This window comes from Vicia villosa, linkage group LG4 (genome assembly GCF_029867415.1).
Source record: "Vicia villosa cultivar HV-30 ecotype Madison, WI linkage group LG4, Vvil1.0, whole genome shotgun sequence".
NCBI classification, from domain to species: domain Eukaryota; kingdom Viridiplantae; phylum Streptophyta; class Magnoliopsida; order Fabales; family Fabaceae; genus Vicia; species Vicia villosa.
This window is the reverse complement of record NC_081183.1, coordinates 156,552,348-156,696,526: the sequence shown is the minus strand read 5'-3', so window position 1 is coordinate 156,696,526 and position 144,179 is coordinate 156,552,348. Positions and strand designations below refer to the sequence as shown.

Sequence of the window (144,179 nt, the reverse complement as noted above, 5' to 3'; positions counted from 1 at the left end):
CTTTATTCCAATAAGAATGGATTATCCGATGGAGAAGCTGGCTCAGTTGTATGTTGAGAAGATAGTGAGTTTGCATGGTGTTCCGGCTAGTATTGTGTCGGATAGAGATCCGAGATTTACTTCTAAGTTCTGGACAGGATTGCAGGAAGCCTTGGGTACTAAGTTGAGGTTGAGTTCTGCTTATCATCCGCAGACAGATGGTCAGACGGAGAGGACGATTCAATCGTTAGAGGATTTGCTACGAGCTTGTGTATTAGAGAAAGGTGGTGCTTGGGATAGTTATTTACCTTTGGTTGAGTTTACCTACAACAATAGTTATCATTCGAGTATTGGTATGGCTCCGTTTGAAGCATTGTATGGTAGGAGATGTAGAACACCTTTGTGTTGGTACGAATCGGGAGAAAACACGGTGGTTGGACCGGAGATTGTGCAACAAACTACAGAAAAGATCAAGATGATTCAGGAAAAGATGAGAGCTTCTCAGAGTCGTCAGAAGAGTTACCATGACAAGAGGAGGAAGGATATTGAATTTAAGGAAGGAGATCATGTATTCATGCGAGTTACTCCGATGACTGGTATTGGGAGAGCCTTGAGGTCGAAGAAGTTAACTCTGCGTTTCATTGGTCCATTTCAGATTACTAAGAAGATTGGGAAGGTTGCTTATCAAATTGCTTTACCGTCTGCACTCGCTAATTTGCATGATGTGTTCCACGTATCCCAGTTGAGGAAATACATTGCAGATCCGTCTCATGAGATTCAAGTAGATGATCTACAGGTGCGAGATAATCTGACTGTAGAGACATTACCTATGAGGATTGAAGATCGTAAAGTGAAGCAGCTGCGAGGTAAAGATATAGCAACGTTGAAAATGGTTTGGGGAGGACCAGCCAGTGGAAATGTTACATGGGAGTTAGAGAGCCAGATGAAGGACTCTTACCCGGAACTTTTCGTCTAAGGTATGTTTTCGAGGACGAAAACTCTTTTAGTGGGGGAGAGTTGTAACACCCCATAATTTCAGTTTATTAATTTAATTTGGATTTAAATTAAATAATTGGAATTTTAGAATTTTAAATTGGATTTAATTGGAAAATGATGGAATATGAGATATTAGGCTTATGGTGTGGTGATAGTAAAAGGGGGGTGCTAACTAGTTAGGCCTTTTACTAAGTTGTGGTTAATTTATTTTATTTTATTTTTCATAAAATAAGAAAAGGGAACCATTTGGGGAGAAAAGGAAGAACACGTGAAAAGAAGAGAAGAGAAAGAGGCAAGAACGTGAAACCGGAAGGAGAGCATTCAAGAAATTCATCGAGGTAAGGGGGGACTCTTCCTTTTAGTATCTCTTATGTGATCTTAGGTGATAGGTAGATTGATGTATGGTTTGATTCAATTAGACATTGGGATTGTTAGGTTAGGGTGTTCTAATTTGGATTGAATTGATGATGATTGTGTGAACTATTTAGTTAATAATGCGTTAAATGATGTTTTTGTGGTGTGTAATTGAATATATGATGATTGTATGCCTGTATGTGATGTCTGGAATCGTTTTTGGGTGAAAGGGGAGTGAAATCGCAGGGTCTGTCGCAGACTTGGGGTTTGCTGAAATCGCAGGTCCGCTGAGCGGAGGGGGGTCCGCTGAGCGGAGGTCCCAACGTAGTTCGCTTCTGTTTGACGTCGCTTGAGGTCCGCTGAGCAGGGGTTGGAAGGGTTTCGCTTCTGCCTTGCTCCGCTGAGCGAACCTTGCTGTGTGTGAATTTTTCCAAACTTCAAAATAACGTATCTTTTGATCCGTGTATCATTTCTTAGTGCCGTTTTGGGCGTTGTGCAAGTAATTAAATGTTTTATATGATGAACGATGAATATTGGTATTATCCGACCTTATTTCTTTGAAACTCGATTTAATTACTTGATAAGAATTGAACATTGTGTGCATATGAGATAGGTGTGACAATGTGTTTGATGTGATGATGAATTGGTGTGATTTGTTATTATGATTGTGATGGATGCATGACTATTTGAATGATGTTGAAAACATGTACATACTTATTCGGTGATGTGGTGTTGAGATGAGTTGCTCATCGTGATTTAGTGTGTTTTAAGTATGTTATATGTGTTTCATTCATTCATGTGCATTGATGTTGGATCCCGGTGAGGTTTGGATCGTTGGTGGACATATTTCCCATTGTGTGGAAATTGTGTCGGTGGGCCGTATCTCGATGAGGCGTAGATCGGTTAGGTGGATTGATTACCACATGCATAGTGTCAGTTGTGTCATATGCATTTTGTCATAATATGATTGTATGGATTTCTGTAGTATGTGTTGTAATCTATTATTGTGTGAATTAATAATGGATGTGAATCTGAATATGTATAATTGGGTGAACGGCATATTATGATGCTTGTTGCTTATGAATTGCATAATATTTACTAATTGAGAATGAGACTCACCCTTACATGTTGTCATTTTCAGATTGAGGAGTAGCGGCATTAGTGCTTGGTGAGGATGACTCATAGAGTTTATCCGTTTATGTTGGGTCGTGTCGGTCATGCTCTGATCTGTAACACTGGGGAACGATAGTTGTAGAAGTTTTTATGAACTTATCCATTTTAATTGATGTTGAAATATGATTCCATTTGGTTGTATTTGATGATGTTTAGTATTCCGCTGTGATAAACATGATTATGTTTTGGTGAACCGTTTCCTAATGAAGCATGACTTTGACCTTAGTTGATTTAATTGTTTTGAATAATTGTGGCACCCTTGTGCATATGTTTTTATTCTGATTAATTATTAAAATTGCCGCGGGGTTTAGAAGGGTGTTACACAATTCGTCCTTAAGCCTTTCTAAAAATCCATCACTTCAGCTCGTCATTGGATCATACAATTTTTATAACCTCTTTCATGAATTTGTCAATGTACTCCGTGAATGTCTATTTCTTCTTTCGGTGAGTGGCGCTGAGCACGACCGCTGTCTTTAGTTGACTTTTTCAGGTGTGAAGTGAATTCATCATATAATGTCATCCATTAACTAATGGAGTTGTCTTCTTGGGCTTTGAACCAAGTCATGTCTGATTTCTTCAATGTAGGGACGAAAATCTTGCATTTCACTGCCTCTTTGGCTTGGTAATAGTCTATTACAATTTCCATGTGATCGACATGGTCACCAGGATCTCCGATGCTATTGTAACTTTCAAGATTTGAGAGCTTCTCCAAAGATACGTGAATACAAGATTATATAATTCATCATGTGAACGAGTTTCATCTATGATGAACGATAAATGGCTCTGCGGGATGATGCTCAAGTTTTATCTGCGATCGATAGGGAGAAAGAGGTGTCCTTTTATGACGGCCTTTAGGTGATGTACGCTTATTGTCTCCACGATAATAGTCATACACATGAAAGTTGTTGTTATAATGGGGAAGACGATGCCTCATGGACAACACTTGAGCTATTGAAGAGTGTGAACCAACATTCATGAGATAATCTCTCGAGATAGCTCCCAAGTGGCTGTGTTTTTAAATTTTAAATGGAATCTTCTCTTGGTTTTCTTCTACGAGAATGAGCCTCACGTTTTGTTGGTGCAAAAGGTCAAAAATGTTCAACAAAAACTCATTAATGTTGGGAGAGCCTAATGCTAGAGAAGATGAAACATTAGGGGAACCGAAGTGTGAGATTGTGAAGGAGAAATGTTAGATTAGGGTGGACAAAATGAATCTCGAGGTGGATGAATATGGATTTATTGCAGAGGAGCTGGATGTATTTTTGAACTAGTGCTTGAGTAATCATTAATGAAGCTTGAAGATCTTCATTGATGACAAAGATAATTGGATGACCTCTGTAGTGAGGCTTCTAGTACGGTTATTATATTTCTCCGATGATTAGAGGGAGTACATGCAAAATATTAACATTTCAACCTTTAAGTTAATGTTTGATCAAGGTTAAGCTTAGCAAATGTATGTAAAAAATACTCAAGCGTGACTCAAGGTCACATTTATATAGAGACAATGATTACAAGCATTCTCTGGTAGATCGACATGGATGTTGATGATTGTTTGATATAAATCAACAATCCTATGCAACATCCGAGAATGAAGGTCCATATGTGTGTTAATGAATGAAATGCTCTTAACGGATTGAGCTTATGAATTGAGCCAGAGTTAACGGGCTTTTGGACAGTCCAAAGCTCGTTTAATAGCACATTAACACTTGCAGACTTCCTTATTTCAAGTCTAACAGGATAAGAGAGACTATATTGGCACAATTTGCCACATGCATCGAAGAATGAAGGTCCATGTGTACATTGTGAATGAAGTACTCTTAATAGATTGATTCTACAAATCAAGTTAGTCTTAACGGACCATTGGTCAATTTGAAACACGTTGAATAACACATACACTTTTAGACTTCCTCAATTCAAGTCCAAGGCAACAAGAGAGGCCAAATTGGCATAATTTACTACATTTGTACAAACACCATTCATTAGGATTATATTTTCATATCATTTTTTTAAATAACATTTAAAGCTTAAGTCTTTTTTTTTTTTTTGGAAATCTTGGTATCCGGCCTTGCGACCGACTAATCCAAGAGGGACCAATCCCACCGTCCACTAGCGGGGGCCCCGTTTAAAGCCAGAATAAAGTTCTGTATGGACTGACCCACGCAAGGATTGATAGCACCTAGCAGGATTCGAACTCAGGACCTTGAGAGGAGCACACTCTCAAGACCCAAGCCTCCACCGCTAGGCCAACCCTTGGGGGTTTAAGCTTAAGTCTTTTAAATCCATTACATATCAAAATAAGTAAAAGTCTAAAGAACATGTTTAATGGCATGAGTGTAAGTGTCCCAATAATAAATTAAATTGAACACTAAGAAAATCTACATCGAAAAGAGCAAACAAGCCCAATCACTTAATTTAATATGTAGACATCAATTAACAAAGATTTCAAAAGCACCAACATGCTTTCATCCTTCCAAATTTACCGTCTATCAATACTGAACCAACTAACATACATATCTATTTAACTAAAAGAATGAGTAGGATCTAAAAACTTAAAGAGTAATCCATCCTCCCTAAGTAAAAATAGACATTTTAAATTATCTTATATACATAAATAATAAATAAAACAAGATCATACTAAAATATGTAAAGAAAAAAATAAATACAATTCCTTTTTTTTTTTTTTTAGGAAATTCCTCATGTAATAAAATCAGAAAAAAAATTATAAATAAGAATCGAAGGTTATGAATGGAAAATCAGAAGGAGAATTGTTTCGTGTACATTTTCACTCAACACAACTCACAGTGAACTGTGAACATACACACTTTTCAAGGGTTTTGCTCTGTTATTGATTGCGGTAGTTCCGATGGCGAAATCATCCTCGTCGTCGTCGAACTCTGAAAATTCCGGCGAACTTCTCTGCGTCGGAACTTTAGAAATCGCCACTCCCAAACCCGTTGGATTCCTCTGCGGCTCAATCCCCGTTCCCACCGATAAATCTTTCCACTCTTTTCATTCCGCTCTTCTCCCAACCCCGCAAACGTACTCTCTCTTTCTCTTTCCCTCTCAATAATCTATTTACTCGTTTTGATTCGAATTTCAATGCGTCATTGTTTTGTGTTTCTTTTGATTTTTCCAGAGTTAATGCTCCGCGATATCGGTACCGGATGTTGCCAGCTAAAACTGACCTGAATACGCCCCCGCTTCCTGCTAATTTCCAAGAAAAGGTTCTTCCTGTTGGTGCTGTTCAGTCCAAGGCAACTGCAGGAGGTAATTCTTTTTCAACATAGATAGAGTCAAGCTAATCATAGTCTTTCCTCAAAACTTGTACAGGAAGATAAACTCGCCACTTAACAAGTTTATATTGATGGCATAATTATATCAGATGATGAGGTGGTAAAAAAGTGTCTGTTAATGGAGAAATTAATAGATTAGTTCAAGATAAAAGGCCTTTTGAAATTGAGTTATCCCATGGGATTAAAGAGGTATATATGTTTCCCTCAAAGAAATATGTTTTTATCCCCTTGAAGATAAAATGAAGTAAGGTTGTAAAGATACTAGGGAGTAGGCAACCCATTGAATAGAACAATAGAACGGGGAATGATGAAAAGAGAGTCCAATGGTGTGGACAATGTCCGTCTTATATGCCAGTCAGGAATCAAATATATCTGGTAGATACCCGATCAAATAAAGCACATGCAGTTAGTTTAGTTGCATGATCTGCAAGTAAGACACATACAAACTCAAGCATGATTCTATAGGATATTAACTTCAAGACTACACCTAAAAGAAGACTACTATTCTAAGCGTGTAGAAACCTAGCAATGTTGGTGTACATCTATTCAAATGCAGACTATGTAAGATCAATCACTGTGAGAAGATGAAACTAAGGGTACTGTATGTTTTCACGTGGTAATCTAATGAGCAATATGAAGTCTCCCAGTCAAATGTAGAAGCCATGTTTTGAGTTATGACACAAGGAGGAAGTTTGTGAGGCAATTTATAATTTATCACATTAGATGACTTGAGAATAAAGTATGAAGCTCCTATCAAGTTGTTTTGTGACGAAAAATTTACTATTAGTCTTATTTCTAATCTTGCTCAAGATAATAAGGACAAAACATATTGTGGTAGTTTGACACTTTATTGAGGTAAGTTAAAAAAAGTTGCCTTATAACCACATAACATGTTCCTGTAGGGTGTCAGCAGGTAGATGTATAATGTTTAACCAGGCAACTACTTAAAAGTGCTTTCAAGATCTTATTGTAACCTAAGCTTGATTGATACCCATTCATCAACTTGAGGAGTAGTGTTGTGTACTTGTGATTAGAACCCTTCGCTGTACATATTACCTTGTTATGTTCTTTTTTATCTGCAGACCTTTTTTTTCAACCATATCTGTTATTAGGAAGATTATTTTCTGTAGTTATAGCTTAGTATTTCTTGGTTGGTAGACACTGAAAGAAGAGATGTATGCCTTTTACATTCACTGATGTTGTTTTCTTTTGATTCGACATCGTTTTGGTTACAGATTTTCCATGGGAAAGCACTTCCATTGCGTCAAATTTCACTAGAAAATGTGAGGCTCTTGCAGTGTCTGGCTTTGTCGACTACGGCGATGAGATTGACATAATTGCTCCAGCAGACATTTTGAAGCAGATATTTAAAATGCCATATTCCAAGGCTCGACTATCAATTGCTGTTCATCGCATTGGTGATACTCTTGTTTTGAACACTGGGTATTTGTCCTATTGTTGACTCTATTCGGCTGCAGTGCCTAACTTCCACTATTTAATACTATTGCTTATAATTTGCTGCTCACAACTATCCTTCTGGTCCCCGATATAATTTTCACTTCAGACTTGAACAGTCAACTTTTTTTTGAAAAGCATTGGAGAATTTCTATCACTTTTTGATTCAGAAGAAAGTATTAGTAGTTGGAGGGAAAGAAATTTTATAGACAACTCAATAGAATCATATTCTGGTCTTAGTGGATCAGATTTGATCCTGCGATCTATTATGATACAGCAGCACTGATTTTTTTTCTTCTTTTAAACAGTCATCCAGAAATAATTTAGCTCTTCAAATTTTTTATTTAAAGTTATTGTATTTGGATATGGGGCGTTTGTTTGATTGAATACTCCATTTCTGTAGTGCACTATTTGACTGGCTTCCTTTTCTTTTAGCAAACTTCCGTGTTCATAATCATATTCATCCTATGATTTAGTGACAATATTTGTGAACTGCAGGCCGGATATTGAAGAGGGTGAAAAATTGATTAGGCGGCATAATAATCAATCAAAATGTGCAGATCAATCTTTATTTTTAAATTTTGCTATGCATTCAGTCCGAATGGAGGCCTGTGATTGTCCACCAACTCATCATGTTCCATCAGAAGAGCAATCAAACTCTTCTGTTTTTCCTGGAAAAACACCCCACATTGTGGTACAGAATGATGATGTTGTTCAAGCTGAAGGATACAATTGCCATTCTGACTACTCACAGGTTGGACAGGACAGTTTATTTTGGAGTAGCAAAAAGAATAGGAGAAATAAGAGTCATGGTCCGGTTAATAAGGTGTCTCAAGTTGGTGAAAAACCCAGATCATCAATGCAAGAGTCTGAAAAACAGAGAAAAGTTGGTAATGATAACTTTCTAAGGGTTTTATTCTGGCAGTTTCATAATTTCCGTATGCTCCTGGGAAGTGACCTACTTTTATTTAGTAATGAAAAGTATGTTGCTGTGAGCTTGCATTTATGGGATGTCAAACGACAGGTAAAGATCATTCCTCTAAAATTATCACCTGATTTGTGTTTTTGTAAATTGCCAATGTTTGTTTTCCCTATTTTGACAGGTCACACCTTTAACTTGGCTTGAAGCTTGGCTTGACAATGTTATGGCAAGTGTACCAGAGTTGGCCATATGTTATCACCACAATGGTGTTGTTCAGGGATATGAGCTTTTAAAAACGGATGACATTTTTCTCCTTAAAGGGATATCGGAGGATGGAACCCCTGCATTTCATCCGTATGTTGTCCAACAAAATGGTCTGTCTGTTTTGAGGTTTCTTCAGGACAATTGCAAGCAGGATCCTGGAGCTTATTGGGTATTAATTTTTAATTTAAACGTTTGATGCTTTTGGGTTTATTATGTTAAATTTTTTAGCAAATTTGTTGCCTTGAGTAATGCTACCAATCCTGGCTTTGCATTTTGCAGCTTTATAAAGGTGCTGGTGAAGATGATATACAACTTTTTGATCTTTCTGTTATTCCTAAAAGCCATTCATCAAACAATAGTGATGATGCTTCAAGCTCCTTGCCGTCACTAATCAGTAGTGGTAGAAGTGATGCAGTATATTCCCTGGGAATTCTTCTCTATCGAATTGCTCACAGGCTTTCACTCTCAATGGTGTGGAAGAATTAGAACTATTTTTGGGTTAATCCTGCTTTGAGTGGTTTCTAACAGCCAATGACTAATGATTATTTCTTTTGCTACAGGTTGCTAAAAATAGGGCTAGGTGTGTGAGGTTCTTTAGACAGTGTTTGGAGTTCCTTGATGACTCTGACCATCTGGTATGTCTTAGGAATAATACAATTGATGTTAGGGGTGTGCATTTAAACCGGTTCATGTGATCCATAACCATAAATTTGGTTTCCAAATTTAAAAAACCCAAACCATTTTAGTCATTAACTGATCCAATCCATTTAAAGAAAAACCAATAATATTGGATACCCATTTATTCAAATTTGGTTTCTATTCCTAATCCAATTTACTTAAACGTCAAAAAAATTTTCTCTTAATGTCCCTGCTGTTACATTTTGATTAACAAAATCACATTGTTAATTTTTTGGATCCCAACATTAAATACACCTTACTCATTACTAATTAATAAATATTATTCTTTTAATTTAAGATTTTATTTCAAAACACTTTAAATATTAATTAAGATTTATTTAGTAATTTAAAAGAGGATTTTAAATATTAGAATAATTTTTGTTGTGGTGCTTAAATTTACTTGCAGACCTGTATGAAGTAATTGACATTAAATTTCGTCAAACACATGGATCATCATGCAAAATGAAAAAATTCAAAAATATGATAAGAACAAAACCAAAATTTAAATTATATATACAACATCCAACTTACTTAATAGAAAGAAACATATTCACATAGAGTAAATTATTAGAAAACAAATAAATAGTAAATTAGCATAAAATATGTCTGCACAGTACGTGTGTTCATCACAAGCAAAAAAATTTCAAAATTGGTTGAAGCAAAAAAAAATTGATGTAGTTGGTTTTAAGAAAAACCAATTCTTCATCAAAGGCTTTTGTTTTTAGCAGTATTGATGTGTTTGTTTAGTTGTATTATTTTGATCATCTTAGTAAATTCTTTATCAATTCTCTTGATTTATTGTTTCCTATTTGTCACATGTGAGGCCTACCGGAAAAACTCACCAAGATATTGAGAAAACAAGATTTTAAAAACTGATTTTTAAACTGGTTATTTTTAAAAACTGGTTTTTAAATTGGTTATTTTTAAAAATTGATTTTTAAACTGGTTATTTTTAAAAATTGGTTTTTAAACTGGTTATTTTTAAAAACTGGTTTTAAAACTGGTTTTTTAAAAGAAAATAAAACTGGTTTTGAGAGAACCGGTTTAAAACCGGTTTTTTTGTTAAAACTGGTTTTTGTGAAAAACCGGTTTAGAACCAAACCAAACCATATGTAAACCGGTTTTAAAAAATTAAACCGGTTTTAGTAAAATAGTTTTAAGATCCAAACCAAACCATATATATGGTTCAATTTGGTTTGGTTATTGATCCATGCACACCCCTAATTGATGTCTTACCTGGCCCTGTTTGTGGGGTACTTCCAATTATCTTCTGTTGAGATGACTGCATTTCTAATAAATATTTTGGTAAACAGGCGGTACGTGCAATTGCTCATGAACAATTTGCGAGGCTGATTTTAAATTATGACGAGGAGTTGAAATTAACTCCTGAATCTCTAGCTGTAGAATGTGAACTATCTGTTACTGAAGCCAAGGAATCATCTTTGGACGGTGAAAACAGTCATTCTGAACTAGTTGCCCATGAAATGTTTTATCTGCTTGCTGATGGAAACTCAGGTGAACACAGGAATATAAGTGAGCACTTAGAATCAGAAAGTCCTGCAAAGATGGTTTCTGAAGCATCCATTTCTGTTTCTGGGGAGCTTATACCAGCCGGCAACACAGAATTGACCAACCAAGAAGGGGTTGAACCATGTTTGTCTTCTGGTGTTGGGTCTTCGGTATGTGAAGTAAGTCCAGTTCCCGCACCTGTTGTTCAGACGGTTGCTGATCCAATCTCATCCAAGTTAGCTGCTGTACATCATGTTTCCCAGGCCATTAAGTCTTTGAGATGGATGAGGCAGCTTCAGAGTGCTGAACCAGAGATGATGGATCAATTCAATAATAGTCATGATACACCACCATCATCTTTTAATGTTTCTGTCTGTGCTTGTGGAGATTCCGACTGTATTGAAGTTTGTGACATTCGAGAATGGCTTCCAACGTCCAAGTTTGATCATAAGTTGTGGAAGCTTGTTCTTTTGCTTGGAGAATCTTATTTGGCACTAGCAGAAGCTTATAAAGAGGATGGCCAACTTTATCAAGCCTTAAAGGTTATACAGTTATCATGTTCTGTTTATGGATCAATGCCTTCACATCTCGAAGACACAGAGTTTATTTCTTCAATGGCTAGTTACTCATCTTTAAAAAGAGAACACATTGATATGAATGAAAACATGAAATGGTTGGATGATAGAGAAGAGGAGCATGTTTATGGATACATAGAAAGGAAATCTTCTACCTACCTTTTCTGGGCCAAGGCATGGGCGTTAGTTGGAGATGTTAAAATTGAGTTCCATAGGATAAAGGGTAAAGAAACTTCAGCACAAGATATGACAAAATCTGCTACCAGGGAATTGAGAATGTCATCTGAGGTTGTGAAGGAAGTAAAAAGACTGAAGAAGAAGCTGGTGCAGTTGAACCAGAACTGTAGTTCATGTTCCTTGGTAAATTGCAGTTGCCAGAGTGACAGAGCAAGTAGTGGAAACAGCGCAAGTAGCAGTAGTGCAGATGTAACCATGAATTATGGTAGAAAGCATAGTAAACGATTGTCTTCTAAAATTTCTAATCTCTTGCCTGCAATAGACTCAGGAGACGAGTTCATTCATGACAAGGAGAGTAGAAAAGATTCTGATGCTGAATATTTTGAGGACAATAATTATGGTGGAAACTTGACAGAAACTCTTCAAAGTAATCTGACTGAAGTTGAATCCTCAGCTGCTATGAACTTTAGAAATGTTGAGGAATCTTCTGAGATGGACAATTCATGCTCTAGTGCTGTCTCTCAAACTGAAGTTACTTCAAAGGAAACAGGAAAAGCCAAAATTGGTGGGATATTTGAGTACCTAGCAGAACCTCTAGCTAGAGATGTAGAGCACAATCTGTTGAGTGCATTGAAATGCTATGAAGAAGCTAGAAAAGCATTCCTTAAACTTTCATCTGGTTTGTCGGAGTTACAATCAGTGGTTAAAAAGAAAGGGTGGGTTTGCAATGAACTGGGCCGAATCAGAATTGAAAATAAAGAACTGCATAAAGCTGAGCTAGCATTTACTGATGCTATAGATGCATTCAGAGAAGTTTCAGATCACACCAACATAATATTGATAAACTGTAATTTAGGACATGGCAAACGGGCACTTGCTGAGGAGATGATATCTAAAATGGAAAATCTTAAACTACATAATATCTTCCAAATTGCATACAATCATGCATTGGAAACTGCAAAACTGGAATATAAAGAATCTCTTAGATATTATGGGGCAGCAAGGTTAGAACTAAATGCCATTAAAGAGGACGCTGATACTGGCGCAGACGGCTTAAGGAATGAGGTACATACGCAGTTTGCTCATACTTATCTGCGGCTTGGCATGCTTTTGGCAAGAGAAAATACTACAGCCGAAGTTTATGAGAATGGATCATTGGAAAAGACTCGTAGTTATACCAATTCCCATGGTAGAAAAGTGAAGAAAGATCTAAGAAAGCATGAAATTTCAGCTAATGATGCCATCAGGGAAGCATTATCCGTTTATGAGTCCTTGGGGGAGCTACGCAAACAGGAGGCTGCTTATGCTTACTTCCAGTTGGCTTGTTATCAGAGAGACTGTTGTTTGAAATTTATGAATTCTAATAATAAGAAAAGTGGTTTGTCAAAAGGTGAAAACAGCATCATGCAACGAATCAAGCAGTATGCATCTCTTGCAGAGAGGAACTGGCAAAAAGCCATGGATTTCTATGGCCCCAATACACATTCTAACATGTATTTAACTATTCTGATGGAGAGATCAGCTCTTTCGTTAAGCGTTTCAAGCCACTTACACTCCAATGTGGTATTTTCTTGCACTTCTTTCAAACAGTAATTTGATTTAGATTAGTGCTTCTTTTTTCTTGTTTGGTAATTTTCAATGAGATACTTAACTCATCATTTTTCTTCCTCTTTTTTTTTGCTACTATGCAATCTACTGTCTAGTACACGTATAGATAAGGGTTCCTTGATTAGTGGCATAATAGACAGGGTCCCTGATCTGTTTTCTAAGCCATTGCAAAATTAACTTAATCCCTTCCCTAGCAACAAAAAGATGATAGAGTTCTTGCATTTTGCTTCTTTATTTCCAGTTTATATTTTATCCTTATTGAAATTTGCATAGTGTGTGTGTCAAAGGAGTTGGTTGGGTTGAGGCGATATGTTAGATGTGAACTGCATATTTTTTTAATTGCTAGATTTCAACTATCTGGAGGATGAGAATAAAATGATGAAATTTCTTTTAATTTGCTGACTTGCATTTTTTAATTGCCATAAACCCAAACAAAAAAAATAGTGTGCTGTTCTAAACTACTATTGAAAACCTATAAATACTTTTATTGGAATCTTTGGTTTTTGGTAGATCATAGACCCATCAATCGATTCCAGACTTTCAGTTTATGTTTCTGACATTTGTTAATACTTTCTATTTTTTTTTTTCAGATGCTGGAGTCAGCTTTGGCTCATATGTTTGAAGGTCGGCATGTTTCTAATTCAAATATGGATACTTTCAGTATCAGTTATCCCGAACTTCATGCAAAATATTGGAGTCAGTTGCAAGGGCTTTTGAAGAAAATGTTGGCCACAGTGCTTTCGTCGAGTGCAAATAAATCTCTCAGCCAACCATCTTCAACGTCTAGCAGATTTGGTGATAGTCAAAAGATCAAGGAACTTTACAAGATGTCCCTGAAGGGTACTGACATGGCTCAACTGCATACTATGTACAGCTTGTGGATATCATGATAAGAAATTCATCCAATGGCATTGTGGAATGTGGATATTATCATAAGAAATTTATCACGTTATTTTTCTCTTGTTTACATAAGTTCTAAGTAATTTGTTTGCCACCCCTTTCTGATTATCTTGTATTGATATATCAGGATTTAGGAGTTAGGACTATATTCTCACTGTTGTTACTGTTGTAGCTATATCTGTTGTTACACTGTATATTGTGTTGTACTTCTGTTTCTATCAATTCTTGCATGGCTCAGCTGTAACTGACTCTATTGTCATGGATTGTGATGTCTAATGAATGCGTTTGAGAATGTCTCTATTATTCATATTGCGAGGCATTTAAATTCCGAAGCTTACAATCTTGCAAAGGACCTTATGGTGTTTTTAGCGGTGATTCAATTGAGATGTTTAATTGTAAAACCAACTAATCACTAGTATTCTTTCATAATCTTCAAATTCCCATTTGATGCTTACTTACTCTCGCACATTTTGTACTGATTGCAGAACCGACATTATTTTTCACCGGTTCTCCGAATACTTTGCTGTTCAAGTCCAAAAAAACAATAAAATTTAACTTGCGACCCTCTCAATTATACCCGAAATCTCCAATATTTTACATTATACCCTTGTTCAATATTTTATCATTATACTCTTCTAAAATTATTAATTAAATAATTTTAAAGTATATCGAAAGTTTCAAAGTTTCTAATAAAAAATTAATATTTCATCAGTTTTTGTCGGAAATTTTGAAAAATTACTAGAAAATTTTAAAATTTCCGGTAAAAATTCATTCAACTTTTACCATCAATTTCGATATGTGTGTTTTTATCGGAAATTTTGAAATTTCTGGTAAAAACTCGTGAATTTTTTTACAGCAATTTCAAAATTTGTGCATTTTAATTTTCGGTAAAAAAACTATTTTTTTATCGGAAATTTCACTATAACTATCAAAAATTTCATGCGTACCGGAAATTTTTAAACTCTTAAAGAAAATTTCGTTCGGCCATTTTATTCTTTTTTTGATCAGGGGTAATTTTAGTATCATAAAAATATTGGGGGTGTTAGGTTTAAATTTTGGGGTGACAAGTTAAATTCTCCAATAACGGTCGTGAGGTTTTAGGTTAAAATTGTGTATATTGAGATTGATTTTCCCTTTAGTAATTATAATAGCCCCTTTTTGTGGTTTATGATTCTAAAACCTTATTCACGAAACACCAATTTCAACTATTTTAAAAAGTCTTTACAAATCTTCATCTATTTTAAAATCTCTTGAAAAATTATTTATGAGCCTTATCTAATCGATTAAGAAGCATCCAAACCAATTCGAAAAGCGAAGTATTTTTTTAATCAATTAAAACTTGTATCTAATAGATTATGGAGTGAGTTCGCCACATAATCAATTAGAAACTCTTTTAATCAATTAAGATGTGAAGTTAATTTAAGGATTTCTTTATTTGCTAGTTCTAATCGATTAATGTCGAAAACTAATTGATTAGGAAGCGGCCAGAGCCCATGAATCATTTTTTTAGCCAAAATTTTTCCTATATAAAAAGTCTTTTGCACTCTTACAAAACACAAATTTTATGAGTTCAAAACTCTTCTCTTCTCTCACTATACATTGCTTTAGTGACGAGAGAGTGAAAAAAACCTATATAAAGAGTTATGTAAAAAACCTATATAAAGAGTTATGTAATTATGATGTTTAGTGTAAAAAAATTCATGATGAGAGCCATAAGCTTGCATGCCGTCATAATCACAATCCTTTAAAAGTCTATTTGTTCCCACTACAATTCTTAATAGTTTTATGATGAGAGCTATAAACTTTGCAATCAATCAGGAAACAATTATTTCAAAATTTAGAATATAAAATAATAGCACTAACATTTATTTATGCTAGAAACTTTGCTAGCTTTTGAGTAGTGAAATGGCTATCCACCATTATATCTTGTGAATCATGTTCGTGATCACACATATTTTTCAATGTAATAATTGTAGTGGTAAGTCTAGTGACATCTGAACTGAACGCAAGGTTTCTTTCCAACCTTTTCTTTTTCTCAACCAAGATAAGAATACTATGTGATTGTATACAACTATATTTACCTTCAAAGCCTTTGCAGCAAGTTCAACAACATATCTCATGCTACACATATTCTTCAAAAGTAGATTCAAACAAGTAGCCACACTTGGAAATAAAAAAATAGACTCATATTTATCATGAATCAATCTACCAATGGCTACATAATTGGTTGCATGTCACTATAGGAACAACATATTCATTTCCAACATATTCAATAATTTCAATAAACATATTGCACAATGTAAATTTATTAAAGTTCTTTGTTTTTTATCAACCATTATTGTACAACCATTCTTACCCATTTGATCGATAACTTTCAACAAGTTATGAACATTCTCTCTTACAATCTCAAAACAAGTTAACCCATATATCATGAAATAATGGAACTTTGAAACCTATCTCAATAGCCGCAATTGCATTCCACAATATCTTGAAAATATGGAGACTTTATTGCATTGAATGATGCATATGGTTTGAGAACAATAATAAAATGGAAGTAGTTGGAAAAGGTGTTGTCAAACTAATGCTAGGAAGAATGATTTACATTGTCGGAGATGTTTATTTTGTACCTGAACTTAATACCTCATTCATTTGATGACGAACATTAGAAAGGACTTCTTAGAAGCAACTATATCACCTTTATTCCTTCAAGACGATGCTTCATTCTAAATATACCACTCCTCTAACTTCTGACAAACAATGAATACAAGTGCATACAATTATTTTATCATCCTCTTTTATTGTAAAATGCTCCATCTATATTAAGACAAGTCACCTCCATATTCTTTTCTTCTTGTGTTTGACGTGTTTCTGGTGGTTCGAACAAGAAAATGAACATCTTGTTTGCACTTTTTGAGGATGATATATATCGCATGCTTCTTCTTGAAACAACACTGCCAAACCTTTTCCTAAAGCTGGCCAACACTCAACAAGTTGCTCTTAAATTCAGGTACAAAATAAACATCTCCGACAATGTAAAAGATTCCTCCTAGCATTAGTTTGACAACACCTTTTCCAACTATATCTTCTCCATTGCTTCGCAATTTGTTTGATACCAACATTATTCTTGCAAAGTAATCAAGGATCTCAAATTCTCTTCGCAAAGCATTACGCAAAGATTTCTTCACTTTCTCATTCCTATGAACTTCTTTTTCAATGATTCCCACATGATTTTGGATGTGCTCCGATCCAAAATCTGCTTAAAAACATTTCTGTCTATTGCTTGGTAGAGGTAATGCTTTACTTGGTGATCTTTGATTAACACTGTTTCGTCGACTGTTTTTTCAAAACTACTTTCCACCAGACTCCATAGACCCTTTGCCTTCAAGAGATTTTCCATTAATTCGTTCCAGTGATCATAATGACCATCAAAATCGAGAATTTTGGTAAGTGTTTTATCATCACTCATTCTCTCGGTTTAATTCTCACAAGCTACTGCAGCGGTTTAGTTCACTCTAATACCATATGTTAGATAAGAGAAAAACGTTACATATTATTAAATGAATACTAGGCTATTATATAGCCAATAGTCTCTTACAGAATCAAACAAAAGCTAAAAAATAGCCATTACTAACATAAACATAAGACTTATTTAAAGCAAGCCAACTAACCTACAAATTAGGACCTTATTCCTACTTAACATATTTGACACTAAATACTAGGACAAAACAGACTTACAAATCTTTTCAAATATCTCAATTGTTGTGTAAAAGTTATTAATTTAGAAAATATCAATAACTTATTTACATTAAATAGATTTTTTTGTCAGAAATTGAACATTAAATCTACATATTACATTTATTTAACTCAATTATCACATATCAGTTGAACTACTCCACCTACCAAATGTCAATATTTAGATCTTTTACACGCCTCAGCCAACACTATTAAGTTTTATGGCTCTCTGATTTATTTTATTCTAGATAATATTTAATTGATGCTAATGTTAATTTTTTGTCTATTATTTTGTGATAGTATGTTATGTCAAATTTTTAAAATATATATGGACACAAGCGTAAATAATGAACACTCCCATATTAACATTGGAAAAACTTGGATTATGAAAATAGTTTTACATTAACATTTAATAACCTTGGACCATGAAAAAATCATATACATTTGACTGGTGAAAAATTACTTAAAACCATTATTAACTGGTATAAAAAAATCTCAAAATGTCAGTTGCGCTAAAAACTCAGACAGTGCACTCATTCTCAATCATCTCCCGAACCTCATTTATTACCAAATATGCTTTATTTCCACCAACGACTTCAGCTTGTTTCTTGCTATCTTTCCATAGCTGCAAAGGAAATCTTTAAATCACCAGCATAAGAAGAATACAACAAACTTTATCAAAGAAAATACAATGGTGCTTACTTGTATGGTTGGCATTTTCTGCAATGAAGATTGAGAGTGCGACAACATGCAACACATGAAAGAAGAAATATAACAAGATTTAGTTGAGAAAAATGGTTTTACATAATGGTTCAAGCCAATTATCATTCATGCTTAATAAAAAAATCCAGGAAAATCATATTGGAAATCATTCAGATGTTTCCTAAATGATTCTCTGCCCCTCCAGCAAAACAATTCAGTAAAAGAATCAAAGACTAACCCCAATCATAACAAACAACAACAACAAATATCAATTTCAACTATTTAGATGGTAATTTTCTTTTGAGAAAAAGCCATGTGATCTACCCACATAAATAGAGTACTTATTGCTGAAGAGCCCACATGAGCACATCTGTTTGTGAAAAGACATTGATATCTTGTAGATTTAATTTAATAATAGACAAATATCAACACATTTTGCACATAAAATAGAGATAGCAAAAGAAAAGAATGAACATAAAGTGGAGCTTAGAGCAACTTACAGTCACACCAGCATGAGCAACAAGTTTGTGTGAAACTGCATTTACATCTACACTGTAGAATTGCAATCTACATAAAATTAACAAACATATTCTTGATTGAGTTGACAAATACTGAACAAAAATGTCGTTATAGCAAAAAAAAAAAATTACATATGGAAAATGTGTTCACTATACTCTAAAATCTAAGTATCTTCAAAAATGTCATGACAGTAAGAAAAAAATAACATAGAGAAAATATAAGTTAGTTTGAAGTATCTTCATAAATGTGTTCAGCATACTCTAAAATCATCACTCGGCACGAGTCAAAATACTAATCAACTATGATCAATAGCTGTTCATCAGCTTTGTAATCAATATTTCCTGTGCTACTTCCGTTAATACACTCAAGTATAGATGCAACAAACACAATTAAGCCTCCACTACCGATGAGGCAAACTGTCCCGCTGCTGCAAACAAGATTAAAACCAGAGTTCATTCTGTCAAAGAATCCTTTGTGAGAGCTGCAAGAAATTCCCTGACTGCTGAGGAGAACAGGATACTTGAAACCTATGGGAGGACACTTTCTAATATAATAGCGAATATCGAAGAAAGTGGCATAATTATAATTTATTTCACAAAGATAGGAGTCACTTCTCGAATAGCTAGCTGATCATAATGTCTGCCAGTTTGACAAGACTGAGCCATTCATTATTGGCTATCATGCTGGCGCGGAATCTGTAAAGACAAATGCTGAAGAAAGGATCACTGGACTAACGGAAACGTTAGAAGCCACCTCTAAAGAGCTTCGATACAATGTCCAGGAACTCATGAAACAGATAACAGAGTTAAGGATTCAGAATCAACATTTCTGTGAGTCTGCGGCACAGTATAAGAGTGAAAAATGCTGATTCACTTGCCCCTATGGATCCTTTACCTGTACCGCAGATGAGCAAGTGATTGACCAACTCTAACAATGGTAAGATGTTGAGAGCATGAGCAAGAAATCAAAGACTGGGGTGATGAACAATGAGCTGCTTCTCCCTGCTCCTATTGTACCGAAAGAACCGGTAGACCTTACTACAGTTGATCTCATCTTTTTCTTCAACCTGACTCCTATACATCTAGGAGAAATATGTAAGAACCCTGTTCAGGCTAGAGAGTACTTCATCAGCGCATGTAACTAGAGAGCCGATCTGGATCTGAAAGGAAATGCTGTCCAAAATGCTCAGATGAAAAGGAAGCTGCTAAAGAAAGCCAGTTTTATAGGGATGAGTTAGGCCAAACTCTTATTCTAATACTCTCTACTCCTCTCTTTCCAAAGTCTTTCTTTTCTATTTCTTCTAAATTCACAAACATGGCCTAAAAGGCATTTCCCCAAGAATAAACTACATAAAAGCTAGAGATAATTTTCACTCACAGTGGATGTTACGGGGTTATAAAGGAAAAGTTTCTCATATGTAAATGTATACACTGAAACTATTATAGATCTGTATGATAGTCAAAAAAACAAAAATGGTATCTCACCTTGGATAATAGTCTACCGCCAACTTTTCTAATTTCGGTTTTAGATATATACATTTTCTGCACCAACTTGCCATCCTGCAAACCAATAACCTCACCTCAAATCCCATAAAAAGAGTTATTCATTAAACAGAAAAATGAAAGAAATATAAGTTTCTCATGCAATGTGACGCCTCTTTTCTAAGGCACTGTTCATGTAGTCTTGGGTAAGTCCTCGCAGTTCAGTTCTTAGCTAAAATACGCCTCAGTGGATTGAAGAGTAGGTGCCTATAAACTACCGTTAGCTTTGATTCACATGCAATATGATTTTTTTTGGTAGAGTAAAACATAAGGCATCCTAAACATTAAGGAATATTACAAAGTTCAAATTACCATAACACACAAGTATTCTGATCAAAACATGGCCTTCAATAAATGTCATCATTAATTAATCAGTTAATTGATTTTTTAAGGTTAAAATGTTTAATAGCTCCCGATAAAAATTCACACCTCAACGACTACAACGCACATCGCAGCAACCGCAATAACCGCGATTGCAATTTAAAACCATGGTTTGGTTGGATCAATGGAAAGGGGTGGAATAGAATGAAATCATAGAAAGTCTCATAGTTACTTTTCGTTTCAATCCCCTCCTCACTGTTCCATTTAATGCTATTTCAAAAAGGATTAAAGTAGTTCAAATTTTCATTAAAGAAAGCTAAATCTAAAAAGTCAACAGCACAAGCAAGAGAAACAAATTCCGATCAATTTCAGTGCATTTCAATTAAAATGTAAGAAATGTACCAAACAATAAGGAGAACGTGTTGTTGATGTTGAGCCTCCGCTACAACTCGATCGAAGTGGTCCTCGCTGCCGATTGGTTGAAGATGAAGAGACGAAACAGGAACGTCATCCTGTAACCGTCCTTCCTCGTGCCTTAACGGAATCGACGAGGGAGATGAACGCGAACGTGAGATGGAAATCGATGATGGAGATGATAAGAATGGGAAGGTGAAACAGCACGGAGAGAGAGAAGTTGACTGAGTTGATGGAGTTGTGCTTGTCAAGAAGAATGTTGATGCCGGATGAGAGTGGGGGTGGAGGTGGAGGTGGGACCTAACATGTTGCGCCATTTTTTGCTTGCTCACTGTTGCAGAAGCCAAATGTCCAAATCGCACTACCTTCTTTATTTAAGGGCATGTCAGGCTGTGGCGTTTAGTAAATTTCATAACATGTGTTTTGAATGTTTACTAGTCAGGCCACACCAGGTAGTGTGGGAATATCCCAGACTAACTAATAAGGATATATGGTCTAACTTACACAGGTTTAAGTAAAAAGGTTTGATTTGCCAAACCTTGTACATATATTGGCGTTTAAGTTGGTTTTTGGGTTTTTGTTGCTGGTTGATTTTCGTTTCTCCCTTTTGTATTGGATTGCACCCTTTGCGCCGTTAATACAAGTGCTTATCGAAAAAATATGTAAAATGAAATGAAGCAAATTGAATAATAAACAATATATATGTGATTTTGTTACCTTTAATTATGATTTTGAGTTTCCAGCCTTCAAATTGTAAGAGTGAATTTTAATACTAAATTTGATTCAAAATTAAAATACGATTTAAGGGTTTGTGATCTTCACCAACTTCAGAGTTTAGGGTTTTTGGCCATGTTTCATTTCTTTCAATGGTTCAGACGTTCAATATTCCTTGACATTAAAACCTAAAAGAAAACAAAGTTATTAAAAATTAATTTAGAAACTAAACTAACATAAAACCACAATTAGATTAGGGACTAATTTAAGCTTGGTTAATTGTTTATCGGTTCAGTTAGAGAAGCATTAGTAAAACACATGATTGGTTCACAAACCAAAAGTAATGGTTCAATTATTTTAACTCCAATTCAGTTTGATTCTGCGATTCAATTTTGTTCAATGATTTCTTTTAATATTCTAAAAGATCTAAGGCATACAAAGTGTATAACAAATAAACCTTAAGCGTTAAGGAATCAATACATATAAGATGATATGATAAAGAGTCTGACAATGATCCGTCAAATCTAGTTAAAGCTTTTTGCAAATTTGCAAATAATAGAAAAACCTTTAACACATGTACCTTTAGAGAGCATTAAAGCACCCTGTGTTGGCACATAGGATACAACACCAGGTAATGCTAATGCACCACTTAGACCAACATTCAAGTACAAATGATCACAAATATAATATAAAAGCATTTGTAACAAAGATGATCCTAGTGAAGTTGCATGTCTCAGATTCATTAAGAGGAAGACTATGTGTCCATGCCATACGATTTTGTTTCTCGTCTCTTAAGCTTTACTTTGATTTTAGTATTATACTTTAGCCTCATCTTCAATTGTGCATCTTTAAAGATCGAGTTTTGAATCTATATTTTAGCACACATAATTCAAACGGTTGGTGTTTGATTATGAAAAATATGTTTTAAGTCAATTATTCAAGTTTTTTGCAACAAAAACCATATTTGAGATTGGTTCAAGTCATGTCACAAGTATAATCTCAAAATATCTTTAAAAACTTCAAAAATTGAAATTTTAGGTGTGTTCTCAGAATCACACATTCTATGAGTTGAATCAAATGGAATAGAGGGAAAAATAGGAGGTTATGCAAGTCTGTGAGTCGAATTATAGATTGAACATGATTCAAATCATGCAGTCATGTGAGTTAAATCACAACTTTTACATGAGTCGAATCGCAGAGTTCCTATCAGCCACTATATTGTTTGAGTCCAATAATGGCCTACTCATGTCTCGAATCACAATATATGCTTGAATTAAATCACAGTAAAATGGGTCTCGTTGTGCAGATCCTGTTCTATATTACTCTGCCATTTGACTCAAATCACCAAGTGTTTTTGACTCAAACCAAACATGATTTTTCACTATTTTTTTGTGCTTATTCTCCAACACCCATAAATCATTTTCTCTCTCAAACATTTCACAATGTTAGAAAATATAAACTTTCTTTGATGATTTGAAAATTCACAAACCACTTTCTCAAACACTTGCAAACAATTTATTTCATCTTCTATCTCATTATTTTTCATTGTTGCATGAATCTGAATCTTATCTTGGAACATTCGTGATTGATTGAGGAGATTGGTTTTAGATTTTACGTCTCTTTGAAAATTCTATTTAAGATTTCAGAGGCTTGTAAGAGTGTGTGGTGTTGTGACTGGTTTTGAAAATTCCAGTGAGAAAGAAGGAGCTTCTTCTCTCCAGTTTAGCCTTGGTAGTGTTATGTGAAAGCCTACGGACAGGGTAAGAGTTCTTCTCAATCTTCGAACAGACCAACACTCAAGATGCTAGTGGAATTGTATGGAAATTACCATAGACGAAGATTTATGAGCAAGTTGTTGGGGCTGGAAGATTCAAGAAGCGAATTTGAGTAAATATTTTACATAGAATTTAGTTTGTGGAGTTGTGTACAAGTCAAGTTTTAGAAAAAATAAATTTGATTTTCAGCATTTAATTTGTACTAGTGATTTTATGAACTCTTGTAATTTTATTACAAATCATATTAGAAGACTAGCAAATCTTCAATGGGAAATTATTGGATAGTGGGTTAAACACAAACACACACACATTTAAGTTTCATAATCGATTGCACTCCCTCTCTCTCTCTCTCACACACACACACACATTTAAGTTTCATAATTGATTGCAGTGTTTTAAAAACCGGACCGATCATCGAACTGGTGAGGGTACTGGGTCACTGGTTTGTCGGTCGAACCACTGGGTCACTAGTCGAACCGCACGACCAAACCGGATTAAACCGGATAACTCGGTTGAATAGACCTGCCATTATATAGGTATAAAACCGGTCGAACCGGATGATTCAGTCTCTAAAAAAATATAACTAGCTTTTAAATTTTTTAAAAATATCATATCATAAATCACAATTTCATAACTTAAATTCAAATTTTAAACAAAGGTATCACACATAACAAAATAGTAAAAAATTACAAAGTCTAATTGCAAACAAAGTCTAATTACAACATAATCTAATTGAATAGTTTATAACAAAATAACTCCAATGTATACCAAATTTAATTCAAAATAGGATCCTCCTAAAAAGAAAATCAAATAAAATTCAATATGTTTATGCTATTTAAAAAAATTTATTAGCAAAGATAACAAATAGACAATAAAGTTTTTAATTTGTCACTAACGAAAAAAACTATGTGAGAATGCTATTTAAGTAATACACTACTAAATATATTAAAAAAAAAAGTTTAAAAGAAATGTTAAAAAAAAGTTTAAAAAAAATTTTAAAAAAAAGTTCAAAAAAAAAGAAGCAATTAAACCGCCGGTTTTCCGGTTTTCCCGGTTTGATGGCATACCCGATCTGACTATTGAACCAGACCGATTACCTGGCCGGTTCCCGGTTCGACCGGCCGTTCCGGTCCGGTTTTTAAAACACTGATTGATTGTATGATTAAGTTGTTTTTATTGCTTTCTAGAATTGCATGTTGGTATGATTTTCTATTAGTAGCAATTTATTGCATAAGTTGCAGATTTTGTTAGAATTGGTAATTCAACTTTGTCTTAGTGTTGATAAAACTTGAAGACTTTGATCGTAGAATTTTGTGAGTGATTGAAAATAAATTGATAATACTTCTTATGGAATTGAATGATTTTGTTATACGATTAGTTTGTTCATTTGGTATAATTCAATAGTTCAACTTGATTGTGTTGTAATTTGATTAAGCATATTCGTGTAACTTTCAATTGATAAGCATTATCTCTTTTACACAAAATTTGTTTCCACCATGCAAAATAAACTATGTTTTTTAACCTCTGATAAAAACCTTTTTAAATGAATTTTTCACTTGGGAGGTCTATTCACCCTCCCCTCTAGACCGTTTATTGCCCATATTCTCACCCAACATCTAGAGTAATCAAATCATCTTTCAAAAATGAAACTTTCTTAGTTTAACTATTTTTAATGGTTGAACCAACTTCTGTTGATGAAACTTTGGGAGATGATGGCTGGATAATAGCAATGCAAGAAGAACTAAACTAATTTAAAAAAAAAAATTAAAATTTGGGATCTTTTGGCACAACCAAAAGAAAAACATGTCATAGAAACCAAATAATGTTTTAAAAACAAGTTTAATGAGCAAAGAGGTGTGGTAAGGAACAAAGCTAGAATCAGAGCCGTCTTAAATTTTTGGAGGTTCTGCGTAGGTTAATCACAGTTTAATCATGACAAAATAAACAGAGGCCATGTGCAGTTACAATTTAACTTGACAAATATTTTATGAGGCCTTATTTAGCTCTAGTTTAACCCTGATAAATTTAAGGTCCTGTGTGGTAGGCCGCTTTACACGCCCTCAAAGACGACCTTGACTAGAATAATAACTTAAGACTATAGTAAAAAAAATTATTGACTATATTAAAACCTTCTCACTTGTAGCTAGGTTAGAGATAATAAAATTGTTATTATCATTTACTTTAAACTATGATATCACTTTGTTCTAGATGGATGTCAAAAATGCATTCTTGTGCGGTTAAATTAGTGAAAAAGTGTATGTAAAAAAATGTGTTGGGTTTGAATATATCAAATACCCATAATGTGTATACGAAATAAAAAAGGTCATTTTTGTTCTATTAATGCTACTCTTTGCCAAGATTTTGTTAAGATGTTAAAAGGTTAAGTTTGAAATGACTATGATAAGAAAACTTGAGTTCTCTCTCGACATTCAAATCAATCAATGCACCGATGGAATATACGTGCACTAAACCAAATAGATAAAGTATCTTCTAAAAACAATTTGATATAGTTGGATGTAAGCTTATGGAAACTCCAATATAACCTAGGAAAATATGAAAGAAGCATTAAGGTAGATCAAAATGTATACAAAGGTATGATAGGATCATTCATTTATCTATCTCAATGCTTCTAGACCTTTAGACCTGGTATTTTATTTAATGTATGTTTATGTACTTGAATCTAATCAAATCCAAGAAAATCTCATTTAATTGTAAAAGAATCTTTAGATGTATGAATGGTCTTACTAACAGTGTTTTAAAAATCAGACTGGAACGGCCGGTCAGACCGATTAAATTGGAAATCAGCCAGATAATCGGTCTAGTTCAATAATTGGATCAAATATGTCATCGAACCGGGTCAAAACCGGTGTGCACCGCTAAAACTGACGGTTTTTCAGAATCGACAATTTAAGTGCATTTTTTAATTTTTTTAATTTAAAATGATGACGTTTTGATTATTTTAATAAAAAATTAAAATAAAATAAATAAATAAATAAAAATAAAGAAAATGTTGTATATGCGGTTGATTTTGTTACCGATGATTTTGATATTGCAAAAGGAGATCTCAATATTGAAACAATTTTTCCTTTCTTGAAATTAAATTTAGTAGACAATAGAATTATTTTGTTATAAATTATTGAATTAGATTATGTTGCGATTAAACTTAGTTTGTAATTATACTTTGTAATTTTGTACTATTTTATTTTATATGTGTGATACCTATGTTTAAAACTTGAATTTAAATTATGAACTTGTGAATTTATTTATAATGATATTTTTAAAAAATTTAAATGATAGTTATATTTTGTAGAGATTGAATCATCTGGTTCGACAAGTTTTATATCTATATAATTTTGTTATAACGACCGGTCTATTCAACCGAGTTATCTGGTTTAACCCGATTTAGTCATACGGTTCGACCAATAATCCAATGGTTCGATCAATAAACTAATGACCCAGTACACTCATCGGTTTGATGTGCGGTTCGGTTTTTAAAAAATGCTTACTAATCTTATATTGTGTTATAAGAAAATTACAAGTTATAACACTCAATTTCTCTATGTACAAAAAGTAATTTTAAATATTAAATTTGTTGATAAAGCATCAATGGGATCACATCTTTATAAAATCCTTAGACGAAGATATGTTCAGTTTTATAAAGAAGAGTTTGAATATTCTCTTTGTAGAAGAATGATCTTTGAAGTCAAAAGTGTGACCATTTGTTAGTAAAGAATTTCTCATTAATCCCTAAAAATCCATTTTACCATCTCATCTTTATCCGAGCAGGTCTTTTGTTTATAGGGGGCTTCAAAAAAAAAAGTGTCCTTAATTAAGCATGCAATTACTAGTTTCATAACCTAATAACCAGTTAACTACCTGTTATTAGATGTTGATCCACAATTTTGAGTAGATATCTTCCTCCATAATTGTTGAATAAGTGGATAATGTTAAGATAAGTTTAACAAGTAGATTATCATTTCAAGGGAATGAATAAACAAAAATGTGATTCAAATGCACAATGCATTTATCAATTACTAATCCACAATTCTGAATGGTTAGTGGCCACTTGAAATGGTCACTAGAAATCATAATACTTCTCCAACTCTAAACAAAAAATATTTGACCTCTAAAATAAACTCAAAATTTGAGGTGGGAAATGAAATTAACTAAAACAGTTATTTTTTGAACTGGATTTGATCCACATAAAAGGAGAAAAATGTCATAATCCAATGTTCAAGCCGCAAAACTTCATGCAAACAATTCTTTAATAATTTCGGAGATTGCTGAGTATGATCCAAAACCAGATGCTACAAGGCCTACTACAATCACTGCAATACAAAGTGCTGCCTGGAGAAATATGAAAAGAAAAAAACAATAAGATACGTAGAATATGAATATCTCAGAAACTCCAATGGTGCAATACAAAATCTTATACAAGAGCCTATTTAATGTAGAAAGTAAGTTACCTGAGAGCGCGTGATTCTGTTACGCCTGATGCTTAGGAAGCAAGCAGATGGTAGAATAAGAGACTGCATTCAAAGTTGAATGTAATTTAATCAACTAAATGTTATATATAGCTAGTAACTTATGAGATAAAAACATTAAATGAAGGAAACTTACAACAAACATTGTGAGCATAGACCCAATCAATGACATCACCAAACCTGCAACAATATTGAAATTTGCTTCATCAAATTTACTTGAATATCTTATCATATTTCTAAGTTATTATCTGTTAAATTTATGTACATACTTTCATAACAGTAGAAAAACTAACCGAAAAAGGGAACTGAAAGACCAACAAGCAGTGTAGAAATCACTAGCGCTGTTCTGATGAGCATAGAGTATAACTGAAAGTGGGGATTATTTGGTGGTATCAATTCCTCCACAGACATTGCTACTGGAGTTAGGCTCAAAGCATATGTGCTGCTAATTAAGAAACAACATCTATTTTCATCTTTATATAGTACGAATTCATAAATTTTTACAATAAAATCAATAGATTTAGAGATATGAATAATATGATGGAGATGTAATAGACAATAACTTCTAAACATGATTTTAAAATAGCACTTATAAAGGATATTTGGTAAATGGATTAACCACCTGCAAAGTAAAGCACAAGAAAAATAAAGTTAGCGATTTCTCTTCAATATATAGATAGGTAAAAACTGTTTTTTCTCGTGTCCGGATGAGCATAGTGACATACCGTAGTCCACAGAGCAATTTTGGAGGCAACTAATTCTCGGGGCATGTTAAGAGTATACTGAGACAGTGTATTTTCTCCAAACAGTGAGTATCCCATAATAGCTACTGTGAAATACATTGTTGTACAAATAGCAAAACTACATGAAAAAATATATCATATTAGATTGATTACTTAGACAATATATGTTGTCATACTAAATGAATGATTTTGGTTACCATGTCAAGAGCACTGCAGGGAATTGATTTCGGTTTGCCATAGCTGTATATATGTTGGGGAAGACAGCATGTCCAGCGAAGCAGTAACCATAGAGGCCAATAGCAACAGGGAATGTTGAAATATTAATTGTTGTTGTTCCTTTAGTATGCATAGGAAGATCGTCTACCACGCCAACCCACAGCAAGGACAGAACCACGGCAATCGTTGCAACAACTCCACAAGCTAGTACACCATAAACAACAGATCAGTTTTATAATCATATAAGATTAACTTGCCAAACAGAACTAAATCACAGTGTTATAATCATAAAAAGCATTTCTACTTACCTGATATGTAACTTAGAATGCGAAGGTCCCGGAGCCAAACGGTGGGAAGAATAGCCAATGTGGTCAACAGGGCAAATAGAATGTGTGCATTCAATTCAATTCCACCCAAACTCAAGTGTGCATTTGGAAATAACGAAGATAAGTTGTCGCTTTCTAGAATTATGTATTCAATGCAACATGCCTGCATGTAAAAAATTACAATATATGATACGAAACTGTTAAATCCGAATAGATACTCTCTTGAATAACAATTAGATACATACAGAAAAGAAAAGAAATTTGTACTTACATATAATTCCATGTATAATATTATCTGCATAACACAGAAAAGTTGAAAATGTAAAGGAAGTTAAGAGATAAGATATAATGGTTTTAAATGAAGTTGATGGAAAATAATAATAGTAACATGCAAAACAGACACACCGAAATTATAACACGTCCAGTGGTACCAAAAGCTGCTTGGCCAATGTCAGGGTATGTCTCAAGTCCAGGTTCACTATCCAAGCAATAGCGCAACAGCATGCCAGTATAGAAGGAGAATACTGAAAATACCAGCAAGATTGCAAGTGCACTCCATCCACCTTGTTGAAGAGCATAAGGGGCCGAAAGGATTCCAACACCACAAAGGGCATTTATGCCTGCGAAATCCAAAACATTAATACCTTATTATAATTTAGGTCTATTCATAGTCACCTAATTTGCAATTCGCTTCGGTACATGGTACATATTCAGAAGCTGAGTTGAATTAACACTTCATATTAAAGACGTGTTGGATGTTTGATATTTAATCACTTTCATTTATTTTTATTATATGTTATTAGTACTTACCATTAAGCACAGCTTGTCCAAAAGAGCATTGGCTAGGAATTTGAACTTCATGAGAAATCTTTGAAGGATCCTTCCTCCATGAAGACTTCCTAGATGGGTGAGGATGAATCAATGTTTTAGAGCTCTTTCGCTGCTGTTCATCTATTGGTTGTATCAGGGGCTTCTTCAGTGGAGGTATAATTTCAGCAGTGTGCCTCCTTGTCAAGGATGAACCAAGAAATGAACTGCCTAATCCTGTGAGCGACGAAGTGCCGAGAAATCCAATATTCGGCGACGGCACACTACCATACAGATCAATGGATTGCCTGAAATTGAAATCACATCATGAGAACAAAGATTTCAGACTTGATGCACCTCACTTAGGAAGTGAATTTGGACACAAGTAACTTATATGAAGCATAGACACATCACGGACACGAGACACGGCACCAACACTACACATCCACGCCAGTAATAATTTGAAAAAAATGAATAAATTAAACCTAATCATAAATATTACACAGACACAGACACACATTTTTTCTAAAGTGTAGGTGCTTCAGATGAAGTAACTGACCTGTAACTTTGAGGCCAAGCCATGCTGTAAGAACTCGGCTTTCTCTGTACTTCATTTGAGTCATTGGAATAATCGGATTCATTTCCATCCATTTCATCTCTTCCCAACTCCCTTTCTTCACCTTCTTCATCGCTCTCGATGAAAAATACTTGTTCTGAAGCAGAGTTCTTCATCCTCTTTCAACCCTCAATCAATCACACCCTGCAAAAATCCCCAATTAAACTTTAATCATTCAACTAATTCACTCACCTAACGTTCTAGAATCATATATCACAAAAAAAAAGTCAATGAACAAATCTTCGGAATTCAGATTTATATTTATGAAATCCAAAATTTAAATTCAAAATCTGACTCTGTTGATATTGAATAAATAAAAAACAGAGGAACGTTACAATTAAAAACGGTGGCTTATGAAAAAGTAGTAGAGTTTCGTCAAAGCGACAGAAAAGAGTGTTGAGATCAATGATCACGAATTCTCTTTTTGTCTGTTGTTCCAACAGATAGTGTGATTGAAATGAAAGAAAAGATAACAGAAAGAGAAAAGAAACAAAAAAACCTTTATTGAATCTTTGTGTTTGTATAGTTATATATCGTTATTTTAGATCAGTGCTCTCTGTTACAATCACGGTGTTTGTTTTGTTGCGATTGAAAGTGAACGTTCATAAAAATAATCATAAATTTATAGTTATGATTAAAAATTATAATAATTAAAATAACCAAATCTGGCCAACCAGTGCAATGAATTTGCCTTGAATCGATGTTATTTGCCACGTGATTTCAACGTGGAAATCATGTGCATGTTGTCGCAAAAGGTAATGAAAACTCTTTAAAAAAAATTCTAAATTAAAGGATTTATTTTGTAATTAGTTCTTGTGAATATGGTAAATTAAACATATAGTCAAAATATTTAATGATATAGATTTAGAAGAGACTAGAATGGGGAATAAAATTAAATTGGAATGTTTTATTTCTAGAATGTGTACGTATTGTGTTGTCTTCATATTTATCATGTTGTCCTTCTTCTAGGTTAAATGAAATTGACATTTAAAATTCAATCATAAAAATATTTTACATATATTTAATATATATTTGAAACATATTCCCTTTTAATACAAAATTCATATTAATATTATTATTATTATTATTATTATTATTAATATTATTATTAGAGAAAAGAGGATATGCATTGACACTATAAAATTATTTTACACGGTCAATAAGTGACATCATATTTTTCGCAATATTATATTGTAAATTTTAAGTGATTGGTATGATATAACAGAATAATTAATTTCTATTTGTTGACAGTGTAAAACTATTTTAGACTGTGCATAACCATTAAATTATTATTATTATTATTATTATTATTATTATATTTAGTTTACATAGTAAATTAAAACATATAATCATTGGCCAGTATTTTTTACGAGTAACTAATTCAAATAATTTAATAAATAATTACTATTAATTATTATATATTTTAGAAAAAAAATTGAAAAAATTACATACTAATTTTTATAGACAAATTTATCATTGCCGATAAAAATTAGTATGCTAATATATTAAGATATTGCCTATTAATATTATATACTTTATAAATATTTAACTTCTAATTTTTCAATTATTTTATTTTTGAAATCAATGTAGAAATAGTATAAAATAATCTTTATTTCATTGTAGAATTATAACATTGTTATGAATATATTGAATACTTAATAATGAAGGCAATGGTTATTTTATTAATTTGAATATCAAAGTAATATTTGAAGGAGATTCATTAACAAAAAGATGAGAAAAATTCAAGAAAAAATTATTGAAATGCGGTTTTAAGATATTTTTTAAAATAAAATATTTTGAAAATTACGAGATATTTTATTCTATTTACCAACTTTTAATTATTTAATTATTCTCTTACTGATCTACTTCCGTTATTAAATACTCCCTCCGTTCATTTTTAAGTGTCATTTTAACAAAAAGCTCTTCAATAAGATAGTGGATTATTAGAGTTATTTTTTCTATTATACCCTTATTTATTTTTCTCTTTTCAAATAAATTTAATCATACACTCTCTTTTTTCTAATAACTAATTGAAAAATTTGAGGTGGAGTTATTGAGAAAATAAGGGTATAAATGACAAATTATAACATTAAATTATAAAACGACACTTCAAAAGGAATAAAAAAATTCTTCTAAAACGACACATAAAAAGGAACGGAGGGAGTAATTTTTATAAAAAAAATTCTATACTTTCAATTTTTAATTCAAAATAAAAATAAAAGTATACTTCAAAAAATATCTAAAATCAATCCATAGAAAAAAAAATAGAACAAGAATAATATAATGGTTTTTCGTGCTTAATCACCTCTTGATGCGTAAGCAGTAATCACCAGCAACACAATCTTGGAAATGCCTCTATGTAGACCACGTGACCACCTTCAACAAGAATTTGTGATGGTGAATAAAAAAAGTAAGGGGCCACAAAATGAGTTTGGCTTATAACTTTTGAGAAAGAAAATGAGGGTGGTACGTCGTTTTCTAATTCATGTAGGAATTTTTCTTTGCACCATGTCACCTTCTTCTTTAAGGAATTTAGTAAAAAGTAAAAAATATTCTTTATTTTTAAATATATATTTTCGAACACGTCAGTTATTAATTTTAATTAAAGGTTAATTCGGAGATACATCTATGAAGGGATTTTAGAGTATATTCGCAAATACATCTCTGAATTAACTTTTTTTTTTTTAATTTAAAAAAGTCGTTTGAAAATGCATCTCCGAACTAGACAAATATATTTAAACTCGCGACAAACTCTCCCTCTTCTCCTTCTTCATTTTTCCAATCAACTTTTTTCTTTCTTCCACGTTATTCCAATCAACTTTGTTCCTTCTCTAACATTGTTTCAGTTAACTTTGTTTCTTCTTCAACATTTTGCATCCTTGTCAAAACTTTTTAGAGTAAGTTACTCATTTAACTTATTTTTAATTTTGATTAATGTATTAGGTCAAATGAGTTAGTTTTAATACATTATGTTGTATTAGCATTCAAAATAGATAATGTGTAGGAGTTGTTTATATGATTTGGATAATTAGGACAATTTTTGGGTGGTTAGAGCAAGTGGAGAAGATGTTGCTGCCAATGGAGCAAAACACAAAGCTTTTCAGAGATGCATCTCTGAAATGAGTCATTTCTGGAGTTTGGATATGCATCTCCAAATTCTTTTCTTCCTGATGCACTAATGTTTTTTTGTGATGTTTTTTCAAGGATAATTGCTGCAAACAATGAGAGGAAGAGACTCAGGCATTCCACACTAATCGCGTCCGCTTTTCGCAAGAGGACGCTTCAGCATCAACAAGCAGGAGGTACGGGAGGAGTCGTCCCTAGGCCTCACGATGGGGAAGCGTCGGATTCTTGGAGTCGACTATCACATGGGTCGTCATCCTAGGCTCGTGTACACTAGGAGGAGAAAGCTCTAGTTGCACCTGATGATCTCCCTCCACTTAGAGACCTTTTTTCAGGAGGGCCCACTGACACGTCATTGTTGATATATTTTGGAGATCATGTTGCTCCGTATGTCTGGGGCGAAGAGGTATATTTCGTAACGGTTCATATTTTTATATTTTAACCAAATTCAATTCGACTGAGATTGTTAAATTTTCTTTTTAATAGGAATGTAAATGTTTGAAATGTGTGAACCATGCCAGAAAGATTCACAGACTTACTCAGCCAAAGTTAGAGTGGTTCCTCAGTGTGCTTCGATACTCCGGTCTAGCCGATTTGTGTTCTTCCGGATACAACATCATCACTCATGACATGCAAACGCCATTTGCTAAGAGATGGCATAAAGAAACATCATCTTTCCATTTTTCCACTGGTGAGATGACAATTACATTAGATGATGTCGCTTGCTTCCCACACATTTCCATCAGAGGGATGTTACTTGATCATTCTAGGATCAACGTTATGAGGTAGTGAATATCATGGTGATTTATTTGGGTGTTGACCCAATAGAAGCTATGATGCATTGTGAGAGAACCAGAGGTGCACATGCCAACTTTTCTTGGTTGGAGACATTGAATCAAAACAAATTGGACTTGGCCTAAGACCCCGAAGGCGATGATCTACAAGTTGGCTACCACAAAGAGTGTGCATTAAAGTGTTACTTCCTATTCTTGGTTGGTACGTCCATGTTTGTGGACAAAAGTGAAACCTACGTGGATGTGGCACACCTTAAGTATTTCATTGACTTGGAGGCCATTCACGAGTGAAACTAGGGGCTGCATGCTTGGTATACCTATACTCCAAGCTAAGTGAAAGTTCTTTTTTGTGGACAAAGAAAATGATAGGCTCTTGTACACTGTTGACTGTAATTTCCATAGCCACTATTAATTTAGAAACAACTTTTTTTTACACTTGTTACTAATTTTTTTTCTTATTCATTTTCAAGGGTGGTTCCTTGCCCACTTTCACCGCATACACGAGTTTGAGCGTGTGAGATCGTATACTAAGGAATATCCATGTGTTTTTCGGTATCGTCCACACAGAGGGAATGATTTTGTGTTACCGTTTCGTGTATAAATTGACCAGACTCAACATGATGACATTGATTGGAGGCCATACACTTCTCACTGGGACATAATTCTGGTCGACCATATTTCATTATACTTCATATGACTGGCATGTGGGAGTAGTATCATGTGTAGGTATCTTCTAGAATGGTGCATGCATCAATTCAAATACGTGCGAATCATTCCAAAGTCTCATTTCCAGGCTGCTCCTGAGAGCATTGTCGGTAGACCGTTGGATGACATTCTAGTTAATTTTGAGAGTCATCTGGTACTGAAGGAGTATCGAATGGTGGAAGCCACTTATCAGTGGAGTTAAATTGAGGGTTACATGACTTGATTCTATTTTGTGTCACACTCTATCATGACACCGGACCCTCTTGGACGTCTACCTAGGCCTTCTCGTGAGGATATCCTAGAGAATGAGCAGGTCTTGGACGACCATTCCATTGATGTGTTGTCAATCTCTCAGAATATCATGGGGATTACAGGAGAGAGCATAGAGTCTGGGCTATTTAAAAGAGGTGGCGATGATGCGGTTGACCTTGTACGTTTCATTCTTACAGAGGCACGGAATGCCTTGGGTTACCGTAGGCAGAGGAGAATCCGTTGTGTTATGATTAGTCACACTAAGTAGATTATGCATTTGCTTGTATTTTGGGTTATTTTGGTATATTTTTCCATACCTTGAGAATAATTTGTGTACTATGATTGTCTCTCTTTTTAATTAACATATTACTCTGTTCTATGATATTTGTGTTATTAATCTTTGAAACAAACTATGACAATGTTAATTGAATTAAAATTACTTTGGATTCAAAAAACTACAAACTCATTACAATGTTTGTGCACAAGAAACATGCAGGCAAAACTTAGGAGATGTATCTCTGAATTTACCCCAAAAATATTCGCAAATATATCTCTGAACTAGTTTTTTCAGAAATGGGGTGGCTGCTTGATTTACTAAGGAATAAAGGTGACTTCAGAGAAGTATCTGCGAATTAACCTGAGAAAAAATTGCAGATACATCTCCAAACTATATTTTGGAAAAAAACAGGTTTAGTGTGTTCGAAGATGTATCTCTGAATAAACCCAAGAATATTTTTGAGTTTTCAGAGGTGCATCCCATACAATAATGGTGAGGAAAAAATTCCCTATATGTATCAATCATTCTTTTTCACTTTTTTCTAATGGGCCTTGTAAACTATTATTACTCAATTCTTTAAGTCTTTCTTAACTTAGCAGATTAAATCTAGTTTAATCAAATATAATTGCTTAACGCACCTTATAGATTACATCTCCACCCTAATGAAAATCCAATAGTACCCATAAAATTCGAAGATGTATCTCCGGACGCACCCCAACCAATTACGTTTCTAAATCAGGACCTAAGGCTATGTGTAAAAAAAGATGGAAATGTATCACGGTGTACATTCCAGAGATACATCTCTGGACGCCGTTTAATAAAAAAGGGCGCCAGATCCTTCTTCTTCCTCTCTTCTGAAAGTAAACTCTCTTTAAACCTCTCAAGTTTCTCAAACTCTCTCAACTCACATTCACTCAAAATCATTCAAAGAACTTCAAAGCTCATTCCATTAATATCAAAACGATTAAAGAGCTCACTAAACACCGAACTAAATTCACATTTTGTAAGTTTTTTATTTTTTAAACTTTTTTGATTTTCTATATACATTTGTAGAAAATGAGGATTAAGTTATGTAATATGTAGTTGATACATGTTATTTAAATGAGAAACATGTTTGATAAGTCATTTTAATGATAATGCATTATTTTGGATGTTTTGAGGGACAAATTGTGACTGATAGGCATTAATTTGTGATTTACTTTTAAGCATTATGACTCATAGGGAAGATAAATTGAGGCACGGTAGGATAGCACACCATGCATTAATTCAAAGGAAAAAGGCTTAACCATCGCAGGCACCTGTTGTTTCTAGCCCAGTTGATGCGGATGCGTCCGCTTCTGGGGCTCATGCAACTTGTCTGTCATCTTCCAGTAGGAGACGAGTTTCATACAAAGTGTATCTTGGCTGCATGGTAACATAGGATATACATTTCCATACATACGTCGATCACCGTGAGACGCGTCTATTTGACGATATTGCCTTATACTCTAGATGGTTGGCTTATGGTTCATGTCTAACATTTCCTCATCCGCCTGAGTGTGTCATGTGATAGTTCGGCTATATGCAGTATGTTCCCAGAGACCCCTATCTTTTTTCTCCTCATATTATGACACATATAAATATGGATGTTATGTTGGATGATTATCTTAATCACACAGTTACATTTAGTGCTTCTTCAAAGTGCCACATCCTTATATGACACCAAATGCTCGGGAAATCTTCCTAGGCCATCTCATCAGAAAATACTATAGGAGGAGTAGGCTAAGACAGATCATGATGTTGATGTGTTTCCTAGATGTCACTGTATCATGGAGATTCGGCAGACGAATATAGACAGGGGACTCTTTCCGGTTAGCTCTAAGATGAGAGACATTTTAGATGTCCTGATGGGGAAGACACGAGAGACAGTATAGTATGGGCGGTAGCATAGGAACAGAGGGTCCGAGTCCGTCATATCCAGTAGTTTATAGTATTCGTATTAGAGGCACTATTATTGATTGTATTTTATTTTGACTTCATTATATACTTGATCCGCTGTCGCGCACAGATCAAAAACGAGTGTTTTGTAAAACGGTAGTTTAGCGGTAACGACAACTCGAATATCGTTCTCACAAGGATTCTTGTATTATATTAACTAATCAAAATCGATTAAGGGGGGGTTTGGTTTAGGATCGATAAAATAATAACATAGTGAAAAAGTGATTAAAATAAGTGATTATGTAAATAAGCTAAAACGACAATTCTACTGATTCGGTTACCGACTTATCATTGGTTCAATAAACTTCAATCCCCTAAGCAGATTCTATTCCCCTACCGATTACAACATCAATTAACAAGAGAAATTGACATTATAAGATTTCATTCCTATTTTCCGAATAAAGCAAACGGATTAAGCACAATCACGAATTAAGCAAACGTGATTCTAACATACACACTTTAACGATTAAGCAACGATAAAGTACGATAAAAGTCAAGGAATATAAATCAATCGGTATAAATCAATAATATTCTATATAAATCGAATTAAGCAAACAAGACATATAGATTAATATCGAAAGAGAAAAGAAATTGGATTAAAGATTAAAAACCTCAAAGTATTGGAAACTATAACCAGCAGAAATTGCCTTTGGGGATCAGTTCCTCATCATTCGTACAAAGCTTTCAAAATTATTTGGTGAAAAGTAAAAAGTGACAGACAGTACGGCCAGACCTAGGTACTAGAGACAACCAAACAGTTAACAACCCAACTGGGTCAAAAACATAACCCAGGCCCAAAACTAACGACCCAAAACTAAAATAAAACTAATGCTGCAACTTCAAACGAAATTCCGGGAATAATTGACTCCGAATCTGACTTTGACTCCAACATGAAAGTTGTAGCTCTTTCTCTTAGCTTTCCGGAGATTATTAGAACGCCTCAATCGGATTCCCGGAGCTCCACTTATGATCATTTTAGTGCACACTACTAATGCTGAAAATAAAGTGCGAAAATCAAATTAAACCAAAAACAAACTAAATTAGAAAAACATTATAAAACATAAAAGTAAACAAAGAAAATCAAAGAAATGCTTAAGAACAAACATAGGAGAATATGCATTAAAATGCACTGATCAAATTCCCCCACACTTGAACTTTTGCACTCCGAGCAAAATAAAATTAAAACTCAAAAGAAACACCCAGCAATATTTACTCATTCAGGGCTACAAACTCTTATGCGGTTAAGATTGCATCAATAGGTACTAATCTTGCACATTAAGGATATTGTAGGAACACAAATCCGCAATTGTGCGGTCATAAGCCTCCAGAACACACAAACCACTTCGAATAATGTTATTATGCCAAAACCTAACTTAATCATCCTCCTTTTTACTCCTTTTCATTCTGGCGCAATCACATTAAGTCCGTTATCTCCACACACTCATAGTAAGGCTACCGGTTAGTGACTCTGATCCTTTTTTGCATGGGGTTCTGGTACCTAAGTAGTATACCCCTTTTATTCCCCAATTGTAGTTGCGGGGGATCGGACCGTAATCCTCCCTACCAAGTTCAGTACCAGAAACCTCTAAACCAACTAACAACGGGACTTGAAATCTCTTTTTTTATAGGTTTTACAACCGTTGGGTTAAGTAACCGGGTGAGGGTCACCAAACTTAGAAGGTGCGTTCCTTTTTTTTTTTAAAACTTGGATCACTCACTTATTTTCATCGGCCTCCTTACGTAGAGCATGTGTGAGATGGTGCCGATTGCAAAGATAAACTACTCAAGAGCTATTAGAGAATGATAATTCAAGGCTATGTCATAATAAGTATTCAAATTAACTTCCATATGCAGGAGACTTACGGTGTTAAGACGATACCGATCTTGTGAACTTTTCCCAAGTCTCCACAACTAACCACAAATTAATCTATAGCCTAAAACTTTCAAAAATATACTTTTTTTAAGAACTGAAAACAAAACAAAAACAAAAAAATTTTGAAAGAAAAAAAACAAATAAATGATTCCCTCCCCCACACTTAAGACATACATTGTCCTCGATGAAAGAACATAAATATAAAATAAGAGTGAGAGAAAGGAAAGAACACACCCGAGTAGTCAAGGAGGATATGTGATCACATACGTAGCCTTTCCCAAAGAGATATATTCTACACTTTCTTCTTCCAAAGTGGAGATCTCATGGAGTAGCTTTGGGTAATGCCCATTGAACTTGGAATTTTTATTTGCGCCTTCGCCATTTATTCCAGGATCAAAGAAGAATCTTCGATAAGTAAAAGTGTTGAATGGGCACATGATCTTCTTTTCCACAACATCAGAGATCAAAAGATTGAGGGGCTGTCTCACTACTTTTGTTTCATCTTCCCCTTCAATTAAGACCCTATGCAAAATCATAGATGGGCTAATATCGAGAATTTCGGTCAAAGTCCACCCAATCACCTTCTTATGCTTCTTCAAAACCTGCAAAATCTTATTTTCTTGATCAAAATCAAGGCTAGAAGAAATTATAACCGGCAACATTTCATTCATCTCTAAATAAGCATATTTAAGATTTTCAAGAATTGGTTTCAGCTTAGGGGAATGTGGCTGCTCAATGGAAGGAGTGCTCGGGGCAGCCGGGATGTCAAGAGTATCAGCTGCATGAACAACTTCATCGATAACAACTTCACTTGTAGTAGATATGTTACCCTGCAAGGCAACATCAATCTCAGCACATACAACACAAATATTAGTGTCAGTACAATCAGAACATAAGTAAACATCATCAAAATCAGACAGTGATGGAAAATCAGATGCAAGAAAATCAGTACAGGTATCATCAACAGTTTCAGAAAGCAACTCTATTTGAAAAACAGAATGCTCTTCCAAGGGTTGTTGGTTTGATCCTTGAGCTTGCTGCATGGCATTCAATAAAGTGGCAAGTTGTCCAATTTGTGTTTGCAAAGTCTGAAGAGTAGAATCTATTTGTTGTTGATACTGAAGATTATTTGCAGCCATTTCTTTGACAATATCCTCTAGTGAAGGTTCGGAAGGTGCACAACACATAACCTCAAATTCATTCAGATGCTTATGCGGATCCTCACCTGCAAAACCATTAAAGCTGGGCAACAAATGTGTTAAACCATATTCCAATTCAAAAGGTGTATCAGCCGCAGGATAGTCAATATATAAACCATTATAGTTCACATTAGGGACAGCCAACTGCGTCAAAGTTCTTTGTTCAGCCATGGTTTTAACAAACACAGAAATACCAACCATGTCCAAAGTAGGCAGGAACAAATAGAAAAAAGGAAAATGATTAAATTAAAATAAAAAATTATAAAAACACAGAATTTCATCTAATTAGACGAAATAAGAATTATGGAATTTTTTTTGGATTTTTTCGAAACTTCAAAAACAGTAAAAAAAATTAATTAAAAATAGAAAAATGAGGAATTTGGCGATTTTGGGTCAAATTTCCTTACTCTTCTAGAGTAAGGGAGTATTGATTTTATAATTTTTCTGCTATCAGTAGGCTAAAAAGTTTTACAATCGAACACAAATTTTCCAAAATCTGATTTTTCGACTCTAAACGCGGATCGGCCAAAAGCGTGAGGAAACTACGGCCTAAACACGATAACACTAAACCTATGACTCTAATATCAGTTAATAACAACAAGAATCCCCGGCAACGGTGCCAATTTGATCCGCTGTCGCGCACGGATCAAAAACGAGTGTTTTGTAAAATGGTAGTTTAGCGGTAACGACAACTCGAATATCGTTCTCACAAGGATTCTTGTATTATATTAACTAATCAAAATCGATTAAGGGGGGGTTTGGTTTAGGATCAATAAAATAATAACATAGTGAAAAAGTGATTAAAATAAGTGATTATGTAAATAAGCTAAAACGACAATTCTACTAATTCGGTTACTGACTTATCATTGGTTCAATAAACTTCAATCCCCTAAGCAGATTCTATTCCCCTACCGATTACAACATCAATTAACAAGCGAAATTGACATTATAAGATTTCATTCCTATTTTCCGAATAAAGCAAACGGATTAAGCACAATCACGAATTAAGCAAACGTGATTCTAACATACACACTTTAACGATTAAGCAACGATAAAGTACGATAAAAGTCAAGGAACATAAATCAATCGGTATAAATCAATAATATTCTATATAACTCGAATTAAGCAAACAAGACATATAGATTAATATCGAAAGAGAAAAGAAATTGGATTAAAGATTAAAAACCTCAAAGTATTGGAAACTGTAACCAGCAGAAATTGCCTTTGGGGATCAGTTCCTCATCATTCGTACAAAGCTTTCAAAATTATTTGGTGAAAAGTAAAAAGTGACAGACAGTACGGTCAGACCTAGGTACTAGAGAGAACCAAACAGTTAACAACCCAACTGGGTCAAAAACATAACCCAGACCCAAAACTAACGACCCAAAACTAAAATAAAACTAATGCTGCAACTTCAAACGAAATTCCGGGAATAATTGACTCCGAATCTGACTTTGACTCCAACATGAAAGTTGTAGCTCTTTCTCTTAGCTTTCCGGCGATTATTAGAACGCCTCAATCGGATTCTCGGAGCTCCACTTATGATCATTTTAGTGCAGACTACTAATGCTGAAAATAAAGTGCGAAAATCAAATTAAACCAAAAATAAACTAAATTAGAAAAACATTATAAAACATAAAAGTAAACAAAGAAAATCAAAGAAATGCTTAAGAACAAACATAGGAGAATATGCATTAAAATGCACTGATCAATACTCTAGATTTATTACTTTATATATGTCATTTTCATCATAATGGTTGTATGGTTTAATTTATACAAAATTAAAAATAATAGTATAGCTATAATATATCGTCAAATTCATCAGAGCATCTCTAAATAAAAATCAAGAATTATAATATGGTGTGGTTCTGGAGATGCATCTCTGGATTATACCTGGTGTGCATACTAAGATGCATCTCCAGAACAATTTATGTCAAAAAGAGTGTTTCACTGAGGAATGCATGGGTGTACATTGAGTTGTTACAAACATGCATCTTCAAAATAAACTTTGGAAAAAATATGGGGTTCAACTCAAGTGGTCATAATTTTGGTGAGGCACATGGTGCGTTTGAAGATATATCTCTTGAATTAGGAGGGTATTTTTGAATTTTTATAAGGTGTTTTCCACCACTTAGGGTGGGATTATAAATTCCCTAATGAAATAGTCTCTTTATTAATTATTATGTGTGGGATCTTAGAGGTTGAAATTCTAGTATTCAGATCTCAGATGTCCTAAGGATGTCAAGAAACTGATCTCTGAACCAACACACAATGACAAGGTAAATATAGATAAAACAATAGAAATTACAAACTTTAGAATACACTATTCAAAGACACATACTCACTTAATGCTTAAAAGCTTATGAATGATCAATAGAAATTACAACTCAAAAGAGACAATCATACTCTTCTATCAAGATGATATTGGAGATGCTCACAATTAACAAGAGTGCACAAAAACTAATACAAAACAAACAAACAGTTCTACGTCAGACTTAGGTTTGTTGCTTGCTATTTAAAAGAATTTTCTATATTGGATTGGGCTTCAAATTCGCAGTAGGGTACAGCTGAAAGATTTCCAAAATCTTCTCCAAAAAGATGAGGCTTCAATCATTAGTTTTCTAAATAATCTCCATATTTAAAAACTAAGAATACATATTGCTTGAAGATAGATAAAATATTTTATCCTTAAATTAAGCGTCACATTGGATTGCACAATATACATAAAATATACTGCATCTATAACTAACAGATTCCAAATGTCCAGCTGTGCACAGGCGCGATGTCACATGATTCTGCATTGGACATCTTGCTCGATATGTTGCTCCATTTGATGGATCATCTTTTTTGACATGTTCCTCCATAAGTTTGTTTTACCAAACATAATGCCAATCATAAACTTTGAGAATTAACAATCTACCCCCTTTTGCTTATTTTCGTTAAAAACAACTTAATACTCTTTGCACACATAAACAAGAGAACACCTAAGATTTGAAATTTAATCAAACAAAAAAACTCAGCCCTATAGAGAACAATCACATACCAGAGATTCCACACAATCAGAGATATTTGCAGTAGAAAAACAAACATGTAAAACATGTTAGTCAGTGGAATCTGCAAATACAACAATATTGAGAAATTAGTTTTTCAACCATTGAGATGAATGTCACGACATTATGTCTGACATATTTGCAACACATGCCAATCCAACAATCTTCAAACCCTCTAAGGGAATCAGGAGCTTCTCCCCCTCAACATCTCATCAACAACACTTCATATAATCATAAAATTCTCCCCCTCAAGTGGTTAGTGGTTAGTGCACACACACATATTATTCCCCCTTTTAGCCATAATATGACAACACAAAGGTAAGCAACTAACTAAGAGAAAACCACAAAAGCACATTAGCATAGAGTGTAATAATGCTAAACAAATCTTGGGACTTTAACTCTTACAAAAACAAAACAAAAAGGAAACAAAACACTTGATGTAACACATGGAGCAACACCAACACCAACTTCAATATCAGCCTCTTGTGCAGTCTCAAACTTCTCTTCTTCATCATCAGATGAACAATTGGTCATCATCACTTTCACCAGTATGATTAGTATTTTCATCCCTATCTTTTTCACCACCAGACGCATTCTGGTCAGCAGTGTAGCACCCTCTAAACCCCACGGCAAATATATTGCATAATCAGAGTAAAAATATGCATATCAAAGAGGGCGTCACATGTATTACAAATCACAACGAGACAAAACATCATAATGTATCTGGTCATGTTCATAACACACATTTGAATATCATGTTTCATATGTACATCACAGCGAAATAATAAAAATGATACAAATAGCAATATCTTAGCATAATATATCATGCGTACAAGCATTGGGCTCTAAGGCCACATATCACAAAATCTCAACATATCCAAAATATAAGAGAATATAACAATATCTCTCAAAACATAAACATGAAATCAAACGTATCTCCAGTATTACATAACCAGAGCATGAAATCTCTACCTAAGAAATTCAATAAACGAAGGAATAGCCCCTCAACTAAATCCTCGTAAGCAAACGCCTCTACTCCTCGGTACCTGAGCGATGTCGTACAAAACATCATTTCAACAGAAGGTGAGAATTCATATCATTATGAAAATATATAATAATAAACAATGTATAACAATATACAACAAGGAATTCCACACACTTCGAGTATACATGTATTCAACCCTTTATAAATACGTATCATATGTATACACGCACAACATAGCTCAATCAATTCACGGTATCAAATAAATCATTCACAATTATCACCAAAGCACAAATTCACACAATTAGCACATAAACACACCAACACAATTCACTTAAATACATGTGACTCCAATGCGACTCAATACAAATGCATGTGGTACCAATGTTATCCTTAGCGGATTCTCCGTGTCCATCTCTCAGACCGGTAAACACCAATAAGCTCGTCCTCTAAGTTTCAAATCAATCCTCTAGGTTTGGGACAAGTCAATAGCTCTCACGGAACTACCGAATATTGCCTCTTTCTTACCGAATGAATTCATGTGCAAATTAACAATTATATACAATTAAGAGTATCTCTCAATCTTGTATCATTAGTTAATATTTTAAAATATTACAAGATCTTTCTTTATTATTAGTTACTATAAAAAAATATAATTTTTTACTTAAAAATCTTCATCTACTTCTAAATTCTAATTGTTTGAATCTCATCTAATTTATTTTTTATAACAATTTATTAATTTTCTCGCTACATGCTGAAATTAATAGAAATATACTATAGAAAATATTTAAACTCAATCTCAGAAGAAAAAGAAATCACCTTAACAATCAATACAGCTTAAAAGAATAAGAATTATAGAATGGTTTTTGGTGCTTACCTCTTGATGCGTAAGCAGTGGCCATTAGCAACACTACAAAAGTGCAAATGCCTCTATGTAGAGTAGACCACGTGACCGCCTTAAACAAAATTTATGATGGTGGAATAAAAAGAAAAAGAAAAAGAGGGGAACACAAAATGAGTTTGAGAATGAGGGTGGCACATTATTTTCTATTTTATGTATCCATCATTCTTCTTCACTTTTCCCTAATTAATTAAATCTAGTTTAACTAAATAGTCTTTTTTTTTATTAATCATTTTATGTGTGACTTAGAGGTTCCTAAATTAAAAATGTAAAATAACCTATTAAATTATCATCAAACTCTAATTGTGGTAAGGACAACAACAAGACCATATTAACAATATATAAAAGCATGAGGTTTTAAGATTATGATTTTCTTATATTCATCGACTCGACCTCCTTCCTTCAAATTAAGGATATTAGTTGGGAGCCTTTTATAAGGAATTTTCGTGATGTGTATACCTTGCCCACATGATGTCAAAGCACATGATCAACTTGTTGCCTTTTATTTTAAGACCTCTTACGTGTCCGACATCAAAATATGATGTTGGACTGAAGTCATTGTGATAAGTGGACCTTGGGCTATGATACTCATATAGGTTTACGACTCCCGAGTACGAGACATGTAAGAGAGAAATGCTTAAGAGGATTGACTTGCGTAGAGATGAAAAGAAAATCCACAACCCCCTAAGCACACATCTGTAAGAGCGAAATAGCTAAGAAAGCTAACTTACTTAGAGATAATACAACATACGATAGGCGTGATTGTGAGCATAGTAGGGTCAATCCAATCGCGACAGTTGGATTAAACTGCTTTACATCACTTCTTATCTAATGCCTCAATAATGTTTTTTCATCTAGATTCTCAATCTCACACGAGTTTTTTTAATCTTGTCAATTAATTCTTTGACAAGACACAATACATTAGCGCGAAAATCAATTAATAGTGTCGGACAAGTGATTCCAAACAAAAAAATGGATTGTGGCATTCAAAATTTGCAATTAAATTTAAGTTTTTTTTACTTAACCGAATTCGTGTCACTATTAAGATTAGAATGAAAGGAATGCAAAGTAAGAACACTAATATTATGAATCTTAATGAACATGGAGAAAGAAGAAGATTCTCATTAGAATAGAAAGTGTTACAGTGTAGGTATTTATACAAGCAAAGCTAGGCTGCACCATAAGCTATCTATATTAGCTTGCATAGTATAAAACACTCATGTGTGTAACAGAAAAATAACTAACTCCTAACTAACTTTGTGCACCATTGAGGAGCTGTTCATGCATAGTATTTGATATCCCCCACAAGATGAAGGTTGATAAATGTTTATCATCTTCAACTTGGATATAAGAGTGTTGAAAGGTTGAGGGAGAAGCGGTTTTGTGAACAAATCGACAAGCTGATCATGTGACTTGATAGGGAGAAGTTTGAGGATACCTTGGCTCTGCTTTTCTCTGACAATATGGCAATCAATCTCCAAGTGTTTCGTACGTTCATGGAAGACGGGATTAGAAGCAATATGAATTGCACTTTGGTTATCACAATAGATAACTGGTGTTTTGAGACATTTAACATGGAGATCCCGCAGAAGAAACAATAGCCATTGAAGTTCACATGTTGCTGTGGCTAGGGCACGGTATTCAGCTTCAGATGAAGATCTGGAAACTGTTAGTTGCTTTTTGGAACGCCATAAAATCAGTGATCGACCAAGAAAGAAACACTGCCCAGAAATGGATCTACCAGTATCTAAGCAACCTGCCCAGTCAGCATCTGAGTAGCCATGCAATTGTAATGTGGAGTCACGAGGAAGTAGTATGCCACGGGCTGGACAAAATTTAAGATATCATAAGACACGACAAGCAGCTTTAAAGTGTGTTACCGTAGGATTGGATAAGTATTGACTAGGTTGTTGTGTGCAAAAGGTGATGTCTGGCCTTGTGGCATTAAGGTATAAGAGTCTTCCTATGAGTCTTCGATAGGAAGGAATGTCGTGGTAGGCTTCACTCGAATCGTGGTGCAGTTTGATAAGTGGATCAGCAGGAGTTGAGATATGTTTTGAATCAAGGAAACCAGAGTCCTCTATTAAGTCTAAGAAATACTTACGTTGGTAAAGAAGAATGCCAGCTTGAGAATGAGCAACTTCGATACCTAAGAAGTATTTCAGTTTTCCAAGATCTTTGATATGGAAAGTAGAGTGTAAAGCCATTTTTACTGAGTGTAATTCTGCATGATCATTGCCAGTGACAATGACATCATCTACATACACTAACAAAATGGTAATACAAGTATCAATGGATTTAATGAAAAGAGAGTGATCAGAGGTAGCCTGAGTGTAATGTTGTGCAAGTAAAAAAGTTGTGAGCCGCTCATACCACCTACGACTGGCTTGCTTGAGGCCATATAGGGATTTCACAAGCTTACAAACTTGATTAGGTTTTGCCGTGTAACCAAGCTGATGTATGTACCAGTTTTTGCAAGATGCTAGGGCGATAATAGTACGAACAGTGGTGATCTTAGCAACAGGTGAGTACATATCAAAATAATCAAGGCCCTCTATTTGATTGTAGCCTTTCGCAACCAAACGCGCCTTGTATCTCTCGATAGTACCATATGCAAGGTACTTTATTTTATACACCCAACGACAACCAATGGGTTTTATACCAGGTGGAATATCAACAATCTTCCATGTCCCATTCTTCTCAAGTGCTGAAAGTTCAACTTGCATTGCTTGTTTCCAACAATCATATTTAGATGTTTCACTATAAGTCTTAGGTTCAGAGTTAGAGACTAAAGATAAAGCATATTTAGATTGAGCAGAAGAGAGATATTCATGGGAAATATAATGGGACAAGGGATACGAAATACTTGGGGATGGTTGCTTTGAAGTATAGAGAAAATTGCAAATATAATCTTGTAGATAAGAAGGATGTTGTCTCATTCTAGAAGATGTTCGAGTGAGAGATGTAGGGTTAGCTAATGGAGTGTCATAAGGGAGAGGCTGCGGTGGATTTGATGAGTTTGAAGCTGAAGGTGGTGATATGATAATTTGATTATTAGGTGATGATGATGAAGTTTGAGGTGGAGCTGATGATGAAGGGTTAGTGGGAGACTTGGATGGGAAGTAAGACCAAGGGGTGGAATCTTGAGGATCAGTAGTAGGACTAAGGTAGGGTAATATGTGTTCATGAAATGTGACATTTCGTGACACAAAGATCTCAGATGTGTGAAAATCAAGGAGGACATAACTCTTCATGCCAGTTTTATAACCTAAGAATATGGATTTGCGGGCACGAGGATCAAATTTAGTTCTTTGGGATTGGAGTGTTGAGGCATAACAAAGTGAGCCAAATACCTTAAAGGTATCTACGGAAGGAATAGTATTGTGTAGAACTTGGTAAGGAGACTGGTTTTGAAGAATAGGTGTAGGGACACGATTGATGATGAATGTAGCATATTGAATGGCATAAGACCAGTAGGATTTGGGGAGTTTGGACTGATATAGAAGGGCTCTTCCTACATTTAAAAGGTGCTGATGTTTCCGCTCGACACGGCCATTTTGTTGTGGGTTCTCAACACAAGACCTATGGTGAATGATACCTTTAGAGGCATAGAATTGGTTTAGGAGAAACTCAGGACCATTATCGGACCTGATAGTTTTAGGAGTGACATGGAATTGAGTGGTGATCATATTGATAAAATTCTGTACATGTGTAGAAACTTCAGATTTAGACTTAAGTAAAATTATCCATACAAAACGTGAATGATCATCTAAGATGGTTAAAAAATATCTGTGATTATGAATTGAAGGGATAGACAAAGGACCCCAAATATCAAAGTGCAAAAGTTCAAACTTGTGAGAAGCTAAAGAGTGACTAGGGTAATATGGAAATTTTCTTTGTCTTGCTAAGTGACAAATATCACAAGTAGCATGAGTATCAAAATCAGAAAAGGAATACAATTTTGACATTTGAGTTAATCTCTTGGGAGACACATGACCAAGTCTGAAATGCCAAAGAGCATTTTTAGGTAGTACAACATTTTGATTGGGTACAAGAGGATTATTTGAATGACAATTGTTGGCTTGAGTAGGTAATTGAGCTTGGAGAGATCCAGGGGAATCTTTAGAATGAGCACCCTCTAACTGCAAGATATACAAGCCATTCTCCTTTTTACCCAAACCAATCATCCTCGAGGTATCCAGTTCCTGCAAGAGGCATTGATCAACACAGAAAACAGCTGAACAAGTCAATGCATGGCATAACTTAGAAATAGAGATGAGGTTGAGATTGAATTCTGGTGCAAAAAGGACATGATTAAGGTAAAGAAGAGAAGTGAACCTGACATTACCAGCATATTGGACAGTGGTACTATTACCATTAGGCAAAGTAATCTTAACAGGTGCAATTTTATAATAAGAATAAAAAAATTGCAAAGAGGAACAAACATGGTCATTTGCCCCCGAATCCAAAATCCAGGAATGAGGAGTTTTAAGCATATGCTGAGTGGTATTGCAAACAATACCTGAGGGTTGATCACAAGGTATCATGCTAGTGGACACTTGATTGGTAGTAACACTAGCAACAGGGGCAAGGGAATTGGCTTGTTATAGTAGAGTAATCAACTGATCATACTGAGCTTGTGTGATTGGTGTATGATTCTGAGGCTCAGGATTTTCAACATGAGATTCAGTGGCTGAGGTTTCCACTTGACTAGCATTGACAGAGGTTTTGTTCTTATTGAAATTGGGATGACCGTGCTTTTGATAGCAGAAATTAACAGTGTGACCAGTTCTATTGCAAAATGTGCAAACACGAGGAGAAGATTTTTGAAAACCACCTTTATGTTTGAAATCAGATTTCTGAGCAGCATTCACAAGGATAGAAGATTCATCAGTAGGAGTAGTCGTATGATGGTGACTCTCTTCTTGCACAACAAGGGAATAAATTCGATTTATGGATGATAGTGGATCCATGATCAATACTTGAGTTCTTACAGCAGATAATTTATCATCAAGACCTGTGAGAAACTGAATAGCTTATTCCTTAAGGCGATGATCTTGAGCTTTTTGCACTGCATGGCATCTGCATCTATGAGCACAAACACAAATAGGTAGAGGTCTATGGGAATTAAGCTCTTCCCATAAGCCCTTAATCTCAAGAAAATACTCCATAACAGACCTAGAATTCTGACGCAGATTATTGATCTTGGAACGCAAAGTTAAGATGCGAATACGATCGGCTTTAGAGAATCTTTCATGAAGATCGTGCCAAGCATCGATAGCATTTTCATGAAACAAAATGGTAGAAGCAATTTGATCACTCACCGAGTTGATGATCCAAGAAAGAATGAGGTGATTGCATCGTTGACACTGTGTGAAATTGAGATGATCTTCATCAAGAAGATCCATCGAACCATCAAGAAACTTTAGCTTGTTCTTAGCGCCAAGAGCACGTTGCATGGAGCGACTCCATGTAAGGTAGTTTGAGCCATCAAGCTTTGGTGTAACTGTAACAGAATTAGGGCCTTCACTTGGATGGATGTAGAAGACGGAATCAAGGTCTAGCTGGGAGTTTGGTGCGATACGCGGAGGTATGGTTGGATCGATGAGGTGCACACTAGAGTGTGAATGAAAGGTGATGAAACGATGACAATATGAAGATCAAGAACAATATGCAGATAAAAAACAGCTGCGAAAAAAATCATGATTGAGGAAAAATCAGCAAGATGAAGAAGATGAATGAGAAATCTGAAAAAAGTTCATTGATAATGGCTTGATACCATATTATGAATCTCAATGAACATGGAGAAAGAAGAAGATTCTCATTATAATAGAAAGTGCTACAGTGTAGGTATTTATACAAGCAAAGCTAGGCTGCACCATAAGCTATCTATATTAGCTTGCATAGTATAAAACACTCATGTGTGTAACAGAAAAATAACTAACTCCAAACTAACTTTGTGCACCATTGAGGAGCTGTTCATGCATAGTATTTGATAACTAAAATAAATGACAGAAAATAAAAAATAAAGGCTAGAGAGGTGACACTAGTGATTTGTCCAATATTAACCTATTTTAGTTTACTATTTAATTTTTTTAATTTTTAAAATTCATTAAATAAATTTAAAAAATAATATTATTATAATTTAGTTAATATTACATATTTTATTGATTAATAAAATGGTAAAGTTGATTAATAATCTATAAATAAAATATATAATTATTAATATTATTTTTATAGTTAATGTAATAATAAAATTGATTAATGACAAAACTTGTGTTATAAAACTAATTTTTAAAAAAGTATATTTTTATTTGAAAAATTATTTATAAGATGATTATTTTCTTTTAAATTGATCTAAATACTGATGTAAGAAAAGGCCGTAGGAATAACATTATCCTACTATACATGTTAAAATAATGAGTTAGTTCCTATGAAGCACGGACACCTCTAGGTAGAGCTGTCAATTTATGGGGCCAATTAATTTAAGCCCCAGCCCTATAATAACGGGGCCTAAAAAAATTTTAAAAATAGTAGGCCCTTAAACACATAGGGCCCAAAACTAAAATGCCCCAAAATTTAAAAGAGGGCCATTAGGCCCCAAATCAAATAAAATAAAAAACTTAATTTAAAAAATAAAATAATAAAAATATCAAAATAATAATAACTTTTAAATAAAAAAAATTTAAAAATTTAAAATAAATTAAAACTTTTTTTAAAAAAAATTTAAAAATTTAAAAATGACATTAAATAAATTCTAAAACTAAAAAAACAGCTTTTTAGAAAAAAACTAAAAAAGTTTTTTCAACAAAAAAAATTAAAAAATTCGGTTAAAAAAATTAAAAAAGTAAAAGCAAATTTTATGGAAAAATTATGTGACTGTGATTAGTATAAGATATAAATAAAAATTTGAAGTTTGAGCTTGAAAGTTCTTTTCTCAAAACTAGATGTCTAAGTTCTTTTCTAAAAAATTTATTAACATATCAGCCCTGCACGTTTTCTTTGCTGGGTAAACGTAATAAATAAGACCTATTTTATTGTTGAGATTTGGTTTTTTTCAATGGCATTTTCAATAACGTTTGATATTGCTTTCTCAATTTAATAACTTAAGAGAATGAAATGGACAAAAAACTGTCTGGAAACCACTCATTCCTTCGACCCAATTGACATTATGAATCATGCCAGTAATTCATATAATATTAATGACAAAATCATTATATTTTGGAGATGGATAATAATGTCATATAAAATGGATTTTGTTTGGAAATTGCTACAGCACATATGAAATATTTGGAACAAAATAAGGGCCCTTTATTAGGGCCCAAAAATAATAGATTTATTGAGGGGCTCAAAATTATGGGGCCTAAAAATAATCTCATTAGTAGAGGGCTTAATATATTAGGGCTTTAATAGGGCCAAATAAGAAGGGCTTTTAAATATTGGGCCTATTTGACAGCTCTACCTCTAGGAGTAGGCGTGTCGCAGTGTCCGACACACGTCGGTGTCCGACACTTGTATGACACGTGTCGGAAAAGTCAAACAAGTGTCGGAAAAGTCAGACAAGTGTCCCCTAAAAAAGTAATTTTTTTCTTTGCTTTGACACTCTTTTAATTAGTGTCCGACACTCGTATGACACTCATACCACATATTTCCGACAGCTAAGACAAATATTTCAAACAAAAATTTGTTTTATTTCTTTGCTTCAACACACATTTATATATTTTTTAGACAAATCTCACACACATCTAAAAGAGTTAGACATGTATTGAAACAATGTTATCAATAAAGAATTTCAGACATTAATTTTGATCAATATATGGATAAATGAAACTCAAATATTAGCTTATATATAGCGGTGTCGGTGTCCTATGTTTTTAACATTATCGGTGTCGGAGTGTCCGTGTCGTGTCGTGTCCCGGTGTCCGTGTCGAAGTCTGTGTTTCATAGGTTAGTTCAACAAGCCACATGGAGGGAAAACTATTCCGTCAACACATCATTGATTACACAACTCCACCGATTCATCGCTTCATCTCTAAGCCATCCCGCATGTTACTATACACTCACTTTACTCTCTTCTTGCTTTCACGTTATTTACACAACAAATCAAACCACTCTTCTTTCTTCAAATTACTCCAACTTCGCCACCTTCTATATCCTTATTCATTCCGATACCACCAACATTTTCTATTTGCAATGGGAACCTGTACAAGCTCCACTGGAAAACTCACGGCGGAAATATTTCCCAACGACGGAGCCGCCGTCCGGTTGCACGGTACGCCAGACACTATTTACTCTGCATACACTCGTTTCTCCCTTCTCCATAATACTACTTCCTCGGACACCGTTCCACCTTCCAGACCCTCACCGGCGCCGCGTGTCTTACGATCCAACTGGGAGAATATGATTACGGTCCCAACGACGTCGGAGTTCGAGTCAGGCTCTCGCGACGCGCTTCTTCGGTTTATCGACGCGCGGTTCCCGGACTTGTCAACGGAGGCACCGTCAGCGGCGACAACAAGTGGTGGTGAGAGTGAGTATGAAGCGACGTCGTTAATGGTGAAGGTGACTCGTCTGCAGCATAAGAGCGTGACGTGGCATGTGGAGAGATTGACGAGATGGGCGGAGGATCTGGCGACACGTGGAGGGAGGAGGGCCGTTGATCCAAAAATGGGGAGTTGGAAGATGGAGGTGAGAAAATTTGGAAAGAGTTACTCTCAGTTGCTGGAAGTGATGATGGAGCATGCTCAAATGGAAGAGAGAGTCCTCTTCCCTATTTTTGAATCTGTTGATCGAGGTACCTGAAAAATATCGCTAATTTTTTTGCATTTTGAATTTCAATTTATTTATTACTTCCAAAAAAAGCGAGGTTTCTTAAAAAAAAAAGGCCACGATTGCGAAAACCGCCGCAATCAATGTCAAGGCACCTATATACTGATGGAAACTGTGAAAACCTTTACGTGATCGTGACAATCACGACTGTGATCGTGACAATCACGACTGTGACCGTTTTTTAAATCTCTGGAAAAAACAATAGTCCAAACATGTGAACAAAGTTAACATGAATGCAGGGCTATGTAAGGCTGCAAAGGATGAACATGCTAGAGACTTGCCTGTTAGAAATAAAAGTGTATAATACAAAAACTATATAATGTAATGTAATGTGATATGAAATAATAGAGAACCTATTTCCTTCTGCTCTAACAACTGGTATCCAGAGCACGGTTCTGATCCAAAAACGCACAAAAGAAAAAAAAGAAGAAACACGCATGATGGTGCAAACTGGAGCAAACTTCACAACGAATCTTCCTGTACTCACCGGAAAGAATTGGGATCGATGGAGAGTGCAGATGAAGGCGATAATGGGGTACCAAGAAATCACAGAAATCGTTGAAGACGGCTATCCAACCCTTCCAGCAAATGCAACAGATGCACAGAAAACGCTTCATAGAGAAAACAAGAAGAAAGATTGCAAAGCAATGGTCCTGATCCATCAGTGTGTTGATGAAGCACACTTTGAGAAGATTGCAGGAGCTGCAACTTCACAAGAAGCGTGGAAGATCTTGGTAAAGTGCAACGAAGGGGCAGAGAAATTGAAGAAGGTGCGATTGCAGACGATGAGGCGTCAATATGAATTGATGCAAATGGAAGAAAGTGAAAAGATAGCAGATTTCTTCAATCGAATCATCACACACAGAAATGCCATGAAGAACTGCGGTGAGGAGATCGAAGACAAAGCAATAGTCGGCAAAATCCTACGAACCCTAACCCCCAAATTTGATCACATCGTTGTGGCAATTGAAGAATCCAAGAAGATCGATGAAATGAAGGTTGAAGAACTACAAGGTTCTCTCGAAGCACACGAACAAAGAATCACTGAAAGGAGCACAGAAAAGGTCAGTGATAATCAAGTCTTGCAAGCATACATATCAAGAAGAGGTGGATTCAACTCTAAATCGGGATCGAGAGGAAGGGGTCGCGGAAGAGATTCCAGAAATACATCTGGGAGAAATCCTCAGAATCAAGAGCAAGAAAAGAATGATCAAGATCACTCAGGAATTTCAAATCGAAGGGGAGGAGCAACAAATTGGCGAGGTGGAAGGAAGAAAATCGATAGAAAGAGACTCAAGTGTTTCAACTGTAATCGGATTGGTCACTTTTCTAATGAATGCACAGCTTCGGCAAATCAGAAGGAACATCAAGCTCATATGGCCAAAGAAGAAGACGAAACAGGTGCAGAAGATCAACCTTTGATGTTGATGATGATCACCAATCCAAACACACAGAACAATGAAGTCTGGTACATAGACTCAGGGTGCTCCAACCATATGACTGGGCATCGAAATTGGCTAGTCAATTTTAATGCTGAAAAGAAAAGTATGGTGAAGTTTGCTGATAATAGGACCACACAAGCTGAAGGAACTGGAAGTGTCATTGTAAATCGAGAAGATGGAAGACAAGTCATCCTCACCAATGTGCTATATGTTCCTGGGATGACAACAAACTTGATAAGCCTGGGCCAGCTTCTGGAGAAGGGTTTTGCAGCTTCCACAAGCAAGAATTTTCTGAGGATTCATGACAAAGATGGAGCATTGATAATGAGAGCACCACTGGCCAATAACAGAACCTTCAAGGTAAGCTTAAACACTATTGAGTCACAATGCTTTTCTGCTGAAACATTAAAGGATGATTCATGGTTATGGCACCTTAGGTTAGGGCACTTGAATTTTAGAGACATGAGACAATTGTGGTCAAAAGGGATGGTGACAGGGCTCCCTTTAGTTGAAACTCCTAACAAAGTTTGTGACAAGTGCTTAATAAGCAAACAATCTAGAAATTCATTCAGTAACTACACTGCATCCAAAGCTAGTGAATTGTTAAGTGTAGTCTACTCTGATGTCTGTGGTCCATTTGATACACCATCACTAGGAGGCAGTAGATACTTTGTATCGTTTGTCGATGATTTGAGCAGAAAACTGTGGATTTATCTGATTAAGGCCAAGAGTGATGTGTGCAAAACATTCAAAGATTTCAAGGCTTTGGTTGAGAAGCAATCTAGCAAGCACATTAAGATCCTAAGAACAGATGGTGGAGGTGAGTTCACATCGGGCGAATTTGAAAAATTCTGTAAAGATCAGGGCATTGTGCATGAAGTTACTGCACCCTATACACCACAGCATAATGGCACTGTAGAAAGAAGAAACAGAACTATTATGAATATGGTTAGAAGCATGATCAAGGAAAAGAATTTACCTCACAGCTTTTGGGGTGAGGCAGCTATGACAGCAGTACATGTACTAAACAGATGCCCTACCAAGAGACTTGGAACTATGGTTCCTGAAGAAGCATGGTCTGGAAGCAAGCCTTCAGTGAAGCACTTCAGGATTTTTGGGTCTGTTTGCTATAGACATGTACCTGACCAAAGAAGAAGAAAACTGGATGATAAGAGTGAAAAGATGATTTTTGTGGGATACAACTCAACTGGCTCCTACAAACTTTACAATCCAGAAAATCAACAAGTTATCTTCAGCAGGGATGTACAGTTTGATGAGGCAAGTTCATGGGAAGGCTTCACAGCAAAAGACAAGGAAATATCTTCTACTCAATTTGTATGGGAAAATACTGAAGATGGCTTAGATGAACAAGTTACAGCAAGAGATGATGAGGCATCAAGAGTTATGGACAGACCTGTCCGAACTAGACAAGCACCACCAAGACTCAATGATTATCAAGTCTATGCTGATGACAACATCTCACAAGAAGGGGACATTGTGCAACATATGGCTCTCATGGCAGATGTAGAACCCATCTCATTAGAAGAAGCTATGTCAAAGAAAGCATGGAGATTAGCTATGGAAGAAGAATTGAAGAGCATCGAAAGGAATAATACATGGGAGATGGTAAGTCCTCCTCCAGACAAAAGACCAATTGCTGTTAAATGGGTGTTTAAGACTAAACTCAAGCCTGATGGAACAATAGCCAAGCACAAGGCCAGACTTGTGGCTAAAGGCTTCATGCAACAGGAAGGCTTAGATTATGGTGAAATATTTGCTCCAGTAGCTAGGATGGAAACTGTGAGATTAATAGTTGCAATAGCCAGCTGGAGAAATTGGAAACTATGGCAATTGGATGTCAAGTCAGCCTTCCTAAATGGACCACTCGATGAAGAAGTGTATGTACTTCAGCCTCCAGGCTTCATAAGCAAAGGAAAAGAGGAAAAGGTACTGAAGCTTAGGAAGGCCCTTTATGGGTTGAAACAGGCACCTAGAGCCTGGAATAGAAGGATAGATTCATTCCTAAACACCCTTGGGTTTAGGAAATGCTCAACAGAACATGGTGTTTATGTCCAGAAAATAGATGAAAAGGAATTGGTGATCCTGTGCTTATATGTAGATGATCTGGTCATCACGGGCAGCTGTACAAATGCTATGGAATTGATCAAGAAAAGACTGAAAGGTGAATTCGAGATGACTGATCTGGGTACCTTATCATACTTCCTGGGTTTTGAATTTGTGTACTCAGAAAATGGAATTTTCATGCATCAGAAGAAGTATATGTCAGATGTCTTGAAGAAATTCAAGATGATGGGATGCAAACCAGTAGAAACACCTACTGAGCTGAATGTGAAGTTGATCAAAGATGAAGATGAAGGACATACTGATGGGACTATGTTCAGGCAAATAGTTGGCAGCCTGAGGTATATATGTCACAGCAGACCTGAAATAACATTTAGTGTGGGTTTGGTTAGCAGGTTTATGAGTGATCCTAGACACTCACACATGACTGCAGCCAAGAGAATTATGAGGTACCTAAGAGGAACCTTAAACCATGGCATTCTATTTCCTTGTTACAATGCTGAGAATTGTAGTCTACAACTTGTAGCCTACTCTGACTCGGACTGGTGTGGTGACTTGATAGATAGAAGAAGTACCATGGGGCAAGTGTTTCTGTTTGCAGGTTCCCCTATATCATGGAGTTCCAAGAAGCAAAGTGTAGTGGCACTGTCAACTTGTGAGGCTGAATATATAGCAGCCTGCTCAGCTGCTTGTCAAGCCTTATGGTTGTCAACACTACTCAAAGAATTGGAAATCAGAAATGAAGAAGCAGTGGAATTGTTAGTAGACAGCAAATCAGCTATTGACCTGGCCAAGAATCCTGTATCTCATGGCAGGAGTAAACATATTGACACTAAGTTCCACTTCCTTAGAGATCAAGTGAGCAAGGGAAGGATCAAACTACATCACTGTAGAACGGAGGTGCAGCTGGCAGACATTCTTACCAAGCCTTTGAAGAGTGAAAGATTCAAAGAGTTGAGGAAGATGATAGGTGTTTTATCATTGTAATAGTTTTGTATTAAGGGAAGGTGTTAGAAATAAAAGTGTATAATACAAAAACTATATAATGTAATGTAATGTGATATGAAATAATAGAGAACCTATTTCCTTCTGCTCTAACATTGCCTATCATGAATGGTATCAAAGAAATCATCAAATCTATTGAGGTTTTAGACTCAGGAAGCCCTAATTATAGAGAGACTTTGTGCAATCTTTCTAATAGGCTCAATTCATTTCAGGTAAACAAGCCTAATACCTATAAATAAATTATATGGAAACAACTTTTTAATAGCACTTAAGTTTTTGTTATTTATGTCTAACTAGAACCTTTAGAACTTTATTTCTGTGTACAATTTCTTACACATTGTGTTTTGCAGGAACAATGCAAACAACACTTCATGGAAGAGGATTTAGAATTACTTCCATTAATGGAGGCAGTAGAGTTGATCAAAGAGCAAGATAAGAGAGCACTAGAGCAATGTTTTGATATGATGCAAGCAACACATAGTGGGTTGTTAAAGTTCCTTGTTGAAGGACTCTCACCAAATGATGCAATGAAGTACATGGAGTTGATTAGCATGTGTAGGGACAGAGAGAGAATCGAATCAATGCTCCAAATGATAATTGAATGACATATAATCTTCACATGACCACGTGTCCAACTATAAAACTCACATGGATAACAGGATAACAGTGAACCTTACAAAAAATTTAAAATGAGGTATTTTGTGTAAATTTTCCAGAGGCGTGTTATGACTAAAATGTTAATTTATTACATGATATTAGAACACATCTATATGTTGAAATTTATATGTTGAAGCCATGATAATCATTTATTTAGATTGGTCAAAATATTAGATTAGATCTTGTTTTGTTTGATCACATGCTTCAATATTTAGGGTTCTCAATGATGCAAACCTCAAATAACTGTATTTTAATGTGACGATAAAGGGGTTTTAGCCTATCTATTTAAAATCTATTTATAAGATAATAGTCCTAGTATCATCCATCATGGATCCTAAAAGTTGGGTCTACACTTTGTTCTGCACAAATCAGAGTTAATGTTCAAAGCCAATTATTATTGATCACGTTTATTAGACTTAAACATCTTCGAATGAATAACTTTTACAATATCAACCTATTTTGCAAAATCAAAATCTATAATTGATTGTAAGCCATAAGAATATTTTTAACATTCTCTCACTTGTGGAAAAATTAATTGTGCAATAATAAAAATCAATTGTGTAACAACACATTTCTTAAATTTGGTCTGCGACTAGTCATTCGTGTAGAGTGTAGAAAAAAAATTATGTGTAATCATGATCTAACGACCACACTCATTTTTTTTGTCCGTCCTTAATTTCTCTCAAATGTATTAAAGCGGGAGAAATCACATGGTAGTATTGAATTTGGGGTAGGATTAGGTTTGACTGATAACTTATTAATCGTGAGATATTTAAGCCATTATTAGTTGATTTTAAGTGAGGATTAACAAGCTTTACTATGTTAAATTAAGTAGGTTTTGTTGTTTTTAGTTTAGTTAGCATAGAGCACACTAGCGACTCTTTTTTGTGAAATTTATGTCTATGTTACTTGTGTTGGACGGTTCTGATGATAAGTTCTGGCACATAAAAAATGTTGCATTAATCCAACCTCACTCCCCAACAGGCCTTAGATCTAGAAAATGATGTAAAGAGTCAAGGTCCTTAACATTATTGAAAACGTGACATAAGTGTGAAGAATAGAACACGAGTAAGCTGGAAAAATTAGATGGATAAGGTCAAACATTACAAAACAAAACCTACAAAAGTTGTTGGGCACTAAAATTTACGTGTTGCTTGTGTCTGTGCATCAGTCCTGTCATAGTACGTTTTATCCCCTGCACGTTGATTTATATGACCTGATACTAGTACGAGAGGATAAGGAGAAGGAATATACTGATTTTCTTAAGTTAAAGTGATGGATAGTCACAAGGCCTATGGTCCATTGCTAAAAGGAAACCCTAAAAGCTATGGGAATATAAAAGGACCACCTTGAATAAATGAAAGTGGAGCTCAAAAGTTGAGAGACTTGAGAAATCACTTAAAAAAATATCTCATTTGGAGAAGAAGAAGTCTGAACCAGAAGTTGAGAGATACCTTCATCCTCCCTCCATTGAATTGAATATGTATTGAGCTGTCAGATAATAACTTGAAAAACATATCGTATTTTTCGATTCGGCTTACATGCTATTTAGTTTCATTTCTAGCATTTATCATGTTTTTATGATGCTTTGTATATGTATTTCAAGTACTAGCTGTCAGAGGAGTGATACGAGTGGGAAGCAGGAAGAACAAGGAACAAGCAGAAGAAAAATAAAGAAATGCCAACACTGTTGATATGGTGGTCGCCGTGGCCAAATCGCGGTAGCCATTCCCTCACTTATGTAGAACGTGGAATATCAGACTTTGAGAGTCTGTTAGCCACTTCTCTATATTTTATCCTACTTTTTCTACATAATTCTGTACCACTTCTCAGCCTGTAATACTATATATAGAGCTAGGTTTATTAGTTTTATTTATTTTTGAATACATAGCGAAGCTCTACCGAATTGTAGACGCACTAATTGTACTCTAGGATCAATCTTGCCTTCATACATTCAAGTTTCCATTCCTTTAAATTTGAAAATTTCTTTAGCCACCTCCTATCCTTCTTGGTCACCTCTGGCGAATTTACAAAAATACCCCTTATTTCAAAAGTTCATTTCCGAAAACGTACTTTTATTGGAAAAAAAGTGTTTTCGGAAATGAATCTCCGAAAAGTTAAATATTTTAATGAAAAATATTGACTTCGGAGATGCATCTCCAAAATAAGGTTAATTTTCAGAAAATTGGTGAATTCGGAAGTTCATCTCCGAATTCACCCCCTTGGAGGAATTCGGAAATGAACTTCCGAAATAAGGTCTGAACAGAAGAAAAATAACAAACAAGAACGATTCACTTTATTTAATCGGATGAAGATTACATCGATCGCATTACATAAGATTAAAGTTACATATTGTTAAACACAGGTAGGTGAGGATGAGTCAACATTTTGATAACGTCGGCCCCCGATCTTTGAAGTTTTGCGTCTAACTCGATCGGACCCTTCGAAGAAAATCGGTCGAACGTTGTCCACAAAACCGCTAAATCTTCGTCGTTCTTGATCTCAAAAGGTGTGAATTCAATGCCTCCCTCGTCGTTAAGCGATGGCGAGCGGTACTCGAGCTTGACAACCTTTCGATTTTCGGGATATTGCAATAGCGTGTGGAGCGACGTTATCAACTCCGCAAACGGCGTGTCGCGCGAGAAGCAAAATTGGAACGGCATCGGGTAGCCGGTGGTGAAGTAGACGAATGCTAGGTGGGGGTAGGTTTGTGTCATTTGTGTTTCTAGGTGTGAAGAGGATGAAGAAGAGTGTGTTGTATTTATAGACTTATTGGAGTAATAATGGCCCAACAAACCTTATCTTGCACTCAGTGGATGTTTCGGAAATGAACTTCCGAAAATTGGAGGCTGACTAGTATATTTCAGAAGTTCATTTCCGAATTATGCAGAAACAAACATAAATTTTGCATTTTATTGATTGCTTAGTGTTTTGTGTATAAATTGCAAAAGGAATCAAAATAGACATAAATTAGACAATGATGACATAAAACATACTTATATTATATATGTATTGAGTCGGTCCGATTTTACATGATAAACAACAATACATACAAAAATGGTCATTACAAACAAAAAACGATCCGGAACAAACTAAAATTCACCGAACCAATCGGTGGATCCTAAGTCCAAAATAGGTACGTTCTTCGACCGCTCTCTATTTTGCTCGCGCTCTTGGCTCATCATTTCTTCAAACTCCGCCATTCTCGAAACGAACGGATTCGGCCAAGTCTCCGCCTCATTTGAACGATGTGTCGTCCATTGACAAGAAGTAGCTGGTATAGGACACCCCGGTTTCAAAAACACTTGGACGAAGTGCCGCGATTGTAGATACCCGATGCATATGATGCGGCTCGACGCGTCCAACGACGGTCGACTATGAAGTGGAAAGAAAGTCTCACTTAGTCCAAACCTCGTCAAATCGACACACACCATATCATATGCACTTGCTATTAGATGACCCATCTCGGGGAATGACATCCACTTCGAAACCGGAGCGATACCGGTAAGTGATGGAACAAGTGCATCATGAATTTTCGCAAACTTTTCTTGATTTTCATATACGGGCTCCTTTGTTACCACTACACTTGGACTTCGGTGTCGGTGAATCCGGAAATGATGCATCAACATGTTAAAAGTAGGAAGGAGATCGTTTTGTTGATGTGTCTTCTTGTGTAACATTGGACTTTTTCGGTGCACCTTTCGTTTTAATCGGTTGAGATGGCGGTTTCAAATCGGTGGTCTCCGGAAATACAATTTTTCGCAATTGTTCTTTTATGTGCATTTTCGTGGTGTCATCCGCTTTAGCAAACTTCTCCATTATCACTTCCAACTCGTCGGAGATGGTGATTTTAGAGTCATTTTCTTTCGGCGGGTCAAAATCATCAAAACGAAGTTTCTTCCAATGGTCGGCTACCTCATCCATGCGTATTGGTGAATTCAACTTCTTCTTTTTTGAAAGTATACAAGCACATGGAAGGCAGTATGTATTTCTAATGGTACACCAACATAAAGAACTATCCGGCCCCGTGGTCTCCGACCGCTTCTCTTCATGAAACAAAAAATTCAAACCCGTTCGAGATATGTTGTAAATCAATTAGGAGAATAAAATTTGGCCCTTATACCGGTGTTCCATAACCGTCTTGCTCCGACCGAACGATGTTTGAATTTCATTGTGTTGATTTTCAAGCATTTGGTTCACGGTGTCCCATTCCCGACAAAAATCTCCCTTGCTATCACCCAACCACCTCTTGAAGACCGCATGTGCGGATTCAACTCGGTTAGTCGTGGTGCAACCAAGATGTCTAACTCGATTTGTCCAAGCGCACACGACTTTTTCTCTTACTTTGTCAAGAATGGTGGATTCGACGTAATGACAAAAAGTCTTAATGGAACCACACAAAGACCTAAAGTGTACCAATTTCTCGGTATACACCTCTTCGGAGTATGCATCTAAAATTTCCCTCCATGCCGTCATTATCCTCTCAACCACAACACCGACTTTGATAACTTTACCGTTTTCATCCGGCCTATCTTTTGTCCCAACCGCGGGTTTCAACTTACTTCTCACGTTGCAAGTTATGTGATACCGACAAAGTAACGCGGTCGATGTCGGGAAGACGGTATCAGCCGCATTCATCAAAGCATTGTCCCGGTCGGTCACAATGACTTTAGGCATAAAATTTTGATCAACCAACAAAGACTTGCATATTCCCAAAGCCCATGTAAAGTTTTCTTCTTTTTCACACTCCAAAAAAGCGAACCCGACCGAATAAGTCTTGTCCGTCGAGGTGACACCGACGATCTCTAGAAGAGGAAGCCTATACTTGTTTGTCTTGTACGTCGAATCCATGACAAGAACGGTTGGAAATATGTTGAACAATTTGATACTTTCGGGATGAGTCCAAAAAATATCACGCACCGTAACTTTGTCCTCGGACGTTCGGAAGCTTGACACATATTTGTTATCGCCTAATAGTTTCAAAAGTTGTTGCATTTCCGACCGAGGGCCCATTTTCAAAACTTTGAGATTGTGTCGTTCATTGTAAACTTGCTTGATATTTGAAACGCTATCCGGTTTTTTACGCTTCAAATCGGCAAGTATGTTGCGAGGCGCCACTTTGACTATCGTTAAATCCGAAATCACATTCTTCTCTTCGCGGGACAAACGACACGCCATTGGATGTCCGTGTAACTTGGAATCCAAGGCATGATTATGAATTCCATAAATCACGGTTAGACGCCACAAATCATCAACCTTCCGAGTCGCCCGCAACTTAAACGGACACCCGCACTTTCTCGATCCCGTGTCTTCGTGTTTTAGCACCTGGTTTGATTGTGCATAACTCCCACCCCGTTCGCAATTCAAAACAACGAAAACTTTCCGCCTACTATTTCCATTGTCGGACCTTAAAATTCCAATTCCAAATCCAACTTTACTAGCTTCGTTCCGAACCCAATCAATCAAATGCTCGCGACTACCGAAGCTCTGATCATTGGTAAATTGTTTCCGAACATCAACCGCATTGATCATAGCTCGATCGTCGATAACCGAATCGTTTTTAACGTTGACAACTTCCGGAACTACTGCGTCATCGTCTTGCACAATGTTGTCCGGATGCACCATACCTAACATATGCCAAAATTAGCAAAATTGGCCAAAACTGTTTTTTTTAACTGCCAGGGCATATTTCTGAAGTTCATTTCCGAAATTTGTTAGGTAATATATTTCGGAAATGAACTTCCGAACCATCGCAAGTTTCAGCAGAAAATTCATCAATCAATGTAGTGAATTAGGGGATGAAATGGGAGATGTTTACCTCAAATTGTAGCTTTCTATGCTCCTTTTAACGTGATCAACAGTTTGAAACTTGATTTTGAGACGAAAAATGGATGGAGATTGATTGAGTTTTGGAGAGGGTTTGGAGAAGTTTTGGAGAAAAAATGATGAAATAGTGAAGGAGGGAAAATTGTATATGCAGGAATATTTTCGGAAATGAACTTCCGAAATATTCACGGTTTTGAATTTTTTTTGACTTCGGAAATGCATCTCCGAAAACACCACTTTTTTGGTGTTTTCGGAGATTCATTTCCGAAAATTATGAAAATTCAAAAAAAAAATAACTTCGGAGATGCATCTCCGAAACAGGGGTAATTGGGGGATTTCGCTGGGGGTGACCCCCATTGGGAGGTGGGTAAAGAAAAATTCTTAAATTTTGCTTTCAGGATCCGTTTTTATATGCTTTACATTAATTATTGTATGCTCATAATCTCTATCACCATGTTAATTTCCATCTTAGTATGCATATTAGGTATGTCTCTAATTAAAAGTATGTCCGGCTAAATAGGCTAGAGTCCGGTATGTGAGGACCATCGTTTTGACGAGACTAGGTAATTATGTTGGCTTGGTTAATATTAGTAAATTATGTTTTGGTCATTGTTTTTAGATTTAATTTAGATAAACTTTCCACGAGAGTGAGAGTTTACTTAATACGATTTCGTCACGAGAGTGAGAAATCAATTAAGGTTCGAACCAGCGCTGCGAGAGCTTGGGGATTGAACTAGATAGTAAAAAATAGGCATCAATCCTAAACAGGGAGAGCGTGCTTTAGGTATCGATTAAAACTTATTTAGTTTTCAAAATGCATTCCTTGATTAGAATGGGTGAGTGAGAGAAAAATCCCATGGTTAGAGAACGTGACTTAATTCAATACCACGAGAGTGCGAGGTTTAGTCTTTAAATTGATATTTTCTACTAAACAGCCTTTTCATTTCAGTTTAAGTCAACAAGTTACGGAGTCCCTGAGGCACATAGAATACATATTCCAGTCTCTTTTCAATCTTATGTTTTCTTAATAATTCTATTTCAAGTTTCAATTATGTTTACCCATAAATATTTTTTGCCTTAGCTAAACTTAGTAACAATCGATACTATTAGTTTATTATTAGTCCTTGTGGGTTCAATATCTTTTAAAACTACGCGATAGACTGTGCACTTGCAGTTAGTGAATTTGATTGACTCTGAAAGCCGCGATCATCAAGAGTGACAAAAATATCCTCTTGTTAATTGAAAGATCGCAAGGAGTAGATTGTTACACTTAAGTTTACATTTTGTCTTCATTTGTGTTTAGAAATGTTAACTATAGGAACTTGTGTTATTGTATTTCTTTTGCTCACCATGAGCTAAACCTCTTTATGTTGAACAATGTGAATTTTAAATGAACAATAGTATTTTGTGTTAAATGGGGTGATTTGAAGTGATGCATTTTACTTTGTGCAATAATGATACATATATGTTTCAATAATCGATCAAACTTATAAGTAGGTAAAAGTTGGTTGATGATTAAGAGATCTATTAACTAATGGAACTCATAGTATATATGGTTTAAAATAGTAGGATAAACATATTCGCTAGGTTAGTCAGTTTCAAAAGCTAAACAAGATGTGTTTTAATGTTATTGAGAAACCTCGAGAGTTGTTTGCCTAAATTAATGCATATGTTTTGATGTTGTAAATATACGCGACTAGATCATTTTCTGTTCATATATCACGAAAAATCTCATCAACACACACACAAGATATGAAATTCATTGAATGGATCATTTCCCAACATAACTCTCACTAGTAATCTAACTTTTTTACTTATATTTATTGCTACTCAACCTGAATATGTGAAAACCAACTATTATTATTACATTTTTGCTTATGGCTATTCACAAACTTTTACATTGAGAATTAACTTAAACTATTACAATCTCTGTGGGATCGATAATCTTACTTTTACATCTCTTGCTACTATTAGATTGTGTAAAAAAATCAAAGTCTGACTTGTTAAGAAAATCAAAGTCTGAGTCTGAATTGTAGCCTGTCAAAGGTTTATTTTTGGGTTTGAGTATGACCTTTTAGAAGACTGGGTCGACCTAATAGCTTTCTTAAATGTCTGGATCTATGTGCTAGCATGTACGAAGTTGATGATCTTGGCGTTGATGACCTTCTTAGTGTTTTGATGATGGCAACACTTATGCTTGTTGAAGTCGGTGGTAATATCTTTCCAAATCTTGGATAATGGTGATTAACTTGAATATTTCTCAAGCCTCGTCAATTAGATAATTCAAGGTTCTAGTGAAGTTCTTATTAATCGACATGTCTTGCAAAGGAACTTGAAAGCTTTAGATTTGTGAAAGAGATGAAGTGTGAAAGCTTGTCTGATCGTGTCAGTCTGAATGATAGAGTCTTATGAAAGTATCAAAGCAACTCTTAAGATACTTAGGCAACTCACACACACACACACACACACACACACACCTAAAATACTTTTAAGGCTTCTCTTTACTTGACAAAACTAAAAATATTTGTAAGGCCTATCCAACTGATTAAGGGGATGCCTGCTTAATTAGAATAACTTTTTCATCTATCTAATTAATTAGGTCCTGAACCAAATCGATTAGATGATACCTAAATGAGTCTATAATTGATTGTAAAATCTCTTAATGATTCATAATGGCTATAAATCAAAACCTTCTGTTTTGGGCCACAATAATCGATTATTTGAAGTACGTAATCAATTAAACCTATGACCTAATTAATTATGTGAGTAATTGAGCCATGAGTTATTTTCTTTTTGAGTCAAATTTTCTCCTATATAAAGGATGACTCTCCTCACTCCATTTCACACCAGAATTAGGAGTTTTCCTAATTATTTAAAACTTCTCTCTCTCTCTCTCTCTCTCTCTCTCTCTCTCTCTCTCTTTAAATATTTTCTATTTACAAAATTTACCTTAGTGCCTTGTGAGTGAAAACTACTTGTGAGGAAAGAGTTGTACTCGTGTCGTGCCACTGTTATTCTTTTCAAGAGTGGGATACTCTTGAAGATCCGAGTTTGGTTCTTGAGATCAACCAATTTGAAAATCTCTATTCGGTTATAGAAGTAAGCCTATAAAAGTTTTGTTTGGTTACTAAGATTAGTCAGTGAAATCTCTACTCGGTTCATGAGCTCAACATGTGGAAAAGCTCTCTTTTTGTTGGGAAAATAAGTCTATGTTAAATATCATGATTCACTTGGATCAAAGGTTCGTGGACATAACTTGTAAAAGTCCAATATTATAGTCAAATCTCAAGAAGATCTCTTCAGGACATGAAAAGGGAAATGCTCAACCGAACCTGGATAACTCTATGGCGCCATCTCTTTAATCCTTATCTTTTAATTTCTTATATTTACTTATTTATTTTATTTTCCACTTCTTTTTATTCTGATCTTAAAATACTAACATAATTTACAACTTATGTATTCAAACTTCTAAATTAATTGTAAATTTTGAATATCATAATTCACCCTCCTCTTGTGCTTGAAGTTACTTGTCCAACTAGTGGCCCCAAAGCCTAACTACTATTAGAGACTAATCGTCCTAGAAGGAAAATTGACTTCTAGCTATTTAATAAACAACCTCCATCCTTTAATGGAGAAATGTATAGTTTGTGGAAAGATAAAACGATGTTTTACATAGAAGGGGTGGATCGTGGTATTTAGAAGACTGTGAAGGAATGAAGGTCCATATGATCCTACGCACGAAGTTAATGGTAATATAGTAAACAAACCCGATAAAGAGTGGACCAAAGATGATAAAGAAAATGTGAAATGCAGTTTGAAGGCAAAAATTCTCATCACTACGACTCTCGATCTTTATGATTTTTTTTATAATTTTATCATTGCGAGACTAAAAAATAAATGTAGGACATTCTCCAAATCACCCATGAGGTAATGAGGGTAAGATTGGTCACATTAACTCACGAGTATAAACTTTTCAAAATGAAACCTGGAGAGAATATAAATCATATGCAAACACGATTTTCCCACATTGTGAGTCATGAGAACTTTGGGAAAAAATATTTCAAATGAGAAATTGGTTGTGAAAATTCTTAGATGTCTAAATTGGAGCTGGAAACCTAAAGTCACTGAGATTTGTGAATCTAGGTGTGGTGTCGTTTTTTTTACCTCCCCGTTTCACTTGGGAGGACGACACGCTAGACCCTTCACACGGAATTTGGAAGGAGAATGCGCCCGTGGCGGGATGAATTTTATTTCAGTTCTTCCTACGATATCACACGAACTTTTTAATTATCCTACGAGTAGGAAAGGGGAAAAAGATCTCAAATAAACCCTAGGAGTTTGCTAAGTGTGGGGATTCACCTAGACTAGAAATTCCGGAGTCCGGGAGGTCGGTTATACATAGGGAAGAGTTTAAGCACCCTACATATCCGTAGTACTCTACGGGAACCTTCTCTGTGTCTATGTGTTTGTGTTTGTTGCTTATTGATTGGGAAAGTTTCTCCTTTGTGTTAGGAGAAGGAATTGAATTTTTAAAAGAAAGACAGACAGGCTATTTTTGGTTTTTTATTAGCTCGCTGAGATTCCTTGTGAACCTCATGCCTACATATCCCTAATGGAAGTCAAAGCATTTTGTAGTTCGGAGAACTAATTAGGGAAATTAATATTTCTAGGTGCCTTGCTCAAAGCTCAAGGTTGAAGCTTGAATTAAATCTCTGTTTAGAGTAAAGAGGCATGAAATCATCTTTACAGAGAGGTATTTCTACTATTCCACCACAAACATTTTTAAAGTGACAGAAAAGCTAAAATTGTTTCATTAAGAGAGGGAGCCTACTTGGTTGATCAAGTATGACAGCCACATGCCTCTTGAATTAAAGATTCTCGACCAAATTAGGGAAAGTTGTACAAGTCTGGGTGTGTTTGCCTCAGAGCATGCCTTTCACGAGTCCTAAATGGGAGAATATTTGAAATGATTGTTTGTTTGAAATGATTATTTGTTTTAAATGATTGTTTGTTTGTGGTGAGATAGGAGAAATACCTACCTATGAAGATGAGCTATATCTATCTATTGTTTGAAAGATTTGATTTTTAGCTGGCTTCCATGAGGCCCAAGCTTGAGGCTTTTTAATTGATTAATTATTTTATTGACTCTGGGATATGACTCCACTGGGGATTGACTAAAAAATTTTGTGTTCTGTACAAAGCCCAGAATTGAGGTTGACTCTAGTTGGAGAGTGTTTATTTTGATGGATTTTATTTGGTGTTCTGTACAAAGCCCAAAATTGTGGCTGACTCTTTTATTGGGGAACATATTATCTATTTGCCGCCTTGTATGAAGCCCAAGGTTATGGCTGACTCTCTAGGGGAGACACTATTTTCTGCCTTGTACGAAGCCCAAGGTTGTGGCGGACTCTGGATAGGGGAATTCCTATGAACAGGGTTTTGACTTTAAAAGGAGTATGTGCCTTGTACAAAGCCCAAGGTTGAGGCTGACTTTTAAAGGAAGATCTACCAGTGTGGGATCTTTGACTCAGAGGGGATTTTGACTCTTTTAAGGATTATCCTATTGTTTAGGAGTGTGGGATCTTTGACTCAGAGGGGATTTTGACTCTTTTGAGGATTATCCTATTGTTTAGGACCTGAAGGTTGTCCCTACCGAAGATTGTGCTTTTGTTAAACAGGAATTGATGAATGAAAGATCCAGGTTTAAAGATTGACTCTACTGGTATTTTGTTTGAGTGGTTGACCTAAAGTAGACTCTACAGGGGAATTTGTTTTTTACTGATTGAGACTGGTGAGATTATCTTTTTAAGAATTTTTGGAAGCTAACCCTTTCCAGGGAATTATGACTCTAGAGGACTGATTTTGGAGGCTAACCCTTTCCAGGGGTTTTAATCTGCTGGAGAGTTTGTCTTTTGAAAGAATGAATGGAGGCTGACCCTTTCCAGGGGTTTTTGGCCGAATAATTGCTATTTGAGACTTCTTGTTTAAAGCCCAAGATTAAGGCTGACACTGACTGAGGATAGACAGATAGGGAACCTAGACTCTGCTAAGGAAAGTTAATGAAGATAAGGGTGACAGAGACTGTCCATGTCTCTCATTCCTAAAGGTGTGCTCAATACTGAGATTGAGGCATTCTTAGCTTGTTTAAAGTCTGGTTTTAAGAATGGAAGAAACTCACCAGGGTAGGCTAAGAGGTGACTAAAGACCTGTTCCTATGTTTATAAGAAACCTGATGGGTCCTTGTATACAAGCTCAAGAGGAAGCTGGGAATGCTTTTAAGAAGCCTGTGTCTACTTGTACAAAGCCCAAGAGAAGGCTAATCGAGGGTCCTTGTTATAGCACAAGAGAAAGCTATGTGGTTTTGAACTTATTTTGGCTCTAAGCAAATGGGTAAGAGGTTTCACCGAGAATAATTCCTCTTGGGTGTATGTGTCCTAGTTTGGGTTCTAAGGCTTTTTTCAAGATGTTTCCCCGGGAATAATTCATCTTGAGGGTTTGAACTAAAGATCTCTAATTAGGAAAGAGCCTTCACCGGGAAGACATTCTCAATCCTAGGCCATAGTCCTATAATATATATATAGTTTATCTGTCCTAAGGTTTTACTCAGACGTAGTTCTAAACAATATATATACAGTTTATATTTGACAGTAATTTAAATGAAGACTGTAAATTGAAAGCTTGTAAAGCATAACCTGGATGGAGTGGAGGCCTTTGAAGAAGTATATACAAAGCCTCACCAGCAATTTTGTTTATTGATAACAGTTGAATATTTATGATAAAACAGTTAAAGGTTTTTGAAAACAGAAGAAGTGAGGATGGACATAGGTCACATAGGTATCTGAAGAGTTTCACCGGGAATAATGCCCTTCAAATACCAGAAGAATGTTTTGAAAACAGAGGGAAGATTTTGTAAATACAGTTTTTGAAAATTGACAAAAGTCAACTTAATTATGATAAAGGCAAAGCCCTCACCTAATTAAGACCTAAATGATTAGGGTTTTATCACAAAAATAGGTGCAAGAGATTAAGTTTTGAAAATCAAATGAAAACTATATTTTTTAAAGTATTGAAACATACTTAAAACATATGATTTTAAACCTAATTAAAATATATTGAAATAATATATATTTTTTTGTGATTTTTTTGGATATTCTTAAAATAGATATATTAAATAAGAAATGTGTGAAAAATCAAGTGAAAATGATTTAATTTGATAGGTGAATTAATTAGTTGAAGTTGTGAAAAAATTGAATGAGAAAAGAGCTAAAAAATAGGTTTTGTCTCCTAAAGGGCTTGAACTCACGCCCTCTAGGTTGCCAGCTAAAACACTTACAATCTGGACCAGGCGCGCAACTAGTTATGTGAATACCTCCAAGTCATTATATTTCAAAACAAGTTCATAAATGAGTGAAAAAAAATAAAGTGAAACAAAAGGTCTGAGGGGGGATCGAACCCCAGACCTAAGGCATGGCAAGAGTTTGGACGCACGCTGTAACCATTGGGACACTACGATGAATTCGTAAATGACACACCCATCATTCAAAATAAAATAAACTCAATCCTGGGAAATTTGAAAAATGGCGCCACCATCTTCATCTTCAACCTCAAGCTTTAGATTTTTTGAATTTGCTATCTCCTTCGTTTCTCAACCAAACTTAATGATGTAAACATGGATTTTGCTCGTTTTTGAACAAGGATCATGATGGTATCCTTTGATTTTATTTATTTTCAGTATAATTCAAAATTCACACGCATGAACACTAAGAACCCTAAAACTGAATTTTAACATGAAATACTATATATGCATGATATGATGAAATTGATTGAGGGTTAATGATCCTCTCAGGTGCAGAAACTTGTTGGTATAACAAGTTTTGATTTATGAAATAGGAATCATAGAGTTTGAAGTTTATGAAACTTACCTCTAAAATGAAGATCGAGCTCTGATCAAAGGGTGCTACAGAGTTGTTGTAACGATCCCAAAAGCTTCAGTGATACCCCAGGAAGGTGTTGAGATGCTTAGTTTGGGTTAGAACTCCCCAGAACTTCTTGCTCGACCCCAACTGATATGGCTCCAAGTGAGAGGTGAAGATGATGATCCTCCACGTATAGAGGTGTTCCAGGTGTTTGGATCACCTCTAAATACCTCCTTTGATGTGTTTGAATACTTACTTTCAAAGGAAGAGCTTTGGTTTGAAGAATCCGAGTCTTCTTGCCAAAGGACCTTTGAAAAACCTAAGTATGGAGAGATAAGAGAGAAAGCAAGATTTTTGTTGCTTTGGTGTGCTTTGATACTGAGGTATGCCCTTGTATTTATAAGCAAAAGGCTCAGAGCAATTGGAGATAGTAAGCTTGCTTAATAAAGTCACTTTGGTTTCTTGGCCATGAAGGAATTCAAGGAATCTCCAAGATGCAATGATGGTGTTTTCGAGATAGCTCCCCATCCATTGATCTTTTCTGATCTTAGGGGACAGACATGAAGTGTAGATCTCCCTAATTGGCTTAGAAAAGATTCCAATTGATGAATCACCATTTGCCATAAATTCCTAAATGTAATGATTACTTAATCACATGGCTTTGATTTTTGGATGTTTTGGAATCTTGATGCAAATGATTCAGATGATTCTCTCCAATCTCTTCTAATATATTTGAATTGTATATGCACCATTTAGTATAGGTCCTTGCACGAAAATGACCAAAACCAAAATTGGTTATGCCTTGAAACTTCACTCCATGGGCCTAACTTTGGACAAGCATAACTCCTAGCTCAAAATGAATTTGGAGAAGGTTGAACACAATTTGTAAAGATCTTGGCATGTACTTCAATCCATTAGTTTGGAGTTTCTTCAAAATCATTTGGTAAATTCGTGAAAAAGTCCCATAAACTTTGAAGAAAACTAGGGTTTCTTTGCTAGTTTTGTGAAGGCAGTCACTTTGAAGCTCCATAACTCTTCAATGGTTGATTTCTAGCAAAAAAATCATATGTGACAAAGTTGTTCATTGGATCCAAATCTACTACATTGATGTTGGAAGTTTTTTTCAGTTTGTACTTGAAATTTTGAGATATTGCCTTCCAAAGTTTTGAAAAAAAGACCTTTAAACACTTAGAAAAATTTCTAAGTATAAAAAGTCAATTTTTGACCTTTTTGATTCTTGATTTTCTTTGGTCAAATGACTTCAATAATCATATATTGATGATATTGATCCTTAAAAATTATGTCTTGACTCAAAACCTTAAAAGTCAAAGGTGATCTTGTACAGTTGACTTTTTTCCAAATGAAGTGAAATCTTGGACTTTGGTAATGAATCAAGTTCTTCTCCTCAAATGAGTTATATGAATGGATTATATTAAGGTAATAAAAGCTCTTGAGTCATATTTTGAGTTGTGGACCCATGTCCTGATTAAAAGTCAACTGTCCAAGTGAATTAGGTCAAAAACCCTAATGGTCGACCAGATGAAATTAATGACTGTAGATCTTGAATTGAGGTACAATGCTTAGTGGATATTGTTATATGGATTATTTGAATATGATTGAATCCTTTGAGTGATGTTGTGGAGCCTTTTAGGATTTCCCAAATGTGGTCCCTGATTGCAGTCCTTGATGGGCCCAAAACCCTAGATTAGTGAACTAAGCAAGCCTGAGTCTTGATGACTGGTGTCTAATCAATCATAGATAAATGAATGAATCATTTGAGCCATGTGATTGCATTAGAGGTTATTCTCTTGTTGATTGATCCTTTGCCAGAGCTCTTTTATCTTTGAACATCCTCGATTAAGTATCAGATGAATAGGTGACTGCTCTGAATACCTATCTTGAATTTGATGAGATGTTTGGAGGTATGACATCTCAAGGGGGGTCAAAATTAGGGTATGACACTAGGAATTTAGCAACCATAAACATGCACATTCTTTTTGGTAAATTGCAGAAACATGAGATAGACTTTTTTCCCCTACAAGGGTAGGGTTTTTACCGAGTCTCTCTCGATGTTTTTTTAAATTAAAAACTACAAGGTACATGGAGCGATTTAGCCCAAGACCTCCACTAGAGGCGATTTAACCCAAGACCTCCACTAGGAGCGATTTAACCCAAGACCTCCACGGGAGACGAGTACCTTCCCTCCCTCCGAAGATATACTTCAGCATTAGGAGAGAAACATGAAGGAGAAGGATATGAGAATCCTAGCTTGAATGGCGAGTACCTTCCCGCCTTCTGAGGATATACTTCAGCGTTTGTAGAGGAACTGAAAGGACAAGGATATACTTCTCACCCCTCAAAATTATAATCTCGCTTTTGGAGGAAAACATGGAGAATTAAAGGGATCCTAACCCGCCTAGGGAGTACCTTTGCATCCCACCAAAGCCAAAATTAGACAAAGACCAAAGGACTTCAAAGACATCAAAGTAATTTTAGCCAATTAAACGAATGATCAACATAATATTAAAAAAGCAATCCTAATACGAGAAACACTTACAAATTTCTCTGCAACCTCTTCCGACTCGCATCAGTATAATTATCAATATTGTTCCTCAAGAAAAAATACAGACAAATGTTTGTAAAAGAAAGAACTATTTTTTTTATTTTTCAAAAAGATAATTATAATATACAAGTAAACAAAATACGTATTTTATTGTAATTAACGATTGTCGTTATTTAAGGTACAACATTCTTATTTTTAAATATCAAAATTTCTTTTTTTTCTTATGACTTACTACTAACAAATAGGGGTGAAAATAGACTAGGCTAGGCTAGACTTTATAAGGCCTGGGCCTGGCCTACGATAAACTTGAAAGGTCTAAGCCTGGCATGTGGCCTATAATATGCTCTCTTTTTTAGCCTGGTCTGACATTTTTAAAAGTCTGGTCTGACCTAAAAGCCTATTTAAAGGCCTATTTTTTATTATGGTTTTCAATTAATCCATATTATTTAAGACACCATATAAGTCGTCCTATACATGCATATATAGGCGGCCTATTTAGCCTTTGTTCTAATATATATGCATATATAGACTTGTCTATTTAGCCTTTTTTTTCTAATATACATGTAAATATAGGCCGGTCTATTTGGCCTATTTTTAATATACATAAAAATATAGACCGACCTATAAGACTTCATAGGCTTTTTAAATAGCCTAAGTCTGACTTATTTTATTAAATAGGCTTTTAAAAAAGCCTAAGTCTGACCTTTTTGTTAACTAAGTCTGACCTAGCTTGACCTTATATAGGCTAGCCCGTAGGACCCTGTAGGCCGGTCTGGTCTATTCTCACCCCTACTAACAAAGTATTTATTTTATTTTAATTATCAATCGCCCCAGCTGTAACTTTAAACACAAGTCTATTATTAATATATAAAAGTAATAGTACTTGGAAATTCCAGTAAAAGCCTTCTGATAAATGAACTGAAACTTTTCTTATTCCACGGGTATAAAAGTCTTTTGTCAAAATAACACAATAATATTGATTTGGTATTTAATGCTGCTGATGTGGAAGACTCTAATTTTTTGTTGATTATTTATTTTTCGTAATTCATTATTTTTTTCTTCAAATTCAAATCTACACGTTAAATAGTTAAACCCTAAAAGTTATTTCATCATTGAATGGATAGGTTTTCTATGCGTTTGAAAAAAATCAATTCCTCCACTACCCAAAAAATCAATTACTTGTACCCTTTCAATTTTCTATGGGTTTCAAACTTTTAATTCTCATGGTATATATCACCACCAACAATGGCATACCAGTATTCACTTTCTCTTTTACAGGTTTGAAGCTTCTTCTCCATTTTTGTTTTCTATTAATATGTACGATTTGGTATTTGCCAAGTGAAATCTGTTTTCTTCTTGCAGCTATTTAAGCATTCCCATGGCTCGCCCTATCGATTCTGTGAAGGACATCAATGAGTCGAAGGATTTGTGGAAGATTGCAGTTAGTTGTAAGCATATATGGTCTGTAACAAGTTCTTCAAACAAAGAACACATAGAAATGGTTTTAGTTGATTCGAAGGTGGTATTTTGTTCCCAAATTCTATTGTTTTTGTCTTACACACTGTGTTCTGCCTTATTACTAACAAATATTATTTCTGTTTTTTTTAAGCGTGATATGATTCAAGCGATTGACCCTACTTATTTGGTTTCCAAATTCAAGTCTGAACTATCAACGGGAAGTTCTTATATCATGCAGAATTTCAAAGTTTCGAAAAATGACTTCTCTTTTAAGTCGACGAATCATTCTTACAAATTGGTTTTATGTGGATCAACTTCTGTTAAGAAAACAGACCTTCATGACATTCCTGCTTATTACCTTAACCTTCTTAGATTGGATGCCATAGTTGAAGGAAGGTTTCAGTCTAATGTTTTGGTTGGTAAGTTAATTGTATTCTTTGTGATAGATTACTAAATTTTATGTAATATTATTTATTCCCTGATAATTTTTTGTTTTTTAGATATCCTTGGAGGTATTACTGAGATTTCTCAATCTCAAATAAATTGTGACAACAACAAGAACAGAGTTGTTTTTACAATTGTTGATACCAGGTACGCTAAGTTTTATTGACTGGTTACAATTATTTAATCGCAGTTTATTTGTCTGTATACACAAATTGAATATTATGAACATCCAAGTAACTATTTCGTTTTATTTTCGTCAGCAAATCTGTTGTACAGTGTACGCTTTGGGGTCAACTCGCGGTACAACTTTATGAATATTCTAAAAATTATAAGGAAGATTCCAATATTGTGATTGTATTAATCAATGAAAGGGTTAAAGAGGCTCAAGGTATTTCTGTAATTAAATTTAACTACAATTTATGTCTTCCTTGATAATAATATTTTGTTTTGATTTCCTTTCTTCCCTGTGTTATGTATGAATTTGCAGGAGGTTATCCCGTCAGTGTTTCCAACACGTGGAACAGAACGAAGTTGTTAATTAATGACCTTCGTTTTGATGAAGTTAAGAAACTAAAAGAAAGGTAATCTTCCTTTCAATCATGTTCCTGTAAATTTAGGACTTGTGCATTCTGTTTTCTTTATATCCTGATGTAAACATTTTACGTTTTTACATATTACAATCTTGGAAATGATTTATCACTATTATCAACGTCAAGTCTGCAAGTTGAAGCAACACAAAACTCATATTATTCTGACTTTGACAAATTTCTTTGGAAAGCTGAAATAATGAGTCTCTCTGAGATGGCAAACCTGCAACATGTAAGAAATTATGATTACATGTTTTTTCATTAATCTTGTGTGACAATAATTGAAATTTCCTTTTTTGGATAACTCTGTAGGAAATAATCTGTGTGACTGTTGCAACTCTTGATAAGTTTGAAGTTGGCCAAACGGGATGGTTTTATGATGGATGTGTTGAATGCACCCGGAGTGTGGCTCTAAAGGATGGAAAGCTCCAGTGTTATGCAAAACATGTAAGCTCAGAGCCTGTGCCAAGGTATTATTTATATCATTTTGTTGTTGCCAATTGTTATTATGTATAGTTATAATACATAATTTTAGGTGTGCGTGCTCCTGATTGAGATTAAATGTTTTAGGTATAAGCTTGAAGTGTTGGCTGTTGATGGTAATTCCAAGGCGAAGTTCATCTTTTGGGACACCGATTGTGTGAAGTTAATTGGAAAGTCTGCTCTTCAAATGAAAATGGATTTGATAGAGGTTGGTAATGTGATATAATTTGATGTAATGTATGTATGTAAGTCTGTATTATTGGTGTATAATTGTTTCTATTGATATAGGCTGGTGATTACGATCCACTCGAATTCCCTTACGAACTTAATTCAATACTGAAAAAGGAGTATGCAATTAGAGCTATATTTCAGCCTAAAAATTCCCGACTTTCTGTCATGGGCTTCAAAACTGATGAAGATTTCCGTAAGAAAAAAATTAAGGACAGTTTCAAAGGCGAGGAGGTAACCATATTAAACTTCTTTTTATTCCTATACAATATTCTTAAAATGTACTAACATTAGATTGTCTTTGCAGCATACTTCAAAACTTGAAACACCTTATCCTTTGTCCCAAGATGATATAATCAGTTGTTCTGTAAGTATTTTGTTAATTCTTAATGTTTTTGATAAAAAGTTTTAAAACTGTACCATGTTTTAAGAGCATTTTTTTCTGTTTTCCAATTTCATGTCAGGAACTTGTATCTGCATCTGGAGATTATGATCCTTCAAGTGGAAATTCTGGGTTGACTCCGTCTAAGAGGTCTTCAACTGATGTGGTGGAAGATGTTGACAATGTCCAACAATCCTCAACCAAGTTGAAGCCCATGACAGATGTTAAAAAGGAGAAGTAGTTGGCTTCAGTTTTTTTAAGTCATTAGGGATTATCCATGAACTTTTGAACACAACTATCTATTATTGAATTCACTACTGGATGTTATTTTATCTGGATCATGTACTAAATATTTCATGATATTTTAGTTTTTAGTTTCATGAACTTCATTCTCTGAATTACTTTTGCTTCTATGCTATTTACTATTGATTCTGATTTGTGCATCAGTACTTTAATACAGTTTACAAATGAAATGAAAATTGATAACCAACTTTGATGCTATTGTTATCTAAAGTTAATTCATGAAATCATCACTATCTAAATAGCAATGATGAAAATATGTTTTGGTATAAACATATCTCTAAAAATCTCTCGAAAAAAGTATAGGAAAAGGTTTTTTAAACAACTCTCAATCTTCTATAACATACAACATGGATATATGTTTTGCTAAACATATTTTTCGAAAAAACTAAGCTAATGATAATATAAGCTACTGCCACAGTATTAGAGATGCTTCTTAGAGAACATGTATTAGAATTATCACATTCATATAAAGTGTACATATTATTTTATTTTATTTATTGGATGTTTTTATTTGTTAGATGGAAATAATATTCATGTATTTTATACTTGCAGGATATAGATAAAAATTAAGAGACAAGAAAGATTTGCCTTTAGTGCATTTGATACCTCTCATCATTCAAATTTTCTTAGTATAGTAATTCATTTAAAATGCACCTAAGTAACTAATGATAGCACTAAAGTGGAGTATCAGTTGACATGAGTGTTCCGTAATCTTAAAACTCTGTCAAATGTAATAAATCATAAAGCTTATTAACATGTGTAGCAATTTTATGTGTTTTTTATTTGAGTATTATATATTGATATCAAATTTTAGGATGATAACATGTGAATTTGGTTGAGATTTATGTTTAATTGGCATACTGATTTAACATTTTGTATACTGATATAACAGATTTAAGCATATATTTGAAGAGAACATTGTCGACTAACCTATTTTATTAACCTTTAAAATTTATAACTCTTAAAGTTATGGATAATTCTATAAGAAAACATAAAGATATAGATTAGAATTGTGCATGACAATTGGCTTGAAATTTTTTATAGGAAGCTAATAAACCTCCTGACAGGAAGATAATAACTCATTCTGCTACATGAAGCTAACAAACCTTCTGGCATTTGGTTTGAAATTATTATTAGCTTATATTATTATTGACCAATCTCAAATAAACCTGTTGTAACAAACCTACTGCCAGTTTTCCACTAAAAAATTTAACTACTAACTTGATCAATCTATTCTATGCTTTAAGTTACAGACTAATTATTAGAAAAAAATTTGTTATTTGTTTGATTTCAATCTTCATCATTCTAATATCAAAACCATAAAGCTTAACATCCCTGATTTTTATATTATTCAGCTTTCTATTGACTTTGCTATTCTATTTATCACAGGTCTCTATCATTCTTTCTGTCAGTTAACTTTCATACATTTGTTAACATATATCCACAACAATCTTCAATTGAGTGCTATGACAGGTAATTCGCCCATAACTTACATTGATAATGTTATTGAAAAATATTATGAAAATTATCTCTTTATTTCATTCATGGTCTTGACTGTGTATTTGCAAATTTTATTTGCATCCTGCTTTCATGACTTATACAATTTCTACCACTTCATACTTCCTAATTTCTTCTCCTGAGTAAAGTTATTAATCAAACACACATGCCTATTACTCCATATCTTTAATTGACATCCATATTTAACGTCCAAAGTCTTAAGTACAATCACACATGTAACTTTAAATATGAATAGCATGAAGGCTATGATCAATAACAATATAAAGGAAAATACATACTGCATTTAGATTAGCACAAACCAACCTTCATTATGAAGGTAAATTACATAATTTTTATCATGTCCAAACATACCATCTTTAAAATAAATAAAAAAGCCACCTACATCATTTCATCACTAAAACAAAATAACCTGTTTTTCATTCACCCTAAAGTAACATTAAACTAAATATAAACCTACATCATAAGACATTTTCATAAAGTTTCATAGTTTAAACAAAATATAAACCTCCTGCATCATTTGAAAATTAAACATTGTTATTTGCCCTTCGTCGGATTTAAAACATGAAAATTAACATGTTGCTATGTATACAACAATGGTAAAATAGTTATATTGTGTTAGTATGTAATAATAACATGTTATATACTCTTTGTTAATATAAATTTATATTTTCTGGTGCAAATATAATTATGAATTGGTACTTTTATCAACTTACATACCAAGTGTTAATTGGTGTATTTTTTTATAGATATGCAGTTAACAGACGTTGAGTTGAAAAACTTGACACTCATTGAGATTGAGAATATGTTGCAGTCCAATCGAAGAAGTTTGCATGAATTTAAGGATATGCCTTACCCTGATTCTTATGTCACACGACACGTTGGCAATAGATTGATTTATGACGAACGTGATTATAATGCCGATACTGAGCGAGAAAACTTCAGCAATCTCTTTCGTTCCCTTACAAGTGACTTTTTCTTTAGATTATGTGCTTTTGTGCCCTTATTGTCGTCATTCCCAGCTCCCAGCATTCATTGAATCTGTCTATTGACATTATGTGTTTTAATCTCTTGACATTATTTGTTTTTAAATTTTTAGAAACATAAATGTTTACATTCTATTTAATAGATGAACAACGTTCAATCTTCCACACAATAATGAAAGCTGTCAGGAAACAAAAAGGAGGGGTGTTTTTTTTACATGGTTATGGAGGGACCGGTAAAACTTTCATGTGGAGAACACTATCAAGTGCACTTCGTTCGAAGAAAAAAATTGTTCTTACTGTTGCTTCAAGTGGCATAGCTTCATTATTATTGCCAGGCGGAAGAAGTGCTCATTCGAAGTTCAAAATACTTGTGCCAACACTTGACAACTCTACTTGCAATGTTGACAAAAACACGGAACATTCATAGTTATTTGAGGCAACCGATGTCATAATATGGGATGAAGCACATATGGCTCATAAAAATTGCTTTGAGGCATTGGATAAAACAATTAAAGATGTCATGAGCAAAAAGGGTCTTGGCAATAAAATCTTTGGTGGCAAAGTAGTTGTGTTTGGAGGAGATTTCAGGCAGATTCTTCCAGTTGTTCCAGAGAAAAACTTGCATGGATACGCACATAAATTATTAGTGTTAGGAACAACCAATAAGAAAAGAGAAAATTTTAAATTTATTTAAAATTTAACTTCTTTTTTAATTGGATTCATGGGGTGGTTGTGATTGAGTAGGAGAGAGAAAAAAATATTTTTGTTTTTTAATTAATAAAATTTTTTGATTGGTTGTTTGTAAAGCCACTTGTTATGTTTGTGTTGATGTAAGTATTTTTCGTTGTTCCAAGAGCAGGACGTTCTGATATTGTTCATGCATCAATATGCTCCTCTTATATTTGGGACTATTGTCAGGTCCTAACACTAACAAAAAACATGAGACTTCAGCAAGGAAGAGATGGTACAAGTTCTACCGAAATAGCAGAGTTCTCAAAATAGATGTTAATGGTTGGGGATGGTAAGATATCTGAACCAAATGATGGATTGGTTGACATAGAGATTCCTCCAGAACTATTAATTACCAATTTTGAGGATCCTATCAAAGCTATTATTGAAAGCACATATCCCAATTTGGTTCATGTATTCCAAGATGTTGCATATCTACAAAGAAAAGCGATTCTTGCCTCAACCATTGAAGTTGTGGATAAAATCAATCAATAAGTATTGGATCTTATACCAGATAAAAAATATTTAACTTTCTTTTATTCATACATACAACAAAATAACGTTGATGTTGAATTACCTAATGTTAATTTGTTATTGTTTGATTGCTTTTTAGGAGAAGAGAAAGAGTATCTTAGTTACGATTCAATTGATAGAACTAATACGAGTTATACTGAAGCTTATGAAGTGCTAACTCCGGAATTTCTTAGCAAACTAAGAACATCAGGACTACCAAATCATAGGATCAAGTTGAAAGTTGGTACCCCCATTATGTTGATGAGAAATTTGGACCAAAGTGACGGATTGTGCAATGGAACAAAATTAATTGTTACAAGATTAGCAAATCATGTCATTGAGGCAAAAATCATGTCTAGGAAGAACATAGGTAACATTTTTTACATTCCTCAAATGTCTATGTCACCTTTTGAGTCGCCGTGGCCATTTAAGTTGATTAGGAGACAATTCCCGATAATTGTCTCTTACGCAATGACAATTAATAAATCACAAGGTCAATCACTTGATAGTGTCGGGTTATATTTGCCTTCTCCTGTTTTCAGTCATGGACAATTGTATGTTGCAATTTCAAGAGTTACTACCAAAAGTGATCTTAAAATTTTAATACACGACAAGGAGAAAGTCCCGTGCTCGACCACTACAAATGTTGTATACAAGGAGGTTTTCCAATCACCTTGTTAGAAGGTAATTTTGACAAACCTATCTTTTTAACTAAATGTCACACACTTGGTTTATTTATTTATTTTCAAAGTTTTGATAAATCAAAATCTTATTTTATGCATTTCACGATGCAGGTATATGATACAGGCGTTGATAGTGACTGGTTTTATCATTTAAGCATATAGCATTTGAAAATTGTACCATCTATATGTTTATTGTTTTATTTCAAGAACCAAAAGTTAAGATGCATTATTACCTTTTTCGTTGTTAAATATTATGTTTTTGGATTTAACATTACTGAGCTTGGATTACATTTTGGTTCAAGTTAAATGTTTGATATATGTAAAGAAACTTTGCAAGTCATAATTAAGTACGTGTAATGTGAAATACATCGCACGGGTTTCCTACTAGTTTTACATTAAAAAAAAAAGATTTTGTGTCAAAAGAGCTAGTGTCAATGGATCCTCATAAACATGCTTTATATTGTTATTCATTTATTAATTAAAATGATCTGATTGGATGGGCTCAAAGGTTGACGCATGGGAGATGAGCGTGCAAGAATTTGTCCCAAATAAGGGCAGAGGAACAGTGAATTTGAATAGAAGAAACAAAAGGAGAGGCTGGGTGGTGAGTTGACTTGAGTTGTGCATGGAGGAAGGAGTGAGAAGATGGGTGGTAGACATATCAAAGTGGGACCCACTCCCCCACCAATTCTCCTTTGCCCTCTCCCTCCTCCCTTCCCAACAACACTCCTCCGTTACCAGGTACCCTCCATTCCTTTCTCAATCTCAGTTTCCTCTAACAATATTGATCATGTATTTTTTTTTTTAACTCAACAGGTTTTTTAAAATTCAAGACAAGAAACGTGCACTTATCAGCAGAATGCTTCAATATGCACTTCTATATCATCTCATCAAAACCAATAACCCGTTCCATAACTTCACCATTCAAACAACTTCCCAAGGCAAACCATTTTTGGAGTTACTGGTATCCATTTTTTTCACAAAACATTATTATTAAATTAAATATACTTATCTAATTTTTAATCTACTAGTCTTTTATTTCAGGATTATGATAAATTGGGTATTCCATTCCCAAATTTTAATTTCAATGTGTCTCATCATGGGGACTATGTGGCTATAGCATCTGAACCTTTGTGTCTTGTGGGGATTGACATTGTCTCCTATGATGTACCTCATGGAGAAACAGTTGCAGAGTTCATTCACTCTTTTTCATCATATTTTTCAACTTTGGAATGGGATAACATACTCAATGCTGGCACTTCCAATGATATATTAATTCAATTTTACAGGTATCTATACTATTTTTGTACACTATCTCTGCATATTTTGTTACTGGAAATACATGTTTGGGGGCCGTACTGACAGTCGAAGGAACATTTGCTTTGCAGGTATTGGAGCCTGAAGGAAGCATATGTTAAAGCCATGGGGAGTGGACTTATTGAAGGGTTGAACAAAGTGGAGTTTTCTCACACAAACTGGACTAATATATCAGCTACAATAGATGGGAAGTTAATGGATTTGTGGAGATTTTGGTTGATTGAACTTGGAGAAAGACACTGTGTTAGTACCTCATTAACTTTTACCCTCATGCCTTTTTTTTTTGCATCAATATCGTCCGCATTTCATTTCCTTCCCCTTGAGTGAAATGACATGAAATTTACATGCATCACAACAACTCCTAGAATAATTTTTCTACTAAATAATGGATCATATAGTTCTACAAAAGGAGTACTTTTTAGATTTCCATTCCTGAGACAAGACACCCATTTTGCTGCATTTTTTAACATGTGAATAGCAGAGAGGCAAGTCTTCGCAAATATCTCAGTAAAAGATTAGAAATGACTCCAAATTAATAACTTCCTTTTCCTGCAAGTTAGAGATCCAAGCCAAAAATCATCAAAATGTTAGAAAGGGAGCAATGCGAATGGGGAAGGCTCCTTCGCTATAAATAATTTAGTTATATGAAAGAAAGGTTAAAAAGATGACAATGGAGCAGCGGCAGCCATATATCTAGCCTATGTGGAATCTTAATCCAAAATCTACTCTCATACTTTGTACCAAGTTATAAACTAACTATTCTTAAAAGCTTTAGTTAGGTAAAAACAAAATGAATGGTTTTTTGGGTCATATCTCTAACTACTAAACTGGCAACTTCTAAAATTTATGCACCTATTTTTAAACTTTTGTATCGTAGATTGAGCTTTTTTCTTGTGTTTTACAGGTAGCGATTGCGAGAGGTCCTCCAAAATCAGCTGATATTAGTTACATATCAACATTGAAGAAAGTAGACTTTAGTGAAGACGAATACAACATAGGTCTTCATCTTCCAAATATAGACTTTGTGGAACAAAGTGTAGAACAACTTGTTTTAATTTTACAGAAAGCATTTGATTGTGAAAATAGAAGTTAGATGTTATTGTAAATCTAAGAAGAATCGCTATATACACGTCAATCCAAATATTGTTAGCTGTACTATGGATGAAATTTCTGCAAGAAAAAGAAGCTGCCATAGATGAAATTTCTGTAAAAAAAGAAGCTGCTTTACAGATGAAATTTAGTGCATTAGAAGGAAAACACTCAACTTTTATCCATTCCCAAAAAACTTGTCCTCCAATACCAAAAACGTTGGCTATTATTGTGTGTGAATTTTCTGTTTTTTCATGGCAAACTATTTTATCTAGAACTTATTTTCATGATTATAACAAATTATTAAATAGCATATATGTTTTTATTTTATGATTATATTCATAATAGTTGTCGACAATTGAAGTTCTTCGTTAAGAAAATAGAAGTCCAATTATATCAAACTCTTTTTCTTTTGTTTATGTCATTTTATGTATACAACAGATAAGTTGGTAGATGGTTGGTGTTGTGAATTTATACATATGGTTTCGATTCGAAACATGCATTTCAGAATATAAAGAGTGAGTTGTTGTGTTGTGTATTGCATAACTTAACTGTGGAGTTAACTAGAGATGCCGCTTCGAGAATGTTAATATGTGTTTCGTTTCAGGTGAAAAATTCCCAATTAATTGTTGGTAAAAAACTATTGCTTTATTACTAGGAAAATGCTATACGGTAGGATAAGCTATTCGTAGCTATTCTAAGAATGAATTTTTTAAGTGTTATTTAAATCTTTTTTAATTTTGATTTGACTCAAAATTATTAATATGATTTTGTAGATGTATTTGTTGGGTGCAGTTATCGTGCATAGATAAAAATCTATGCACCATGCATAGATTATTATGGACCCTTGGATCATTAGATCAAATTCTAGACATCAATTGTTATTACTCAATACACAATCCTCAATACTGGATTAAAAACATGATCCAGTGGCTTATGTAGGCTTATGCATGGTGCATAAGTAAAATCCTTATGCATATTAGCCAAAGCCATATTTGTTTATGAGATTAGTCACTAACACTTTTATAAGTGGCGTTGATTTCTGAAATCAAATTATTTTAGGTTGTGAGTTATGAAAATGACAATTATTTGCAAATTACTGCACACACCTAAATTACATCAGTGTATTTCTAAAAAATGTCAAAATTTACTAATTAAAGATTGATTACGGAGTATATATCCATATTTGTTACGAAGACGCATCAACAAACTAAATTAGAGAAAAATGAAGGTGTTGCTCAATTACGAATGTATGAAATACATGTGGTTATTTCGGAGATACATCTCCAGACTAAATCATAACAAAATGAGGATATTGCTCAGTTATGCATTGATTTGGTGTATATGGTTACGTCTGAAAATTACTTTCAAAATTTGATGGACATTTTTCCATATGACACTTCTTCACCACTAAGGGTGAGAGAATTAATACCCTAAAAATAAGTTGTCTAAGAAACTCTAACCATGTTTAGTTATTTTGGAACATACAAATTTAGTCAACATTCAATATCACTCAAGAAAGCAGGTTGGTTATTTATTTCAATTTTTCAGCTCAATTACTAAAACAGAAATGCTATGTTGACACTAAAACATTACACTACAACGTATCAGGTTCATTTGTACTTAAAAAAAAAAAAAAATCAAATAGTGTGTATATATTGGTTAGTAAATACATATACATAGTACTTGTTTATAACATCCCTTATTCATATTTCATTATAAAGAATACAAAATATGACCCGAAAGAGAAAAATTGATATCATTGAATGAAACTATGATGGTATATTAAAACTTACTGAGTTAAATCTCCATCTTCATTGCTTAATAATGTCAAATAAATTTCCTTTTTTTTATAGAATAATTATTTTATGTATTTCATTGAGTATGATTGAAGATGCAGAATAATAGGTCAGATTGATGTGCATAAGATATATCCTTATGCACGGTGCATAAGTCTCGTACGAGTAATATTTAAATTGTTCCGAGTAATATTTTAGTTAAAAACGAATAATAATATCATAATCCATGAATAATATATGCATTATTTATACGCATCTATTAATTATGAATAATTATTAATTTGAGTAATGAGTACACTATTCTGAATAATATTTACACCATTCTGAGTAATATCGAATTTTAACTATTTTGAGTAATATATTCATTGTTCTGAGTAATATTTATACTATTTTGAATAATTTGTATATTATTTTGAATAATAAATATAATAGTTTGAGTAATATAAATAATATTTGAGTATTTATGCACCGTACATAAGAATATATCTTATGCACATCAACACATCCCCAGAATAATGGTGGAAAAAAAGGTGAGAGAATGGCGAGGGAAGAAAGAGATGTCATAACAGTGGAAGAAAAGGATATAGTAGCATTAAATAGAGATAAAAAATTGCAGAGATAAACTTGGTCCAATGCATATGTAGTAGCAATGAAGAAAAAAAATGTGGTAGCAATAATAAAGTAAGATTGAAATATTTTAATTAATTTTTTGAAGTACAATGAACAGCAGATACGGTGTAGTGTAATATTTTAGTATCAACATAGCATTTCTGTTACTAAAAATCTAACCAGAATACATTATTTCTGTTACAGGTTATTAGGATCTCTAGTATTATTAGATTTAGTTATGAACAATGTTAGGACATTATGAAGTATGATAATTGATACCTGTAAATAAATAAAAAAAATATGATAATTGAGAAGAGTATTTGTAATCCAAAAAATAACAAGGGTTGTTGGGAGGATATTAAACCTAAGGAAGTCAAGAAACTCAAATCTCAAATGTAATCTGGTAATTTTACTAAGTCTAATGCCTCGCAAATTTTGTTCAATTAGGTTTAAAATGGTAGGAACACACTCTCTGTCCTTCAACAGGGGTATTGTATCAAAGTGAAGGCAACGACATGCAATGTGCCTTGTTCAAACCAAATAGCAACAGAATTGATACTCTGTAAGACTGTAAGGATGATGTCGGTGATTCCGGTCAAGGGCACACATCAACTAACTGAGTTTTTTGCCTAATGATAATAGCATGTCCAATACTCAAGAAGTAAAAGATGAACAAGAGTTGCAAGTTTTCCAGAAAGGCAAGAGAAGTCATACAAGGTTCACAATTTAGCTCCAGTTAGATGAAGTTTAGCACCATTTTAAATAGATGGGAGATTTATTACCATAAATATATAACATACATGAAAAAAGGAATGTATAGTTTTTTACACATATAGGTCTGCAATTAACGCCACTCTACCTGTAAGGTGGCACTCCAATCATTGGTTCCAAGGGAGCCAACTGATGTCGAAGAAACTTGTAAACAGACTCAGTTGTCACGGAAGCCACTCGAACAACAAGACCAATTTTCTGCACACAAAATGCAGTTGCAGCCAGTAATATTCGTAAGTTACCAGTATTACATAGTTGAAAAAGGCTGGGTAACCAATCATTGCATCATTCATTATGCTGTGAGAACAAAAGAGCTGATGATATATATTGCAGGGCAGCCCGGATTTGCTTTGATTATCTATTCCATTTATGAGAGATGGACACAAGTGATAGATTAGTGGGACTCGTGTGTCTATCTCTCATAAATGGACAGGAAATGGAGGGTAGATAAATGGAGCAAATCCAGAATCATGGCAGAGTAACCCGACACTTACCACTAACCCAAGCCGATTAGGAATCCTTGGGATTTTTAGATAAGCAGAGTTCTAAAATAAGTTAATTCTGACCTTATGTACTACTAATAACCACAAGTTGTAAATAGTAAACAAAATATGTAAAAATTAAAAACAAAAACCCTGATACTAATTCATAATTTACCTTCGGACCAAACACACTGCAAGAAGCCACCAAGGTTGGTTTTGTCATGAAAAAGTCAGCCTTGGTCTTTTGGTGACTCAATCCAGCTGAAGGATTCTGTAATTGCTCAGTCATAATTCTTTTCACGCTATCTTGCACTAGATTCTGGATATACTGCATCTTTGGCCTAAAAATTATAAAGCATGTCATGCATAACACATTAATCCAGAATAAATATGGCAATGCAAACCACTCACCCTAGGAGCACAATCATTGCAATTACTTGGTAGTCCAGCATGTGTTCCTTTACAAGACCAAATTTGTCTTTCTCTAGTAACATCTGCTAGTGACAAGAAGCCAAATTAAGTAGAAAAATAGAAAAGGAAAGGATACCAATCTCGATAAAAGATGTAACATATTGCCTTCTTCCAAAATCTCCCGTAGCTAAATAAATCGATTAAATTCAAAATTCAAGCAAGCACAAGAGACATGTTGTCAATGTACCATAAATGAAAGGAAAGAGATGTAAGAGCATCATATGCAGAAAAATTTGAGCGCTCCCATTTTAACAACAACACAATGTAATTTCAGGTAAGAAATTGGCACAATGCCCTGTATTGAAGAAAGAAAGATACAAAAGTGACATAGGCTGCTAGATTTGAAGGTTGTAATTTCAGCTCCTAACAAGATTCAAAATTCCTGCACAAGGTCTGAATACTGTGCCTATTTTCTTCGTTGAATTACAAGAACGCAGTAGGAGCTAAAGTGAGAGGTGTCAACTCAAGATGGTTAAAACATCTGTCATTATAAAGTATAAACAGTTGTGTACAAACCATGCTTCTCATTATATGGTCTAAAGTTCATGATTTTTAAACTAGAATAGTTATTTCCCTGAATTTAATAATATCTGTATCACAGGAAGTGGAAATTAATCCTATACGAGATTAATTAATAAGCCCATAAAAGATAATGTCTTGACTATTTTTCAGTCATATAAATTCTAAAAGGAAAAATGTGAGCGGGAACAGTATGCATAGAGTATGACTTCATGCATTTACTGATACTCCAAAATTGACATCACAGAATATGAAAAAATTATGAGGGGAAGCTAAGAAATAACATAACAAGGAAAACAAGGCTTAAATAGAGAATAAGATAATTTTAAGTAACCAAGTATACATCCTCCAAGCTCAAACAATTTGGAAGTACAATTGGTAACAAGCATAACCAAGGACAACATAAAAACACTATTACCGTATCCAGAAACAAAGGTTGACCATCATCAAAGAATATATTATTTGTGCTTCTATAAAGATCAAAATCCCATTTTTCTCCACTTTCATGACGCCCACTAGTAATCCAATCAACAAGGACCAAATTTGAGTCCGAAGACATGTTGAAGACTTGTTTCTGATGATATCTTGCAGTGGAAAAACATGTTACAGGATCTGGAATGATGGCTAAAAGTGCTTCGCTTCCTACTCTAGCCTACTACACAGATGAATTTAACTGTTGTCAGTTGTCACATGGAACTGATAAAGCCAGACAGTCAAATTAACAGTGATAACTATAAAGAATTTTATGTATTAAGTTGAATTTACATGAAACAAATAACTATAATATCCTACCAAAATACTCAATTCGTAACCATAACAAAAGAAACGTGAAGAAATTTTTTTGAAACATAGAAGTATATCATGTCCAAAAAAAAGATATAACCTCAATATTAGAATCTCAACAAAATTACACTCCTTCCGTTCAAAAAACTATTGATGTTTTAGCTTTTTTTGTACCATTGATGTTTTAGAAATCCAAAAATAAAATATTTTTTCTTTTCCAACTATAATTTAATGATTATTTAAAATAACATAGAGATTTAGTTCCTATTAGTGAACTACTAATAGGAACTAAATATGGGTATTTAAGTATAGATATAAGACTACTTTACAATACATCAATTATAAAATTTCTTTTAACTCATGTGCACAAACCTTGAATATCAATAATTAAGGAATGGAGGGAGCAACTCTCATGCCACGACCATAAATCATACTGGCCATAAGTTATAGTTTACGGAATAGTAAACGGAAAATCAACCAGAGTAGTCATTCCCGGATAGCGGCGCAGAGCGGCCGGCCCCAAAAGTGGGATAGCGGGATAACATTTAATGGAAAACGCTCTATCTGATCATTTTTTGGATAAATTACATATAATAATTATAACATATATGATATATTTAATGTAAATTAAACAAATAACTCAACTCATAAGATTTTCATAAATTAAAGCATGCATGACTCTTAAAGTGCATAAATGACTAGGAAGGAAGATTAAAGTTGAGTCTCAACTCAAATTTGATTGAAAAACCCAAAATTACCCTTAAAACATTGCAATTTAAGGAGTAATTTCGGGTTTTTAGAGGCGAAAAGGATAGTGGACCAACAAACTGCTCCGGGCTAGGAACTGCTCGACTATGCTATCCCGCTATTTGCCTCTATTGACTACTTTGAATTCAACCAATGCTACTCCTTTTTTTTTATTATGTAAAATGACTAGTCAAGTAAATAATGCAAGAATCTCAAGAGAAAGACTGTTTTTACCTCTAATGTTTGATGAGAACACTTAGATTCCACCGATTTATAGACCTTGAAAGAAATTACAATATCATCAATAACTTAAAGATAAGCTGAGCTAAACACCAAAATTCACCCTGACCATAAACAACTAATCAAAGAGATAATGTGATAGTCATAAGTGTCTGCCCAAGATGGAAAAGAAAAAATTAACAAATCAATAAAAAGAGGAGAAAATAGCTAACCTTAGTAGATCCTTGGGTAGTTAAGACCATGGTGCAAGCATCTCCAACAGAAAACTTGCATGAAATGCGATCACCCTGCACCTCACAAGCACGGTTATCAAATCGACATTGAAATTGTGAATTAGAAGACAATTTTATTGAGGAATCCAGATAGATGAGCATGCTCACAAGGCAAACACAAGTAGAAAATCATATGCAAAAAAAAAAGACAGCTTGAAAAGAGAAAACCACAAAAGACTAAAGAGATGAAAGTTACCGATACAATTCCACCTCCATAATTGAGAACATAAACCCACACTGCATCAATACTGGAAGGACCAACCTATGCAATGAATTTAAAAAATAAAATAAAAAACAGAAATTGTTAAAATACTAACCTAACAACTAATTGATAATTATTAACATTGGTAGTTAAAATGAAAAGAACCTTTTTAGGTGAGATGAATTTGAGGGGATATCTTGATAAGCAGGTTGTGATTGATGATCTGCCACCCACTTTTTCAACAACAACTGAATTTTCTTTCTCTTCCTCGCCATTATTCATTTTTGCTTCTACTGCTAAAAAAACAAAACAAAGTTGCTAACAAACACATTGTAACGAGAAATAGGAAGGATCGAGAAGAACCGAAAAAGCAAAATTGAAAGAAAGAGTAATGAACCTGATTGTTGAAAACGAGGAGGAGTAGAGTTAGATAGATACACCGACTCGGTCGTACTCACAGACAGGCCTGTAATAGTAACATTTGTTAAAAATTAAAATAATAACTAGTACTTTACCCCGTGCGCTGCACGTGTTTAGGCGGAATTTTGGTCTAACGTTGGCGCTATTCTGTTTTAATATATTAAAGATAATAATAATAATAGGTGCTGTCTAGAGTAAACCAGCAAGGAAATGCTTCATGGTGGACCATGAGTGATAGCCGTTGGATTGTACTTTTTACTATTAGTTATGATGAATCGTTTCACACTAAATTATACTTTCTTCTCTCTACTGTTCATTGTGCAAATCCAGTAAAGATGTTTGGAATTTTCTTCCATTCCACAACGCTCGACACAACGAAACAAACATTAAAAGTTTCAAACCAAAAAAATTACAACATGCCAATTAAAACATTAACAAAACCCCTTAAGTGTCAGAACTCTTATTACTAATTATAATGATAGAATTGATTTGATTTGGTCACTTGAAAATGGGTTAACAGTTTTTTGATAAAGCCATAAGTAACAATAAAGAAAAATATGTGTGAGGAGGAAAGGTTATCAAAGTGTGTAATCAATTTTGGAGTTCTGACATTTTCTTATTTAATTGTTTTTTTTTCTCCACTATTTCATCTATTATATCCTTAATTTTTGTAGAAATTTAAGGTTGTTTTCATCACCAATTTTTTAGTCAACATAAAATGGAAGGTTTCGTTAAGAAGGAAAAGTACAAGTAAAGACACGAGGATAGCTGCACTAATGTTTTTGCAACTTGAAAATTGTCTCAGATGATAACTGAAATTAAGAGGATTGGTTCAATAAGTATTTTTTTCATTTTTTTTTTTTAAGTTCGTTCTCCCTTAATTTAAAATCTGTTTCCATGATTTTAATTTTTCCTTTCAGGAGATGATTCAAACAGCATAGAGGAATTAATTGATTTTGAGAGAAATATAGTTGGGATGGAGGTGTAATTTAGTATGGTGTTGTCTAGAGAAAATATATGAGCCTATTTAATCTAACGGTGTTATATCATGGTTCGAGGGTTTTATTAGAGCCTTCATGCTAGAAGCTACCATAATAATATCTACTTTTAATATAATAAAGTAGAATACATATGAAATCCTATAATTATCCTTATAATCACCAATTTGAGGGTGATCATCGGGGACATAACGGTAATTGCATCTCATTTATTATTATAATTAATAAGATATATTTTGTAATCATTGTGTAACCTCTCAATGGTCCATTTTCTTTTCCATCATTAATAATTACGTGACCTTTGTATTGGAATTCTGCTTGGAATACAGCAAAATCTGCTTGGAATACAACAGAATCTGCTTGGAATAATTACGTGACCTTTGTATTGGAATTCTGCTTGGAATACAACAAAATCTGCTTGGAATACAACAAAATCTGCTTGGAATAGCTAATTGGTATTCGCATGTAATTAATTGCATTAATTACAAAATTTTTATGTTTTAATAAATTAATATGATCTTTTTTTTATCCATTCTATTTAAAGAGAAGTGATAGATAATATATCAAATATAAGTAAATACACGTTTTTAGTACAGGTTTCTACATGTCTAACAAAAGTAAAAAAAAAAAATATTAATTATAGTATCAGTAAAAAAAAATGCTTACCTGTTATAATGTGAATATAAAATTGTAATTGTGAATAGTGGATGATATCCTTTTATTAATATTGAAAATAAAATTCCACAAAAATTTTAAAATAAATTATATTTTCACTTAAATTTTGATTACCTTTAAATTAAATTTTTCACTTATTTTTTAAAATAATTTTTTATAAAACATCTCTTTAACAAATTTTACTTAAAAAAATGTTGCATATATTTATAAATAAATGTATAAATTAAACCATCAAGGATTAGAATTATTTGAATTAACTAAAAAAGGCGGACTTAAGACGGGATATGTTGAACGAATCGGCAAGGCGGACTTTGGCGGAAGACGGGTTTTGGCGGGACGAGCAATGATGGGCGGCGGTTTTTGGCGGGGCGGGCTTTAGTGGATAGTGGGCCCAAAATCCCAACCCAACTCGCCATTTTATGGCGGGTGCACGAGCCGCCATTTTAGGGTCTACTGATATAATTAAAAGAATTTTTATACAATATTTGCCCTTGATGTAGTTTTATCTATAAATATTATTTATTTTTTATGTTGTTTTTAAAAATATATGTAATATATTATAATTAAAGATACTATTAAAGTATAAAAAATTTCAGAAATAAAAAAATGTTAGTAATTTTTTATGATAAAATGTTAACATTTATACTAAAAAAATTGCTACTAATATTTGATGTACTTGAAAAATATATAACATTGTGCAATCCGTGCGAACGCACGGGTAGATACTCATGGTAGATTTGTAACGATATTGTATGAGGCGTGCGAACGCACGGGTAGATGACTACTTAATTATTTTATTTATTTTTCTTACTAAAGTTTATATTTCTAACTAGATTAAATTAATATTTATATGACAAATATAATTTCAAATGTTTTTTTCTTTTTAATTTGCGTATCTTTTATATATATATTTATTAATCATTTTTATATATTTATTTATTATTTATATCGACTTTGCGTGACCCGTGCGAACGCACGGGTCCTTTACTAGTTTATTATTATAATTAATAAGATATATTTTGTAATCATTGTGTAACCTCTCAATGGTCCATTTTCTTTTCCATCATTAATAATTACGTGACCTTTGTATTGGAATTCTGCTTGGAATACAGCAAAATCTGCTTGGAATACAACAAAATCTGCTTGGAATAGCGAATTTCCAGGGTCATTACTTTAGCTTCCAAAACACTCTTTTGAAAGAATCAATATGAAGTTAGCTTCCAAAACACTCTTTTGAAAGAATCAATATGCAGCATGCGTTTTCCTAAACTATCTTGGAACTGCAACAAACGATTTACATTCTTCACCATCTTAGAATTCTTCAAAACCCTTCAAATTATATTCTCAACACAATAAGTTTATTTTATTTTATGTTCATTTGTTATATTCATATTTGTTAACAATTTAATCTTCAAATGTCTCTTAACGATTTAACTTTTAATCTTTGAATGCAGCCAGAAAAATGAGTCGGAGGATTTACTGTATCAGTCTCCAATGATTTAACGATTTAACAATTTTATCTTCCTCTCAGCCTCAACAACACTCTCATCCTCAATCAGCCTCCAATCAAAGCACAATATATTTGCTTTTTTGCTAAACTGGTATTTTTTGAAATTTTCAGAAATTGTTTTAATGTCTCTGTGTTTTCATGTATTGTGTTTTCATATTTCATATTCCAATCTATTTCTCTATTCCAAAGCTCCGGTTAGGGATACTCTGCAAACTTCATTTGGTTAAACTCTAAAGCTACGATTATAAGAACACCAAGGTACAAATTTTTCATGAGTCATTTACTTTTTTGGGATTTTTGTTATTCATCGCAAATCCGTTTTACAAATTCGAATTCAAATTAAATATTGATATGAATCAATTTTATTGTGGGTTATTTTTATGAATTAATTTGATTTTAGGTTGTTTATATAAATTAATTTGATTTTGGATTGTTTTAATTCATCAATTTTATTTAGGGTGAATTTGATTTTGTATTAAAGGTTAGTGATGGTGGTTTCGTAGATGGATGAAGGTGCGTGAGTGGTTAAAGATCGTTGCTGGACCGAGATGGAAAACATTCATTCAACTATTCAATACATTAAGAGCCGTAACGTGAATGTTAAATAAGTTTCATTAAACTACGATCAGTTGAGTTTCGCTCTCAATTTCGATGACAAGGATGGTGGCAACAGCGGGGAGTATAGTTTTGCTTACGGTTACAGTGATTTTTCTTCGCATTTTGTTTCTGTTCTAGCGTCGGCGAAATGTTTGATGGTTCTAGGAAAAGAACATTAAGCAAGCATATCTCCTCAAATCCTTCTTGAGTACTATATGGCCGGTTCGAAAATCAATCTCATAATAATACCTATTGATTCAGGTTAATTACCAAGAGGATTATTAGCATTAAATTTCCTATAAATCAAAATTTTTTCATGGTATACCTGTACTGCAGAATTCAAACCTTACAAGATAATTAATATACTGAAAATTATTCAAAATGTAGTCTGTCATTATGCTTGGACATTTGTTTTAAGCAATTTTAAGTGTCAAAATATTTACAGGAAAACAGTAGTGTAATTGCATTGATTTTGAAATTGTTATATTTGCATTATGTGAGTAACTTTAGAGAGGATATTTTTTGACATGGAACAAGAATAGTAAATTAAACATAAATCATGAAATAAAGTTTATCCAAATATTTGAATTATTTTATTTTTTCTACAGATTATTTGCATTAAAGCCTTTATATATTACCGAGGTTGAATTGATTTTACAATTATTAGGTTAATATTAGGTTACTATATTCAATGCAATTTTAATATTTCAAACAGTGCAATTTCAAAATGTTTATCGGTTATATCCATGTTTTAAAATGATTAATATTCCAAACAATACTAATTTCAAACAATACATTTTCAAAATGTTTATGGGTTGTATGTATGTTTCAAAATGATTAATATTCCAAACATTGGTTGTATTTGAAATTTATGAGAGATGTGATAGTATTGCAAGGTTAATAGTATGTAATCATAATTATAAAATTCAACATTCATTATTGAACACTATTATAATCTACTATATTTACACAATAATATTATTATGTTTTAAAAATCAGTGGGCTTAAAAAAACAGTTTTTATCATCCGAAAATAATATTAAAAAATTTATGTTTTTAAAATTATATATTTTTTAAAAGGAAAAAAAATGCGGTTATTGAAATCACTTATGGTGAGATTGGAATAGAAGAAATAAGTGACAGAGAAATTAAAATCATTTAGAGTGTGTTTGAAATAGAAGAAATAAGTGAGAGAGAAGTAGAGAGAAAAGAATTTGAGAAAAATATTTGTATTTATCATGTATCAATAAATATTGATTAACCTATTTTTAAACTATGTATCTAAATATTTATTAAACTATTTTTAATTGTCATTTCTTAAATAATATACTTTAATTTATATGTAATTTAGAGTTTTATACGACAATTTTAATTTGAGAACTTATCAATGAACCTCAGGCCTTTCTTATGCATAACTGAATTGTCCATTTTGTTTTCGTGCTTCCGTATATGTATCTTCAGAAGCACATTTTTAAAAAAAATGGTTTTTTACGTAGATATATCTATGGAATCCCTTAAATCATAGTGAAACGTGAGATTTTCTCGATTAATTGGAAAAATCAGAATGTTCTGTAGATATATCTACGATTCCGTAGATGTAATCAAACTTAATTAATTTGGTATTTTCTCAATTAATTTGAAAAATCTCCAATTAAATTACAAATTAATTGAGAAATCTCAAATTCTCAATTAATTAGGAAAAATCTTCCGTGGTTACATCTACAAAAAGGTTTCTCAATTAATTGATGTTTAATGAGTTTTTGCAAATAGAGTGTTACGTAGATGCATCTACGGAGCTTGAGATTTTCCCAATTAATTAGAAAAATCTCAGGTTTCACTATGTTTTATACGCTTCCGTAGATGCATCTATGAAAAAAACCTATTTTTTCAAAATATGGGCTGTTTCCGAATGTGCATCTATGAAAGTTAGGGGTAAAAATGAAATTTTGTGTGGTGTTTAAGAGGTCCATGGAGTTGGTTGAGAAACTTTCTTTAATTTTACGGAATACATTTAAAATATTAATTAATTAATTCAATTATATAAATTAAAATAATTTTACGGAAATAAGTTATAAATATTTTTATAAACGTTAAAAAATCTACTGTTGATACAATTATTTTTATAAACGAGAATACGTTACAAATATTTTTATAATCGGAAAAAATTTAACTGCAATTATTTGTATAGAATGAGTTACACATATTTTTATAAATGGAATAAAGCAGCGGACACATATGTCTCAGGATTCTGTCTGAAGTGTACTACATCATATACTCATATATTACTCAACATAATTTCTGTGTATATCCTAACAACTAATATAACCTAATAAATTAAATTAATATTTATATGACAGACATATTTTAAGATATTTTTCTCTCTTAATTCGTATATAATTTTATATACATTTCTTAACCATAAATATATAATATTTATTTAATATTTATATCGACTTTAATCATATTTAAATTATGTATAGTCATTAGTGCATTAATGATTTCATTTAGATTTTTATTCCATTATATTATATATGTCTCTTCCTATTACCCTAATTTTTTATACATCCTTACCTCATTTTTGGATATGTGAATCGGGGTTACAAAATTTTGTTTTTAATGATTTTTTGTTTTTAATGCTTTGCATAATAAATACGTTACTTCAACGTCGATGGTTTTTTATTTTTAATTGCTAATTATATTTGATATATACAAACAATTCTAAATAAAAATTATTGTATTTCAAAGCATTCCAAAATATAAAGTAACGATTTATAAGCAATAAGTTTCCCAGTAAAAACTTTGGGCATTCCTGCACTCCAAAATATATAAGGTTCAGTGTAACTTTTTAATCTATAAAATCATAAGATTCCAATTCATAAAATCATAAGATTTAAAAAATAGTATTAAAAATGTGACTATTTCAATTAATTATAACTTATTTTTTATTTTCAAAGATAACTTAAAACCTACTTTAATATTTTATTCCCATTATATTTTTTAATCGCTCCTACAAAAGTACTTAAGATTTGACTTTTATTTTTATGAGTATTTTCTTTTCAAAAAGAAGTTGATGTTTCAGTAATATAAATAAAATTGTTTTTTCCATAAAAAAAATTTAAAAAAAATTGTTTTTATAAATTTATTTAAAACAAGAACAAAATTCAGAAACAAAATCTTTGCATTCCAAGAGTTTCATACATTATTTTTATGTTTTTTTAAAATGACTATCTCTTAGTATTCTGATATTTTAAAATCAAATTTAAGTTTCAAATTTAAATAGACAATAATTATCTAACAAATTACTATTAAAAATATTAACTATTGTTTTAGTTTTGAAAATTGAAACATTAATGATTATTATAACACAAATCACGCTTCATGATAAATTATATTTTTAACCATCAAACATTGTGCGACCCATACGAACACACGCATAATTAAAACAATATAATATAAGGACAACTAATATATTATTTCCTTACCTATAAAATTATCATATTAATTATATATTTTTCTTTTGAAAAATAATATTTTATATTTTCTACTCCTACACAATTAATAGATCAACATAAATAATAATTAATATGGTAATTTATATTTAAAAAAGTGATGTATTAATTGTTTCTTATCCTATGCAATGTTGCATAGGTTAGAAAAACCCTTATTTAATTGGAAGTTAAATCATTTTATGTCTTTTGATTATACTGTAAATTAAATTCTACACCTTATGTTTTTTTTGACTAAATAAAATATTCATTCATTTCAATCGATAGATTACATTATTGCAATACAAATTAAGAATCGGCAAAAACAAAAAGGATGAATCTGCAAACAAACTCACAGCATCCAAGTTAATATCATAAAACGGCAAATTGCATATGCCTACGAATATAACTATGACTATATTGAAATGTCTGAAATATTGCATACACCTTATGTTTTTTATTGTGCAGAATATAGTCACTTTATGGTTTTTGTGCCTATACCAGTTTATTAAGGAAAATTACTAATCAATGTTGTCTTTTTTACTATGAGGTTATGAATGATTGTAATTTGAATTACACACAATTATATACATATGCAAAGTTGTCATTCTTTTGATTCAATTTATTTCATTTTATTTATTTCATCAATATAATATATTTATTTACTACTTATAACGACAATGTTCGAACCATGCGAACACACGAGTAGATGAAAACTTAATTATTTCATTTATTCTTTACTAAAATATACATTTCCAACAGGCCGATACTATTTAATTTGTATATTTTTTATATATATTTCTTAACCTTCATTGTACTATATTTATTTACTATTTATAACGATATTGTACAACACGTGTTAATGCACGGGTGGATGACAACTTAATTATTTCATTTATTTTTTCTATTAAAATATACATTTCTAACGTGCCGATACTAATATTGCGTAGCCCAAACAAACACACGGGTAAATTAAATTAATGTTTATATGACATTCAGAATTTCAAATATTATATTTTTTAACCATCAAACATTGTGCGACCCATACGAACACACGCATAGATGACAACTTAATTATTTTATTAATTTTTCTACTAAACTATACATTTCCTACAGGTCGAGATTACTTAATTTATATATTTTTTATACGTTTCTTAACCATCACTATACTATATTTATTTATTATTTATAACGACATTGTGCAGTCCATGTAAACACACAGATAAATGACTAATTAATTATTTCATTTATTCTTTTTACTAAAACATTTATTTTTGACTGAACGAGACTACTTAATTTATATATATTTTGTATACTTTATATTTATTTATTATTTATAATTACATTTGCGCGACCCGTGCGAACGCACGGGTCTCTTGCTAGTAGATATTAAACCATTAAACACCACTCTTGCCAACTGAGCTATTTAATTTCTTTGGCTATTAATTGCATCAATATGTATATGTTACATAGGTATTATTCAACCATATATTAAATTGAAAGTATTTTTTCAACCATAAGTATTATTCAACCCAAATTTATTATTCAACCATATATTAAAACAGAAAGTATTATTTCTATAAATAAATATAATTTTCAAATATATTATATTAAAACGTTATTAAACAAACAATTTTAATATTTATTATTTAAATACTAAAAATAATAAAACAATAATAAATTGAAAATAATTGAAATATAATTTCAGTTTATTAATTGAACGTAAATATAATAAACTGAAATATTTAAATATAATACTTTTACGTCTAATATATTAATTATTTTTAATTGAAATATTAAAAAAAAATTAAAAATTTTAGAGATAATAAATGTTATTTGAAAAACAATTAAAAAGTTAATAATTCTACAGTAAAATTAATTCCAGTTTAATTTTAGTTTATTATTATAGTACACTAAAAATTAATTAACGTTATTATATTAAACTGGAAATAAATATATTTTAATATTTATTCACCATTTTGTTTTTTTTATGTTTTTTATATTTAATTTATATATTTTAGTTTCTTAATATTTCATTTTATTTGAACGTAAATAAAATTAATATTAAATATATTAAACTAAAAAATAAATATAAATATATCTTATTAATGATTGAAAGTTAATATTAAATATATCTAATTAATATATCAATTTTACTATTTAATTAAATTTTTACTTTTTACAATATATCATATAAATAAAAGTGGAGATATTATTCCAACAAAGCTTATGGCCTAGTGGTATAGTTATCTTTTAATGAGGTAGGAAACCTGGGTTCAACTCTTCTCTCTTGCAAAAATTTTGATAAAAATAAATAAATTTAAAAAAATAAAAAAAATCAAAAAAATCTAGTTGGCAGCCACGTCAAAAATCAAAAAAATCCAACACAACACGCCACATCATCATTTTTGTTGACCAAATTCAATGAGGGGACAAAATAGAGGAATCTACAAATGGCAGGGACGGAATCTGTGTTTTTTTTACACGGTTGTTTTTCAGATTCGTCCCAAATGGCAGGGGGCGAAATAGGGTTTAACCCTAAAATTAATATTATTAAAATTAATATTATGTTCTTCAAATATATTTGATTTAAAGTATTGGTTTTAGGTTAATTTTTATTTTTAATAAATGCTATCATCAGTGGCGGATCTAGAAATATTTAATAGTGAGATTAAAAAATAATTTATAATATATTTATAAAAAAAATATTTTAAAAATGTATAAAATTACTACGAAGTAGTATGAAATTCGGAAAAACATGTCACATATACTCTTGACATTAATAATGTTAAAAATATAGGACATCAACATTTTTATTGTGTGAGAATATGAACACAAAAAATCTTGAAGGGGTTGAATAGACCTATCTCCAAAAAGACAATTTCAAAAACATTAGGGTCTCATAAACGAAATCAGAGATTTTAAAATACGCGAAAGCAAAACACAATACTAAGAGAGTTTGGAAGTATCTCAATGAATTAGCCCAACTAAATTATTACAAGATATCACTAAGGACTTGATTCTTTCTAATGCAAATCAATTACAAGATAACCAAAGTCACTTTAAACAAAGTGATTAAAAAACACTTTACGGAGATGTTCATTCAAGACATAATTAAATTTATAATGATTCAATAAATTTGACACATCGCAGACATAAGCTTACAAATTAAATTTTTATAAGCAAGGTCTATCCTAAATGACATACAAACACTTGAGATTTCATCATGAAAAATAATCTCAAAGTTACTTCTTTGTGACTCATGTCTCAATTCTTATTGTTTGGATCAAAAGAAACAACTATTTAAATCTAAGGTGGAAAATTGAATTTGTGTAGCTATGATTCGAGTCACATGGTGTTGTGATTCGAGTCAAGTTTACTTTATGATTCGAATCAAATTAAACAGAGCCTAACTCTAACTTCCATGGAGAGTTATGATTCGAGTTTGGTTCAAAGTATGTTTTGAATCAAATCATCTGGAGGCAAAATACAATTTTCACAATAAGCATGATTCGAGTCACACATTATACATAATACGAATCAAATTATTAAACACCTTGAATTAAGTGTTCTAACTTGATTCAAGCAACACTTGATGAAACGACAACAACTCATTTGCTAGGATAAAAAAGAAACACTATCATAGATCAACACTTTCAGTTTATTGAATAATGAGGGGTCTTAATGGTACAATCTAAATAGACGAATCAAACATAATACAATTCAAATGCGGATGAATTACAAACACATGAATACTAAAACAATGAACAAATTACAAACACACGAATAATTAAATATATCCAATAAAATTTACAAAACATCAAAACAAAACAAAAACGATACCAAAAAAAAATTGGCAATGTGTTTAATCCTTTAATACAAAATACTAATCATAGTTATCAACAATTGGCACATCAAATGGGTAAAATTGATAATTTCTTTGGTGCTCCTTAAGCATCCATACAGCTAGTGCCTAATAATCAGATACCATAACAGGTTGTACATGTCGAACAACCCGTGCCCAGGGTAGTCGAAGGCAACAGAGACCAAAATGACCCTGAGGTAATTTTGGTGCAAAGAATCCAAGATGCAAACCGAGTGGTTGGGAGTGTAAAAAAATAATTTTTGGGGGGCAAAACAATATAACCAATGTGGTCAAACAATTTTTTCCCAAAATGGCCTTAACATTGGCCTCCATTGACACAGTCGGAAGCCGCCCAAAGGAACAGCAAGCGCTAAACCTTGAATGAAAATAGGGTTGCAAGCGCAAACCCTATAGATAATCTCTGGAGTCCACCAGGAATAAAGAAAACTTTGGATTCTATTATAGATAAGCTCTGGAGTCCACCAGGAATAAAGAAAACTTTGGATTCTATTATAATAAAAGAGATAATCCTTATGGCCATGCCAAAAGTCTTTAAATGCTGAAAACAAATAAATCCTCTTGGGCCTTTAATCCAAAACAAAATTAAATAAAACAAATAAAATAGAAATTGCCTAAATATTAAAACTAAAATTGCTTAAATATTAAAAAATGTTTTCCGACGTGCGATTTCTTCTTTGATACGCACAATCCTCCTACATCATCCATAGACCAAATTACATATCTCCATTGTCGGAATATGTGCGGAAAACTGAACTCCCTATAGGTTGGAAAGTTCCTAAACTATCCAAGTTTACTAGCGACGCTAGTGAATCCACAATGGAACATATTGCAAGATATCAGACTGAGGCTTGTGATATAACCAACAACGAGAACCTAAGGATGAAATTTCATTACATGGTTCACTATACTCCCATCAAATTCCATTTGTAATTGGATTCAATTAAAGAGGGTCTTTCACAAACAATTCTATATGGGGCAATCAAAGATTAGCCTGAATGAATTGGCTAGCGTAAAACGAAAGTTTGCTGAATAAGTAGAAGATATCTCAATATATTTAGGTTGTCTAAAGCTAGGTGTTTTACCTAAGTTCACAAACGTGAGCTAGTCGAAATAGAGGCATGAGGGTTAGACTATTCCATTAGGAAAAAGTTGGATACCTAATATTTAAGAGACATGTTCAATTGGCAGACAGAGTTCGACAGGTCGTAAAAAAAGTTAGGTATGAGCAAGGAACGCTCAACGAGATCCTATTTAGCGCTTTCATAGGAGTCTTAAATAAGTGTGAGGGGGTCTTGTGGGTTCTTGTGTGTGGTACTTCCTTAGGAGTCTTAAATAAATGCAAGAGTTTAGTGGATTTCTGAGTGGTGTTCTCTTAGGCTTTATTTGGGAGTTTGGAGGGGAGAAGAAGAGAAAGCTTCCGAAAACGAATTTTAAAAAAATGTTTGACATTTTTTGAAAAAATAATTTTGTGTAGAATGATAAAAGAGTGTTATCATTAGTATATTTTTAATTTTCTTAATACTATAAAAGCATAAAAGATATTTAGAAAAATTATGAAAGTCCTCCAAAACACTCATTCAATACAAGTTTTAAGTTCACCCAAATTAGAGGATTTTCGGTGTTATGAATAAAAGTAAATCCTCCAAAAACCCTCTCAACCAAATTCCTTCCATTCTTTCCACTCAATCCTTCTCTTTATTATATTTTCAATTTTCATAATATTACAACAGCATAATTTGAAAATTTTGTGTAAACTCTCCAAAACCCTCTAAAACCTTTCATCAATACAAATTTTGTGTTCTCCCAAATTATGGGGTTGATGTTATGAATAAAAGCAAACCCTCTCAACCATAATTCCTTAATTATTTTTACTCAATCTTGCCCTTTTTTCAAAATCTCTCCCTCCATTCTCCTCCAAACTTCCAAATAGACCCTAAGAATCTTAAATAAATGCAAGGAGATTCTAGTGAGTTTCCGTGTAGTCTGTGTAGTAGTTTGGTTAGTTCATGTGTAATGCGCTCTTAAGAGTCTTACGTTAAATGCAAATGTTTGGTGGAATCCTGTGTGGTACTCCCTTAGAAGTCTTAAGTTGAATGTTATTAGAGTATGGTGTATTCATGTGTGATGTCCTTTAGGGTTGAAGGATAGAAATAGGGACGAAACCAGTAATCAAACATGTTGTCATGCGTGGCAGGTGTGGCGACATATGAGCAGAAGCTCACATGTTGGAGATGGGCGACACATGAGAGACGTAGAGAGGTGATTGGTAACAAACTTTTGGGGACAAGTCAGATCAGAGGAGGCATTTCGGATGGTGGGGTATCTCGCCAAAAAGTCACAAGAATCAACGACGGTGGCAGTGGTGATTGCAAAAAGAAAAAAAAAAATCTGAATGGATCATGAAAATTAATAAGGCAGACTGGAGTCAAAACACAATTTGCCGAAAAGCCCCTTACCAAAAAACAGTGGGTCAATCAGGTTACCGCAATGAAAAGTTTTATCTCAATGAACTCTAAAACATATTAAAATACAAGATAATGAGACATTTAAAAAACCCATGTGACTGAATAGCACAACGGAACGGAAGTTATGTTATATAGTGAATTATACCGTCAATTGAATTAATTACACAAAGAATATACAAAAATATTTAAGTAATATTATATATAATATTTTATTCTAAATATATTTACATATGAACGGAAAGATTCAGTTAACATTCTATATTACTCTTTATTTCCATCGACCAAAACAAAGCATCACTTGACAAAATCACTTACGTGCAGTTTTACGGTCTAGTTACAAATATTCAACGGTGAACCGAATGACTTGGAAGTCAATCAAAATAGTGGTACGAACGTCAAGGTTCAGCAACTTTGTTAATGATCACTGATGCATATTTGGCAATGGATGATTCTGGAGACTGTAGAAGCCTTCCAATTACAGGGAACAAAGGGGATGAACTGATGAACTTCCTGCAGAGTGGATGAGCACACATCTTTGCAAGGGAAAAGAGAGCAATCTTTAGAGGAGACTCGTTTGTTGAATCATTTCTGCTTGGATTTAGTGCTGATACCGCATAATCGGAAATTAATTTCAGGAGAGACTGCAAAGGGAAAGGACATCAAAGATATACATCAAATTGCTACAAAAATAGCTGGTAGTATTGGCAGTATAATAAAGGCTTGTAACACGTCAAAGCTCGAAGGGAGACATATAAGTAACTTATCATCTTTCATCCTCAAGAAAGATAAGATAAAATTTGCAAATACTCTTCATAGTTACTGCAACCATTATACTCTAACTATCTAACTACTAAACTTTAGCTACTGCAACTACTTGATAATGCCATTAGTTATTATGTCCAACTAACAGATGCTATTTCCTATTTCTAATTAAACTTTTTTGTTCAGGCGTGACTGGCTAGCTGCTGGTAGAGATGGACTCACATCAGCAAGCAGTTAATTTTTAGAACTTATTTTATTATAGGATAAAATGGTCATAGTATAGTAACTGCAAACTTAAAATTAAAAAGTGATATGGAAGTCAAAAGGTTTAAATTGATGAAATTATTTGAAGAACAATTTAATCATTTGAACCGTGTAATCATAATTTTCTCTCTAATATATATGAAAGTGTTTTTCATTTTAAAATTATAAAACTTTTTATGACTACGATTTAATAAAAATTTAAAGTGAATTTGCATACATTTTAAAAAGAAAAATTGTGTAATCATCTTAAATTTTAAGGTTTTGTTTGCGAGTTAGGGCGGGAAGGGAGGAGAAGGGAGGGATTTGGAAAGACAATTTTTTTTTTTTTAAATAAAAATTAGAGAAATCTTTAAATTAAAAGAATGATTTTGTATACAATGATAAATAAATGTTTATCATTAATTTTTTTTTCTTTTCAGAATAATATAACATATATCATATTTGAACAATTTATCAAAGCCCCCTAAAATCCTCCAAACCCCTCCTACAATACAATTTTTTAGTTTCACCAAACAAGGGGAATTTTGTATTATGAATAAAAATAAACTCCCCAAACCCCTCTCTACCTAAATACCTCCATTCTTTTCACACAAGCTTTCCCTTTTTACAAAATTCTCCCTTCCCTTTCCCTCAAAATAAAGGCTAAAGGAAACTAAAAAAAGTTTAGGTAAAAATCTAAAGTGAATCTGACTGAATTTGATGATTCAGGCGAAAAACAGTTTAGTGTTAACTTATTTAGATGTGAAGACTGATGAAATTGCATTTGACTGTATAACTAGAATAATAGTGTAAATTATTTCAAAATATTAAAAAATGCAGTGTGCACTTACCTGAACCGCTCCTTTAGACACAATGTCTTCACAAAGTCTGTCAGAGTTGCGAACCAGATTGCTAAGTGCACCTGCTGCATTTGCCTTGGTCTTGTCCTCCTCTGCTTTTTGCAACAAATTTGCCAGATGAGGAATCGACCTCCTCAGCTCTTCATACAACACATCACTGTGGTAAGCTGCATTTCCAATCTAATCTCGGGTATGGGACATCAGATTAAAAGACATAAGAGAAATTATAATTACAGTGCACTCATGGCATGGAAAAGCATAAGTGTGATGGTATATGTTCTAAAAACAGGATGACAACAGGACATAACATATGCCATCATACAGAATAAATTTTGGGCTTTAGAAGTGGAAGCTAAAACTTACAGCAAAACAAGCAAATTTCCTTGTTCGTTTGTCCGGATCAGAGCATCGGTCAATAAGGATACTAACGATTTGATATCTTGCCTGCAAATTCCAAATGTAATAAGTGAATTCAAAATGTGATAGCTGCAAAAAGTTAAGTGTCAGATTTTGGTTTTTCATATTTGATTCGATGTCTGAATTTTTGTGTAATGAAAATGTGTTCACTCATTGAAAAAGGAAAACTTATTTTTCCTTTTAGGCAACGGCTATATTTTAGATCCAAGTTACAAAAATTGTATGTATCTATCTAGGATTTAAGCATGTCATGAATCTCATGATAGAAAAAAATGAGAAGGACATAAGAAAAATTATAAAAACAAGTCCACAAATTTGCTTTGATAGTTTGATCATACAAAATACTTTGTTTCTATATTCTTCATTATTATACTTACAAGAGAACTGTAAAAAAAGGCACTGTGACGGCACATGTTTCCAAGAGCACTGCAAGCTTTGGCACGCATATTCGGATCTTCGTGTGAAAGAAAACTTTTCAAGAACTCCAAAACAAAAGCACCTTTAATGTATTCATAGAATCCCTGAACACCAGGAAACAGAAAATAATAATCATTTTGCAAACTATGATTATGGAACACCCAAAAAGCAATACATATGAAACAACTATACCGGTCCAAATAAAAAATAACCCAAAATATGCATTGTATGCCAGAAACCATAAAAGAATGTTTCTTCAAATGGACATTGACATTACAAGAACAAATTCCTTAAACTAAGCCTTAAAACACTAATTGATTCATCCATAAGGATTAGATGAGACCATTGGAGCTATATATATGTAGAAAAGCCTATAGGAACTTAGAAGATGTCTTATTCTATTAAAAGAATCCTCCTTTTATAGGAGAGAGAGAACATAAAGTCAACTTCGTAAATCAAGGAGTGATATACGAAATTGAAATAAAACAAAATAGATAACTAACTGATATCAATAGCTAGATTGTTAAACTCGGCTGGAACGGCCGATGGCACAGTTGCCAAAATCGCATCAGACCACACCAGAATGGCACAGTCGGGCAAAAACGCGTCAGACCACGCCAGAACGTCACAGTCGGGCAACGCGTCGGAAGGGTCGAGAAATCGGTGACAGAAACGGCACAGAACGTTGGTGATGCAGAACAGCCGAGACTGCCATGATTTAATATATGGCTAAAATTCATTCCCCTCACTTTCAGATTATCAGTTAGCTCTAATAATCAACTCCCTAATACCTTCACCAAATCTCTACTGGAACCTTGCGTAAATTTTATGCGCAACAAGTTGGATGCATAAGGTGTATATTCTCCAATTTGAGTTTTAGTAGTTATAGTCATAATTAGAAATATTTTCTCTATTTTTATTATCGTTGATATGGTTTCCTTAGTTTCTTATTTTTCCTTTTTTTGAGAGATTCTCTCTAGAATATATATTTGTTTGTACATCCTCATTGTGTAATTCCAGTTTGTTATTCTAAACTATTAAACAATAAATCATTTGGGAATGAAATTGAGAATGACGCAATACGAGGATACCAAAATGAGTATTATCTAATATGTATAAAACACATAAAAATGCTTCTCACTAAAACTGTTCTACTTTCGTTACTTTAAAAGGATACATTTTCTTAAAATTATGGTTGGGCCTAACTCGCCCCTACAAAACCGGCTTATAAGATGATGATTGCCCCCACTTATAAACTCAACACAAGTCATATCTCTAAGTAATGTGGGACTAAATTCATCCCTCCAAACCAAGACAATGTAGGTGTTGGAGGCTGCAATGAAGGCAACACAAATGCTGCAATTAGGCGACTAGGGGAAGGCCGCAATGAAGGTGGAATTTCCAACATATTTTGTTATTTTTGATAGTTATTTGCCTTTTTCTTGAAATACTCTTAACTTTTAATTATTGCATTCTACCTATTTTTCTCTCTACGACAAATAGTTGGAGGTAACTTTGACATAACAATTATATTACTTTGAACTGAAAATGAAAAGTAAATAAGAACAAAAAACTTCTAAACCATGACACTTAAAAAGGAATGAAGAGTAATATGCTCGGCAATATGTCCACAAATCTATCTCTTTCCTTTAATTTGTATTCACTACCTTTTGTCTGTAATCAAACTATTTGGTGAAGAGTAAAAACTAACCTTGTCCATACGAGCAAGATCAGAAATGATCATAAGAGCATCCAGCATAACCTCTTTTGGTGCCGAAAGGTCGAACAACTTTTTCATCCTATTTGGATCCAAAAGACCTTTACTCACAAGTTGGACTGCTAAAGGTCGTTGGCATACCATTTTAGCAAGAAAGGCCACAGGCCTGCCCAAATCATTCAACTCCATATAATCTAGGCATCGAAGGATAATACTAGGCACACCAACCTGTAAACTTCAAAGCAATTTGATAGAACAGAGGTAAGATAGAATATAATGGAGAAAATTATTTTATTACTGAATATGAAAACAGAACAGAATTCCAGAGCTGCTGCTCCTCAGTCAGAGAAACAATTCTCTCACTGCCTAAACCCTAATAAGGAAAACAGAAAATAATAATCCTACTAGCTACTGCCCCATACACTCCTATTTATATGGGGAATACTAACTAAGCCAATTCCTATTTATTTGGAGAATAAAAACTAACTAACTGAGCTACTCCTAATTATTTGGGGAATAAAAACTAACTAATTGAGCTAACTCCTATTTATTTGGTTTGGACTAAGGCCCAAACCAATATCCTAACAATACCGGCAACCAAAAATACAACCTTGTCCTCAAGGTTGAGATGAGAAAATGTCCTTCAACATATAACAATGACATGCCAAACACTTCCCTTGCAAGGTAATGGTGGGTCTAAAACAAGACCAAATTTGCACTTCAGCAAACCACAAAACCATACTTGGAGTTCATTTTCTTGAAACACAGCAACAACACTACTGTAGCTTTTGCATCTCCCTGGATCCCATTGTTGAGAACTTGATAGACCGACTTCAAACAATCGAACCTGTTGCACATCTTCATTCTTACTATCTCTTGATGATGGTCTGCAGCTTTTCTCTTTAAAACCCCTTTGAAATTGTCGCTTTTGCCTCAACTTTTTTGGATCCTTCCTTCCTTCAGCAACCATGATGCACGCTAAATTCATATTGTAACCTTCATATGGAGGATCTGGCGGCGGCAGCCGCATGCACATGCGACGCCTCATCTTTTTCATCTTTCCTCTCTTCTCTACTCTCTCTCTGACCACGGATTCGCTGAGATCTGGCGGCTTGGCCGATGGTTTTTGCTTTAGAAGGTGCTTCACGAATGAACCAATGTCTGGTGGTTTCGGCGGCAGTATGCGAGCCACCGATATATGATTTTCGTGCTTCTCCTTGGCTTGCGTCAGAGGTAGAAACTCCATCCATGATTTCCACGAATATGATGATTTGGAATGGGGAGGGACCCTCTTCCAACAATATCTGACTGGTGACGACGTGGTCAAAGTCTTCTGAGCTGGAGGTGATATTAGTGACTCTAAACTCTGTGACTTCGTCAGTCCCTTCTCTGGCTTCTCAGCCACAAGGATCACATCTTTGCTCACCCCATTGGTTTCCTTCTTCTCCATTGCATCTCCCTTTTCTGACTTTGCAGCAGTATGAAACTCTGTTCCACAGTTCTCTTTCATAATATTTGGTATCGGAAACACACTCCAATCAGAGCTAAGATTCTCTGCGAGAATATGCCCCACATGCTTAGCCATCTCTGTCCTTAGCAATTGACGAAACTCCAACTTAAAGGATTTAACTGATTCTTCCAATCTTCCCATTCTCAATTCAATTGCGTCAATTCTCTCAACCATTCCTTCTTCTAACACTTCTTCTTCTGCAATCATCTTTGAATGACACAAATGCTGGCACCTCGACGATCCGGTAGGTCGGACCAATTGATAGAACAGAGGTAAGATAGAATATAATGGAGAAAATTATTTTATTACTGAATATGAAAACAGAACAGAATTCCAGAGCTGCTGCTCCTCAGTCAGAGAAACAATTCTCTCATTGCCTAAACCCTAATAAGGAAAACAGAAAATAATAATCCTACTAGCTACTGCCCCATACACTCCTATTTATATGGGGAATACTAACTAAGCCAATTCCTATTTATTTGGAGAATAAAAACTAACTAACTGAGCTACTCCTAATTATTTGGGGAATAAAAACTAACTAATTGAGCTAACTCCTATTTATTTGGTTTGGACTAAGGCCCAAACCAATATCCTAACACAATTGCTTAGGAGCATGGATGTTGTAAAATAGCAGTTCAACAAGCAATCGAGTGCAGGGTTATCAAATATCCGCCATGGAGGATAACCATTGTGGTTTTTGGGCTCGCCGCAAAGGCAAATATTGGCCGATATTGCGGGTTTTCCCACCATAATCCACTATAACGGCCCACAAAATGGTATGGAGGGATTTTGGCTCTCCGCCATGAACCACCATCCGCCATCAACAACACAGTGAAAGTAAAAAGATAAATAGCAGGCCACTGAATCAAATATAAATTTCAATTACTGAAAACAACAGATAAAATAATACCAAAAATAAAATTATCATCACAGAAACTAGTAATTGGTGCATTAAATAGTGTACTAGCAGTGATTTTTCAAAAAAAAAGTAACCTACCATCAGCTACTGCTTAATAACAAACATTAATAGCATGCAGTGGCATATTGGTAGCCCATGAAAAAACAGTATTTGTTTGAAGCCATTTCCAATAATCCATATAAATTACCAAAGGGGGTTGAAAGAGGATTTTACCTCCATAAGGATCTTAATGTATTTACCCATGTCTTCTTCTATTGCCTTAACTGTATCATTGTCTTCCACGCATACTCTCTGACCAGGGGAACCAACATAAAGAAGAAACCCACTGCTAACAGAAGCAGTGGCTGACTGCAAGCCATGTGCATTTTGAAGAGCAACAAAAGGAAATGCTAAGAGATCTATGACTGCATTTATTAGATCTCTGACTCCTGCTCTCCCTCCACCAGGTCCAGTCCAGAATTTTATCAACTCAAGATGAACATCGCATATTAAGTTGGATATGAGCTTAACATGTTCATTCCTAATTAAAATCTGACGAAAAATCAAAGCGCCGCCAGAGAGACAATGACATAATGATGAAACTGTGCACACAACACCAATAGGAGACAATCCAACTTTATCGTTTTGGCACTCGTTTTCTTGAGAAGCATTTAAAAACCCATTGCTTAATAAGCCGATTAAAAGAAGAGGTATACCACTTGCACACAACTGCTGAACAGCTAATGGTCCTCCCAACTTGAGTTTGGAATCTAAAAGACCAACACATCCATCTTTTACCCCTAGCCAATATGGGAGCTTCCCATTAAAATTTCCATGGTCCAGTTCATTTTCATTACCTGATGAAAACTTAAGATGGTCACTTAGGGTAGAAGTTCGGGGAATTAAAGGCATAGCAATTTCAGATATCGGAGACTCAGTCGAAGTTCCAGATTCGAGGGAAAGAATGGACGCCAAAGCCAACATAGCTGATGCACTTTGATGTTGGAAAGAGGCTTTTGTTTTATCATCATAAGAAACGTGATGAGCAAGGATTGAGAGTCGAGCCAGCTGCTTCTTTGGTGAGGTGGTGAGCATAAAAGTTGCAGAATTTCTTCCAGCTGACTTCAAATATTGTGCAATTATTGTGAGAATGAGACATGAATGACGAACCAGAGCAGAAGGATTTGCTAATTTGCATTTAGTGTTACTTGGTTCTACAGGGAGTGCATCTTTATTGAGAGCGGAACTGCATATTGACAAAACTGAGAAAATCTCTGAAACAATAGTTCTGTCACCACCACCACTTACAACAGTAGTCACAGGAAGGGAACTGGGCAAACCACAAAGGACAGATGGAACAACTCCATTATGGAGGCAGCACCTTGACAAAAGCTGAAAAGGAAAAAGAAATATGGAATTAAAATTTTGAATTACCTTCAAATATGCCATTCTGCAACTATAACATTTGTACCAATAACAATTAAGCATTATAACTTTATTAGAGAAACAATACAAAATGTTAGAAAGGTCTACGTTATGCAGCCAATATAAAATATTCAACTCGATGTCATAACAGTAATCCCTAAAACAAGGGCAGGCGCACAGAAGTACCTGAAGACAACAAATTGTTGCAGACTCAATCCGTTGGTGAAAACAGTAGTACACAGCAACCTGAACAGCTTTGGATCTCAGGAATGCTCTTGCCATTATATCAACCATTTTTGTTGATTCTTCATCAAACAAGGGATCTTGTCTGTGATCCATAATTTCTGTCCTCTGAGAAAAATGACGCTGCAATGCAATGATGGGAAACAAAATGGCACTTTTTCTCATAAAAAGGACATCCAGAGCATTAATCAAAGACCATGCAGCCCTGCATGCTTCAGAAGCAGCCCGTAGCATATTGGAAGAACCTGCAATAAGACCCGAACCTGAAGTTGCTAAGCATGAGCACAAATGGTCAATTAAGCCAGATGTTTTTGCATGCTCTATAATTCTGTTAGCTGTTTCATTCAGTGTCTCTGAGCTTGAAATTTGAGATGATCTAAGCACCTGAGCAACTTTAGACAACATGATTGTAATGCATGCACTAGACTCATACAGAACTCTTCCAGATGCATCATTTGCCAAAGTTACAACCTGCAATTACACATTAATAAATGAGTGCTGCAAACGGTAAGAAATGCATATTTAACAAGATTTTTTTCATCTATCCGTTGTCCAATCTACTCCCTCCATTCCTATTTATAAGCAAATTTTGACTTTTAAGGTTCATTGAATAAATGATGTATTTAGACTATATATAGGTTAGATACATCAATTTTTTAATGAATTTAAAAAGTTAAAATTTATTTATAAATAGGAATGAAGGGAGTAATATTTAAGGTATGCTAGAAATTGGTTATGAAGATATGAATTATTATGAATAGAGTATAATGTGTTACAGAACTTAATTAGGAGTCTAACTGAATTCTGTTGAGAGATCGTTACAATAACTGCTCTATATAAACTCTAATGTAACAGAATTATATTCAATGAGAAAATTCCAAATTTTGTTACTCTCTCTTTTGTCTCCTCTCTTCTCTCTATGGCTTCTTCTCAATGTGATCACCATTACTAACACGGTATCATGAGCTTCTTTTGATCCTTTGTGCCTTTTCCCCAATCTCTCATGGCTTCACCTACGCAATCCTCTCAAGCTACTATATAAACTATCATGTAATAGAATTATGAGAAAATTCCAAATTTTGTTAACTCTATTTTTTCTCCTCTCTTCTCTCTTTCTCTATTTTCTCTCATCTCTTCTATTTATGGCTTGTTTTCAATGTGATCACCATTTCTAACATGAATACCAAAAAAAAACTAAACAATATAGTTAAGATTTACATTGTCACATTCAATATAAATTTCCATCAAGATGAAAATTTTACATGATAGTTAGAGTATCACCTGAGAATAGATTTCAACCAATTCAACCCAGTGATTTGAATATGATTTTGAAAAGAATTTCCCACCAATATCTAACAAAATTTTGGTGATAGAGAAACCCTGCACAAAACAAAATGCTTGAAGTTTAACTAGCCAATCATGGGAGAAAATGTTGCCAATTAATTTCATAAAAGTATCCACCAAAAATAGGGCAAAAATGATTAATCAAAGAGCATAAAATGAGACATATTAAATTTATGTATGTTGTAAATAAAAGTATTAAAAGAAAACAATGCTAAAATAATGTGGGTTCTCCAACAAGTTCATTTGTAATCCCACCTATCTCTATTATTAGGAAGAACATAAAGTCCTATATTGGTTGGAGATAAAACATTGAAAGAGTATATATAGTGGGACATTCCTCACCTTACCAACCGGTTTTGTAAGGATGAGTTAGGTCAAGTTCTAATATGGTATCAGAGCCTATCGATCGGACCATGGACCGTCCACCGTTAATATCCACGGTCCTAAAATTCTACATTGGTTGGAGATAGAACATTGAAAGAGTATATATTGAGGGCCACTCCTCACCTTATCTTGTAAGGATGAGTTAGGTCAAACTCTAATATTTTTTTTTAAACATAACCACAAATTTGTTCATACAAACACGAAAAAGCGCAAATAGTGTACATACACAACAAACAAGAACAAGGCTAAAAAATAGCCAACACAAGCCCCTGCACCACGAAGTCCCAAAAATACACACCAACTACACCAAAACCAGGATACGATACAACAACTGATAAGAATAAAACTGCAACTCCCTCACAACAATTAATCGAAAGTTAAGTTTTCTATGTAGCAGGTACTTTCTTTTCCCTTAATGACCTCCTTAGCTCTTTCTCAGATGTAGTAGCAGATATTTTCTTTTCCTTTACTAACCTCCTTAGCTCTTTCTCAGATGTAGGCTTAGGGGAAGGTACAGTAGCTGCATCACTTGAGGACTGAGGCGCAGGCATAGCAGATTCATCAATCAAAGACGGAGGTGGAGGCACAACAGATTCTTCACTCAAGGACTGAGGTAGAGGCACATGGGAAGGCATTGCAGATGCATCAGTCAAGGACAAAGAGACTGACTACACCTTCAATCAACCGTTCATGCTCCTCCATCTCAGAAGCCGAAACATCCCCCGCCACATCCCCACACCATGGACATGATTGTATCTGCTCGGCAACAACTTTACCAAAGAGCGGCCCAAAATTTACCCTTCTATCCTCGAACTTCTCAAGGAAAGAAAGAGAAGAAGAACCTTCATTTTCCCCTGGCGCTATAGAAGGTATCCTTTTAAATTTGATGGCCTCCAAAACTGGAGCACACCCTTTGAAAGTATGTTGTTCACCATCACCACCCATCTTAAGTTTCACCATCATATTTGAGGTGTTGCTTACAGCTGTATGATCATCAATAATCAATCTATACAGGTTCATTTTACCCTCTCTATCTCTGTTTTGCATTTATGTCTACCATATTTGTAATAATTTGATGCTCATACTGAACAGTCAGGTTCCTAACGTATAAGGGACCCCCTTCGCAGTATTGCTTGTTCAATGAGAATAGCTTGTTAGTTGTTACAATGGTCTTAAAATTAGCAGTGTCATATGTGTGTTAGAATCCGGGATTCATGAGCCTTAATCACTACAAATCATTAAGGAAGACTTCTCTCGCAATAGAGTTGGTATGCCTAGTTTTAGATTCAAATAACTTTCTGTTTTCATGGTTTGCTTTTATGTCTCCCATAATATGCTAGAGTGAGGGCTCTAACAAATCCCTCACCAATGGACCACATAGAAAGAACAAATAAGAGCCTGTAGAAGTGTAGATTAATCTAACTAGCAATTTTATTATAGACCGTAACCACCCAATTATATTTTTTTTCATTTTCTTCAAGTCTCTTTTCCTTTTCACTATTCACAAGCCTATATAACCACCGTTACAAAAAATTCTTCCACCTTCCTTGTCTTAACATCCTCAATTAACTTCACTGAGACAAGATTATGATATTCACCATTACTGAGTTTAGTGAAACCAACTTGCTTTATGGATATTACAGAAATATAAAATAAAACTTCAGTTTCTTAATCATTTATCAAATTGAATATCTATTTATTTTTGCAAAATGAATGATAACAAAAGCAAGTGATGGAATCTATTTGAATGTCACGCAAATTTTTGTAATGACAAAGGAAGAATTTTTTCCATTATGAAAAAAATGCGATTCAAAGAACATCAGCCATTAAAGTAAGGTTTCTGATGCCAAAATAAAGTTTTAATTACAATTTTATTTCACAGTGTTCAGGAAGAAGAAAAGAGCAAATTTTGTTATAGTTAGAGATTTGAAATTATTAGCATCCCACCAACTAGTGTCTCATTTGGTAGATGATGATTTGAAGTGTATTTGAAGGACCACTTTCACAGAGAGAGGGCAATGATAAAGGAAAACGTGAGAGAAGATGGAGTTAGGTTTGGGTGTGAAAATATCCGCATGTTCTTTATTTGTTTTTAATCCATCTAAACCCTTCATTATTTTTTAAGTAAATCCTATGATATATATATAAGTGATTCACTCATGAACCACTTAGTAGGTGGTTCATCCTAGATACAACCCCATAATTTTGGTATTCTTTTTTCCTCCTTTTACTAAGTTTTAGTGTGCTGCAAGTAACTGTTAGTGCCCGAGGTAACAATAGATCAAATGAAGATCCACGCATTTTAAATTCATCATAGGTAAATAAGAGGAAAAGAATACAAGTCTTGACGGAAGAAAACAATAGATCAAATGTGTAAGTGATGTACCTTTGCTAACAGCTCAAAAACTTCAGCAGATTTCAATGATACAACAGATCTGGTAAACAAAAGAAGCTCACTTATGAGTTCATCTATTTGTTCAGTAGAACTGAAAACACCGGCATCAACTAAATTTGAGAAAATTCTTAATGACTGGTTTGAAGCAGGAAGATCTTGATCACTGTAGATTATAAAAGAAAGACTTCAGAGATAAATAATAGGCCATTGAAGTCAAAAGAAGGTTCCCTAGAAGATAATGAACAAAATTTCAATAAATAAAAAATTTAAATAATGTTGAGTAAGCTCAAGACATTAAAACCAATTCAATTTTAAGTGGAATTCATGAGGACTCTAAATGCAAAATCAAAGTTTAAGTCTGCCTCGCAAACATACCTGCAAATATTTTGAGATCCCTTCGACCATCTTTTCAGGGGTTGCAGAACAAATCCCAATGCTTCATTGTCTTGACCAATTACTTTTGCACCTTCGACAGTGCGAGAGTTACTTTCAAGTCTGTCTAGTCTTTGGCAGCCTGCTCAGAAGCATTCACAATCACAGCAATCCAGGTGTTTATGTAAGATAAAGAGTATTTTAATAATGTGCGAGACTGTGTGCGTGTGTTACAGGATATATTTGACAATTCACTTTGCAAAGCAAAAAGAGCAAAACTGCAATTTGACTCCATACTAAAGTCAATAAAATCCCTAAATGTGCACTAAACTGATTCTTACGTCCATTATTCATTGATTTCAGTTCTACACAAAACGAGAGAAAGTTTTAGGAGGCTTTAGCTTAATATGCAGAAGTATCTGATTCAATCTTGTTAAGGAGTATCATGCCATTCTTTTCCCAATTATCACAATTCACAAGAACCAGTACAAAGGAACCATGGGCCAGATGCAAGAACTTTTTATATTTTGGATTTAATTGACCGTTAGACATTATGTTTGGTTGGTGTAAAATGTCATTTCCAATTCTAAACAGCAGAAGCTCTGACACTACTATTACATTACATTCATTCAAATGAAAGGATTCGGAAAAGAAGTGCAATCTTGACTGTAAAAAGCACTAGCAAGTGCTATACTGTATAAATTTGTAATTGTGACACATTGTATGCATTCGCTAGTAACAATATGTATGAGAATGACGCCTTATCTATTTAGGCCAGGATTAGCATATATTTATTGGCCAGGATCAGTTTGATGCAACATCTGGTTTACATCTGAGACTAACTGTCATGTCATTAGAAAACAGATGCAGCCCTGATTCAGTCTACCTGTTTGTGAAAAATGGAAAGCTGCTGCTAAACTTTTTTAAGGTTTCACTCATAATCAAGGTGACTATATTTCCAATTTAAGAATGATCAACACCTGTGTTCTGGCTTGAGTATAGTCTGAGAAATTAGAATACATGAGTTTGTCCATTCACGTTACAATTAGTAAATGCTAAGGGCATGCATATATACAAAATACTGTATCTGATAATATAAAAACCAGTTATATATCTTCACCCAACAGCTAGATTTTGAGATGTGATTAATGAAATGGTATCAAAGTCATTCCTAAACCTTATAATGACTGCCTACAGCCCCTCATAAAGGTAAACATACTACACATAATCCTCTTTTTTTAATGGCAAATTGTTAGTTGGATTGAACCCATGACCTCCAACTCCATTAACCCTTAACTCAGCTAGCTTAAACAAATTGAACTACCCCTCCCACCCCAATATAAACCTAATTTAGTTTATAACTTCCTAAGCTGCAACTATTTACACCCAACCCATTTTCAGTATACCTTTGTTTTATTATTTGTTCTATTTGTTTTTTTTATTTGTAAAATTGTCCAAACAATGTTCCAAGACTTGTGCCATGCTATGATTATGAGATGACCGCCCTTGATTTCCATCACACATGAGCTCTTGCTCCTTCAACTAGTAAGAAATTTACAATTTTTAGTCACTAGTTCTTTTGGACTCAATGTTGTATGTAATGTAAATGTAGATAGCACTGAGTCAACAATAGTTTTCAATCCCTTGATTTGGAATGGAGTATACATTCTATCTCCCTTCATATATGCATACATGGAAGATAGACCAAACCAACCAATAGTACCCTTCTAAATTTAAATCAATTGCGAGATCATATTATTTAAATTTTAGTAAATGTTTAAAACAGTAAATACATGTGTATTAGGAGCACTTTATAGATTTCTAGAGTAGAATGAAAAGGCACTTTATAGTTAACTTAAAAGTATTTCCCCTTAAAATAAAAAATGCAAAGTGACAATAACTGAACCTCTCATAAGTATTTGGAGTAAAAATATTTCTAATTTTAAGATTAATTTGAATTTATTATAAGAATGCAGCCGATAGTCAGAAATATGTAAAAAAGGGTTAGATGTCTTCTAACAAGTTACAACCAAAGAAATATTTGCATACAAATACGCATTAGCATGGAATAAAAGAGAGACGACAAACCTGACTCTGCTGCATCATTTTGGTTTGAAAATCTAGGAGACTCGTCAAGCACTTTAGAATTGGTTTCGTTCATGTTAGGACCATTTAACTGAGTTTCATTCTGAAGTGGTGAAGCAATATGCTCCGCCAAACCTGTTGTGTGATTGTTTTTTTCTGTGACAAAAGGTAGATCATTATATGGAGGGAAAGGGGAAATTTTTGGAGACATCTAATAGACAATTTATTGATACATAATAGTAGAGTAGGTACTATCGTCCTGCAATACTAGAAGTTCCTGAACCTGTTGAAGTTTGAACGGTTTTTCTTTCAACCCCCTGTGTTGTATCGCTGTCCTTTGGCAAACCACTTATCTCATGCCGTTCCTGAAGCAGTTCGATCCATATTTTACTAAATTAATAAACTGAGAATACTCAATTATGTTACAATTAGAATGTGCATCTTTGCCCAATGCTTAATTATTTGGATTAAATTTCGTATACCTACCATGGCCACAATTTTGTTGTCAGTTGCTTTAACAAAAGGGTGTTCAAGAAGAGCAGGCCAAGTTAGTCGACTTTCGGGTGCCTGCTTAAAATAAATTTGGAAATTAAAGTGAATGAATTCATTGTGGTTAAAGTAAGATCTCAAAGGTAGAAATGAAAATAAGAAATGTTCAGTAGTAAACAACCTTGTTAAGCAAACCCTTTAAAAAGCTTTTGAAATTTGGAGTCATGCTATCAGGATATTTAACCGGATCCTGGATTAGTCAATTAGTGAACAGTCAATCCTTCAGTATAATAACATAAGTGATTGTATAACAAACCTTGTCTGATTAAAAAATGTACGTTAACAATGCGTCTGACGAGAGTATAAACATAATTTGTGTAAAATGGTGGTTGGCCTACAAATAACTCGTACCTGTTATAGGCATAAAAAAAACAGGCTTCAATTCAATGTGAATAACAAAGAACATTGAGAGTGTGAAAGCCATGTTTAAACAACACTTGCTATATAACTAATAGTTTGATAATGTCATCATTCAAAACACATTTGCAAATTGCAATAGGTCCGGTCCATCACTAAAAATGGGAAAGGCAGAGTTTGAGTACCACAAACATGAAGTTTGGTAGAAAATCTGATGTTAGAAAAAATAAATTTAATGCAAATAGAAAGTAAAATAAATAAAAATTAGGGTCTATTTGGTTTATGAGAAAATGAATGGCCAACTTAAATCATGTAAAGGCATTTGATATCAAGACATTAGGCCAGATGAATAACTGAATACCAGTAAATGAGTTATTAGATACAGATAAAACTAGATAGAGATATTCAACTTACAATATAACACCAAGAGACCATAAATCTACTGTGTGGTTGTAAGGTTGTTCTCGGACAAGTTCTGGAGCCATGTATAATGGAGTGCCTGAAAAGCATAAAACAAATTCCGTTCCTCAAAATACAAGCAGCTACACACAAGCTACGTTACTACAATTGAGATTAAAAGCCATTAAATTGTGTTCTGATGAGGCAAACCTTTTATAGATCGCAAAACAACTGTGTTTGTGGACATCGCACGTGCAAACCCAAAATCACAAAGCTATTGGACATTAAGAAAATATATATAAATAAGATTGTGATCAACTGTACGTAAAGAAAACTAGAAATGAAAGCCATACCATCAGTGAATGTGATTAAAAATTAATATGACGAGTGTTTGAATTAACTTGGTGATAAAAATAAAAAGTTGTCTTTTAGGGGGAGTTTGTTTCAACTATCAAGAGATGTATATTATATTCAATTTCATTCCTTGAAATAACTTTCCCACGTAAACAATGATGGGATTCTTATTCCCAGGTATTTTTCAAAAGAAGTGTTTGGGTAACCCTTTCAACATTACACGGAATTATTTGTGGGGTATAGAGGTTGTTACACAAATTTCATCCCCCCATGGTAATCTTATTTATCAACCCCTCCCTAGAGAACAAAACCATAGGAATGTGTAAGTTACTTCTTTCATGAGAATCATTCATACTCGTGGAATGCAAATTTTGCAGCTTTGTAATAAACATAGTAATACACATTCCCTACCCATATATTCCTAAAAATATAGTCATGATACTTGAAACAAGCATTCTGATTTAACCTTCTTAGAGAGATTTCGAAGACAAGTATAATTTCACTTTAAAAGATGAAAAGAAAACATGTATGCAATTCCCCCATGGAGGAAGTGTGTTTACAGGAAATCGGTGTGTATTATAAATCATAACAATAACGAAAGGGTGTGACAAATTTCTACAGCAACAAGCAAAAAGAAATGTTTGGTGCATGTTTCTTTGCATGAAGAAATAGTAAAATCAACCTTGACAATAGATCCAGAACCGATGAGGATATTTTGGGGCTTCATATCACGATGGATGATCCGGTTGGAATGCAAATAATGTAAGGCTCTTACCTGCATAATCCAAACCAAAAAGGTAAGAAACTTATCCTTGTAATTCTTCCCCTAAATTTTGTTAGGACAAAAATACCAATTGCTTTGCAATTGCTTGAACTTGTTCTTCCGGAAGGCATTTGTCATCCTCAATTATCTCAAATAGCTCGCCCTAATAAATATAAATTATCATCAGTATGATTCAAACTTCCTTGTTCCACTATGAACTGGTTGTGCATACTTAAATCAACCTTTAATGGATAAGTGGTGGTAACACTTTCATAGATTTAGAGTATTGCAAATCCAAAATCAGTCAAACAATAAGCTGAAAAATGGCAGAAAATAGACAGTTTACTTGTGCAAATTCTGTGACAACACAAAACTCTTGCGGGCTTTCAAAGGAATCAAGCATTTGAATAATATTTTCATGCTTCAACTTCCTTAATATCTGCAAAATTCATAAATATCAAATGTCAACATTTACCATAGCCATTTATAAGTAGTAATTAGAAACACTAGCCGAAAAAACGCTTCCAATGTCCGACATGGTCGACACATGACAACAGTGGTAGAAACTATTTCCTATTATTGAAGTATATGGAAATCACTAATCAGGACAAACAATAATGGCAGACCAAATCCATGAACTTGAGATTAAAAATGATTTGTATTTTTACTTTTTTTTTATGGGAACATAATAATGATTTTAACAAATTACACATACATTAACTGAAACCCTAACTATTGCAACCCAATGGGAATCGAAGCTTCCAATAACAAATTACACCAAAAATTGTTAGCAAAGAGAAAACAAAGAATCAAAGAGTATTATTTAAAACGAAAAACAAAATTTATGAATGAATTAACGAATTACCTCAATTTCTTGCCTCAAATTGTGAATATCCTTTTCAGTTTTACCGTGCTTCATTATGAACTTCATGGCAACAGTCTAAAACGAAAAGGATTGAAAGTGAGAAGTTAGAAAATGGAAGGAAGTGGAAATGGTTGGTTTTAGGGAGAGGAGTAACCTGTCCAGTGTGCTTGAGTCTTCCTTTGTAGACTTTGCCGAATGAGCCCTCGCCGACGAGCTCGATCACGTGGTACTTCTCCACCGAACCCATGGTTGAACCGGATTTCAAAAAGAACGTGGAACTCAGAGAGAAATAGAGATTTGAAAATGGAAATGTAGAATCAGAGATGACAAACTTCGAATTTTCTTTTCCCGCTACACTGAACCCTTTTCCGTTATTGTTTCTTATTTCTACTCTTTTAAAATAATAATAAATAATAATACAATATAGGCTTAATACTCAATTTGGTCCTCTACCTTTACACTAGGGTCCAATTTGGTCCTTTACCTTTTAAAAGTTTCAAAATGGTCCCATACGTTACCAAAAAGTATGCACGTTGGTCTTAACCGTTAAAATGCTTCAAACGGTGTTAACATTTGATGACATGGCACGTGAGATGGATCAATCACTGTTCATCATCTCTATTATAATTTGGGTTCTTACTGCAATTTTCAAAAAATCCCAAATCCTCTAACCTAAAATCCTGTAACTCAATCTTGTTACAAATTGACTACAAAATTGCACAAGAAAGCATGAGTTCTGGGCGCATTTCATCCTCAACATCCAGAAATGTGATTGATTCGCAAGTTTACACAGGGTTTGCGAAGCTTCTATGCGCGTGTGGAGACGAAGCAATATTGCGTAGGGCGAAAACCGTTAACAACTATGGAAAGCTATTCTGGGGATGCAAGCATTTTAAGGTACTACGAGTTCTATTATTGTTCTGAAGTGTCTTTTTTTTCTGTAACCATAACCATCGTTCCCAATATCTTCATAGGGTCATTCCAGTTCTGGGTGTGGTTTTTTCGAATGGTTCCATGAAGAATGTAGAGATGAGAAGGAAGACACCTTGATGAAGCATGAATGGAAGATTCAGGTGCTGAGCCAAGAGATGGATGCTGTCAGGAAAGAGACAGAAGATTTGAAGTTGAAAACATTGGAATTGGGGGAGCTAATTGAGAAGACAAAGAAATGGAAGAGCATTTGGAATTGTTTTGTCTGTTTCATGTTTTTAGTTCTTGTAATTAAGATGGTCTAGTTATGTGTTCTAATGTATTTTGGAACTGTTTTGTCTTGAATTGTTTTGAGACATGTAGTTTGCAAGATGTGTTGCTTGTAAACATAGTATCTTGCTAGAAATAATTGTAATGTTATTAGTGTATTGAAATGTATTTTGAGACAGTATTTTGAGACATGTATTTTGCAATATGTTATTAGACTCAAGTCATTTGCAAGATGTTTATGAGGTACTCAAAACAGACTGCCCAGGTCAAGTCATTTGCAATATGTTCATTAGAACATGACACCAACAAACAGACTGCCCAGGTCAAGTCATTTGCAATATGTTCATTAGAACATGACACCAACAAACAGACTGCCCAGGTCAAGTCATTAAAACAGACTGCCCAAATTATTTGCATCTAAAAGATGTTCAAAACAGACATGGAATCAAGAGTAATAGGTGCATCTCAATAAAGGCAATAACAACAACAAACAAACTGCAATCAAGAGTAATAGTTTTCATCACAACACCAAACTGTTTCAGCTTCATCCATGACATTTAAACAACCCAACATTCAGCTTCAACCCAAAATATGTTCAAAATAGAACAGCCCAAAATATGTTCAAAGTATACTAGACAGAACCAAAATATACTAGTCAAACATTACATTAATTCAACCCAAAATATAGTTAACAGACCCTAAGAAACTAAATGCCCTTCTTAGTATTGTTTCTTTTTGTGGGAGTGGTCCTCCTAGTGGTAGGACCAACTGCATTTTGAGATGCATTAAGCCTTGTTGTTGGACCCACATGTGCTGGTTTCCTAAATGGTATCTTGTGTGGCCTAGCTGTTGGCATCTTTTTCTGAGTCCCTAGTGTAGGTGGTGCCCTTGAAGCTTGTGTTGGTTGAGTTCCTTGTGTCATTGAATTTTGTCTTGATTGAGATCCTTGTGTTGGCTGAGATCTTTGTGCCCTTGAAGATTGTCTTGGTTGTGACCCTTGTGTTGGTTGTGATCCTTGTGTCCTTGAAGCTTGTGTTGGTTGAGACCCTTGTGTTGGTTGTGATGTTTGTGGTGGTTGAGTCATCTTGCAGGTGGATTTGTTATGCCCAATTTGCCTACACCTTGTGCACCTCATTATCATACCTGTCTTCCTCATTTTTCTGTCTGAACCATCAATTTCACCAGCCTCACGATTCCTCCTCTTCTTAGGCCTTCCAGGCATTTTCTTGTACTTTGGTGGTTGGACATCTGGGAACTCTGTTCTGACCCATAAATTTGTTCCATTTACTGGATAAATTATAGGATCATAAACAGACATATACCTAGCCTTTTTATAAATGTCAGAAATGTAGTCTTCAATAGGTAAACCTCTGCTCTTCAATGTAGCAATAGCATGCACACAAGGAAGCCCTGTTAGTTGCCACTTTCTACACATGCAGTTGTATTCCTTTAGGTTGACAGAAAAAATGTCACCTGGGTTCTCAATGTGCCTAACCTCATAAATGTATTCAGCTGACATCCTATGTACACAAAATACAACAGAAAATGAATAACAGAACAATACAACAAAATATACATAATTAGAACTTGTTAGGGAATCAATGAATAACAAAAGATACCTAACAATCCATGAATTTGTGTAGGAACTTGTTCTCTCCACTTTTTTCTTTATGTTTGGTAATACATCTTCATTACTTAAGTTGGGAAATTTCACCCTATTTGTTGCCCATTTCTCCATTATGTAGCCCCTAATTTCTTCTAGCATTGTCACAATTGGCTTACCTCTAGATTCCACAATGACACTGTTGAAGGCTTCAGACATATTGTTCAACACAGTATCAAACTTTGAAGTAGTCCTAAAATAAGACTTACTCCAAAATCTAGGTGGAGTCTGCATCATATGCTTGTATGCCTCTTCATTTATCTGCCTCATACCTCTCATCTCCTTTTCCCATGCTTGTGGGTAAGTTGCCCTAGCTGCTCTCCAGATTATCTCCTTCAACATTTTTCCTGGGAACTTTTTTCTAAAGTTGTTGTATAAGTGCCTAACACAGAACCTTTGTTCCACATTTGGAAGCAACTCATCCATGGCAGGAAGTAGACCCTGTAACATAAAGAACAACATAGATATAATCTCATAAATGTGAATACAAATTAAAAAAATAGATCAATTATAGAATGGTACCTTTTGCTGGTCAGAAATGAATGTGTAGGTTCTACATTCTTCTCTGCCACCTAGGTCATCAATGAGTAGTTGCAAGAACCATAACCAACTGTCCTTTGTTTCCCCTTCTACAACAGCAAATGCAATAGGTAGCATCTGATCATTTGGATCAGTCCCAATAGCTGCTAAGATCTGACCTCCACATAATCCTTTTAGAAAGCAGCCATCAAGACCAATAATAGGCCTACACAGTTTGAAACTTTGCTTACAAGCAGCATAGCATACATATAACCTCTTGGAAAAAGGCCTTGTATCTTCAGCACCCTCTTGAACTGGTGTGACACTTAGCTTGACAGTAGAACCAGGATTTGTCCTTAGTATCTCATGACAGTAATCATATAACCTTGTGTAATCTCCTATAAATGAACCATCAACCATATCCCTAGCTAAACTTCTGGCCCTAATTGCCTTTGTCTTACAAACCCCCACATTCCATTTCTTTATAGCCTTTTCCTTAATGTCTTTAACTTTCAACTTAGGATTAGATTTCAATGAATTTTGTAACCTTGTGCTAAGCCATTTAGTAGACATCAGTGGAACATTGAATTCTCTAGAACAAGTGTGTGTATTAACAAGTTTTCTAATTTGCCAAGTCTCCTCATTAGGCAACTTCCCACAATAAGCCTCCCATTTGCAGCCTTCTTTACATTCAACCTTCACTCTCAGCTTGTCATTTTTTACAAACTTAAGAGCTCTACCAGTTTGAACAGAATGGGTTCTTATAGCTTCTTTAAAATCATTTTTTGAGTTAAAAAAAGTTCCTAATTCCCATTTATATTGAGACATGTCTTTTAATAACTTGAAAGTAGGATACCTTTTCTTTCTTATGTTACCACTATCCTCACAATCAGACTCCTTAGAATCACTATCACACCCACTATCTAATTCCTCACTATCATTGTTCAACTCTTTGTCATCACCACCATTAACTCCTTCCATAGGCTTCTTACTTTTGCTTGTTGCTCCTTCCATAAGATTGGCAAGATCCTCATCAGAATAATCCATACTAGCATCAGAGTCACTAAAATCAACCTCCATAGCACTATCACAATTATATGTCTCATCCTCACTATCATCAGAGTCATCCTCACTATCATTCACACCTGCATTATCTGCTTCAGTCTCCTCATTAATCAACAATTCCTCACTTGCAATCATAACCTCATCAATCAGATTGTTCAGGACTTCTTCATTTGAATTTAGGACCTCAACACCCTCATTGTCCATGTTTCCTTGACCTGCACTCACCCCTCCATCAGCCTCACCCTCACCCTCATTGTCCATGTTCCCTTGACCTGCACTCACCCTTCCATCAGCCTCACCCTCACCCTCATTGTCCATGTTCCCTTGACCTACACTCACCCCTCCATCAGCCTCACCCTCATTAAGTACTTCATTAACAATATCCTGAATTGTATCATAGTTTTCTGTATCAACCCCATTCAAAGGTTCTTCAACAGTGGCTTCTTCAACAACATTAGGACTACCAATAAATTATGGTTGGGATAAGGGGTGTTCTATGTAAATATCCACTTTAAGATGTACCCTAAAGAGGTCAGCTATATCCAAGGCACCCTTATCATCTATGAGAAGGTTCATCCCAAATGTTGGGTCATTGTAATATATGCTACAAACTTCACTATAACCAAACTCTTTCAAAAGACCCAACAATTCAAAGTAAGACCACCTATCAGCATCTACTACCAGTTTGTCACACATGCCCCCCTCATAAACCGTTTTTTCCGAGTCCAGAAAGCTACCACTATGGTGCACAATAAAGGTCAAAAATTCATCCATTTCAACCTAATAGATGAAAATACGTAGTTTTAGCTTGATTTCTAACAAAACGTAAACCAGAAAATCCAATAAAACAGGAAAAATGAAGAAGGGGAAAAAACCCTAATTTTCATACGATACAGAAACCCTAACCTATAAAGAAGAAGAAGAGATTGAAGAAATAAGAAATCTGACCTTCGTATATTACTTCGCAATGTGATGATAAGTCGTCTTCTTCGTCTTCGCACACTCCTCTTCGTCTTCGCACAAGTCTTCGTCTTCGACACTTCTCTCCAGAAAACTTCTAACCTTGCTGAACGAAAAATGGAACATGGATAATGAGGGTACCCTATTTGCAAATGAAAATGACAGGTCATCAATATTATTACCCTACCCATGACACCTAGGAGTCACGTTGGAATATATTTAACGTTTCAAACGGTTAAGACCATCGTGCATACTTTTTGGTAACGTATGGGACCACTTTGAAACTTTAAAAAGGTAAAGGACCAAATTGGACCCTAGTGTATAGGTAGAGGACCAAATTGGATATTAAGCCTACAATATACTACTGCCTATATTAAACCAAAAAAAAAAATTGTAAATTATGGTTATAAATGAAAATAGAGATAATAGTAATTTTATGAAATTATTTTTATAAAAAATTATAAATTTTAATGCAAAAATATTTTTTATTATATTATTTAATTAATAACTATATAATTAATATTTTTAAAAAATGTTTATTACCATCATATCATTATACATAATTATAACTTTAATATATTAATTAATAATAATAATAATAATAATAATAATAATAATAATAATTATTATTATTATTATAATAAAATTTTGGTGAATTCTTATCTACCCAATTCAAAAAGTTGGGTAAGGTTACCTCCTTTGTAAAATGCTTTGAAAACAACAAACATTTATAATATTTTAATAAATAATTAAATGTGTTAAATGAGATGGAATCATGTGATTGGTTGGAGGTACACTATCCAACTTTTTGTGATGGGTAGAGAAGTTGTCCCCTAAAATTTTATGTAACTCCACTGATCCTATTAAAGTCTAATAAACTTAATTATTATAACTATTATTGTTATTAATTACTAATAATTGTATCTCTTAATGAATAATCAATAATTATAAACAATAGTAACATTTTATCTAATTTCACTAACTCCCAAAAATTTAATAATTCCAATTTTTGTTAATTTATCTATTAAATAATTAAATTAGTCTAGAAAAATTATTCATTAATTAGAATTAATATTGAAAAAAATATTTTTTATTTATTATTTATTTATTTTTTGTAACTTGGTCACAATTCTATCACTGATTCCAATCTACTATATTTCATGTATTCTACTACTACCTATTGCTCCTTCTCTCTCAAAATAAATGTGATTGGCACTTTCACACAAATTAAAAAATCGTAATAAATAAAAAAGATAAGGGTGATTTTAGCAAATTATCTTTATTAATTATTGTTTATTCAAATTAGCATAAATATTAAGTGAAAAAACAATAAATTAAAAATAATTATTACTGAGTATAATTAAAAGATTAAAAATATAATTACATTCGTAATCTAAAATGACAAATATTTTAGAATATTTTTTTTAAATGTCAGAGTTATTTTGACGTGGAGTGAGTATATATCTATCTATCTACTATATCTATTGTACCTAAAAAAAGTAATTTGGATTATCTCCTGCTTAACATCCAAAAGTCATGCAAACATTCTTCTTAAATAAACAAATAAATAAATTTAGAGAAAAAGGGATATGCACTGACAGTGTAAAAATAAATTTAATACAAACTAATTCTTTTCAAGGTTAACATGTGTTACTCTTTTTTAAATATTTAATAATTAAATTACAATTAAATATTATACATTCGTTTTTTTCTTTTGATTATCATACATAACTAGTCAGAGACCCGTGCTTCCGCACGGGTGAATTTTTTTCTGGTGTAGTATTTTTGTAATGATATGAATAATATAAATAAAAGAAATTATAAGCAATATGCATAATTAAAAGGAATTGTTTTACTTGAACATAGTTAGAGTTTTATTGATTGCTCTGTTATACTCCCAATTCTTTGAAAACCTAATATCCATAGGAATCGTTTTGAAATTTGAAAATAAATACTTTAGTTTTCAAATAAAAGTCATTATTGTTTAAAATAAAATAGGCATTGTATTGAAAGTGGCCCTTAAGATTAAACATTATTATCTTATTCATGTGCTAATTTTGTGTGTAATAAAGAACCATATAAAAAAGGACATGTGAGTTGGAGAAAAAAATAAAATTTTAACAAATGCAAATGTAAAATTTTAAATATAAATGAAAAATATGAAATAATTTACTTAATTGTAAATTTAACAATAATTATATAGAAAACAATGATCCACAAAAAATGTTTAAGATAGGTTAAGAACACAATAGCAAAATTGGGTCAAGGTAATTTAATAATTGACGGTCCAACAACAATTAAAAGAAAATGATATAGATCACTATGGTTTAATTATAAACAAAAAATGATCATATAAATTCAATTATATTAAATAATCATATAAAAAAAATACTATAAGATGGAGATAATAAAAATGAAATATTAACATTTAAAAATAAAAATTATCTCTCAATTAATAGTAATTGTTGATTAAAATAAAATAGCTTCTATGTTGATAATGACCCGTGAAATAAAAAAATAATTTGATGCGATATAAAATATATTTAAAAACAAATGTAAAATAAACAATAATCATGGAAATTTAATTGTATTAAATAATGATAAAAAATCATGAGATGGAGAAAAAAATAAAAATAAAGATATTATCTCTCAAATAAAGACAATGATTGATTAAAATAAAATAGACATTATGTTGATAGTGACCCGTGAGATAATAAATAAATAAATAGAGAAAAAAATTAAAATGAAAGTAAGAAAGTGTGAAAAAATGTGAGAGAAATTTGAAATTTTAATTAAGATAGAGAAAATATGTAATGATCGATTAAAAAAAATTAAATATTGAGTTGATAGTGGCCCGTGAAATAATTAAATATTTTTGGGAATAATAATTAAATGATCGATTATTAATATTTTTTACGATAATAGATAAATGTTGAAAAATTAAAATGAAAGTATAGAAAAATGAAATGCGAAAGAAATTTGAAATTTTTAGTAAGATTAAAATTTAAAAATAGATTATTAATATTTTTTGTGATAATAAATAAATTAAGAAAAATTAAAATGAAAGTAAGAAAGTGTGGGAAAATGAAATGTAAAAGAAATTTAAATATGACTTCCATCATCCATGGCTTACATGTGATGTCATCATTCATGCAATAAAGTTGTAGGGAAAATGTTATTTAATTCGGACCAATGAAAAGCTAACACTTGGGGCATCCATTCAATAAAGTTGAAAGAGTGAATACTTAATTTGTTAGTTACAAAAATGACCTTTTATTAGTGCCACTTGTCAACCTCTCATGCATGCTTCTGTTTTTGTTTATGCTATAAAAGGAAAGTTTTAATAATATAATTCTATCCATTTTATTTAATTATATTTATTTGTTTTAAATTAATTCAAAAAACTCAATAATCATTCATGTGTCTTTTTAACTTCTCAAAATTCATGGGAAAACAAAAATTTTCCAACTTTCAATGTCATTTTGAAATAATCATTAAGTGTCTATTTAACTTTTCTATAATTAACAATTTTTTAAAAAATATTTATACTATTATTTTGAGATTGTTTAAGTCTTTATTTAATTGACCAATCTCCTAATATTGGGGTAAAACAATCTCCTAATAAGAAAGTTAATACTCATTTTCGATTTTAAATCATAATTAGTTACAACATAATTAATAATGTATATTAATTATATAATTTATTATTATTTTGGACCATTGGATTAGCCAATGCTTTGTTTCACGCGTTGAACAACCATTGAACTAATTCAAATCTTATAATACTGAGAAACACGATATTTGAATTTTCTGTGATTACCAAGGCTGTTGCTATCATTAATCTCAGGTCTTCTAAACAATTACAAATAAAAGACGTTCAGCTTCTACAAGGTAAGTTAGTTATTCATTCACACGCTCACGAATCTGAAAGGGAGGGGTTGGAGAAATCATATTAACTTCTGCAAGATAAGTTATTCATGAATCTCATTCAGTCCTCCTTTCAGTCCTCCTTTCAATCTTCCTTTTTCTATTAAAAAAAATTCTCTCTACTCCAGATCTGTCAATTCATCTCGGATTTTACTTCTTTATATAGTTTATTTGAAATTTTGATGCCGAAGCAGAAAGGTTGTTGAAGACAAAACTGTTTATTTGAAATTTCGATGCTGAAGCAGAAGGTTGTTGAAGACAAAAATTTCGGTCTCAGTTCATAATGTTCAGAATTTTAAATCTTTCCGTGCAACCCAAAATTGACCCCAAAATGTAGTATTTTTAATTATGGTTAATGGATTTTATTTAATTTTAGGGTTTTTAGTAATTTTTTCAAATGGGTTTTATGTTATGTATTATTGATTGTAACCGAAAAAATGGAGAAAGAGAAGACTAAAGAGATGGAGAAAGAGAAGGCTAAAGAGAAGGAGCAGAATAAATAATTAGAAGGAGTCATACCCTTCCATGTCACTTCGCAACCCAAAATTGACCATGCAAATTTAGTATCAAAATTGACCATGCAAATGTAGTATTTTTTATTATTGTTAATGGATTTTGTTTAATTTTAGGGCTTTTAGTAATTTTTTCAAATGGGTTTTATGTTATGTAGTGATTGTAACCGAAAAAGATGGAGAAAGAGAAGGCTAAAGAGAATGAGTAGAATAATTAGAAGGAGTATTTCATATCTTAGGGTTGGAATTTACTTTGCACGCATGCTGGTTTTTAACTTCTCAAAAGCGTTAAACTTGTCTTCGAAATCCTAATGTTTAATATTTGATAATAATGCTAATAACTTTAATATTTATTTTATAAATATTATATGATATAATTAATAAAATAAAATCAATAATTATATATTTTCATAATTGTATAGATTTATATAGATTTATTATAAGTAAATGTTTTATATATAGAATAACATGATTTATTGGAACATTTTTATAATTGTGTTTTTAAAATTTTCATAGCTACCTATTTTTTACTATAGTAATTAAAATTATTTCTTACCTCAAATTTAATATTTATAGTATATTTACTATAAATAGAAAATAATATATTTTATATATTATTTTGTAATGTATCCTTCAATAATTAATATGATTTATCTTTAAATAATATATTAGTTTATAATCTCTTAGTCCATAATTAATTTATTCTTTAATATATATTTTGTTTACTTAAAAATCAATAAATTTCCCTTAACAAATATATTTTTTAATAATATATTATTTTTTGACTTCTTCTTTAAAAAGTAATTTATTTTTATTTACTAATAAAAACACAGTGATATTCAGAAGAAAGGAAATTCTTAATTTAACGGCAATTATAAACTTATCATTTAATTCCAATAAAAAATACCTGTATTTTTTTATAAAAATGGCAATGTGAAAATATTAATTGAGTGAGTATAATAAATTGGAAGCAATGTTTACACAATTTTTACATTTCACAACACCATTTTGATAGTATAAAAATTGATTCAATAAATTAAGTATGACTTTCATATGATTAATTTTAATTTCAAACTAATAATAAAAAATTATTTATTTAATATTTAATCAAAATTATCTTAAAATAATTAGAATATCGTTACATTACCAATAATAAATTTATATTAGAAAAAATTATGTTAAAAGATGCAAACTTATAGGTTTGAATCACTAAATTATATAATTATTAAATTAGGTTAGTCCATGTAAGTAAAAGGTAATATGTTATAGTCCATCATCTTTTTTTATTTTCCTATATATGTAATTCATATGAGTACTTATTAATTGAACATCAAATTAATTTATTTTATTTTATTTTGATTTTCAAATTTGTTTTTGATTTAGAACGTTAATTTTTTAATCTAGATCAATTTGCTTTTAAAAAAATTGATTCAATAAATTAAGTATGATTTTTTCAATAATTCTTTTAAACAAAATTATCATATATCTGATGGAAAATGATATATGATATTATGATATGATACAAGGAAAAATAAAATTGACATGAAAAAATGTTAGCATTTTTTATGATAAAATTTTAACTTTTATTCTAAATTTGTATTCAAATTTTTATCTTCAAATATCATAAGAGTAATTTTTATTTGTGTTAGTAAATTATTTTAGAGGCTAATGTAGTTTGACATTTTTGTTTTGTTTTAATGAATGAGATGATATAATTTTATTACATAAAACATATATTATTATATATTATTATTGAATAGATTCATATTAAAACGGGTTTTAGTCTAAAACTAAAATACAACTTAATACTTATGATATATTTAAATTTAGTATTAGAAATATGTACATTGAAATTACACATAATTATATACCTATGCAAATTGTATTTATACTAAAAATTACTATAAATATTTATTTTAGACATGAGACAATTATGATACAATTATGATGTATGAAAAACACAACTTTTTTATGAAAAACACAAATTTGTCATTCTTTTCATTCAATTTATTTTATTACATATTAAATAAAAGATCTTTTTTATACATTTTCTATGGGTCGAGACTACAATAGACATGCCCTAGGGACCGAGACTACTTAATTTTTTATTATTTCATTTATTTTTTTCTACAAAAATAGACACAAGAGGCCGAGACTACTTAATTTGTATATCTAATTTATTGAATTAACACAATTTCCCTTTATAAATTAATAAAATAATTCAACACTATACAATTAATTCATATTTAGATCACAAGACGAATTGACATATTTTTATTTATTATTTTTAATAGTATATTTTTATCTATATTTTTAATCATTACTTTAATATAATTATTTACTATTTATAATAACGTTACGTTGCGCCACCTGCCGTCCTCCAAATAGATTTGATGTTTCTATATTTTGATTTCCTTCTTCTGTAAGTTTTCCCAATATCAATACATATTTATTAAACTCTTTTATGTAATTTAAAGATTTATACTATAGTTTTAATTATTATTTAATTGATAATACTCATATTTAATTTTATGGGAGACATTTAAAATGTTAATTAATTAATTTAATTATATAAACGGGAATAAGTTACAAATATTTTTATAAACATGAAAAAGTTTACTATTGATACAATTATTATTATAAACTGTAATAAGTTATAAAGATTTTTATAAACAGGAAAAAGTCAACTGATGATACAATTATTTTTAAAAACGGGAATAATTTACAAATATTTTTATAATTAAGGTAATTTTTTTAAACTGTAATTTTTTTAAAAACTTACACAAATTATTAATAAATTAAAAATGTCCAAATTATTTTATAATTTACAAAAAAAAATTAGTTATGTAAACTTTTCTATGTATATTATTAATAACAATGACATTTTATCTATACAATATAATTATATAACTATAAGTAAAATTTGTAAATTACAAGTGTTTTTAAAATGAGATTTTTTATTTAGAAAATATTTAACCGTGCCTCGCACGGGTCTAAATACTAGTAATTTTATATTCTACCTCCTCCATTTCTTTTTCTCACATTTTTCTCTTTATTTCCTCTTTTTTGTGTTCTCACGTTTTGTTGATAAAATGAAAATTGATAAATAATCTTCCACTAATATTTACAAAAAAACAAATTATTTCTTAAGAATTTTCATAAAATTTTATTTGAAATACCCTTTTTAATTTTATATTGTTAAGTTTACACTTATATAAATGTGAGTTTGAAAAGTTATATATTGTTAATTTCATACTTATATAAATATGAGTTTGAAACAAATTGTTTTTGTAACATATTCAATTAATTTTATTTGTTTATTATATCTAAAAATATTAATAATTTATTTTTTAATTTTAATAAAATTAAAATTCATTTTATCTTATGGGTCACGATTAGAAAAAAAAATTAAATAACAAGGTTTAAAAAAAATAACCAAAAAAACAAGTTTTTCAAAAAAATTACCAAAGTGTCTAGGTTTTGCAGGACCCCTTGAAGTATGCGCCAAATAAATTGGCGCATTGGTACAAAAATTAGGTGTATGTGCCAGATGGTTTGGCGCTAATGTGTCACCCACATTAGGTTAGCCAAATGGTTTGGCGCCTATGTGGGTGTTTTTTTTTTTGTCTTTTTACAAACACTAAAACGCCAAATGAATTGGCTAGTTCAAGAAAATTTATACCAATGCGCCAAATGGTTTGGCGCATACTCCAGGGGTCCTGCAAAACCTAGACACTTTGGTAAATTTTCTGAAAAACTTGTTTTTTTGGTAATTTTTTTTAAACATTGTTATTTAAATTTTTTTCACAATTAGAACAATACATATTTTATTTTGATCAACAATTATTTTAATTTAATAGACAAAATCCTTATTTCCAAAAATTAAAATTTTTTTTTCTTTCTTTCTCCATCTCACGATTTTTTTTCTTTTACTATATATCTAAGAAAAAGACATACAACCATTCTTCCTAATTTACTCTTATCTATTCAAATTATTTACAATATAAAAAAGACTAAATAGTATTTAACAAATGAACAAATTTAATCACAAGCTAAATATTTTTAAGGTTGACAAGTGGCACTCATTTTCCAACATTCATCAATTAAATATTACATACATTCATTCTTCTTTTGAATAAAATTTTATATCTCTCCTGATTTCTTTTTCCCACACTTCTCTCTCTATTTTCTCTTTTCCTTTTTCTCACATTTTAATATTTTAATGAGGTTTATTCAACCCCCCCCCCCTCTGGACCGTTGCATTCTCACATTCTCGCCTAACAAAAAGACGATCCACATTTCTTTGTTTGGGTGTGGTTTACCAGTGTATTTCCTAAACAATCACAATTTTAATAAAGCTAGTGAGATTAACTTGAAAAATCTCCAAAGCAATTTGTACAAATTAATTGTATAAAAACACATGTGTGTAAATTGAATACAGTCGTTCGTACGAAGACAACATAGAGATAATGAAGACGAGCTTTGATAAATGACAAGAAGATACGGTACAATAAATGGCATTAAACAAAGGTAAAGATAAAAGACAATAAAAGTAAATGTTTCATTTAAGGAAACAATAAAGCAATGAAAATATTGCATGTAGATACATACATGTTTCTCACCTATTGTTTTGCTCTTTGACTCGAGTACTCCAGTTGCGTAGAGAGAATGTATGAAAAGTTGCGATCTTTGTAACAATGTATGAGTATACTATTTATTATATTTATAAATAACCGTCGATAATAGTTTTGTCCAATAAGGAAATGCCATGTTTAACCCTAGTTATAACCTTCAGGCTCCCGCTAGCATGTCTACATGTCACCCATGATTTACTGTCTATAATTGATATTGAGTTAAAATGTTTTGAACTTTCCCGCAAACTCTTTGATAATATCTGCCAACGTGTTATCGACATTATCTTTACTTGACACTTGAACTTGGAGAATTGTCGAGCCTTTAACCTCTTACGGCTTCGTCGACTAATATCCCTGTCGAAGAAATAGTTATGTTGACTGCCCTTTTCAAGATTTTGGACATGTTTCAAGGTGATCCTAATTTTGTGGATCTGGTCTTTTGATTCTTCCAAACTGAACCTATAACACTGGTCGACTCCTTGGTCGATGTTATATCGACGTTCCCTTATTAATGCCCTTAAATAATTAATTAATATCTCTTGACACTAAAAGCCCTTTTATTTTGACTTTCTTTGTTGACTTTCCACCAGTTAAAATCCCAATGTAATAGATACGCCCCAAAAAATGCTATATTCGACCCTGCATCAAATGGGAGAAATGTGGTATTATTTTATAACCAATTTATCATTATTTCCCACATTATGTACACGTCATCTAAAACATGATTTGGTCGATCATCATGAATTCCTTTTTACCAAAACGTCATATGTCTCAAACGTGCCACCGGCTGTCCATCATTACTCTGATTTCCAAGGACCTTCAATAGCCACTAACAATGAAATTAAACATTTATTTTAATTTCATTAATTGTCTTTCCCATAACTTGATGTCATTCATTGGTTCTGAACACACCACTTGTCCATGCTTCTGGAGGAAAATTTAAACGCTTCGCTTTACAACCACTTTTCTTTCAACTTTATCCTCTTCACTCACCTTTATTCCTGAAAAGGAAAAAGAGAAAAATCCTAAAATTGATCTCCACCATTTTCACCCATTTCTAGCTTATTCTCTACTTCACGATCTCTAGATTTGCAATGGCACCTAATCGCTCCGGTCAAACATATTCCCCATTTGCTTTTTGTATTGAGGAACCAATGCTTATCAACAACGGGTCTTATGTGTTGGAACCTCCCTTGGAATAAGTCACCAGAAGACTCTGGTATTCTGACGCCTTGATCCCTTACTCCACTTCAGGTACCACATGTGCCTTCATGGGTCCTTTCCCTATACTTATTCAAAAACCTAATTTCCTAAGAGAAGTCTTTCCCAATTTCCATGGGTGGGAACCTGTGCTTTTTTGTGATCAACCCTTTGACTTTTGTTTCCTAAATAAACACGTGTTTGGTTCTTCTCCCTCTCTTAAAACTGTTGATTTAGCTTATATAAAATGGTTGAATGGGGTAAAGATAAAGAAAAATTTTTCAAGGAAAAAACAATGAATTTAAATTATGACCTTATTCAGCTTTCAAGGGTGGGTCACAAATACAACCCTACCATACACCTTGTCGCTTCGTGCATTTAGAAGCTTACAACAAACACCTTCCACCTTATTTGTGGGATAGTCACTCCCACTATTATTGATCTAGCTGTTTTTACTGGTCTTCGGCCAACTAGAATAGGTTATGAGCCTTCAAAGATCACGAAGATCAAACTTGATTTAGAGTTCTCCAATAGCACTTACAGTTATTTTATTGACGATCATTCTAGTTCAATCGATATTATCGATGCTTACGAGCACATCACATATCGTTTATAACTTATTGGCTATGTCGTTATGTCTTCAACCCCGTGGAGTCCAACTCAAGAAACTCTTTGGTCCTCTAGCTACTCAGCTTCATGAAAAAAAAGGATATTTGTCTTAGAAAACTTATCCTTTGTGGCCTGTATGAGTCACTGGGGGCGGCGTCTCACGACCTTATCAGTTAAGATAACCCCAACACTCTGACAGTCTCCATATAGGAGGGCCTATCAGGTTGTTACACCAATGGCTCAATGCCACCTTTGCGTCTGCTTTGAATGTCCAAATACCTCCTAGCACAAAAGTGGGTGCTGAAAGCGTACGACTTACTCGAATTACTCTTGCAGTGGCAAGACAGTGTCGCAAGTGACGTTTGAGAACTATTTTTTTATGTTATAAAATTGTAGATCGTTCGTCTCCACTATGGCATCATTCACCATTCGATAGTGTGGCCCTGCATGCTTCTGTGAACCCTATTCTTATCCCACCGTTGAAAGGGAGAAGATTATCCATGGTATTCTCATGGACTGCTTCCGTCCTACTCCTTTGTGAACGAAGCTCACTACTGGGAAAAGTAAGATAATGTAGGCTGCATATCAGCCGAGTCTGGTGGCTAGGCAACTTGGCCAGAGTCAGTTTTCAAGGGTGGGTCACAAATACAACCCTACCATACACCTTGTCGCTTCGTGCATTTAGAAGCTTACAACAAACACCTTCCACCTTATTTGTGGGATAGTCACTCCCACTAATATTGATCTAGCTGTTTTTACTGGTCTTCAGCCAACAAGAATAGGTTATGAGCCTTCAAAGATCACGAAGATCAAACCTGATTTAGAGTTCTCCAATAGCACTTACAGCTATTTTATTGAGGATCATTCTAGTTCAATCGATATTATCGATGCTTACGAGCACATCACATATCGTTTATAACTTATTGGCTATGTCGTTATGTCTTCAACCCCGTGGAGTCCAACTCAAGAAACTCTTTGGTCCTCTAGCTACTCAGCTTCATGAAAAAAAGGATGTTTGTCTTAGAAAACTTATCCTTTGTGGCCTTTATGAGTCACTAGGGGCGGCGTCTCACGACCTTATCAGTTAAGATAACCCCAACACTCTGACAGTCTCCATATAGGAGGGCCTATCAGGTTGTTACACCAATGGCTCAATGCCACCTTTGCGTCTGCTTTGAATGTCCAAATCCCTCCTAGCACAAAAGTGGGTGCTGAAAGCGTACGACTTGCTCGAATTACTCTTGTAGTGGCAAGACAGTGTCGCAAGTGACGTTTGAGAACTATTTTTATATGTTATAAAATTGTAGATCGTACGTCTCCACTATGGCATCATTCACCATTCGACAGTGTGGCCCTGCATGCTTCTGTGAACCCTTTTCTTATCCCACCGTTGAAAGGGAGAAGATTATCAATGGTATTCTCATGGACTGCTTCCGTCCTACTCCTTTGTGAACGAAGCTCACTACTGGGAAAAGTAAGATAATGTAGGCTGCATATCAGCCGAATCTGGTGGCTAGGCAACTTGGCCAGAGTCAGTTTCTCCCCAAAACTTTGATTTCTTCGACAAAAGGTATGTTCATTTCCATAGATGACACTTCTTAGAAGATTTTGGCCATATGCCTCAACCACTTCAAAGAT

The 144,179-nt window shown here is 33.5% G+C and overlaps 10 protein-coding genes across 15 annotated transcripts; 6 read left to right on the top strand and 4 right to left on the bottom strand.

The window, feature by feature from the left end:
- The first annotated feature begins 5,251 nt into the window (after positions 1–5,251).
- LOC131595651 (uncharacterized) lies at positions 5,252–14,360 on the top strand. The gene is made up of 9 exons (XM_058868065.1): positions 5,252–5,541; positions 5,639–5,769; positions 7,031–7,238; positions 7,749–8,274; positions 8,354–8,605; positions 8,716–8,907; positions 8,997–9,071; positions 10,428–12,938; positions 13,574–14,360. Exons 1-9 carry the CDS (start codon positions 5,366–5,368, stop codon positions 13,871–13,873), a joined length of 4,371 nt encoding a protein of 1,456 aa, XP_058724048.1. The 5' UTR covers positions 5,252–5,365; the 3' UTR covers positions 13,874–14,360.
- Positions 14,361–17,977: 3,617 nt separating this feature from the next.
- Positions 17,978–21,607, bottom strand: LOC131595650 (thioredoxin-like 3-2, chloroplastic). The gene is made up of 5 exons (XM_058868064.1): positions 21,101–21,607; positions 20,321–20,395; positions 18,818–18,884; positions 18,318–18,335; positions 17,978–18,240 (listed from the first exon to the last, which is right to left on the bottom strand). The coding sequence occupies exons 1-5, from the start codon at positions 21,427–21,429 to the stop codon at positions 18,136–18,138; spliced, it is 594 nt and encodes a 197-aa protein (XP_058724047.1). The 5' UTR covers positions 21,430–21,607; the 3' UTR covers positions 17,978–18,135.
- Positions 21,608–27,592: 5,985 nt separating this feature from the next.
- LOC131600056 (amino acid transporter AVT1C-like) lies at positions 27,593–31,377 on the bottom strand. Of its 2 annotated transcripts, none has more exons than XM_058872289.1 (13): positions 31,293–31,377; positions 30,737–30,937; positions 30,181–30,485; positions 29,776–29,990; positions 29,642–29,665; positions 29,353–29,533; positions 29,026–29,248; positions 28,811–28,946; positions 28,688–28,707; positions 28,379–28,524; positions 28,222–28,265; positions 28,068–28,130; positions 27,593–27,948 (listed from the first exon to the last, which is right to left on the bottom strand). In XM_058872289.1, the coding sequence occupies exons 2-13, from the start codon at positions 30,907–30,909 to the stop codon at positions 27,850–27,852; spliced, it is 1,629 nt and encodes a 542-aa protein (XP_058728272.1). In that variant the 5' UTR covers positions 30,910–30,937; positions 31,293–31,377; the 3' UTR covers positions 27,593–27,849. The 2 variants fall into 2 exon arrangements, with proteins under 2 accessions (XP_058728272.1, XP_058728271.1); XM_058872288.1 differs by lacking the exon at positions 31,293–31,377 and adding an exon at positions 31,129–31,283.
- Positions 31,378–52,291: 20,914 nt separating this feature from the next.
- On the top strand, positions 52,292–60,101 carry LOC131595649 (uncharacterized). The gene is made up of 5 exons (XM_058868063.1): positions 52,292–52,349; positions 53,874–54,720; positions 54,995–55,031; positions 59,379–59,496; positions 59,635–60,101. The coding sequence occupies exons 2-5, from the start codon at positions 53,892–53,894 to the stop codon at positions 59,887–59,889; spliced, it is 1,239 nt and encodes a 412-aa protein (XP_058724046.1). The 5' UTR covers positions 52,292–52,349; positions 53,874–53,891; the 3' UTR covers positions 59,890–60,101.
- A 17,390-nt stretch (positions 60,102–77,491) lies between these two features.
- On the top strand, positions 77,492–78,733 carry LOC131598158 (uncharacterized). Its single transcript, XM_058870787.1, has 5 exons — positions 77,492–77,502; positions 77,609–77,768; positions 77,856–78,119; positions 78,425–78,536; positions 78,636–78,733. The coding sequence occupies exons 1-5, from the start codon at positions 77,492–77,494 to the stop codon at positions 78,731–78,733; spliced, it is 645 nt and encodes a 214-aa protein (XP_058726770.1).
- Positions 78,734–78,849: 116 nt separating this feature from the next.
- LOC131598157 (uncharacterized) lies at positions 78,850–80,069 on the top strand. Its single transcript, XM_058870786.1, has 6 exons — positions 78,850–78,967; positions 79,048–79,205; positions 79,306–79,426; positions 79,507–79,680; positions 79,754–79,813; positions 79,911–80,069. Exons 1-6 carry the CDS (start codon positions 78,935–78,937, stop codon positions 80,067–80,069), a joined length of 705 nt encoding a protein of 234 aa, XP_058726769.1. The 5' UTR covers positions 78,850–78,934.
- A 2,328-nt stretch (positions 80,070–82,397) lies between these two features.
- On the top strand, positions 82,398–84,555 carry LOC131598156 (uncharacterized). Its single transcript, XM_058870785.1, has 2 exons — positions 82,398–82,614; positions 83,975–84,555. Exons 1-2 carry the CDS (start codon positions 82,398–82,400, stop codon positions 84,553–84,555), a joined length of 798 nt encoding a protein of 265 aa, XP_058726768.1.
- Positions 84,556–85,056: 501 nt separating this feature from the next.
- LOC131600055 (uncharacterized) lies at positions 85,057–87,047 on the top strand. Of its 2 annotated transcripts, XM_058872285.1 has the most exons (5): positions 85,057–85,298; positions 85,374–85,521; positions 85,602–85,846; positions 85,946–86,117; positions 86,779–87,047. In XM_058872285.1, exons 1-5 carry the CDS (start codon positions 85,183–85,185, stop codon positions 86,965–86,967), a joined length of 870 nt encoding a protein of 289 aa, XP_058728268.1. In that variant the 5' UTR covers positions 85,057–85,182; the 3' UTR covers positions 86,968–87,047. The 2 variants fall into 2 exon arrangements, with proteins under 2 accessions (XP_058728268.1, XP_058728269.1); XM_058872286.1 differs by lacking the exon at positions 85,057–85,298 and having other exon boundaries at positions 85,394–85,521; positions 85,589–85,846.
- A 3,010-nt stretch (positions 87,048–90,057) lies between these two features.
- LOC131595648 (urease accessory protein D) lies at positions 90,058–94,404 on the bottom strand. 2 transcript variants are annotated; one of them, XM_058868061.1, is made up of 9 exons: positions 94,256–94,404; positions 94,024–94,151; positions 93,853–93,918; positions 93,597–93,671; positions 93,379–93,423; positions 92,033–92,266; positions 91,036–91,118; positions 90,800–90,965; positions 90,058–90,340 (listed from the first exon to the last, which is right to left on the bottom strand). In XM_058868061.1, exons 2-9 carry the CDS (start codon positions 94,138–94,140, stop codon positions 90,227–90,229), a joined length of 900 nt encoding a protein of 299 aa, XP_058724044.1. In that variant the 5' UTR covers positions 94,141–94,151; positions 94,256–94,404; the 3' UTR covers positions 90,058–90,226. The 2 variants fall into 2 exon arrangements, with proteins under 2 accessions (XP_058724044.1, XP_058724045.1); XM_058868062.1 differs by having other exon boundaries at positions 94,024–94,154; positions 94,256–94,387.
- A 13,605-nt stretch (positions 94,405–108,009) lies between these two features.
- LOC131595647 (serine/threonine-protein kinase TIO-like) lies at positions 108,010–126,626 on the bottom strand. Of its 3 annotated transcripts, XM_058868058.1 has the most exons (22): positions 126,407–126,626; positions 126,253–126,327; positions 125,734–125,826; positions 125,476–125,550; positions 125,307–125,399; positions 124,481–124,544; positions 124,286–124,370; positions 123,793–123,865; positions 123,636–123,704; positions 123,452–123,532; positions 123,249–123,330; positions 122,969–123,121; positions 120,884–121,022; positions 120,500–120,671; positions 117,667–117,765; positions 116,329–116,856; positions 114,952–116,109; positions 112,304–112,537; positions 110,553–110,696; positions 110,122–110,202; positions 109,750–109,938; positions 108,010–108,534 (listed from the first exon to the last, which is right to left on the bottom strand). In XM_058868058.1, the coding sequence occupies exons 1-22, from the start codon at positions 126,497–126,499 to the stop codon at positions 108,289–108,291; spliced, it is 4,026 nt and encodes a 1,341-aa protein (XP_058724041.1). In that variant the 5' UTR covers positions 126,500–126,626; the 3' UTR covers positions 108,010–108,288. The 3 variants fall into 3 exon arrangements, with proteins under 3 accessions (XP_058724041.1, XP_058724043.1, XP_058724042.1); XM_058868059.1 differs by lacking the exon at positions 108,010–108,534 and having other exon boundaries at positions 109,770–109,898; XM_058868060.1 differs by lacking the exons at positions 123,793–123,865; positions 125,307–125,399; positions 125,476–125,550; ... (1 more) ...; positions 126,253–126,327; positions 126,407–126,626 and having other exon boundaries at positions 124,481–124,546.
- Between the last annotated feature and the right edge of the window lie 17,553 nt (positions 126,627–144,179).

Bases quoted from the DNA above. Each gene is read 5' to 3' on its own strand.
- LOC131600056 (XM_058872289.1), bottom strand. From the start codon at position 30,909: ATGAAGAACTCTGCTTCAGAACAAGTATTTTTCATCGAGAGCGATGAA. The intron at 29,534-29,641 runs GTAAGTACAAAT...TTTTACATGCAG, and splicing joins TATTATACATGGAATTATAT to GCATGTTGCATTGAATACAT. The intron at 29,249-29,352 runs GTAAGTAGAAAT...ATGGTGTACTAG, and splicing joins CATTCTAAGTTACATATCAG to CTTGTGGAGTTGTTGCAACG.
- LOC131595650 (XM_058868064.1), bottom strand. From the start codon at position 21,429: ATGGCGCAACATGTTAGGTCCCACCTCCACCTCCACCCCCACTCTCAT. The intron at 20,396-21,100 runs GTACATTTCTTA...ATTGGTTTGCAG, and splicing joins CACGTTCTCCTTATTGTTTG to GATGGCAAGTTGGTGCAGAA. The intron at 18,885-20,320 runs GTGAGATACCAT...AATTTTATGTAG, and splicing joins GCGGTAGACTATTATCCAAG to ATTGCAATTCTACAGTGTAG.
- LOC131595648 (XM_058868061.1), bottom strand. From the start codon at position 94,140: ATGAATAATGGCGAGGAAGAGAAAGAAAATTCAGTTGTTGTTGAAAAA. The intron at 93,424-93,596 runs GTTAGCTATTTT...ATTTCTTTCAAG, and splicing joins CTACCCAAGGATCTACTAAG to GTCTATAAATCGGTGGAATC. The intron at 90,966-91,035 runs GTGAGTGGTTTG...TATAATTTTTAG, and splicing joins GCAATGATTGTGCTCCTAGG to GCCAAAGATGCAGTATATCC.
- LOC131600055 (XM_058872285.1), top strand. From the start codon at position 85,183: ATGGAGGAAGGAGTGAGAAGATGGGTGGTAGACATATCAAAGTGGGAC. The intron at 85,299-85,373 runs GTACCCTCCATT...TTAACTCAACAG, and splicing joins CAACACTCCTCCGTTACCAG to GTTTTTTAAAATTCAAGACA. The intron at 86,118-86,778 runs GTTAGTACCTCA...TGTGTTTTACAG, and splicing joins AACTTGGAGAAAGACACTGT to GTAGCGATTGCGAGAGGTCC.
- LOC131598158 (XM_058870787.1), top strand. The intron at 77,769-77,855 runs GTATTTTGTTCC...GTTTTTTTTAAG, and splicing joins TTTTAGTTGATTCGAAGGTG to CGTGATATGATTCAAGCGAT. The intron at 78,120-78,424 runs GTTGGTAAGTTA...TCTGTTGTACAG, and splicing joins GGTTTCAGTCTAATGTTTTG to TGTACGCTTTGGGGTCAACT.
- LOC131598157 (XM_058870786.1), top strand. From the start codon at position 78,935: ATGAGTCTCTCTGAGATGGCAAACCTGCAACAT. The intron at 79,427-79,506 runs GTTGGTAATGTG...CTATTGATATAG, and splicing joins TGAAAATGGATTTGATAGAG to GCTGGTGATTACGATCCACT. The intron at 79,681-79,753 runs GTAACCATATTA...TTGTCTTTGCAG, and splicing joins ACAGTTTCAAAGGCGAGGAG to CATACTTCAAAACTTGAAAC.
- LOC131595651 (XM_058868065.1), top strand. From the start codon at position 5,366: ATGGCGAAATCATCCTCGTCGTCGTCGAACTCTGAAAATTCCGGCGAA. The intron at 8,275-8,353 runs GTAAAGATCATT...CTATTTTGACAG, and splicing joins TATGGGATGTCAAACGACAG to GTCACACCTTTAACTTGGCT. The intron at 12,939-13,573 runs GTATTTTCTTGC...TTTTTTTTTCAG, and splicing joins GCCACTTACACTCCAATGTG to ATGCTGGAGTCAGCTTTGGC.
- LOC131595647 (XM_058868058.1), bottom strand. From the start codon at position 126,499: ATGGGTTCGGTGGAGAAGTACCACGTGATCGAGCTCGTCGGCGAGGGC. The intron at 124,545-125,306 runs GTTGATTTTACT...AATGTCCAATAG, and splicing joins GTTCTGGATCTATTGTCAAG to CTTTGTGATTTTGGGTTTGC. The intron at 116,857-117,666 runs GTGATACTCTAA...GTGTAATTGCAG, and splicing joins TGGTTGAAATCTATTCTCAG to GTTGTAACTTTGGCAAATGA.
- LOC131595649 (XM_058868063.1), top strand. From the start codon at position 53,892: ATGGAGGGAAAACTATTCCGTCAACACATCATTGATTACACAACTCCA. The intron at 54,721-54,994 runs GTACCTGAAAAA...ACATGAATGCAG, and splicing joins TTTTGAATCTGTTGATCGAG to GGCTATGTAAGGCTGCAAAG. The intron at 59,497-59,634 runs GTAAACAAGCCT...TGTGTTTTGCAG, and splicing joins ATAGGCTCAATTCATTTCAG to GAACAATGCAAACAACACTT.
- LOC131598156 (XM_058870785.1), top strand. From the start codon at position 82,398: ATGCAGTTAACAGACGTTGAGTTGAAAAACTTGACACTCATTGAGATT. The intron at 82,615-83,974 runs GTGACTTTTTCT...ATTGCTTTTTAG, and splicing joins TCTCTTTCGTTCCCTTACAA to GAGAAGAGAAAGAGTATCTT.